At 40.3% G+C, this 132,400-nt stretch overlaps 2 protein-coding genes and 1 long non-coding RNA gene across 4 annotated transcripts; 1 reads left to right on the top strand and 2 right to left on the bottom strand.

The window, feature by feature from the left end:
• Positions 1 to 23,569: 23,569 nt before the first annotated feature.
• ldlrad3 (low density lipoprotein receptor class A domain containing 3) lies at positions 23,570 to 119,096 on the bottom strand. 2 transcript variants are annotated; one of them, XM_084932998.1, is made up of 7 exons: positions 118,452 to 119,096; positions 76,253 to 76,316; positions 74,519 to 74,665; positions 62,074 to 62,199; positions 58,360 to 58,494; positions 26,022 to 26,424; positions 23,570 to 25,440 (listed from the first exon to the last, which is right to left on the bottom strand). In XM_084932998.1, the coding sequence occupies exons 2-7, from the start codon at positions 76,266 to 76,268 to the stop codon at positions 25,236 to 25,238; spliced, it is 1,032 nt and encodes a 343-aa protein (XP_084789124.1). In that variant the 5' UTR covers positions 76,269 to 76,316; positions 118,452 to 119,096; the 3' UTR covers positions 23,570 to 25,235. The 2 variants fall into 2 exon arrangements, with proteins under 2 accessions (XP_084789124.1, XP_084789123.1); XM_084932997.1 differs by lacking the exon at positions 76,253 to 76,316 and having other exon boundaries at positions 118,452 to 119,094.
• Positions 37,510 to 61,241, top strand: LOC146382383 (uncharacterized). Its single transcript, XR_014800641.1, has 3 exons — positions 37,510 to 37,969; positions 38,716 to 38,838; positions 61,002 to 61,241. It is a non-coding gene; the product is annotated as an uncharacterized LOC146382383 (long non-coding RNA).
• On the bottom strand, positions 76,325 to 96,686 carry LOC146382384 (uncharacterized). The gene is made up of 2 exons (XM_084932996.1): positions 79,302 to 96,686; positions 76,325 to 79,182 (listed from the first exon to the last, which is right to left on the bottom strand). The coding sequence occupies exon 2, from the start codon at positions 79,166 to 79,168 to the stop codon at positions 77,900 to 77,902; it is 1,269 nt and encodes a 422-aa protein (XP_084789122.1). The 5' UTR covers positions 79,169 to 79,182; positions 79,302 to 96,686; the 3' UTR covers positions 76,325 to 77,899.
• Positions 119,097 to 132,400: the final 13,304 nt, after the last annotated feature.

Raw genomic sequence — 132,400 nt, forward strand, 5'->3', positions numbered from 1 at the left:
CACCCCCATGCAGTGTCTCCTCTCTTTCACTGCACCCCATCTCTGGCAGAGGACCTGCTCCCTGTTTATTCTCTTTTCACTACCCTCTCATTTGTATTCTCCTTCTTTTTTTTACCCATGTGCGCTACTCTTTCTCATAACCCTTACCCATTTCAAGGTTCTTCATCCTCCACGTTCCCTCCTCTTTCTTGACACTCCTATTTTGCATGGATTTTTATTCCGCTCTCATCTTTTCCCCTCCCTTTTATCTTTAATCTTCTGTCTCTCTATCTTCTCTCTGATCTTCTTTCCTCCCTCCATCTCTTTTTCAACGTATCCTAGACACCCCATAGTCTGGAAACCGGCCCATCCCGGCCCTGCCCCTGAGGCCCTCTGCACAGCCCCGTGGGTAATGGGCATTGTGTATTCCCACTGATCCCTGACGGGACCATATTGTGCCTCGGCGGGATGTCAGAAGCATAAAAGCCAACCGGCCTGCCACATTGTCTCACACTCCAAATGAAGAAGTTCCTCCTCTGGCTCCCAACACAGCCTTGAAATGTCAAAAGAGAGGGAGGTGGTATAGCATCGTGGTGGTGGCGATGATGTGTGTGAGGATTGTTTTTCTTTCTTTCTTTGGTGGGCATGTGAGGCTCTTGTCGTTGCAGATGAAGACTGTGTTTTACTTATTAATGCATCAACAATACACTTATTTAGATCCAAATCATAGAGGCATCTATGAGAGAGTGTGTACTCAAACATGTACACACATGTCAGTCTTAGAAGCACTAAGACTTTACTGACAAACTATTTGCCCAACCATGTTGATCTTCTGTGCTGTGACATCCTTCACACCACGGCCATCAAAGGTATGATTCAGATACTGATTATGTGCAACTATATAAATAAAGATAAGAAGCGTCACAGGAAGGTCTTTACCTATCACACAGCAGGAGTAATTGCAAAGAGACGTGCTATTCAGACCTCTTTGCCAGCCTGTGCCTATCTAATAAAAGTCAATATTAACTTTCCAAAGATAACCTGGTGCTTTGACCCCCGCTTCAAATTTTCTGTGGTATTCTTAGTGGTTTGACCTTGAGCTAATTTTCTTGATTTACTTCTATCACTTACTGTTTGTCAAAGATGATTTATGGGAAACAGATTTCACACTGAGCTAAATTTGGCTTTATCTCCAAAATGTTGATGATCATTTTTAAATGATCTTATAGCTTTAAACACATTTCATGTTTGTATCAACAAGATTTAACATAGATCTAGTAAACTGAAATATTATCATCTCATGATCTTCTAAATCAGAAAAAGAAGGACAGCCTAACTGGTATTGGATCTTCATCTAAATAAGAAAAGGAAAATAAAATAAAAATCCCAACTATTGCACGGAGTGGTCTGAAATCTCAAACATACGCACAAACAGAGGTTCTTTATTTTAATCAGGTGTTACTCTGGGATTAAAAAAACAACAACAGATATTTTAAATGATAAAGTACATAAAAAGCAGTTAGATGTTAGATAAAAGTTAGTAAAGTTAATAAACTTGTCAGTTCCGCTAATGATCGTTTGATCATTAAAGCAAATCCCTGCAAATTTTCATTTTAAAATACCAAAATTCCACTTGATACAGTTTTTTGGGCCATATAGCTAATTTCCCCGACTCGACACCTGTATGGGAGGCAATTATTTTTGTAATTCACCTGTTTTGATTTTGTTTAGAGTTTTTATAAATGATTTATAAGCATGAATCTTATGGTAATTTGGGGCTTTTAACAATTTCTTTGACCTTTGATTTTTCCAGTTTGGAATGATTGTAGAACATACATTGTGTGCAAATTTGCTTTATTTTGAATTTTCTTTGACAGGTTCAAAAGTACACAGAGAAAGCAAGAAACCAACAAACTCAACAGTTTGGGGTTTTAAGGCAACTCGTTTTAATATACACTCTGATTAGCTTTCATTGTCAGGAGTGGGTGTCTGGTGGATGAAATTCCAGCGGACTAGAGGTCTTTATCGTATGGGAAAATATTAAACCTGACTTTCTCATTCACAAATGCAAAATCACTATCTGAATATAAATCAGTGTTTAATTTTGTTTGTCCATAGAAAAACCCAGCATTGTTATATATCTACTTCAGATTACTTTGATATAAGAACATTAATTTTAATTTAAGTTTTAGAAACAATTTAAGAGTATACAAACAGCTGCTTCAGCATAGTTTGCACTATATCCCTTTAAAAGAAGCTAGTGACAAAGTTTTATTGTAGTGCTGTTTGAGTAAAATATTTGTTATAGGTCTGCACAATTATGGCCAGTTATGGCCAACATAATTACAGTATCAATACTGAGGATCATGATTATGCGTCACAATTGTTTATACATTTTAGTGACAAAAATCCATCCATCCATCCATTTGTTTTAAAGCAGTAATTGTTTTATTAACATAAATTAGGTGCATTTCACTACTAGATATTACTAAGTAGGTACAAGAAGCTTAATGAAGTTTTCTATGTGGGCAGGTGTGTAAATGAGTGTATTTTCCTGTCAGCAGTCAGGTCAACAGATTGTCTGGGAGTACATCTCGAAGGCTGAGCAGACTGACCCCTGTACATACATAGTGTGAGCACTGTTGCACTGACTGTGGCCCTACAGACATGACCAAAGTTCAGAGGGCTTGGCTGGATATTGGGCCCTGCTATGCATAGACTTTCAGACACCCTGGAGTGAGGCTGTTTCTGCATGTCTACTCTGAAAACAGCTAATCTCTGTAATACTGGCTCTACCAAAAGCCCACTCTTGAAAATGATGGCATTTTTTTCTCAATACTAATTAAAGTATTCCTCTCAGTTTTCACATCTTATCATCTCTGTTGTTTACTTTTTTTAGCTGCTGCTGGTTGTAGGATTTGTTTTAACTAATTAAAATAGGGGGTTTGTGTGCTACATGGTCCTCACACACTCATTTAGGTCATCATTTCTATTGGTTTTGATAACTCCACGCTCACAAAGAAAGTCAAACGCATGCACAATGCATTTTGGTGAGAATGGAAACATAACCTGGGCTCACTTTAAGAGATAGGGTGAGAAATTGTTCCATTTAAGAAGCTCTCAAACTGCAGCCAGTACTCCTCTGCAGCAAAAGGGGCCATTTCAGGTGGGCAAACCTGGAACACCCTGGAGAGATTGTGTTTCTCAGATGGCTAAGGAATGCCTCGTTATCCTCCAGGAAGAGCCGGAGGCAGTGGTTGGGGAGCAAGAGGTTTGAGCATCTCTGCTTGGAATGCTGTTATTGCGAGCTGGACCCAAATAAGTGGAAAGAAATAGACTGAGTCATATATTTTTAGAATACTAAAAGATCGTAATGAGCTCGTAAGAGATTTTGCATGCTCTTTATTTGTTTGTTTATTTGTTTGTAATCAGGCAATGGGACTACAGATGTTTTATTACCAGTTTCGTTATAGTCATGATTGCAATTTGTGCTGAATACAGTGCAGAGCTGAAATAATAGACATTATACAGAGTAAATATGCCTTTTAAAGTTACAGTGCTTAAAGAGGAGATTCCAAGGTTGCTTATCTATCTCTGCTCTTTATGCATTGTTAGATTTTTTTCATGCGCTCCCAGATCTCAGAAATATCCAAGAAGAAATACAGCTAAACTTAAAATGCAGTATTTTGATAAAATAAGGTGAATTTAATTTTGTGAAAAATGTATATGTGTGAGATGAGAATTGTAAAACTGATATGAGTGGTGGAATATGAGAATTTCTGGCCCCTTTCTGCTCCAGGGGTATTATTCATTATCCACACTCTTCACTCTCTTTGACAGTCCGTATGAACCTCTTCTGTCAAATTCACACTTGGTTTTACATTTCATCTGCCCCACCATTACTTCTACTGTCTCCCTTGCTTTTTGTCTCATTTTCCTTCCCCTTCTGCTTTTTCTGAGTTATCGTTCCATTCTGCAGTAATGAGCGCGCTGTTGCTGCAGGCCTGTCCGTGCTCTGTATTAATCCTTCCTTTCAGCTGAGGGCCATTTAGAGCACAAGCACCCAGAGCCTATTTCAAAATTTAATTAAACATTCTTGGTGTTGCTGTTTGACTCTGCACTTTCTTTCTTTTTCTTTCAGACATGCATATGCTTGCATACTCACACATACATTTTTTCTTTACTGTCTAGGCCCCGCATGCTGGCCTTTACGTACAAGCCTGTAAAGAGTTGGGATAATAAAAACAATGAAAAGATTTGCGTCCCAAAAATTTGGGATAGGGCTGAATTACTGCTGTGTTTCGACACCTTTTCTGTGAACAAAAGTTACAAATGTCTAGGAATTGAAGTCTTCAGTCACTATGTTTTCCAAAAAGAATTTCAAAATTTGATTTGTCTGACCACAGAACAGTTTTCTGTTTTGCCTCAGTCCATTTTAAGCTTTGGCCCAGATAGGGGAGTAGAACTTCTGGATCATATTGACTTATCCTTTCTTCTTTACACGACTGAGCTTAAATGTGCATTTGTGGATACTACAGTGAACCGTCTTTATGGACAGTGATTTCTGGAAGTGTCCCTGAGACCACGCAGTGATTTCCATATTTTTAATGTAGTGCTGCCTGATAGTCCAAAGATTGCAAGCATTCAATACTGATTTTCAGCCTTGTCGTTTGCGCACAGAGATTTCTCCAGAATCTTATGATAATATTATGTACTGATGATATATTAAAAATCAACTGAGGAACATTACTCTGAAATTATCCTACAGTTTGTAGATGCAGATTTGTTGCAGATTGGTGAAATTCTCCCACTCTTAACTTCTGAGAAATTCTCCTTCTTTAAGATGCTCCCAGCTGTCAGCCTAGCCCACATCCTGGATGATCATCAGTCTGTCGCAGGGCTAATGAAGAGACAAGTGTTCACACTCAAATTCACATTAATAGTGAATTTAGAATCCACAGTTAATCTAACCCTTCTAACTGGATGTCTTTGGCCCTTCTGTGGTAGCAGAAAAGCAAACTTTGCAAACACACGGAGATCATGCAAACTATGCACAGAAAGACCCTTTATGAAGTTTAATTCAGTTTTTATTTATATAGCGCCAAATCATAATGTTGCCTCAAAACAGAAAACCCCAACAATCGTATGACACCGCCTAAGAGCAAAAGCTGTGGCAACAGTGGGAAGGAAAAACCCCCTTTTAACTAGAGATGGCACGATACCACTTTTTTATGTCCGATACCGATATCATAAATTTGGATATCTGCCGATACCGATATGAATACGATATAGTGTGTTTTTTAATCAATAAAACTGTTTTTTAATATATTGCTGCATTTTGTATAAGTTCATACTCAAGTTTAAATAAACAACAACACTAAAGCTATTCTGTTATCCCTGTATGTAAAAAATACACTGCACCCAAAATAATTCATAGTTCAGCAATACTGATCAATCTAATAAACTTAAACCTACTCAATCCTCCCTATTCTGGTATTTTAAAGAGTACTTAGCAGAAATATTAAGCAACCTAACTAATAGGGTTGCAAACTCCCAGCAAAAAAAAAAAATAGGGAACCACTCCCACCTCATGGCGCTTAATCGACGTAATCAACTTTAATTTGATGCAGTGTGGGGAAAAAAAATGCACAGAAATAAATTATTTTTCAAGAATAATTAAATAGATTCAACATCTTTCTTCAACAGAATTGCAGACTGCACAGATGGTACCTTCCCAAAGGAAAAAGTACTATAGCTTACTAGGGTATATTAGACTTAATAGTTACTATATACAGTAATGGACTTCTATATATTTTACATCAGATTAAAACTTTGGGTGTAAGATTCAGATAATTATTTATTAAAAGCTAGACATTTTAAATGAGAATAAGAAAGAAAAGTATGTCTTTGTGCCCCCTTTTCCCTGTTAATGCCCTATCGGCCCCCCTGGCTAAACTTTGCTAGATCCGCCCCTGCACAGTTACCAGCCGTCAGCTACGTAGAAAAGGATCCTGGTGTAGAAAAGGATCCTGGTGTAGAAAGTAATATTAAATAAATTTTAACAACAGCTTATCAAACTTAAACGTGCTGCTGTTGTTCAGCCGCTGGTTTCCTCTTTCTGGTGCAAAGTGGACCAAAAACAAACAAGAGAGACGGACTCGCGACAGAAAAGCCGATCAGCTGATCATTAATCAGTTTCATGATTGAAGTAGCAGCAAGAAGAGGCAGTCGCTCCATATATCGGTTGTTAAGCTTAACGCGGGAATGCTTTACAAACATTCAGAGATGAACTTGCACACTTGCTTTACTTCTCTGTGGGATAACTTCCTCAGAGATGAAATGCTGGTTTGGTAGCGAGGCTACAAATACACACAGCCGCTCTATCACGTGAGCACACTGCTCCGACTGCTACGGTTATGAGCCGAGTTACGCTGTGTTTTGTGAGGTGCTTTTTTGATATTTAATGGATCGGATTACATTTTTAATTTCTCTCCGATATCCGATCCAGTAATTTACGTCAGTATCGGACCGATACCGATACGTAATATCAGATCGGTCCATCTCTACTTTTAACAAGAAGAAACCTCTGGCAGAACAATGCTCAGGGAGCGATTCTATCTGGCAGATGGATGCTGTTTCATCAAACTGCTATTTGATTTACCAGTTAATTACTTGTTCCAAAAAATGTTCCAAAAATGCAAATTTTTCCAGTATTTTTTGCCCTTGTATCAACTTTTTAAAAATGTCTGGCTACCATCAGATTCAAAATAAACATTTTTGTTTTCGATGTTCTATTGTGAATAGAACCTTACACAGTCTTCCAACTTTCAGGGAACTGGGGTTGTATAAGAAAATCTTCCATAACTGTGTGTCAGCTTTTGCTCACTGTTCTAAAATGTCACGGGAGCTGCCTCATACATGCACGGTTGATACATTTGATCATCTATCATACTTACTTCAGTTCATTTTTTAACACTGGCATCAGTGATTCAGCATGTCATTAAAATGTATCAGTCATTCTTCAGTCACTCAAATGTTTATTATACCCAGTGATTCCTCACAGGTGCATTGGAGAGGCTTTTATGAATCTTTACAAGGTAAAGAGTTGCAAAATAACCATATTATTCCTCTACTTAGTGATTAGAGGAGGGCAATTTTAGCATTTGACAGGGTGGAATTTGCTCCTGGCATATCCTCAACCTCATGTGGTTCATAGAGTTGAAACTCTATAAATCAAACCACTATTTCATCACTATTTTACCCCACATTAACCCAACAGTTCATGTAATTCACTGCAGAGTAGCCACGAAAGTACACAGTCTTGTGCAAATAGATATCTGAGACAATCATGCAAACAAATTTCTTGCCTGCAACTTTGATGATTTATTTTGTGTGTGTTGTTTGTGTGGTTAGCTTGGCTTGGCACAAGTGTGGCAGGTTGTCATGGCATTACGATAAAACTCTCTAAGCTCTAAACCTTATTAGGCGATTGGATTTTGTCTTTCATAAACATGAATGTACAAGGAGCTGGTCTTACATGCATATAGACAAGCTCTTACATATATAAACAAACACCATAAAAGCAAACAGATGGACAGGTGTACGGCATTGCCCTGGTCAGTTATGCTCATCAACCAATCAGGACGGTGAGTTGGTCAATATAAGTTCTTTCTTGCCAATGAAATGATGAGGAGGACCAGAATACACAGCGCTTGTTCCACCTCCCTGTGAATGTGTGTTATCTTTCCTAGACTAACACAGGCCCTCATTCATACTCAGGTCTTTATAACTGGCCAAAGAAAGACTAATTTGGGTGGAGGTTTTTTTTTTGGTGGAGGGGGGCAGCGTGGGGGAGCTGTATTGTTTGCCTAATCCGTAGTGACTGGGAAGTTGTACACTGTGCAAATAGTGCATATTTGAGCAGCTCCGCTCCAAAGTAAAGCTCCTTCTGCCTTAAACGTTGAGATAAGCACTAGGCTTGGTTTTATTCAGAAAGCACTGTCTTAACGGTCATATTTTTTGCGGTGGGGGGGGGGTTTCTCATGCCATTTTGTCTTTTGTCTTATAACAGATCAAATAGTGTCACAGGGAATATTTTGTGTTGTTGTTGGGACAATTTTTATTTTACAACAATTTAGCTTAGCTCTTTGAGAGAAACATTCAGGTGAAGGTTTTAAAAAAAGCTAAAAAGCTGTGATTGATTTAGTTACACCAAAATGTCCTATGTGATTGGATGTTAGGGCTTTAATCCATTTCTAAAATGACAAACTGATAGCCATCTTTACACAGTAGTCTGCCCGTGAGGAACCCACCTACCTTCACAAACACACTTCCATCAAATGGATCAATAGGCAATCATGTCATTGGCAACCTTGACCAATTATTTTACAGTCAGCAAAGTTTTGTCAGTCATTCTGTAAGTTAGATGAAGTCCAGATTCACGAGTCTCATCTGGGGCAGCGTGATCCCCTTTTACTTTTTATACTGCTGCAATATTTTGTGCAATGGTGAAGTGCTCTATTCTAAAGAGAGGAAATGGAACATGTCTGCGAAAGTGGGTTGTACAGAGCAGGGTAAGCAGGGCACAGTCAGAGTGTTTGTGGGTTTGATAGTAACCTGGCACTGTCAGGCCTCGTTGAAACGTTTACCCTAGCGTATGTGGAACAGATAGGCTCATATTATAGCTCCGGGCTGCATGCCGAGTGCTCTGACAACGTGTCAGTGTAATTATAAAAGTTCTGACACAATGCCTTCTCAATGTTTCTTGCTGCATGGCCCAAGGCTGACTTTTACCAGTGCTACATTACATTAGCATAGCACTGGTTTCAAACACTGCAGACGTTCTGGGTTGGAGTGCACCAAAAGGTTTGATAAGGAGTATGAGTACCAACAGCTAAATCTGGTGTTTATTCATTCATGTTTAAGGCTCAGTAAATTCAGACAGCTGCAGCATTTAGAGGCATTGTATTACCATTTGAATTATTGTGATAGATCTCTGCATCAGAACTTTAAAGGCCTTGTGTAGTTCAGGCCTTTCCTAATCGTCCTGTCATCTGCATAGAACTGCATAAAACTGCTGCTCACAATGGAAGCGCAGATCAACACCAACAAGGCTAACTTGTCTAACAAAGTGCTGCTTTATTTCTGCCACCCTTTAAAACACACAAGCTATAATCTATGGGGGGAGTGTTTGGATTTGTGGTCTGAATCTTTCAAAAGCAGTGCTCCCCTTTCTTCCCTTTTTGCTGTATTGAGGAATTCCCTTATCTTGCCTCACCAGTGGTGTAGCACAGAAAAGAGCAGGCCGCTTCATTGTCAATCCCTTAGAGTTCCAGTCTTGTTTGATAATGTTTTCTGTGGGTCACTTGACAGCCCCCCCTTCCTTCTCTTTTTTCCACCCCTCCATGCCCTCTCATTGTTTGCCTCTTCTATTATTCTCCTAACCAGATTCAGGGTGTTTTTGAGGTGTTTGGCAGGGGGATGGAGGGGGATATTGAGAAGTGGGATGAAGGGAGGATAGAGAAGTTTGTCATTGGTTTGAGAAAGAGAAAGGCCTCAGTCTGCTAGCTGCCAGCCAGGGTGAACCTAAAAGGCACCGAACCATATGGAGCCTCCCGACAATCAAATTACTATTTTCTCACCTCTTCTTCTCCCACACTTTGTCCTTCTTTCTTTTTATTTTCTTAAAGAAATTAGTGCAGACTTCTGCATTTTTCACCCCAAGGCAAGGGGCACAAATTCCACCAAATGAGATCACCTCTTGTCCATCAAACCCTAATGAATTCTCGGGGGGCAATAATGCTTGCTCTAAAGGTGAAAGCCCAGAGTTAGCCAACATTCTCAAGATTAAAAACAAAACAATATATAGCATTGCATAGCATAAAATAACACAGGAAATATATCCAAGTCTAAACAAATTGTTTTTGCAACATATGACTTAGCAAAAGCAAGCAAAAGGTTTTACTCAATAAGAATGTTTTCAGTTGAAACAATATTAGCTGAACTTAAAGACTTTTTTGCACCTGCAGCAAAATGTTTTCACGATCTCGTGTGCGAGCTGCTTCTGTTTGCCATGGTTACAAGCTTTCCTCTCATCATTTAAATGGCCAAGGTGAGTGGAGAATAACCGGGGGGTGTTCCATGGGACAAGAAACATGCACGTGTTTTGGGCTAGAACTCACGCCAGAGTCAATGCCTGGGTGGCCAATTAGCAAAAAGAAAAGAAAAGACCCTGTGCCATCAACCAATGACGGCTGTTCAGGCAAAGAAGGGTGATGGTTTTTTTTTTTTAATGTTTTCCTCTCCCTTTCCTCCCTCCCTCCCCGCGTTCCTCTTTTTCTCTCTAACTCTGTCAACTTGGTGTCCACGGCAAAACTCTGTCGGAATACCCAATGAGGATTACAAGAGTGGGAGCAATGGCTTTCTAGAGTTGTGTGTGCGTGTGTGTGTCTGTGTGTGTTTATGCATGTATGTGTGGCTATGTGTGTGTGTGTGTGTCTCACTTGTTTGTGGAACAAAAATGTCCTAGTGTGTCCCAAGACAGACATTTGGCTGTGTCCCATTGGCTATAGAGGATTACAAACCCTCTCTTTGCCTCTTCACACTGGTCCACAGTGCTTCACTCCCCCTGGCTAATGACCCAGTGAGACACATTCATTCCTTCAAATAGACCCCAGATCTGGGCTCATCTCTGAAATTTCCTCTACATTAGGCATTTAAACTCCAGGGAGTGATCACCAAGAAACTGGGAAAGACATCCTTGGATTCTTGTAGCCCCCCGCCCCCCCTTATTGCTTATTGGGTTCACAAAAGACAACAGGTAGCAGCGAGCAATTGATTTTACTGAGCAATCACAAATTCTCATTTATTCCAAACTATTCCGTAATCTCTAAAGCAGAACCTAAATGCAGCATTTATCTCACTTGTTCATGGCTTGAAGGCAAACACTGGTGCTTAAAGTGGCAGTGGGAAACCTGACTGTAGACTAGCAAACTTCGGTAACTGCTCAGTATCACATACAAGTGTTGCTTCCAGAGATCAACAAGGTGGCGGTTTAAGCACTGTTAGCTGCATTTCTCCTTCTAGGCCTTCACATTAATGATTTGGGAGTAGACGGGGTGTAAGAGAGACCTGTGGGAGCCTGTCTTCTACTGAACTTTGCTTCATCTTCTCTCTCTGGCCCTCCAGATATTCAACTGAGCTGATCTTCCCTGATGCTACAGCAAGCCCTGAACATGTTACTTCCAGCAATACAACCTATTTCTATAAATCAGGATAGAGAGGAATGCAACCAATGATAGGAAAATCAAACAGGAATAAAAATTAGTTTTGATCAGAGGGTTTATTTAAATGCAGAATACGACTATTCTATACTTTTAATATATCCATTTGTTGTAAAGTAAACACCTAGAGGCTTTCTGTGCATGCATGACTCATATATCACTGTTAATACTGCTCTGAATGACCTCTTATGTTTTTTTTTCAGTCCTGCATTGCTTGTTTTCACTCTGCTGCAGGGGAGCGTTGCATCAAAATCGAAGTTAATGTTAGCAGGCTTGCAGTGTCCCAATTAAACTTCCCAACAAACACATTTTAAATATACCAAATACACTCCTTGCATTTGTTTAGAAGTGTAACATATGCAATTATGTATTTGAATGACTGTATTGGTGGAGAAGCAGCTTGTTTAAATGACTCCAGCCCTTGCTGCTGAAATTGAGAATAACTAATGAGTGTGTGCCGATTGCTATGCACTCAGATGTGTGCAAGCATGCCATTTTTGTGTGTGTGTGTGTCTTGAGTGTACAGGATACGTGTTGAGGAGCGCAGGCCTGGAGAGGGGTGCTGCTACCGCATTCGGGTCTTTGTGGCTCTCTGTGAAGCGGGGTCGACCTTGCGGGGCTCTCCTCTGGGGCTCAGACAAAGCCAGTGCAGGATTATCCACCCCGGGACAAAGTGTGTGATTACCATGAGAAAACCGCCAGCTCCAGCCCCATACCCGAGGACTGCCAGGCCTGCTGGAGAGGTGGGCCGCCACTCATTAGCTGCAGGGAGAAGCTGAATGCAGGCGCACACTCAGTCACACGCACACAAGAAAACACAATGGCGCACACGCACACAGTGAACCACATGCTCATACTGTTACACATGCGTATGCATGCAAGAGTGCAGTCTGAAGCGGATGCACAGCAAAGTTTACAAAACTACCTCTTTATTCATGTTCCATTCATCCTGCACTGTGTGGACTATAACATACAGTATGAGACGATTCTCAGAAAAGCTGCTGGATGATTACACTGAATGTTGTAGTGTATAAGAAATTAAGAGGATGCTTTTGTATAAAAATTAAGTACACATCCAGAAAAAGAACATAAATAGTTTGCAGATGTTGAAAAACTGTGTCTTGGTACAAACTCTAACTGACCAAAACTAATTTTATCTGTGCAGAAATTCAGTGTTATGGTTTCCTTTATATATGTGACGATGATGCTGTTTTATTTTTTTTTTCCAAACTGTGATTTATTATAATTTCAGGAAAAAAATATTCAAAATATTATTGGGATATTATTTCAGCCATGACCTAGCTCAAATGCCAACCTGTATCTCCATTTACGTCTGCATGTACTTGTACTTATCACAGCCATGCTGTGTATTTGCAGCGTGTGCTCCACGCACTGCCAGTGGTGTCCCCGCCCTGCTGTGATGACCCCAACGAGAACCACAGATCTCTTGTAGAGTTTGTATCTTAAGCCCCAGATCAGTGGATTTCCCACATCTTCACTGAAGAGTCTCTCTGTCTACCCTGGATTATAGGGATGAGCTGATGCTCTTCTATCTCCTCATCCGTCCCTCTGTCTCCTCGGAGGAGGATGAGAAAGAGACGTCTTTTGTTGGAACGAGGCAACCCACTTGAGTTGAGCAGGAGAGGCTCTGTGGCAAGGGAGTTTGGGGGAGGAAAGGAACATAAGGAGGGTGGATGAGAGACGTGATTATTGATGAAGACCCCTACCAGGAGGTGTACCTCCATGCATAGGCATTAGAAGACACAGGGACACATGACCGCTTAGAAAAGGAAAGATTATGAGTGTATTGTTTTAATTAGGTAGCAGCTCCCGGTCACCGGTGAGGTCAAGAGTTCGGTCCCCTGCCACTTTGACCTCTCACTGTTATGGCAGTTGTTTTTGACTAAAGCCACTCTTTTATATTTCTTTGTCTTTTGCAGCTTTGTGCTATTTTATGACCTCTTTGTTCTTCAGCACTGGGTGGGTTTGAAGTAGCAGCGAGGACGACAGATTGAGCTGGTGTGGAGACATGTTTTGCTAAAACGTTCTTGTCATACTTTTATCTAATCAAATCTCCTTTTTCTTGTCTTTTTGTTAAAAATAAACTTTCATTAATGAAAGTGAAATGCACACCTGTTTTCACTCTGATAGCAATGATTTCGATTAACTTTGTACTTGGGATGGTATTTTAATTTGTCTGGAGTTTACATCTGCTAATGCATATAATCGGAACAGTGTTACATGGGCAAAAGTGATGAATATGTCATGCATTCATCTCGCTCAATGGCTGTCTTATCTCTTTTAGCGGCTCGCTGAAGATGGATGTCCATCGTCTGTTGAGTACCGCGGTTCCCATTATTGTGTTGGACTTCATTCTTTAAGACTTTGAATTTAAAACAAATTCTCTGAAGAGGACCAGTTCAGCTAGAATCCAAGCTGTATGTGTGTGTGTGGCGGGTGGGGGGGCATTTATGTCAACATACAGTGCATGTGCAGAAAGAATGCAGAAAACCAGCTTTTGGGGAGCTGATTGAAATGTCAGCCAGTTTGCACCTATTTATACTGATAGAGGTGTTTACACAAAGCAAGTTATCCTGCTAGGTTGGGTTTTTGAAGAGATTATAATCAGAGTATTTGGGACCATGCAAACAAATCTGTTTATACTTACATAACCGGCTGACTATGGCTTGCAGCTTTCTTGAAAAGTGCTCATCCTGCAACAGATAGGAGATCTGTTGTAATGGCAGAGTGGAGCCAATTGAGGGGGAAAACACTGAAAGCGTATTATCCGGCAGAAGACGAAGGTTCACTAACATCCCTGTGATTGTGAAAGTGTAACACAACCGAAAACAGCTCGTAGCCAAATATGAATATCAATATAATATTCAACGGTGCACTTTGCTGGGTCCCCATTAATAAATAAACCCAGAAAGTGCAAAGCAGATTGGATGGATGAATGGTTGCAGATACAGGCAAATACCAGCAGAAAGTCATACGCTCCCACATACACACACAAGCAAACACCTTCCTTTATATTCACTAGAGGGTTCACTACATCCACGCTTCTTTCCTTCTTTCAATCCTTCTCTTTTCCCTTCCTGTTCCTCTTCCCTCTCCAGGGTGGCAGACAGGTCACAGCTGTAGGGGGACGGCAAGCCTGTCACATGTTGCTTTGTCTCGGCCTTCACCAGAACATACCGCCACATGCTGCCCTGGCAACTGCCTTTCCTTTTAACCACCATACTGTAGTGTGGAGGAAATGGCAGCATTCCTCTTAGGCTGGTATTCTCTAGTGCCTCAACAAAAGGTCACAATTTCCCTCTTCTGGGTATGATTCATGGTTTGCTCTCTTATACGGGCTTGTTGATGTTTATATTTGACTTCTACCGGAGCTAAAATGAATTTAGTTCTGATTGGGCACTCAGCTATTTCTCAACCTGGAGATGGCTGCCAAAGCACAATTTGCTGAAGAAGGAATTAGAGAATGTCACGAGAGAGAAATGGATCGTGGTGCGTAGCTCTATAAATATTTGAATCTCCTTCTTCGAGCCCTAACGGCAAGAGGAGGCTCTGCCTACTCCTGCTCTCCTTACCAGAGGGAACAAGGTGGCAAGGAGTCTGATTAATTGACTTAAAAAGAACATAGATCATGTTTTTTGGGAGACCTAGAAAAAGTTTGGGCCTATCCTTAATATCCAACAGAATGTCTTATTCAGCAGTAAATTTGAACCTGTTATCAGTGAAACATTACACTGGTAATGCATGCCCTGCTTCTTCCCACATTCTTTTGCAGTTGCTTCTTTGAAGTGAACCATGTGTGGATAGAAATCTATTTTCTCGCAATGCCTAAAATCTTCTATGTGGTAGGTCTTAGTAAAATAGATTTTTAAGCCCATGTGTCATTTGTACAGGCAGGTCACTTAAGCATGGTAGAAAACATGAAACTGGCAATTTTTTCCTGAAATTGATAGCTATGCAAGTTAAAAAACAAAGTTTGGTAAGGCTTTTTAAAATAAATCTCTGTTTCCTTTGTCAGACTAAAGCCACAAAAGTAGCTACAAATAACGCAATGACCAAATCCTTGGAAGAGAGGACATTGAATGGAACTTTGCATAACCCACAATCACAACCGTGAGAACAGGACTCAGGTTTAAAAGCTAATTGAAATGTAATTTAAGACATTTAACCCTGGGGTGGGAATCTGAGAAAAAAGGAGAAATTGCAGAGGTTTTGGTTCCTCTCACACAGTTTGTGTTTCAGTGTGTGTAGTGCATCACACTATGAGATCAGCTGTGAGTATCACAGATGGCTTTGGGTCCTTTTGCTGACATGACTCTCATTTATAACCATCAGGGGTGAATGCTGCAACACTTGCCTCTCTCGTCTCTCCAAACATACACACACATGTTACAATCTGTTTGAAACTTAAAGGCATCACAGAGGTTTCTGGTCCAATTCCACTTCACTGGAATCAATAGAGGCCTGACACTTGATTGTTCATACTGCTGCCCACAAGGGGGGGTGTTTTGTCTTTGCCGATCAGTTATGACAGCACAACACTGCTATCTTAACAGACATGTTAGGAATAAAATGATAATTATTACACAGATAGTGAACTTACTGCTCCCCCTGTCATTTAAATGATTACAAGGATGCAAATTTAAATGTTTTAATAACTCATTGTTCCCTCTATTCAACAGTTACTATAAATTTTTGAATTCCATGAGTAAGGGAACTCAACAAGCTGTTACCCCCACTTCCCCGACCCCGCCACTCATCCTATCCATCAACACAACAACCAGCGATCACTGAAGAAAAGGGATCAGCTCCTTCTGGTGTGTTCCCTCGGCTCATTTAGCATAGGTCCCCACCCTGAGGCCTTTGGGCATGGCTCTGTGCCCTGACACAGGAGTCTGGGGGAATGCACACCCTGCTGAATGCTTTCTAATAGGTCAGAATGGTCTTTAATGAGCTTGAAGATGCAATGCTCCGTATGGCGTTGTTCACCTGGGAAAATCGCAATCTGTGCGCGCGAAGACCGGACACAGGCCTACATGAATAAACATACCCGCGCGTGCACGTACACGGAACGCCAGAAACACACACGCAACTGGCTTTTTGCAGCTTCAGGACACCATTGTGCTTCTAGTGAAAAGAAGTGGAACGTGGTCAGTCACGCTTCCATTAGGGTCCTGTGTGTCTGAGGACTGATTGAGTGTGTGTGTGTGTTACAAGTTCCAATTTTGTCCTCATTGTCTCCATTCCTGCCTTCCCTACATCTCCAAAGATTGAATGAATACACACACACATATATAAAAAATAACTATGACAAAAATGGTAACATTTTTTAAATAGTCATTAAAAATGTTAACAGTCAGTGTCTGCACCTTTCTTAGTGCTAGAAACTGTTCTCCAATTATCAGTAGTAGTTTCCTCTCTCCAGCCTTCCAGCTCCTCTTATTCTGCAAGTCTGATATCTGCCTCACAGGTCTCCAGGGTCTAATAAAGTAGCACACTGAATTTGGATAATCCAACATGTACTTTGTTTCCCCTGACCTAGGGTTTCTCCTCATTAATAATTCCCGTCTGCTAACCTTTTCTGCATAATCCTTATCCTCTACAATTCTCCAGGTTAGCCTTAATATATTTTTATGTCACTCCTGTTTAAAAAAAAATCTACTTCTACATACTTACCAGTTTAAAAAGTTTGGTGCATTTTTTTCCCTTTGCTTCGTTTGTCATCCTAGTTTTTATTTTGATCTCTTAAACATCACTTTGTTTTCGTGTCTGCTCCCGACCGTCTATCTTTTCCACCCTTCCACCTCCAATTGTGTCTAAGCAGCTGCAGGACTTCGTAACATCCATGACCAGCAGAGAGAGGTGCTCTATCTGAAGAGGGTGTGAACGTGACCAAGCAGGGACTTCCCTCTCTTCCTTGGGCCACAAAAGCAGGATGGCCTGCAGCAGAACATCAGCACCAACAGAAAGACACCAGCTTTTGTTTGCATTTAACGGATGCTGCCCATTCACTTATGCACTCCCCTCCTCAATCTTTTTATTTTTGGCTTCTGCCTTATTTGAATCAGCACAAACTGCTATGAAAGGCGTTTCTCTTTCTTTCTTCTCTTTCTGCGCTATCAGAAATTAAATGTGTTCCACCAGCTTTACAGTTGAGTGCACATACCACACAAAAGTCAAAGGTGCCTTTGATGTCAACCTATGTAAATCCTTTACTTTCCCCCTCGCATTTCGTTAAGAGTTCCCTGCAGATGTACACCAAGTCCCCCTCCTCACCTGAGCTTTATGGTTCCACTTGACAGAGCCTCAGTGGTCAGGCCAGCAGAGCACAGTGAGCCCCGTCTTTTGGGGCCCCCGAGTCAGGAGTTTGGGGCTCTTACTGCCCCCCAGAGGGTGTGCCTGTGGATGCAAGGGGAGTGCCCAGGGCCGCCCCGTTTGACAGCTCAACACGAAGGGTTTGCTGGTGACCAAGGGGCCATCAAGGGGACCTTAACTATATACTGCTTTAGTCAGAACCACACCCATCCCCCAAGCCTTAGGGGCTGTTGTTCCCTCAGAGAAGAGGGTTGGGTTTGTAGGAGAGACCAGGCGAGGAGATGCATGGCCCGGGACAAAAGGCAGTCCTCTAGCCAGCACTGTTCTGCATGGTAGCAGTTGTATTCTTCTCCCCCTTTTTTTTGGCTTTTCTTTTGGCTAGCTGCCTTTGTGGGGACACGGTGGAAGCTGAAAGGGGCAGATATGATGGATGGAACAAGCCGGGGGGGAGGCCCAGGGAAGATAAGGATGGAGGGGCCCTGTGTCGTGCTCCCTGTTTGAAGGGAACGTGCGAGGCATGGGGTGGCCTTGGGTGGTAGGGAGACTTGGGCCAGGGATAGACGTATAGTTTCTATGCTGCGTGTGTTTCATTTTAAAAGTGTGAGGGTGGAGCTTGGGGGAAGGGTGGAAATATTGGTGAGGAGTATGATGAAAAGACGTGAAAGTTCATGTATTGATGAGGATGCACACATGAAGATAGATGTTGCGGGTGGGGAATTGTTAGGGAACATGGCACATACTGAGGAAAAAAAAACAAAAGACTTTTTGCATCGTGGGAGGTAGCTTGCAAGATGAGACCACCACATGCAGATCTGTTTTCAAGCTGAGGAATATTAAATATGGGGAAGTATACATATAAGTGATTTTAAGATACCTAGCTCAATTTTGAATATATGTGAAAGTTTAAAATAGTATCAATATATGGTATTTTTAAGGGGTAGACACTGGCTTACTGCCAGTGTATGTGGGATTGTAGTGAGTGTATATGTGTGTGCATGCACTGGGTGCTGCTTTATGTGGAGCTCGGTTCTCTGGGGGTGAAAAGACAGATGAGGGTGCAGAGCTGGGATGAGGCCACAATATTTCATCATAGACAGTATAGAACTAGGGCTGGATAAATTGTTTAAAATAATCATCATCATATGACTATCCTTTGGCCGACAGCATGTAATACCACACGCACGCTACATGATGTTGTCATTAATTCTGAAGCTTCACACTGGTCTCCCTCTGCTCATGTATTTCATGTAATCTACAAAACACATCACATCACAAGGATTAGGAATTGAAGTATTCCCAAAGGATTAACCTCCTCCTCTGGCCTCCTTACTGCACCTTGCACTGTGGAATGTCCTCTCAGCAAATCAATGGCAGCCTTTTCCGAGACTCGCAGTGTCCACCTTGCAGTGTGGAATGTCCTAATCCACATAGAGGGATGCTTGAGTGCTTATAACCACAGGAACACCTTTCAACACTGCATTAAAATAAAAAACCCACCCCCTCCCCCTTTACACTTCTCCCAAAACCATTAATTTTTTTCTCCATTGTTCAACAGAAATACAAAGGTCAACTAGCTTATAAACCAACTATTTGTTTTCAAATCTTTGGAGGTCACTCAACATGGCTTTGAGGCAACCAGTAAAAGTCTATCAGATCCACTGGATCTCTTTGTTGACGCATACAGACCACCTGCTGCATGACAAAATGCCTTACACTACACTTTCACTTCCCTCTCACCAAGAAAGATAGCAAACCTCCTCCTGGTGCATCACAGATAGAGGAGAAACAAAAAGAAAATCGGGACAGACGCCAATCTTCCGCCCATCAGACACCAATCAGAGCCTCGCAACCTGCTGGCATCCCTCTGGAGGACTGAGATCAGTATCTGGCAGCATGCTGGTTGTCCAGGAGCAGGCAGCCTGGTGGCTGTCACCCAGTGCCCAGAGAGAGACATCCTCTTAGGGCTGGGACAAAGGTGGCCGGTCCTCAGGGATTACCCATTAGCATGCTAGTTTGTGTGTTTAACACTGGCCTGAATGGAAAGGACAAGAGCCAACACCCCGGCCTATTCTTAAGCAGGGAAGTGTTACTGTTTCAGCTGCTAATGCTGGTCTGACTTCTGCATATATGTGCATAAATGCATATATATTAGGAATTTTTGTTTCTATCGGTATGCTGTCTGACTTAATGATACCTCTGCTTTATTTTTAAGGTGGAACTGGATAGTTTTAAAGTTACGTACAAAAAATTATAAATGTATGTTTTAATATTTATGAACTAATCCAATAGAATTTAAAAGACTACCTGTAAAGAGGCCTTTAAATTTGTATATGATGAACATGTCCTTGACTTTTCTTTTGAATGGCCTATGAACTTGTACTTTTTTTGTTTTGTTTTGACACTGATTCAGGAGCAGAAATGCATGTTGTCTGCTGCAAGAAGTGCATATTTTTCACTTTTTCACATTTACGAGAATCTGTCCTATTCTGAAATTTATTGTAGCGTGTGAATAGGAGCAAGACAAGCCAGGTGGCAGTTCAAAGTATTGCTGATTTTTTCACTCAGAGAAAAAAGCTCATTTCTGAAAGGTCATTCAGCTATCTGTGCATTTAGCATCATCATAGTCTTTCTTTTGCTGCTTGTGTGTTAGACTAATGATGTGGAAAGACGCCTGTATGGAAATGTGTATTTGCGATTGTGTTTTGGTGTGTATGTGTGCCGACGATTGTGTGGAATGGTCCTCTTTTCCGACTGCAGCGTGTGCGATTATGTGCTCAGCCTTGCTGGCTAGTGGTTGATAATCACACTAGACGCCGTGTGTTTGTGAATCTCTTAGCTGAGGAGATTCCCACCGTGCTCAGTGTGTCTGGCCTCTGTGTGTTTTTGGGGTTGCACGCGTGACTCCGCCAGCTGTTCTATTCTCCTGTTGGCCCCCTCAACCCCACACAGCCCTTGTCCTTCGCCGACCCCTCCTTCCCTCAGAGGCCTGCTCTTCATCTGATAAGGGCTCCACTGGCCAAACCCTCAGCAGAGCTCCTCAGAGCTGCTCCTGCTAACAATACGCCCTCCTTCCCCTCTGTGCGCACACCATTTACATGTGAAAACACTGGGTCTTATCTTCAGTTCACTGGAGCAGTGGCACAACAGCCAAGTAAGTGTGCGTGCTCGTGTATGTGCGAGCAAAAGTGGGCCTGGGAGAATTGCATGAATCCAAGCAAAATGAACAGTAAACACTTACGTGACTAAATCCATATTTATATCCCTCCTTCATTTTCTGATATAATGTTATTAGAACTTAAATAAAACATAAAATATAGAGTAACCTCATCAGTCTCATCTAGTGCTAGCTGAAAGAATGAACGTCTTTATTACAAGTGGGATATAAGCCAGATTTTATCACACTTGCACTGTTTCCAATAGCTGAGAGCTATGGTAATGCTAAATGAAAGACCCTCAAGAGAGCAAAACTACTTTCTGGCTCATCTCCTTGGAATGCTGCCATGGTATCTGTTAACAATGCTTCTCATCTACATGAACATTAACATCGCCTTTCTCCTTACTACCATCATAACAGCCAACCCAGTTTCTAAACATAGTCCTCTTCCTGTCATTCTTTGCATCGTCTTCACTGTTCTTACTCTACTGACCTAATATATTTACAGGGATGGCCTCCACTGATCCAGCCACACACTATTCAGCAGCCTATGCAGAAAGTCCAGATTTCCTCTTATTCACCGGACAGAAAAAGACAAGTGTGCAGGGTTTTAATTAAAGGTCTGTGTAGTTAAGGGCTTGGGCTAAGCAAACATGGGCCTCCAGCATCACAGTTTTAGATGAGGTAAAGGAGTGTGGGGTGATCAGAGTATAAGCAGCTTGCAATGAAAGGGGGAGGAGGGGGCAGAGGAGAGAAAATGAGAAAGGGCAGAAAGATAAAAACTGAGAAGAGTGGAACAAAGAACAATTAGGAATCAGGGAGCAGGTAGAACGATGGAAAGGACAGGAGAGGGCCGAGTGCTGTCAAAGATGGTATCACGCTATCTGTAAAGCGGATATTAGGGTGGGAGGGGCCAGATGAAACGGGGGGCTTTGAGGGATGTTGCAATAAAAATTGAGGTGGCTAGGGAGATAATATTTGTTTTGTACCCATTAAATTATGTGTAACACATTTGGATACTTGCCATGAACACAAATCATCTGACGGTATAAATTTGAATTTTGTTTTTATCACGCAATACATAAATAGCTGTACGCACACACGAACACAGCCACACAAAACAATATTTGATACGTATGCTAATTTGGCAGAACAGAAATCAGCTTTTGCACAGGCTTGAGGTTTTTTCATAATGGTGAAATGCTTCCATCTGTTGGTAGAACTGCGACATTGCATGACTCCGCGCAGCTGCCACTGAGGCATTCGAGAAAGTAGTAAAGGAAATCAATACTTGTGGGCAGAAGAGCACTGACACATGCTAACTACTCACCAACCATCTCTGACAGACACTTTGAGGCTGTTTGAAAAGGTTAAAGAGATACAGCAGCAGAAACAGCCTTCGGGGTGGGCTCTTTACTGTTACGGTTTGCAAATTATTTTAAACTGTTGCAGGCTTTGTTGCCTCAGTGTTTGGTATTTATCATGTGATTTTGTTGTTCACTGGTTGCTAAGGGGAACGGCCTTACTTTGAGACTGCCCCCCAAAATACACGGTGAGTGGCCTGAACATATCGAACCTAAGAGAATCCGTAAGTAGATAAATCAGCAATAAAAGAATTAACATTGTATCATTGTTGAAATTGACTGTCAGTAAAATTCCGATATTTTAAATAATAAAAGCATTTTAGTTACCGATCCTCTTCACCTATTTGTAAAAACACGTCATCAAAAACGTTGATTTGAGTAAAAACAATGGTTCTTGTTATTAAAAAATACATCATTAATATATTTAATTATTGCATCCCTTTGCTATGTTAGCTGCCCATTTTAATAGAAAAAATAAGAGAAAGCTGAAGTTTTGAAAGCTGTTTGCGTCTGTGAGCAGTTATATTTTATTAGATCAATTAAAAAAAATGAAAACAAAATACTGGAAGCTGTCAGTGCTACCCCTCAGCCTCCTAGTCAACACACCTGTGGTGCAAATTTCAAAATCCCACGTTATTCACAAACCCGCCCAGTGGGGTGACCACAATACTCCATCAGCCTTGTACATTTGAGAGTTAGCAATCCTTATTAATCATAATAAGTTAACAGTTGAATGCAATATGTAAGATTACTGTCCCAAGTGATTTACAAAAAAGTGGTCCAGATTACCAGAGGTCACCTCACTGAAGTGCTGCACAATTTCATGTACTTTATTCTGGACAGAGAACGTGGAACATGGAGCTTCCAGGGAAAGTTTATGATTTCAGGATGAGATGATATTTTTTTAATTTTTATGTGTGTGCGACACAGAGATTGAAAAAAAATGTTTGAATCCTGGATGAGGAAGTTGAATCTTGGACGAGGGTGTCTAGTGATAATGGCCAAAACACCCGATGAATCCAAGGTCCACTACTGACGATGTGTCCCAAATCTTAATATGATAACCTAGATCAGATCTCTAATCCCCCCAAAAATGGCAGATTAGCTTGGGTAAAAGACCGAAAGTTGAGGCACACAATGATGTGTGCTGCTGGTAAAGTTTGTGGGCTGCCTTTCCTCATAACAGCCATCCCTCAAGATTCTCACTATTTAACGCAATGCATTATCAGGGACTACAACATCTAGTCCTTTTACTGAATTACTACATCTAGCTCATTATTGTGCTATTGTACTGTTACACTGTGGTATGTTACTTTTACACTCTATCATCCAGATGATAATAACATTATTATCAACACCTATATTTAAAAAAAAAAATTTTTATGTCATAATGACTATTGTGACTCATGACAAATAAATATATAAGAATCGTATACAAAAAAGCCAAACTCGTAATATCTGAGTCAGAAATATTTATATTATTTCCAATGTACAGAATACAAAGGGTAAAAAGATCATCACGGACCACTTCACAAATATGTATGAGAACAAATGAGAAATAAAAAGAGAAACTGAGATATAAACTGAATCGTCTAACTGGTACAATCTGTCCTGAGAACCATTTTCCAGTTTTACAGCAATAACATGAATTCTGCTTTACCCAATAAACCTTTGCATGTTCTGATATAATAAAGTTACAGGCATAATAAATGTTCCTTTGGAGGGAAATAGATTTATATAATGACTATCTTTGGTTTGATTGTTTTTTATTTTTGTACCTGCATCATCACCGCTGCCTCTAGGCAAGAACTAAAAACTTAATTTCACTGTTACACATTCATCTCCCACTTTTAAACTCCAAGTAGCCTTCTACTTAAAATAGATAACTTTCTTTATTTTTTACACATACGTGTGTGTGTGTGTGTACAGTGTTGAACAAACCACTTTGAAATGAATAAAAGAACATTCGGATATGAATTTCGTGATTCTAATACTACTGAGGATGAATTTTCTGAATCACAAAGTTATATAAATTCATTACATTTTGGAAGACAGCGTGTTCTTAAAAGGTTGTCTGACAGCTTATTGTTGAATACCACAAACAAAGAAGGCACTAGCATAAAATAAGGCCTCAACACAATTCTTTGTATTTTCTATTTCTTTGTGTTTACATAAAATACTTACAGGCCTTCAGATAGAAATGCATTACCAGCAGGGTGGTTCTTTTGCTTAGAGGAATTATTTATGAAACTTAATACTTACATAACTTCTGCTCTTCTAACTATATAACTTATATAATCTATATAGTTTCTAACTCTGGTCCTCTTCACATTTTCAGCTGGAATTTAACCAAATGACAAGAAACAGTGAACAAACAAATACTGAAAGGAAAGAAACAACCTCCACTCATCTTTAACAAATATCTATAAAATCCTATTAAAGAATCTGCAACTGTTAATATTTATCACTAGCCATATTATTAGTTCATGTTTCACATCAGCACTTCAATCAGATAAAAACTCTCTCTCACTGAGCCACTCCCGTTTGCCACAGCTACATGGGATTCTGTTAAGTCTCTGAAATCTTCTCAGCAGGATAGATTTGATCTATTATTAGAGTATTTTGCAGTTGAATCGAAAATAAAAGTCAGACGTTGTAGACACGAAATCTAAAATTGAGAGGGGAGTGTCGCAAAGTGCTGCACGACTCTGACTTCGCTCTCCAAGTGCTGCAGAAATGTAACGCACAAAGACAAATATCATCACTGACACACAACATTACATGTTAATGAATATGTTGATGAAATAGCTCCTACTTCTTTAGAGATACAGTTTGTGGTCACTGGTAGGTAATATACACAGTAATTCTTCAGGGGGAGAATTCAACCAAACTAGTACAGCTGTGATCCCAGCAGGGGGCGCCAACACACAAGCTCAGTCCACCAGGGAGAGCTGTTCTTCAGTGATATGTCAGCAACAAGCTGAGGTCACTGTTCAGCCTGTCAGTCCTTGTTGAATCACCTCAAGCGGGTCTTTGCTGTGGACTGTCCTGGCATCATGCTGCCCTGCAGCCTGGTCCTTGAGTCCTGCAGTCTTTAAGGTCTATCAGTCTCCACTAAAATAGCTACAGCTGGGCCGACTCCTCTCCGGAGCAATTGCTCGGCCGCGTGCCTGTGGCCACAGTTCTGGGTGTTGAGGGGGTGCAGGGATGAGCCGCGGGGTGGCTCACGGGGTCCTGTGGGGCCTCATATTGAGGAAGCTCGCCTTCTGAAGCAAGCTCTCCATCTTGGAGGTAAGGGGGCGGAGGGAGGTCAAACCAAGGAGGTCGACTAAAGACAGACAGAAGAAACATCACACTGGGTTGTACAATCGTTTCTGTGCCAGCGATCAAGATCAAGGAAAAAGAACAAAACAGGATGTATTCTCCCATCTGAGAATATAATGGAGTTAAGTAAGAACTATTTTGAACTGAATTTTCACCTTTTCTCATTTAGTTTCCATTAATATGAATAATTATGCAATTGTTTAGTTTTTTCCACCCTTTGAAGCAAGAACACTGAGTGTCTGTTAAAAGAAAGCAAACTTCCTTCTTTTTATCAGGATCTCATTACTATTATTTTGCCATTTTAGCAAATGTTCTCCTTTTTGGAGCTAATATCTGAGCAGCAACACTTGTGTTTAATAATAAATGAGTATACAACAGTTACACGATTGTTCATTGCAAATAACATAAAAGCACCCGTGGGAAGCATGCTGACAGATTTCTGATTGCAAGTAGATCATAGTTTGATAGAACAGCACATTTGAGCACTGCTATTTCTTTTCATTTTGCTTTTTGGATCAGTCTTAGGTTTCAGTGTGAAAATGTAGAAATATGTATACAGACACTAGAACTACTTGTTCATCTCACCTGACATCTAGAACAGCTTGTGAGTATGATGGAGGGGAATCCATGGAAGGTGCTGAGGGATACAGGGTCCCAGACAGTAGCTGCAGAGCTCGAGGTGTTGAGCTGTATTGACCGGTTGTGGTGGGTGAGCCAGGGGAGAGAGCTGGACCTCCAGTATGTAAGCGGCCTCGGTCCAAGATGACCAGACGGGACAGCAGCAGGGGCTGGTGATGGTGGTGGGTATGTGAACTTCCTCGTACACCTCTGGGCAGCAGGACGCTGCGTTTTCTCTGGTGATGGAGGACCAAAGCCAGCAAGGCTACCACAAGGACAAAGATGACGGTGCTGCCGATGACGGCGTAGGTGATGCTAGGGTAGTAACGCAGGCGATAGTCCAGTGTCACAAAGTCCTGGCCAGGAGCTTCTGTGCAAGAGAGGAAGGAAATGAAGAGCAAACTAAGGATGCATAATGTAGGTGGATGAGAAAAAAAGGATTAGTGGTGCTGAGGGACTCATAGGGGAATGGAGGAAGGAAGGATGTAGAGGAGGAGGAAGAGGGGAATTTAATTTAAGGAAGATGAGTTGTGGTGTTGGAGAGCCAAGGGAAGGGAGTAAAGGAGGCAGGCATGAATATCAAGCAGTAAATTGTTTTTAGGTTCATTTGTAAATGTATTCTATGTGATTCAACAGCGGCAGCCTCTCCTAGAGATGAGAGTGCTAAGCAATACGCATAAAGCAGTCAAACTCACCCTAAGAGCTTCCAGAGACAAAGAGAACAAATCAACCATGGTGCACCAGTGCAGAGGCTACTTCTAAAGCCTGGTTCATAAACAGGGACTCTTTAGTATGACAGAAAAAGAAAGAAGAGGGAAGCTAAATAATTCATAGTGAGGGCAAAACAGCTTATAGCATTTTTAGATAAAATGCAACTTGAAGATGAGAGCGGGCAGCGAAACACCAGGGGCCGTCACACTTTGCCACGTTTGTCCCAGGGAGATGCAGAGTTTGCAAACTACTCAAGAGTCCAGTGAACCTAATGTTCACAATGAGAGCTGGAGCCAAACACACAAGCGCAGAGCAGCCTACCTGCTGCATGAAATGAGGAAAAGGATGACAGTAATGCTACAGGGCACTGCAGCTTATTATTTTAGATAGGATGAGGAAGGGCCGCTTAAATATTTCCGCTGACTGATATTACAGTGTGAGAATTTCAATCAGGCGTCGGGATGGGGCTCATGTAAATGGTGTTTCAGCTTACCAGCTGACTGTACTGTTCTATTAAGGAGAAGCAGCAAGAGAGTGGAAAGAAATCTATTTATTACAGAGCTGCAGAAAGGATGTGCTGAGGAGAAATGACTATATCTAAGTATTTTACAGTTGCTATTTCACTTCAAATTACACTAATGCTAACTAAGGCTGTGAATATCAAACCTCAAAGTTCAAAATACTTTCCTCGTTCTCTGCTCAAGGTTTCCATTTGCTACTTAAAAGGCCATGTGCATTAAAGCCTAGGAAACTAACTTCTTCGTCCACAAGCCATCATGCAGACAGTTGAGGCCATTGCCCAGATAGCTTGCCAGGAAATGACCATTACAAGACATCTTAAGGTCAAATCAATAGTCTGAAAGTGCTTCTATCTGTAAGGATTAAATCCCCAGAAAGTGCAAGGTAAGGCAAGCCTTTTTGGAGCTTTTTGAAGTACTCCATGCTTATACAGACTTACAGGCTCTTGAGGGATATTGTGTTTAGTACAGAGTAGAGATCTTCTCTGCATTTATGAGGTAGAGGTACAGAGACCCAGAGAACAGAACCACGAAAAGCTCAAAGTCAACTAACGTGAGTCTTTCATAGTGATTATTATACCAGCTAAGATGCTTATGAAATGGAACTCCACTTTCTGATTTCATCTGCACCAATTTATACACTGCTAATATGCAAGAAAACAGGAACATATGTAAACCACTGGACTAACAAATGAAAGCTCTCCAGTTCAATCCCAGGAGGATCTGCCACATCAAATATGTGGCGCTCCCTGCTGTGGTAACCTCTGGTGAATAAGTGAGCAGATGAAAGTAAGGACGGAAATTCAAATCATGCTATGATTCCAGTGTGTACACAAAGGGAAAGTTCTACATTTTTGGAGAGGGGACAGCTTGAAGCAGCAAAAAATTAGAGCCTGACAGATATTTAAGGAACCTGAAGGACATTTTTCAGGATTTTTAAGGCTGATATTGATACTGCACAGTTTAAAAACTTCATATTCAGGAACACTGGATGATATTTGTATATTAGATTTTATCAGTTAACATTTGGAGTTTGTATTTGTTTATTTAATCATTTACACGCATATTGGCCGATATTAACTATCTGTATCTGCTTTTATAATGCTGAAAAATGAAATTTTATTTAATTTAAAAAGTAAGGAAGAAATGTGAAAGTTCTGATGTTCCAGTCTCTGCAAACAATTTTACAACAATTTTCTTGTATGTTTTAATATAGGATCCAAAACAGGAGACCTTTTTTAACCTCTATACTAATTTGAATGTAAACTAAGCCTACTATTGAATTGTGTTTTTATATTTACTCTTTACTCTTAGACTGCTGAACACAGCCAAAGCTGCAGCTGTAAGAATAAAAACTAAAAATGCCTTTTAAGCATTAATTTAATAAAATACTAAATTATGATCCATCACAGTCCTTATCTTAAAGACAGAGCTGTGACACTGATAAATCTGTTAACTTATACAGTCTGCCTTTTTTTTTCCCCCAAAAAGCTTTGAATAGGCTGGACTTTATCAAAGTAGCAGCTCTGTTCCAGTTCCAGTAATTGTGATTGGTCAAATGGTGCCAGCACCCCTTTCATGTGAACACTCAAAAGAAACCCTTATGAAATTAGGCTTCATAATAACTTAATAATAATACAGTTTTGTGTGACTGCTTATCCTGATTCCTAATGTTAGGGTCAGTAAACCCAGATAATGGAAAGAAACCCAGAGTGTAATGAAATCACCTCATAGCACAAAGCGCTAGCTGCCTCAGCACATGGACACAATAAGTTTTGACTGATTGAAAGCAAGTACAAATCATCACTGTGCAACACACAATAAAGCATAACCATATGAGAAACATTTTTTTACAACCAAATTTTATTCTGATTTAACTGCTACGTACCATTAAGATATATTTATGCCTCTAATCAGAAGAAAACCTTCTGCAACCTTCTGTCAAGACAGAAGATGGTTTTCAGCTCCATTCTCTCTCTTCCAGACACCAAGCTGCAGGTTTCCTCTGCCTACCTGACCTTGAAGGCCCAGGGGAGCCTCTGCAGTGTGTGCATGTTTGTAAGTGTGCTCACACATACTGCTGAATTCCCATCAACCAGCCTGGCATACAGCCTATTTGTGAACCAGCGTGTATAGTCAGGGGCCCCATGCCTTAATTAAATCTAATCTAATTCAGATGCTCCACCCGCCTGCTACCCAACCAGACACCAGCAACTAAAACAAGCCCCCTCGACCCCTCCCTTGTGATTTTTAAATTGGCCAGTCCTTCACGCTACCAATTAATTATGACCTGGACTCAGTAGAGAAAGGCAAAAACAAAGAAGAATCATTTCCATAATTACCTATTTAAAAAAAAAAAAAAGGCGCAAATAAAGAGATCCCACCACTGCCAAACTATGCTGCCTATCAGGTTTCAGCACAGCCTTCTGGGAGCAGAAAGAAACATACACAAAAGAAACTCATATTGCTGTAACATTAACAATGGGAGCCTATTTGGTGCATTAGCGGCAGAGGTCTGAAAGGCTGTTCAAATCACACAGGAGATAAAAAGACAGGGAGAAAAGAGGGTGAAGCAGAGACCCTCTCTGTCAGGGGGAGAGAGAGGGGGATGGATCCTGTGTGGCAGCCCCCCCACCTCCCACCCCATACTGTGTGCGTGATTGAGCCCTGCTGCCTATTCTGCATGGTTTAGTTGAAGTTATGGTACAAAGAATGGTGTCATCATCACATGCAGAGATAGGTGAGCAGGTCTCATCATCAAAATGGAATTTTTGATAAGCTCTGTAATGATGCTGGAGCAACACGATACAGCACTTCAATAAATATCTATAGTCAGTGCAACACGGTGGATCTGAAACCAAATTATTTGTAAAAATATTCTAATAAATGATATAAAATGAGACACAAGGTCATTATTTACATTAATAAAAACATCTTGTCTGGGCTGGGCCTGTGGACTCTGCTGTGTGTTAACTTGCTGCCAGACTGAAGAGAGAGCGAGAAGGCACAGCTGGTATCTGTGCATCAATACTCCATTTACTCCATTTATTTTTGATGACAGTGACTCTGAGTCCCAGTCAAACTCCCATTCTTTACAGACACACTCACAGTCACAGCACACGGGATATAATTATTTGCTTTGATCTGTAAAGCTTGCTATTATCTGCCCGTAAACCTAATTTCTGTGAGGAACAAGTTCACACATCTAGTGCAAAATCTAGTGCAGTCATTTATTATATAGGATACTGCAAAGACTTTCGGCACCATAGACATTCAGATTTGTAAACATCCAGTGGCACAAGGTAGAAAACTACCTTATTTGTCTGTGTCTATATGTCATGTCGGGTCTTACACTCCACCTTTCTGGGAACTCCCAGGCCCTCCAAAGGCCTATCTCCCCTCACCACACTCCCTGCCGGTAACTGATGCCCTCAGGGGTTGGTGCGTTGGTGGTTCTTGGTGTCTGGGCTGGGCGCTCAGGTATGTACCAGCTCACTCCCGGTGACTACTTGGCGGGGCCTGGTGCCTGTTGCTCAGGCCTCTTCCGGGGCAAAGGGGGCCCTCGGGCCTCCGGCCTCTGGGCCTGCGGCTCGGTTCACTCTGGCACAGCTGGCTGCTGGCAGAGCCGGCTCCATGCCTGCTTCATGCCCTGGGGGACAAGGCTCTCTACATCCTCTAGCAGACCATTACATGGGGAAACCTTTTGAATACAAGCGCGCTGATCCACAGAGGTGTGCACACGGGTGTTCACTGTTCATAGACATAAACAACACCTCTATTGGCTGCTATTTCCAAGCACATTGTGCGCTGTCGGTCCTGCTTGCTACACAACAACATTCAATATTTAGTATTTACTGCTGTTTACACTTAGCTAGATTAACGTGATGGTGTTGTGCTTAGTATGTTGCTCTGTTTGTTTTGCTTGTTTTCTCTTCTTTTTCTCTCAACAGGTGATCCAGGAGATTTTTTTTCTCTTCTTTCTCTTTTTAAGTGCCCTTTCTCACTGTCCCTCTTCCCTTCTGTTTTTCTTTTCCTTCATCTTTCTTTCTCCCTTTCCTATCCCTCAGTCATGTCTGTCCCGTCTGTAACAACTGAAAATAAAATAAAATAAAAAGGTCGATCAAATGGACCAATACGGCAAGGCCGTGATGATCCATTTGATAAAGTAAATCCATTGGGTATCCTTGTTGGTCTCCAGACAACAATTCTGACGGCTAAAGAACCAAATGGGACAGCCAAAAAAAAAGGGTAGAAAACCAGGAACTCCTGGGAACTGATGTAAAGTTCACATTTCTGGCAGTTTGAGGTAGCTTAACCGTGCCGAATGAATTCTTCAACATGACTAAAACTACAGTCGTATAGCCCTGCAATCCCATCACTGCATCACTCTTTGATTACTAAAAGACACACAATCAACAGAGATAGTAAACCTGCATAACTACAAGACCACTGAAAACCCTGTGAAAGTGAACCAGGAGGACTGCTACCGTTTTAAAGACACAGGTTGGTTTCACCAAACACTGATGCTACAATTTCTGCAACTTGTTAATTGATGAATAAAACATGTCATCATAGTAGCAATCGCAATACATTTCTTTCTTTACTCGTCGTGAATGTCCTATTAACCTTCTCCAATAGGTTGTCAGGGAACTCTAGCAGGACATTCCATTTGACCTAAACGTCATGATCAAAGCTCAACATCAAAGATCACTACAAGCTTCCCTGTCTTGTCAAACTAGACATGAAAGGCTTGAATACTTTCGTGCTGTTGAGCAACAGCAAAGCCGCTTGGCCACGTTTGACTTCATGATTCCAAAGTGAAAGGATTTCTCGTCTTATTTAATTGACAACCATTACAAAAACTACACTTTTAAAATCCTGCTTTTTCACAATTTACAAAGTTGGAGCTTATGAGTGATTCCCAACCAGGAGTACTAACCCACAAAGTAATTCTATAACTGTCAATGGTTTTAACAAAATAATTGGCCAAAATTTATGGCTACAATGAAATAATATTACAAAAAAACAACAACACCATACTGAGTGGATAATTGGTTAGGATAAAAATGGTAAAAGTAATAAGTGCATTGTAGTATATTTACTGAGAATAATCCCCTTCATATGGCAGCATGTTGAAAGGGGCTGCACTTTTGTTCTGCATTAATACCCTCTCTCTGCAGTGCTCCCAGCGCCACTGGCACCTCTTACACTGCATCGACACTGCGTTTATAAACTCGTAAAGCTTCCATATGTGGAGGCTTGGGGAGAGGGGTGAGGTGTAGCCTTTCAAATAAGCCCCTCTAATCACATCAGAGTGCCTTCTCCCCACATCTCTCCACCTCACACTCCCCTCTCGCCTACACTCCACTACCTCTAGTGCCTTTTGTTTTCCCATCTTTTTCTTCTTGTCTATTGTCTGCCTCCCCCTGCATGGTGCTCCCTCCTCTCCTCTTCTCTTTACTTGGTATTTTCTTGCTGGTCATGCTGGTAATTTACCGTCATGGATATTTAATGTACTTTGCCATTCTGATACACCAGGCTTGAGAATAAATTAAGCAAAATTGTTATAAATAGCTAAAGGGATAATTTAAAAAAAAAGAAAAACAAACAAACAAACAAACCCCCCCCCCCCCCCATACACCTCCCATCCTTATCTCACTTTTTCTCTCCAAATTTTTACTACTTACTTTTCAGCAGTTCATTATATCCCACCTCTATTGATCTTATTACCTCTGCATGAGAGAGAAGATTTAAAGGAGCACACAGAGGTCACAGGCGGTTGTTAAAAGAGGACACAGAAAGAAACATGTCCAAAAGGGAGAGGGAAGAGAGTGTCTTTTGAAGTTTTATGCACACAGCTTTGCCAAACTGAACTCCACCTAAAATCTATTAAATGAGATAGAGTCATACAGACCCCCTGCTGTATGCCTTCAGTACCAGGAACACACTCCTTTTGTCTGCATCTCTTTGTGTCATCCTTTCTAAACCTTGCTAACAGTTTTTATTTTTTAACATCTTCCCTTTTTCCTATTTTTGTGTGAATTAGAAAGGACTAAAACAAGAATGGGAGCTGTCAGGAATTCAGCCTTGATCAAGCGAGGTCCTACTAGGTAAAAATAGCTAAATGATAGGCTTGCACTCAAACTGTGCAATTTTTAACTGGTACCTTTTTGTTAAAACAACAATTTGGCCGATAGCTCATACTATTTTTTTCCCGATTTCATTTTTGTTCTTGACATTTTCCTACTCTGTATCATAAAAAAAAAGATATCTTGAGTCTGAAAATTACAGTTTGACAGAATTTCAGGTCGTCGAACTTTATTCCATGATTTACTGAAACGTGCAAAAGTAAATGGAAATATAGTATACAAGACAAAAACTAAGTTGTACAAATCTATAAAGCTTAAGAACCTTAATTTGTCAGCACAACCTAAACTTTCTAATGTAAGCTTTCTTGTAATTTCTTTAAGCAGGCTTCAGGAATAGTTCTCCAGGCTTCTCAAAGGACATTCAAAGCTCTTCTTTGGATGTCTGCTGCTTTTTGTTCTGCTGTCTGTCGAGCCACACTGCTTCAGTAATGTTGAGGTCCAGACTCTGGGGAGGCCAATCCATGACTGATAGTGTTTTTCTATCCAGGTATGCTTTGACTGCACTGGCAGTGTGTTTGGGATCGTTGTCATTAAGAAAGATTAAGACATTGCCAATCAGACAATTTACAAATGGTATTATATCAAATTATTGGATCAAAATCTGATGGTGCTTTTCTGTGTTGATAATTCAACAAGATCCCCAAACCATGACAGAGCCTCTACCGTGTTTTACAGATGGCTGAAGACACTCGTTGTTGTACCTCACTCCTGATTTTCATCGTACATTCTGACAGTCGCTCTTTAAAAAAGGAGGATGACCTCGACAAGAACTATCCAAAGAACAACTCAAGTTCAAAACCACAAAAATGAAAAAAAAAACCCATCTGGTTCCTTGAAAGGAAAATACAAAGAAATTAGGTGTAGCTGAAGACTGTAGCTGACGAAACGCTGAAGATAAAGCAGTTTAGAAATAAAGAAATATAGCAACAACATGATGAATTTAGCAGAATACATTAAGTACTCAGAAAGTTGATGTTTTCTGATAATATCATATCAGTACTATACAGTAAGATTTTGTTACCTACCAATCAGACAGAACCAAACAATGTGTGTACACTCATATTTTGGTCAATACTCATTGGAAAGCACTTTCTACTAAGATTCACATGATAATGTAGGACAGCCTGTAGGCAATCAGAGATTGACATCAACATATACCTTAACTGAAATTAAAAACAAAAATTCACTGAGGAACTGCCTCGAAGCACATGAGACAGAATACTGGTGAAAATATAGTACATGCCCACAAACACAGAAAACTGTATGCAGCTACTGAAGCAAAGTGAGGGCCGATGTTAGTGCACAATAGGCTATTGAGAGTGCAGTGATTAAAACAAGCTCCAAAGCACTCTTTTGTCTGTCTTTAATCAAACTACTCTGCAGATCAACGGCTGACATGCCGCTGGGTTGCTGAGATACAAGCTTTTTTTTTTTTAATGGAGCCCATTCCTTTGTCTACTTGCCAATGAATATGCTAACTAGCCACTGTCAGAATACACTTATCCGAAGATGAACGAGCAAAATAAAAAATAAATAAATAAAAAATAAATCGGCCTAATAAAAGACTCCACATATCTTAATTGCCACACTTAAAACGCCTCTGAATAAAGGGAATGAAGATATTTCCTCCCTCTGGCTCATTCCTGAGGGATAAGATAGGGGCTGCACAGATGTTCTGTACTTTCCCCATGCACAGAAGACTCATTTCGCATTCACAAAGTCTCAAATTTAAAAAGCGTCCAAAGTAGGGTGGGGTGGAGGCTGTGTGTGCGTGGGGGATGGGTAATCATCCTCCACTTTCTGCATTCCAGGTTTGCTTCAACCTCTGGAGTGCGCCTGCCTTCAAATGCTAGAGCTGATATAGGAAAGTCGCCGCTGTAGCCTCTATTAGATATAGTAACTTTGTCTGATGCTGATTATGGGTATGAGGTTTCTGGCTGATTTGGAATTTCTCCTGCCACCGTTGCAAAAGCAGAGTGATAAAATAAGGTGTGCAATGAATGAAATGCCTACCAACATGTATTAACACACTGGCGAGCAAAGGGAACAAGAGTGCACAACAACGGAGAAGAGAACCACTAGGTGTCAGGCTGTTCACATGTTTACACATGCACGGTGCAACGTTTAGTATTAGGCGGGCACCCAGAGTAAGGAGAGGGCGTGCATTGGGTTTGCAGAGTGTGACGAGGAAGCCATGCCATCTGGCTTCAAACACACCCACAAACAGATACACACACGTGGCATTAAGACCCGGTCCATTGAATACAGCGTGAACATTAGTCAGGAACGTACATTCGTGAGCAGAACCTGCTGAAAGTTTAGCAGAAATAAAGTTCAAACATTTTCACGCGCACACCCACGTATTCACAGACAGACTGCTCTCAGATCCTCATACGAGTGAAAACAGCAGTACAAACAAAATTCCATAAATCCTTTCATCCTTGTCCAGAGCGTGTTAACTAAACCCACGCCACATGGTGATTAAAAAAAAAAATGTGGGGTGTGCGGGGAAGATACTACAAACCACAACTTCTTTGGTTCATTAATGCCTTTATTCTCTGTAGACGAGACTATCAGCAGAACGGAGTCTAGAGGGTGAAAAAAGCCCGAACTTTTAAAGTGATGGTTACAGTTTCAATGAACACAGCTACAAAAGGGGGGGGGGGGGGGGGGATTAGAAAAGTACTCTCACTGTCTTTTGGAACATGTTTACACCTGCAGATAAACTGAAATCTGCATGTAGAATACAACACAATTGCCACACTTGGATTTAATACTAGCAATCTATCCTTCTCGTTGGCATTCTGCCTGCATTGTGATTTAGCTGATTTTTTTCCTTTAATTTTTCATGTACACTATGTAAAGAAGGAGAGTAGGTGTGAGGGTGGGAGGCTTATCCGTTGTCAACAAAAACACGCAGCAGAGGTAGCAACACTAGATTCTTTTTATTTACGGGAGAATGAGAATGTGCCAGTTGTTGACTCTGGAGATGAGAGGTTTAGCAGCAGAGCAGACTTTGTAGTGGTTTTATTTCGATCTCTTCACGCCATCTAATGCAATCCAATCATTATGAAATCCAGATCAACTCCAGCAGGAGTCTGGCTGTTTCTCTCACATGCTGATAGTGTTAGTGTAGCAGATAGCGTGTTAGCACCTCACTAACACAATCCCCCTTATCTACTGCAGATAGGACACCCAGATACACATCAAAATTTTGAGTTCCCCTCATAAATGGGACCCATGCCGCACATCTATCCCAGCTCATGTTTTCGGCACTGCACTCGAGACATATGGTGTTTGCTTGTGTGTTGTGTCTTACAGATGAGACGCGTCCACTCAGGCAGCACTGATAAATGGCTTTTGGTACAGGCAAAGAAACTGTGAAACACTAAGGGATATTTCATCTGGAAGATACTTAAGAAACATGTGATGCCTTTTACTCCTTCTTTGAGCAAAGTCTGTAAGATCCAATACTTTCAATGAGAGTACATTAGTAAGTGAATTTGAAGCAAATGAAACAGTGATTTCTGACCTACTCCCACTGCCAAAGCCTTCTGAACAACTGCCTACATGCAAATAATTTCAGGCTGGCAGTATTTTCAACCAAAGAACAACAGCTCGATTTATTTCAGTCTGCTCTAAACACGCTTAACTTGTGCAGATCAAAATACAGTACAAGTGGTTGCTTTTAAAATTGCACTAAAGTGTTTGAACCCTGGCACTTTCAAATTAATTTAAACCCCTGCTCTCTCGAAATATTAGGGTTATGCACCCAATACTTGAGCATCTGAGCCTCCTTACTGTTCTCTGTGCATTACTCTTTTATAAACCTTTACTGCCAACAAACATCCTCCTGGTGGGATATAAAAAATTGATTGAAAGCTGCTCTGTAAGCCAAGCTAGGAAGCAAAGCATGTTAACTGCTCTGCAACAGTGCCGTTCCAGATCCCTTTGGCATCCTAAAGTTAATATTCATGCTCCATGTTGTCACCCCGTTCCTGTTGCTATGGCTCGTCATGTAGTGTGTCTCCTCTCGTTAGCGTGCGTAGAGAAAGCGTGAATTAAGGACAGGCTGTGTGTATGCATGTGTATAGGCCTGCCAGTCTTTCTTTCTCACCTCTTTTTGTTTTTGTGGAAGAGAGCAGTGAAAAGTAACATCTATATTTGTGCTTGCATGTGTTTTTGTACGTCTATCCTATTTCTTTCCTTCCATCTGTCTGTATATTCTTCAGTCTGTACATGTGTGTGTGTTTGTGTGTATATGTATGAGTGGTGCTTTAGGGAAGGAAGGTTTTCATGCTTCATCGGGCCTCTATTTGCCTGTCCTGTAATAACTTGTTCGCTCCATTGCTTGCCACTATCAGACCCCCCCACCTGCCCCCCCATAACACTCTGTCAGAGCTTACCGTGGGCGGCAAGAAGAGTGGAGGGGAGGTGGGTTAGAGTTAATGGATGGCTCCGGCATCTGGAAACCATCCACAGATGTAAAGAAAGAAGAACACAGTACAAGGACAGAGGGGAAGGACTGACTAGAAAGGTGAGGAAGTTTGCTTTAATCAGTGCAAATTACATAGGACGATTTAATATATTGATGTATTATACAAGGCAATTCAGAGAGTAAGAGAGCTCTGCATTGGTAGGGAATAATTATATCCCATATTTACAGATAAGTAGCAGCATCTTTTTCAGCTAAGGTGGTAAACTATACATGTATTTTTTGGTTTTTGCATATATATTCAAGCATAAGTATGGAACAAACTGTAATTGGTCAGCTGTGGGATTATCAGTTATTAACTTCAAAAAGTAAATTTCTCATCTAACCATGGCTGTGTTTTGTTTGGAGCTAGTTAAGTTTAAACAAGAAAAAAGAAAAAAGGGAAACTGAAAAAAAGAACAAACAAGCAAATTCTTTAAATAATTTAAAGGCTTTCACCACTTCAGTGTACAATGCAAACTATTAAATGTTGCTGCTATTGAGGGATAACAGGAGAGCCATGAGAAGTGAGACAAAAGAGTAGCCACTCAAGCAGAGTGGTGAAGTACTCTCAGGTATGTTTATCAAAAAAAAAAAAAGAAGACAAAAAAGATGGGCTGTGAGTCACTGTTGACTGTATATCTCACAGCAGCAGCAACAAAAATGTGCCACTCATCTTTCTTTTTGTAACATGTTGAAAAAGAAGCTTGCACGTGGGAGCTTCAACTCTTCGTTTTTACAGAAAACCTTTCAGTGGAGTGGCGTGGTTGTTGAACGGCTATTATTTATTTGATTTTTTTTTCCTGCAGGAAGAAGAAGAATGGGGAGGGTGAGAGGTTGCTCAAGATCGTTGAGAGGCTTTGACTACAAGCCCGTCCCACCAGAACCTGACGGGCATGGTCTCCATGGCAACTGTTCTTTGGGGCCATAAGGTGAGTTAAGAAAGAGCGGAGGGGCGGAGGCCAGCCTGAGAATGGACACAAAGCAAACTCAGATGCCTCACAGGCATGACCACGAATCCTAGATGTGATGGACATGAGTGATAGGGCTGGAGATACTCAGGTGTGTTTGTGGATGTTCAGGGGTGGGATTCACCATTATTATTATAATACAGTAAGAGGCCAGATAACTTAAATGTTATCATTCAGAGAAACAGAAATCGTAAATTGAGAATTTAATCTGTGATTCATGAAAGAAAACTAAAATACGGAGAAATTAAGTCCTAGCAGAGAGTGGGATGTAAACCATACTGTAAAACAGTAACATTTTAGTAAAGCACTTTTAGCTTAGCTACAGTTTATTTCTGTTACAATTAGCTTCTAATTTAATGTGGAATATATATATATATTTTTTTTACAAGGTCATCTCACAAAAGTGCCCAAAAAACAATAAAAGGCAGTGTCTGATGCCAGGGAGGATTAGGCTGAGTTGATCTGCAAATGATGCTATCGTGTGACTATTTGGATTAAAAAGTGACAGTTTTAGAGCCACACAGCACAGGAAAAAAACAATTTCAACCAAAGTCCAATTACTGACAGTCTGGCAGCAGCAACAATATATTTTTTTCTGTAACGGGACAAGTCTTCTAATAACTGGTTAGCACAGAAGCGAGGACTGCTCAGTACATCCCACATGTTCTCTGTTCTCACTGTACACACTCTTATCTATGATGTTGATTCTCCATTCTTGTGTCAGTATCTCTCAAATCTTTTGTTCTCTTCACCATTAATTTAAGTTTCACTGTCAGTCAGACTTATTTCATGGCTCTTCAAAGCATTCGGATCTCCATGTTCCAGCTTAATAAATAAACAGACGTGATTAAATGTGCATCCTTTCTCAGAAGCATCTGAAAAAAAAATCTATTTAAAAGTAATACATTGGTGACTGATGATTTTTAAAGTCATTCATTTTAAAAAGAAGTAAGATTTTTTTCTAATCAGAGGAAATGATTTTTTCTTTCTTGCTCATTCTGTTTCCTTCATGGTCATTGTGTGCTCTGCTTTTGAGAGGCATTTATGGAGACATGTGGAACTGGAGAAGCATCTAGGTGTTAGGTTTCTTCATATAAATGTCTGGTGCAATTAAACCCCCGTTAGGACTGCGTCAAACAAGGAAACAAGAAAGAAGTGTGGTAAGAAGAGGCGTGTCCCCAGCTGAACAGGAATCATGCACTAGCATTTATGTGATGTCCCCTAGATTATAATCATTTCTCATAATCATATCCATTATCATTTTTAGGGAACAAAAGCCAACTATGTAAGAAGGCAATATGAGTGTTATGTGTTTCTAATATCACAACACTCTTGAACACTCTTGCTTAGCTAGGACAACAACCTGAAAAGCTGTCATCCTTACAAAAATGATCCACAGTAACTAGTGGTGGGAAAAACATTTAACAATATAAACCTGCTGTTAAGGTATATACAATAGCTGTCAGAACTGTCACAATATCCTTTTGTAAAAGCCTGCAGTTAAGACTGCTACTGCTTATTTGACTCTCCAAGGGGAGCTGTCCCCACATCCACACACTGCTGTAATCAAACAAGGGAATGGTTATTGCTACTTGTTTTAAGTTGAGTGAGCATGTTTCTAGTGTAGATGTCAATTTTATTGATCATATAAGTGGCAGTGAAGTCATTAATCATTCAGAGGCTGCCACTCACAGGTTCACCTCCTGAGCTACTCCCAAAGTGCCCTGGTAACTGGCAGGTCTACACTTAAGATCAAAGCAGGTTAAATGGTTGCTCCTGTGCAGCTTATAGTATCCACGGTGAAATAATGACACACAGAGGGGCTCTGTGCACATCTGTATAGATTCTGTAAAGAATCCACCCGATGTCGTTAGCCATTTTTGGGTCCAAACTCTTCGGGTTCCAAACTCAAACAAACACTGTGATTTAGAAACTGCTCAAATTGTTTCATCTTCAATAAAAATAATCAGTGTGGCTGCTTTTTTCCCCAGGTGTTACAATAAAGTTTAAAATCATGGCATCCACGAAAAAGATGATTTAGGGTTTAACAGTCTTAGAAGTCAGCAGGAAGCTAGCTCACTAGCTGTCTTCTACAGATGAAATAACATGTTTTGACTGAGGGATTCTTAAAAAATTAAAATGACAGCTCTGCTATCACTCTGGACATAAATGAAGGCAGAAAACTAAACAGCAGGTTGTAGGGTTGAAGTTGGGCTAACTGTCATAACATGAGGTGCTACGTGGTGGCTACCTACAGAGCTATAGTTAGCATAATATAAACACATTAGCAGAGTAAGATGAATGCTAACTTGTGAGGGTTCCCGATGAGCAGAGACAAATGCAATCATATCTGAGCGAAAAGACACTGAAAATGGACCAAACATTTGTCAAGAGAACATATGCTGGTAGATTGTTTCGATGACTCTATGAAAAATACCTGGCCCTAAGTTTCAAGTACCTTAGCTAGCCTTAAAGTGTTCATTTTCAGAAGTTTTAAATATGTGGTGTCTGACAAACCGCAAGCCCGTGGACTGAGGTATGTTATAAGGATTTAAAATAAATGTTTTAATTAAAATAAACCAATATATTTAACAATTGAACAGACTTAGAAGTCAGCAGGAAATTAGCCTTGCAAGTTTCCTTCTTGTAAACAAGATAACACCCTTAACGAAAGCAATAGGATGTTGGACACAGAAGCAGCGTTAGTATGTCATCATTTAACAAACACAGAGCCAATGTGTATTTTAAGTATAAGTATTAGAGTATAAGAGAGTGACCTGGGAGAAAATAACATTCCCCTTTCTACATATGAAAGGTAATGTATGAAGAGCCTGTGTTATATTTAAACATGAAAAAAATGGGACAAAATATTAATATAGTAATATTTTGTCGATCCATCAATTTTCTTCAACACTGATAACACATGTACTCCGATACCATAACGCAGTTATTAAATAATTATTCCTGCTTTTTGTTTTTGATAGCCATTTGTTTTCTTCAATTGCACAGACAATATAGATAATTCAGGTGCTGCAAAATAAATTGCTGTATCACAATGTCATCATTATTGTGGGCAATGTAACACAACGGTATTATACTATACTGAAGTTACTTTATCATTCCCACCACTAGTTCTATAGAATACTTAACACAGGCTGAAACAAAGCAAGTTTTATCTAATTCTAAATTCTGCAGCACTCGCAACTGGGAAACAAACAGTGCGCTCAAGAAAACTCTGCTCACTATCCCAAACACTCATATTAATAAGCACAAAGGATTAAAGTTATCTGGCAATCTTTCAACAAAGAACAGTGAAGAAACAAGACTTTTCCTTTGAACTAAATTCCACACGAAAAACTTTACTTTGTTCCAAGTGTCTTTGTTTCTGTTTGCATGCAACAAAACTACAGGCCATTCAATGTCAAATTCCAGCATGGGGTGAGCCTGCTCAAAATTGTTAAAGATACACACAACGGTCCCAATTTATTCTGCCGGGCTGTGCTACAATAAGTCGGAGCTCAGAGTGAAGATAAGTGTGCAGGGAAGTTTATGAGCTGGGTTCAGATAAAATGGGATAAAACCTGCATTCATAACACACACACACGCATGCACGCACGCACACACACGACAGATATATAGACACGATAACATGGTCTTTTTCAGGCACACACATGCACACATACACAAATCATCATCACCCTGATACACTGCCAGCCCTCCCTTATGTACACTTCTGTCCTATTCTTCTGCTGCTTAAGAAACAGAACAAAACCCCATGATGCCCATTCTACCATTTAATCCCCTCTCCTTTAACAATAGGTCTGGTCAGGCTAATGGAAGCGTAAGGAGCCCCTGCGTGTTTTATCAAAGTCTAACAACAGAACAACACAGCCCACTAGTGAAGGTCTATGGCTCCTATTCATATCTTTCTCTAGAGTGGAATCACTGGCCTCTGTTTCAGTGATAAGAAATGAAGCATTATGGTCAGTTATGCAGCTCGTGCACATGCACTCTAAATGTGATGGTTAGAGTCGAAGAAGCGTGGAGTGATTGAGGGATACTGCTTAAGGGAAGACCGGTCCCTGTGTGCTTTCTGAGATAAGTGCTTGACCCTTTATGTATGGCAAAGCAAGCTGAAGCAATATGTGAAGAAAGCAAGTCATGCACAGTATGCGGTCTGAACAAATAATGAGGAGCTGTGCTGATGAAAATGCAGGAGGGAAAAAATTCCCAACAGAAATTTGATTTGTCTCACTAGAATATGCGCTAAGTATGTCACCATCTCTGTGTGGTTTTTGCACAGTCCCTATCTATTATTGCATCTTAGTTTTTCTTGCCTCGCTCTCCCTCTCACTCGCTCCTCTTTTCTTTCCCTGCACACCCATTTGCATGTTTTTGAATATCAAGCAAAAAGCACAGTTGGAAATAGCTGACTGACATCTTCTTTAAGAACAAAGAAGACTGAAAGCAGTGGTCGGTCAGTTGTGAAGACACGCTGAACGGTGTTCTGTGTAACCTCCTATGCTGACTAATTACGACACTATGGCTTCATTTAAAAAAGAAAACAGAAAATAAGAAAACAAAAAAATCCACCTCACAGCTAATTAAAATCAATCCTTATAAAATGAATTATGCAGTCCATTATACAGTATATGTAAGCATGCACAAAAGCCCTGTGGCTTATTGACTAAACTGAAGCAGGAGAACTCAGTGTGAGTTTAACGTTTGTAAGTGAAAAGGAGATTTTATTTAACATCTTTTGCCAATTCTTTCCCATGTTTTTGTCCATCTGCTTTGACAAGATTCTTTCTTTTGCTTGCTCATGAAAAGACCCATGTGTATTTCATTTGATTCTCTCCCTTAAACATGGCTATGAAGATATCCCTTACACGTTTCCCAGTCCATATCATACAATTCAACTTCATGTCTTTAGGCCTGCTAATCTTTTATACACCTTATTCTCAGCAAGAGCCTCAAGTGAGTTAGACATCCACATTAACCTACAACAACAACCGCCAGGCAAATATGTTAACACACACACAGGAGCATCATTTCCAACGTTATTGATCCCCATTTGTGCACTCACACATCCACTGGTTTTACCCTGTAATTAATTATTCTGAAATAACACATGTTTGCCCATGATCCCATCTATCAGCACTGGGCTCAGGCATGCACGCACTTATTCTACAACATATAAATGGCATCTCTCTCCCACACAACCGCAGCTGAGGCAGACCACACATCAAACTGTCGCGCACTGTGCAGCAGAGTCTATGTTATGCGCATCAAATTAATAATGCAGTTTTAAGGTTTGCATCATCCATCCCTGAGGGAGTCATATGATATGGTTAGGCAGGGTGATCATGAAGCATGTTGTGGATTGCTTGTGTGCTGAGGCCCAATTGTGCAGATACAAACATGACTACAGCTGTGTCCCAATTCCTTTCTGCATGCTAAAGCTATGTAGTGCTGACGCACTTGTCTGTCTGTCCACTAAAAATAACTTCAAATGTGTACTGGCAGGCATCAATCAGTTTGATACTTTGGAATATTAATGCCACTTCACAAAGCAAATGTGTTTTCCTGAATATTTTGTACCGTACTGTTTTTCACGTTCAACATCTCCCTCAAGCCGTCTCACTAATTTCATTCAGCCTTTTCCAACAATAATTAGTTTTATTTCCATTTTGCATGTGGATTTTGTATTACTTGCATTGCATTAAAGTTTTTAGAGATAAAAAAAGATAAAACAGAACACACAAATGAAATTAAAGCTGGTATATAGGCAGGTGCAGAATTTCTATCATTAAAAACGACTGGGTGTAATGTGAATTTAAAAACAAAACATAACAGTGCTTGCCAAAAGGTAAATTAACAATATATTTGCTTCTGCATGGAAATGAACTCCTGCTAGTTAGAAGAGGTTTGTTTCAAGAGACTTATGAGGAAAAAAAACCTTAGAAACAATAGAAATCAAAGAATATCATAGGCCTGAGATATTTCTATGCTAACACTGCTAAAACGTTTCCCAGTAGACTGACAGAGATGGAAGAAACTGCTTTGAGAAACTAGGCTAGCAACTATAAAACATCACTCGAAAGCCATCCCTCAGGAATGCACTCAGTTGGTCTAAACATTAACATCTATTGTGGATAGTATACTAGGAAATTGCCTGCAGCACAGTGCATGGAAAGAAAAGGTGTTTAGAAAGAGTTTCATAATTAAAAAAGTAAATAACCACACACTATAGCTCCTTTGAGATCCTCGTTAGCGGCAATAAAAGTTCAACATTTGCACCAGACCAAGTGTGTGGTTTTTCATCTCATATAAACCTTTTAAAGGCAGATATTTTTCACAATGAAACAATCTCATGGTTTGGAGAAGAAGAAATAGTTCTTTGTAATTAAAAGATTTAAGTGAGGCTCCTTTTGGAACAAACACATCATGATGGAAGTGATGCGCAAATTTCTCATAGGGGGCAAAAGTCCAACTCTGGTAAATATTCTGGTAATCCCAGGCATAAGCAGCCACTTGTAGGTTGTGTTATGTTCAGTACTTATCCAGCATGCTAGTGTTGTAAAATGCAATACTGCAACACTATAACCTCAATCTACAAACAACTGAAGTGCCTACTTACTTCAAATCCCTATATTCCTAGTGGATCACAGCATTCACAAACACATACCGTACTTACCCATGTCCAGAGAGTTACATACACTCCTCGTACACTCACTTCCCCACGTACAAGTTAAAAGTATAGGGACTAACTTGTTACAATAAGTCATCAGTTACTCATTTACATGCTTGTTTGTTGAGTTCCAAACATGTGCTGCCAGTGATGTTGAGTGAATCTCCACACTCATAACATGGCTGAAGGGTGTTTCTCCCACTTTTTCTTTACCTTTTAAAAATTTCATTCACTGGTCATTATAAATGCGGATAAACAGGATAAATAGCTACTAAAGTCTGCCACACTGAAATATCAGTCGGCAGTAATGTTAAAAAAGCAAAACATGCATTCATCCATCCATCCTCTTATCCTTATCAGGGTCACAGGGAGGCTGGAGCCTATCCCAAGTACCAAAAAGGCGGGGTACACCCTGGAGAGATCGCCAGTCTGTCGCAGGGCAAACACAGTGAGGCAGACAACCATCCGCACTCACATTCACACATATGTTCAATTTAGATTCACCACACCTACACCACCCACAAAACAGTCAAAAAAAACCTCTCTCTGTATTGTACTGTTCTGTTTTATAACTGATTATAATCGTCAGTTCTTTTACACTGACAACACTTAAAATATCACCTATAAAACATTTCAGGAAAGTAAATACATCTATCCAGTTGACAAGGCTGAGGTTGATCAGACTGCAGCTTGTGTCCAGATGGCTACTCTGACCCCATGGCTCTCCTCTTCTGACCCATTTCCATTATTGTAACAAGCCATAAATACCTTTAATGTACTCACTCAGAATACACACAGATTTGCATGTATATATCCAGCAGGCACACTTATGCTCACTTTTTTACACATTGCTTCTATCAAGAATAGCTGCTTAGAAGAATGACCAAAAGTGCAAGACAACAAAACAATCTGTCACTATAATTCACTATATGTGTTGCTCCTTTTCTGTCCCTGTATCCAGGCTCTCTTTAACTCCAGCATAGGGTGTTTATGGCTCTGCCCTTTGGGTGGCCTTATGGCAACATAAAACAATGAGAACAACACCAAGAGAAAAAAAATGTGTGTGTGAGAGGGTGGAAGACCGAAAAAAAATACGAAGTTGGGTGTTAGGATGATAAAAACATAAAAAACACAGCAGGAACCAAGAAGCATTATGATCTCGAGCCTTCAATTTAAGCCTTGTGCATGTGAACAAAGTGACCACAGACTGCCAGGGGAGGGCAGAGTAGAGAATAGAGGAGGGGAGAAAGCCTGTGATGAGTGGAGTCAAGACACTGGGCAGGAGGAAGTGAAACTGTAAAAACACGTTATGTGAAAAGAGCGGAGATGAGAGGCAAATGCTATAGACTTGAAAAAAAGTGGATGGGAGACTAATGGCACATGAGCAGGATGAGTCAGAAAAAGTGGCTAGATAACAATAACAAAAAGAAAATGGTTCAGAATCTCAGTAATTACCATAAATGAGACCAATTTTGCATACAGGGACTAATCCAAGCCCTCTGATTCAAATATGACCCATTTGAAAATGTTATTTTCTCCATTCTCTCCTTCTCTAACTCTCCTGTCATCATTGAACCGCCATTCTCTTTACCGTTTCAATCCTTTCCTGAGTCTTTTTTTCTCCTCTTTCTACCCCGCTTTGTTTCATTCCCTCCTCACCACTCATGCTCGTCTTCAATCCGCTCACCTGACTTAGTCGTTTCCCTTTCCCCCGCACCTCTCTCTGTTCTGCTTTTACCTTTACTTCCTGCACCTGTCTCTCAGGTTTCTGTCTGCTTGTTCCCCTTTCTGCAGATATCTTGTTTCCTACTTTCTTTCTAATCTTTTCCAGTCAGTTCCTTTCTTAACACTCCCTGATGTTTTTTCTCTTTCTACTAGCACCCACGGGCCCTTTCCCGATTTACGGTTTCCACTTCCCTCTGCTTCTCTGTCCTTCTGCATGATTCCTTGTCTCTTCATACAATGAATCCAGAGGGTTTTATCTTCCCCCCCCCCCAATGGCTTTGCCACTCTCCCAAATCCCTCATCTCCATCAGCTCCCCTCCAACCCTGTATCACTCTCTCCTTCCCTATGCTTTCCTTCTCTCTTCCGCTTCATCGTCTTCACACGTTTTGCTTCCCCCCCCCTCCATGCCATATTCTACCCCCTTGCCTCCCCTCACCATCCTCTCACATTTCTATTTCTCACACTGACATGCAATCCCTCTTTTCTTTCTCTCCAGGGCACTCTTCTTTTCCCTCGTTCCACTTAAGCCCTTGCCCTTTCATTTCGCATTTCCCCAACAAATGCATTCAAGCCAAACACGCATTCGAGCACTTACATCACCACCCAAACACACATCTGCAGCCTATCACACCTTTGTAACTGTTGAGGCCCTGTGTCATTTCAGCAGCGCCTTAAGTACAACCATATCATGAGACAATGCGCTTTTACAGTGCTGGCAGAAAATGCATTTACAGGAAATAACCCAGCCCATTAATTACAGTGAGAGCTAGCTGGCCCCAATTCGTCACTCAATAATGCCCTGTCTGTGTACTTGTGATAGCTGCAAACCGGATAATGCTGCCACTTAGTAATTAACACTCGATCCGTGACTGTCTCACTAAACAATAAATAAATGCACATCAGAGAATCATGGTAAGGCATCAGAGTGTTCAGAACCTAAATAATGACTGGAAAATTGACAGCTGCTGGAGGTTTGTCTGCTCCGATTTATAGTTCAGTTCATACTTTTTTATTTAACTATTTAACTCTAACCAAGGCTTTTTCAGCCCTATAGATCTATGAGGATCCCCCAATGATTCACTCCCACAGACTAAACCTGTAACATTACTAAGAGGCTCTGCTACTTATGGATGAGTGCATTAGACATGCCTAGAGAAATATGGTTGTGCCGGGGAAATTAAATTGAGCTCTAGACACTCAACAATCTTGACATTTTTTTCCAAAATTCATCAAAGTTATATCCAAATGACTGAAATCCTATTCAGTCCGCCTCTTCGCTAAAATCTTATCCTTTTCTCCATTTTCAATTCAAATGAATGCAGTTCTGAAATGTTAGAACAGCGTTTTTACTCGGCCACAAAAGGATGAACAGAGAAATAAAGTGCAGGGAACATTTCTAAGCGAAATCAAAAACAAGAAGTGATTATATTTTCCTTTTAAGTTCTCTCTGCTGCACAGTGAACTTATTAGGGACTTCGTTAATAATGTTTAAAGTTTCCCAAAGAAGTAGTGAAATTATCTGCCACCACTTTACAGCTATTGAGGACTTGAGCAAAATGACAAATGAGCATTCACCATTTAGCTTTAGTTCAGCTTCAACACCTCTTGGACTTTTTCTTTGATGCCATATTGCACAAAAAAAAAGTTTGCAGACTAGGCAGGTATATTTTCTAGAAAAAAAAAAAAGCTAGTGTACTGTGAAAGGTACTGTAAATTACTTAAATGATTCATATGCAGAGACGGAGAGGAAAAGAGCGGGCCTCATTGAAGCACCACATACTTTTCATTGTGCTGTCAGCCAGTCTTTGAGTGTGAGGGGCCATACAGGAAAGGGGCACGTATTTCAAGCCAAGTGTCGCTGAAGCAGGGAAATCTGGCAGTTGAGGCCAGGTTTAACTTACTGTAATGTAAATGTGATGCTCGTTGAAGCATAAATCAGCACGCAAATTCGCTTGGTTTTTGTCCCTTTTGGGTATTTTACATTTTATGGTGTCACTTAAGTATTTTTTCAGTATTCGGTCACTCACCACTATTCCAAGTCTTTTGGCCATTGTACATCAGCCATCGATCCGGCTCTGCGAGGGACTTAACACTTGTGCCCTTAGCAAAAACCTTGGACTTTCTTTTGACTCATCAAGCCAGGACACTTTTATAGAAGAGTAGCATCCTCACATACACTTAAAATCTATTGGTAAAATAATTCATCTGATATATAATTAGCAACCATTAATTCAAATGTTCAAATATATAAAAAAATTCAAATCAGAAGAAGGCATAGATGGGTTGGATTTTCTCCTTTACTTTCATGCAAACCACATCCAATATAAAAGTAAAGCGACGCATCCCATGCAGTCAGACAACACATGCACAGACAAGAACAAACTTCGTGTATTAGGACTCCAATTACAGACTTAGGTAATTTTGATCTCTACCTACTACTTTGTCAAAATCAACTCTCATACAAAAAGAAAGAAAATAAAATTAATTTCCTGTGTAAGACATCTGAACTAGAAAGTCATCCTCATAAATCACACCAAGATTTATCCATCAATCCCAATGCCAGCTTCTGCACTGCTCAACAGAGGAACAGGAATACCATTAGCCCTCACGTTAAATGTTAATCAGTAGAGTGCACTTCTCTGGAAAATAACCAACAGCAATCAAAAGAACAAGCATTCAAAATAGAAGTTTCCAAAATAATGGGTGATGTTACAAAGGCTACTGTAGTTCTATACGTGTCATACACAGTCTACTTTCCTGACATCTACTTCCTCTATATCAGGCAGTTTATTTCCATTACTGACACTCCACCTCTTTTCCTGTTTGGCTGCATCCTATTATGCTCTTTCTCTGCTAATCTGTGCAAATGATTTGGTATGTTACCAATAAGTCCTTGGAAATGCCCTTCACTGGATCACATTAATTCCAAGAAAAAAACAGCACATGAATACGTATTAATGTTTATATATACACTGTCTGATACCATTTTAATTTAATATAAAATAAAATGTCCGAAAAACACACAGACCCTCGTTGGCTGCCCTGTCTTAGTTTCTTGAATATTCGCAGATTCACTAATGTCCAACTCTGTTTTTTTTTTTTTACACTTTTGGTTCATTGTATTGCAAAATTAGATGAAAAAGTACAGCTCCACCAAACACCAACAGTAGAGCTTTTGTTCAGAGTGAAATTCCTCCACTACTCAGTGGTTGCAGGTCATCACTTGACCGGCATCACCATGGTGACAGAATAAGGATTGGTTTAGGAGGGAAAGGTTGCTAATTTACAGCAGCCTGAACAGCGACGCTTGACTGATCCTGATTCAAGGACAGGGATGATTCATACAGACTCTGGTCCCGGGAGTGACCCCCTGTGCAATGGCAACGAGGCCCTTAAGCAACAGAAGCCTGGAACTGACAGTTAGCCTTGGTGAGAGGGAGAGGGTGGGAATGGATGCCAAAACGATGAAACAAAAGCACATACTTTCAGTTTAAAATAAAATAAAAGCACATACTTTAAATAGAATGCACACGACTGCATATTCAGTTCCACAAAACAAAACTCCTACTATTACAATATCCAGACAGACTTAAAAAACAAGGAAACAGGAAGCTGCATTGCCTTAGCTGTTGGTGGCAGGATCAAACTAACAGCATCTTGCCAACTGCTTGGCCTTCCTTTCTTGCAGACCAAGAGCTGAGAGTCTCTTTGAATTGCTTTGTGATCACTTTAAGCTACCAAAAGCAAAAACCTGAAACTTTTCCAAAGCTGAAAACCATGGGCGGTGACATGTGCAACCTCTCCTATTTGTGCCTGTCAAGTGTGCGTTGGCTCTGATGAACTGGCACTATTACATTCCACTCCCACACCTCAGTCTACTGCCATTATATTCCCCTACACTATTTCATGCTCCCTCCCACACCTTTCTATCTCTGCGGGCTCTCTGAGCTCTGCTGATGAAGGGCATGAACAGACCAACATCTCAGCGTCATATACGTCTCTACCACAAAAATGCCCATGGACTAACTTTTCATTTTAATCTATAGTGCCTATATTATTTGGGGCCAAAGTCAAGCAGCAGTCAGTGGGGGGAGGATGTAGCTGTTTGAGAAGCTATTAGCAGACTAAAAGGATACCAATAGTGAATAGAGGCTCAGGGACTTTTAATCACTCTGCCATTCTTTGTTCTTTATATATCAGGCTGACACTGTATATTAATGTCTAATTTACAGGCACTGTTATTGGGGAGGCTGGAGTTACTGCCAAGTGTCAGAACACAGTCACTGTATATACAGCCCTATTTGAATTGCTAGTGTTTATTGGCCCAGTAAATGACAAGGCTGTGAAGACAGGTTGTTGAATACACAGTGCTTATGCAAAATAGCAGATGCAGTGCTAGTGGATCTATCTAGAAGTTCTTACACAGCCTTAGGAGGATATAACAAATAGAAAGCTGCAGATTACTCTCTGTGGGAGGGGAGCATCCCTGGAGTTTAAAATGAGGGATTTGACTTCTCAGAGAGCGTGCTCACTATACCAGCTAGAAGGTTAAAACTGCTTATTGTACTACCGGTGTGGATTGAAAAGGGTTTGTGGACATGTGCCGTGGTGGCCAAAATGAAGCTTTTTAGCATATTAGTGTTTTAGTTGGACAGGTGTTTTTGGAATACACCAAATTCCTCTGACAAGCACTGAAAACAAGTGATTCTCACTGAGAGGCTTATCGAAATGTACAAAAGAAACTGGCAGATTTAATTAAACACAGTCGAGTTATCTAAAAAAAAACTGTGATTCAGTTTAATTTTTACAGATCTTGGATCGTGTTTTATGGGTGGGCTAATTTTCATCAAACCAGTCAGGGTCAGGGGTGATGCTAGCTGCCAATGTTTTGACAGTGTACTCATGTAGCAGATTAATGTTACACGTCAGCTCGGTGCTCAGTGTCTCACTCTGACTGACAGCTCTCTGGGGACCTGCAGCCAATGATTCCTCCTAAGGAGACATTAGTAAAGACCATAATGATGAAAAACATGTATATTAGGACAGTGCAGTTTTCAGGTCCCTGCACAAGCTGCACAGTGTTTTTAATGAGACATATTCAGTTGGCTTATTTATTGCTTGTTTCTACTGGGGTCTGAACATAGCCAAATAAGTATACTATACGACACACAATAAACAAAGGTCTACCCTTGGGTGTAATTCCCTAATTTTAACGATGATGCAAGACACACTTGTGTCAATAATACTATAAATAGCTACAATTGCAATGCACATGTAACTGGCTCTATCTTGCAAACAATGTCAATGTATTCTATGACGCAATCTGAATGGCAACATATTTAAAGAGTTTCGGTATTCAGACCCGATGTCACCCCTTTTGTTCAAAGAAGGAACTCAATTACTGTTGTGAGGCTTTCAAAGTGTTTGTGCAGTCTTCAAGAGTTTAAAGATTTATTATTTGCCCAATTATTGCCCTGATATTAAAACAAATGTAGTCTAGGGGAGAGGCAGCAGAGAGGGCATAAATCTTACTCATGCAAATTTGAAAGCTTATGCTAAACTTAATGCAGGGTTTTAGAGCTTCACACAGTTTTTTGTGTATGAAAACACAACAGGCAAAAAAACAATTCTTTGATGGCTGTGACTCTACAAAGCATGCCTTATCTTCAGAAATGCACAAAGCCAGCTGAGAGGTTTTTGAAGCCCTCAAATCATCCCCTGGCCCTTCTGTTTCTACCTTTACATCATTTCCCCTCCCTGTTTCTCGCTTCTAAACTTAATTAAAAAAGGACAAGATGAATTGTCTTTGAGATGGGGGAGGTGTGAGTTTTAATCATTATCACACTTTTCGACAGTCTCCACGCCATCTGATACTCTGTCTACTTGTGTTAATTAACGTGTAACGACGCTGATGTGAGTGTTTCAACTGCTTTTCTTAAAAACCTCTAAGGGCAATCTCCAGTTTTTAAAACAGGTCAGCTGCAGTGAATGGAGCTGTGCTCATCACTTTTGTTCTGAGTCCTTTAACTTGTCAAGTGCCGCGACCTTCAGAAAGTTTTATGTGTCCTGACAGCATTATTTTTCACATCAAATATGCAGAACAACCAGCTTCTGACACACTGTAGCTCTGTGTGTGTGCTTATCCACTCATGCACATGCTCTTTTGGATATGCAGAGAGAGAGACTCTCTTGTTCTCAGTAAGGGCTCCCCCAACATCTGGACCTGTATGTCCTGTATGCCCTGCAGCAGTGTTTCAATAAAAGTTTGTTTCAGATGCAAACATGCACAAACATTGACTGCACTCTATCCTCTGCTGTAAGAAGAAGGGAGGACTGGGGAGAGCAAAGCGAAGCTCAGCTGTGGAAAACCAGCTTTCAAGTCATTTCTGTTTCCAGAGTTGTACCGGTCGGCCTCAGGGCCCGACGTGATAGATGCTGCTCTCATCCTCTCGAGCTTATCGCTACCCCTCACTCACTTTTATCCAAATCCCTTCCTTTCTCTGCCAAATCGCCTGTCTCTCTTTGCTTACCTCCATCTTCCTGCCCATTGCTATTCATTGCTTCCTGCGACTCCATTTCTGGTTCACTATATTATGTTTATGTGGTGCCCCTTTCAATTTCTTTATCTCCGATATCCATTACAGTAGACCCATCCCACTCCTCCTATCTCACTGTGCGATGATTGCACAAATGCATTTATAGGAATTGTGTATTGTCTGCCACTTTGGCACCTTTCTGCTATTTGAAAAATCAATTACCTATCCAATAAAACATTAAACAGTAAAAGCAGCTCTGTGCTCTGCTCTGTTAGTGCCTAACTGCGCTACATCATTTAAAATCACTCGGATGAGAACTAAAAACACTGGAGGCATAACAAAGCTGAGAGGATGATGCTGCCTTTGTAGATTTCATTGCCTGACCCCTCCAGGGCAGGATAACCAAATCCTAGCAGGTAAATGCCATCACGAGCTATCCACTGACAGACTTGGGAGGTGATCTCTCACTACACTCATTCACACAGAAGAACCAAGTGTAGAGACACTGAAGCGAGTAATTATGAATAAGGAGAAAGAGTGGTTGAACAGTGGAAGCGAGGAAGAGGATGGAGCGAGGAGGGAGATGGTATGGTCGAGCGGCTGAGAGCTGATATTGCATGCCTTATCAGTCACCTCCAGGTCTTTGCTTATTATAAAGAGAGGCAAAGTCAGAGTCGAATGTAAGGTAAAAGTGAGTGTGTGGGCCAAGCAATCCTCTTGTTGTGGGGACCTAAATGTGTTTACATAGTCACATTATGGGGTCGGGGCTTCCTTATAGAAACTGAAAGCAAGTCCCTATGACATTTAAATAAATAGATTGACTATCAGACACAAGGTTAGGATTTTGTTAAGCTAAGGTTAGACAAGCAGAAGATTATGATTTAGGGTCGAGCAAATCTGCACGAAATTAATACATTAATACAACAAAATGTCCTCTAAAGTGATGAATTGATTGTGAATGTCTGTGTGCAAATGGAAAAGAGATCCCAAGAGTCAAACCACAGCGATACTTTCACTCCTTCCGAAGTAGTGTGCGAAAAATGGAACTGATCTTCCTTGATCCTTTTCTGGGGTCAAAAGAAGAAAAAGCTCACAACTTTTTAGCACTTTCACTTTACGTAATGCTACAGTACACAAGACTCAAGCAGCAAATATGAACACGAGAACATTTAGGTTATTTGCTCTCCATGCACACAAATATTACCATAAAACCTGTGCTGACACGAAGTCTTGAGGGAATACAACAACATACCCAAACAGATTTAGGTTAGAAGTTGCTGCGCAGACACATTTCTGTGAAATCCAAAAACTCTAGATAGCTGAAAATGTAAGCTTTTTGGGCGGAGTTTTCTGCGATAAGGAAAGGGTAAAACTTGGCACTCCATCACCTGCAGACAGTTTAGAGGTAGATGCATTTTGAGAAACCACTCCGTCAACCATTGCAGCAGTTATAATAGAATTGCTTCTAGGCAGAACACTTTCTCTCTGTAGTTAATGGAGCCAAATAATTGCACTCAGGACCATCAAAATTCCCAGTCATGTATCACTTGATAGATCTTCACTGAGCCCATATTGATGCAGTTGAACATTTTATGACATAATGTAACAGAGCTGTAAAAGATTAATGCTTTCTAATGCATTTGGAAACAAACAAGCAAAAAAATCATCTACCATTAGGTTTTCTGTTTGATCACTGCAACTCTCCATACAGTGTGAAGTAATGCTTTCTGAGGTCTAATGCTTCAGAAGCCAAAACTACAGCCAGCAGGATTCTTCCAGCAAGTAGTGGAGTTGGTATTGTTCACTTGTCAACAAGGAAATGGAGTGCAGTGGACACAGATATCGATCAATATTTCTGCACCACAATACAGTGCTATTCAGCATTCTGCGCCTTTGCATTGAGTTGTGGAGGATGGGCTTGTAATTACAGATAGACTGCCTTTTCGCTCTGTCTCTTTCATAACACAAGCAAGAAGAAATAATAGTAATGTATTCATTAATTCGGCTTCACAAAAGTGGGAAAAAAGTTGACCAACTCCAGCTTATTAATTTTGACTTGAAAATAATAGTTTTTGAAGGAAAATTGGGCAGAATAATTAGCTTCAGCAGCTACGGCTTGTACTTTGTCAGCAGTGGCAGTTGAGGAAAAGCTGGACAAAACTTTTTGACGGCTGCTGTGCGACTGCTGCAGTGCTCCTCCCTGTTTAGTAGACATGTTTTGCCTCTTGAGTTTCAATCAAGTTTCTGCCTGACTCAGTCCTGGTAATAACAGTAGTGTGTAGTGGGCTATAGATGCTGATAGTTTTCAACTTTCCACTCAGCTTGTTTTTGTTTGTGTTACTTTTGACAGACTTTTGTTCTCAAAGTATAAATCAATATGACAACAGCATCCTGGCAGGACAGTTATATACTGATTTTTTATTTTATTTTTTTTAAAACATGAAAGAATACCTGACAGCAGGTCCACACTGGGTTTCCGGTGGTTATACGTGCATCAGGATTAGACTGCTGGCAGAAATCACAGGCTTGCCAGTGGAAGAACAAGTGAGGTGTTGACAGTAGCTGGCTGTTGTGCCAGGAAAATAAGAATGCCAGATATAAGTGCTACCTGACAGTGAATAAGGCATTCTGTACCAGAAGGCATCATTCTCACTATCAGGGATCATCCTGCTACTACCTGAATTACACTACAAGTCGACACATTGCCATCAAACATTACACTAATGATGCTGTGGTGTGTGTCTCTCTGTTAAATAAAGGCACAGTGAGGGTTTTTTTTTCCAGTGTTGTGGGAATAAAATCACAGCAGCTTATGTCTTCTTTGGCATAAAGCTTAATCTGTCAGTGGCTTTGTTATAAAGCACAGACTGCAGAATATCTCTTAAGTGATGTCTCCAAAACATCAAGTTTTATGACATATTGAGTGACTAAACACTGCAGCTCTGCTATCCAGTTTAACTGCGAATCTACAACCTTCCACGTGTTTGGAAATCTGCTGCAAAGTTTACTGCCAATATTTCTGATAAGGCAGAAATGTGCTTGGAATTAGTCTTGCATACAGAAAAAATTATTAAAATTAATAATTGCTTTTTTTTTATGAAGGACCAGCTTTAATGAGATTAGTATTGGTGGAGTAAGACTGAGAGAGAAAGGCTGAAATAAAGTGTGTCTCACTCTTGTGTTAATGATATTAAGGTTTTCTCCAAAAAAGTCATGGCTTTTACTGAGCTGAACAACTGCAGGAAAGAAACACATGCACAGTTGTAATCATGTGTGCATCCATGCGTTAATGTGATGGAATGTATTCAATGATACACTGTATTGAAATTGATACGTGCATGGATGCAGGGGTGTTTCCAAAAGGGGGAAATGGGGTGGCATCAACCCCCCTCGGTATACGATTAACTCCTCCAGTGCACACCCCGAACCAAAGCCGTTGGACTACATTTACTCTTTAAAAGCCACAACACCAAAAGATTACACGATTCCTTTAATGTACTTCATGTACTTTATTTAAGTACTTCCATGCTATGTTGCTTTCTGCTTTCACTCCATTATAATGTTGATGCGAATAATATACTTTGTAGTCCACAATACTTATTTAAAGTTGTAGTTACTTATCATTTTGAAGATTAATTGCAATATTATAGTTCAAGCTCCCATGCAATATAAAGGTTATTAAATCTTCAACAGCTTCAACATTAAAGAGATAAACACATCAATAAATCAGTAATTATTATCCAACAAGTGTTACTGCACATAATGAGGTACATTTACTTTAGGTACTTCGATATATTCTCAATATACAACTTTGTGAACTATTAAGCTGCTTAAATAGGATTATTTTTTAATTAAGCAGAAAGCCTAAATACTGTTTTTCCACTTTGCAATAATTATCTGACGCAAGATTAAGTTTAAATTCTCGTGCAGCTCCACTTTCCATATAACAAATCTGCAACAGGACACAGGGTTTTTATCTTTCATCACTCTAAAAGGTTATTATAAATAGCACACAATTAGTCTGGGTAATTATGGTATGTGTAAAATTGATTGGTATTTGTTTGCTGCTATCATTTGATTTTTGACATTCCTATTATTTGATTCAGTGCAGTTCATAAGATAATTAAATAAACCTGGTGCTTGCATATCTTAGATGCAGTTCACACGTTTGCACATTACACTCCAAAAATGCATCCATAATGAACACGAAACATATACATATATATTATAGATGAGTTTAGAACGTGCATAAATATTATATGTAGCACTGTGTATACATCATACATCTGTATGGAATCTATAACTGTTTGATATTCTTACATGTTTCTAATTTCACAATTTTTAGCTGAAGCTGTTTCATTTTCATGTGCTTACAGAAACAAATCATGCTTTATTGTATTTTACCAGGAAAGGTGTGTGTTGAAGCTGAATAAACAGATAATCCTCTGTGTATGTTAGATTCTCCATGCCTCAGTAGTTGTTCCATTTAGTAAAAAATTAAATTAAATACTAAAAAAAAAAACCATTACCTGCTGTAGTCAAGCAAATCTCCTCGTCACTGTTGTCCTGACAGTTGTCCTGTCCATTACACAAGAAGCTGCGGTCCACACAACGGCCATTTCGACACTTAAAGCGAGCCTCCGAGCACACCAAGGGGTTCTCCGCTGTGGTCGAATCAGAGCAGAGGTAAAGGGTCAGCTGTTAGCTCAAACACATTTACAGGGAAAAGTTTTCAGCTCGGATTGATCTGCTGTATCTGACAATTTGTTTAAAGTCAGGTAAATATTATATGGTGGCATTTTAGCAGAACATATGAAACATTTAAGAACTATTGGCAAGTTTGTCTGGAGTTTGATAAAAATCAAAAATCAGTCATTTAAAAGAGTGGACAAAACCTTTTTAAAACATTCAAAGTCCTGCAGAGAACTACCACTCCTTTTTCAGTACGTTCTGGTTTTTGTCTTTGTTCAAGCCTCTGCAAAATGAGGCATAATTATCTTGTGAGAAGATCCAGACAATTACACAGTTGTGACGCAGTATGTGCTGGGAGCATAGAGCAAAGCTCCATTTAAATGGCTAGATTAGATTTGTGAGCATGGGGCCCTGCAGGCTAGAAACACTGCCTCTGACAATGGTGAGTGATTGGCTCGAATAACATTCCCCACTGGGAAAGCGGCAAAGGGGTCATGTGAAAGCCAATTATACTCTAAAAAAAAAAAAAAAAAAATCTTGTACACCTACTACAACAACACTAGGGTAAAACATGGACAACAATATTTACATTGTTAAACAGATGTAAAAAAAAAAGTAAAGATAAAATGATGCATAACCATGGAGTTATGAGCAATGCATAAAAATGATATTGTCAACACTATAATATGCAGATGTGCAAAATTCAGTTTTTAAAAATTATTGAGACACAGCAACTCTGCAGAACTTGGACTCTTTATAGAATGACTTTTCCCCTCTCAAAGTAATGATGTAACTAAAAGTCCAGCAGGGATAGCTGTGCCAGATAGTGCTGTGTCCACTGAAGCTGATTGTGCCCACCATGTGCCACAGCATACTTCAGAAGACTCACAAAAATGGATCGCCACTCTTCTCCACTAAAAATACATGGGTTCACAGCTTTGATGGAAGTTTCACAGAGCAGATCACTCCAGACAGTAAAGTCAGCTTGGTATTTCATAACCCTGCTTTACCATAGTAGAGACACACCAAAGACAGCTTTAAAGCACATAGGTTGTGCGAATATGACAGACTTCAAAAACCCAGAAATGTGTTAAAAATGATCAGAAAGAATCAAACTTTTGACAACTTAAATTTGTGGGAGTTTGTTCTGCTGAGAATAAAGTGCAACTTCCACAGGACGAATCAGGAATCTCCTGTAAACCACTTTAAACTCAATAAGGCACCTGTACAAGTGGGATTAATCCTGGAAATGCAGTGCAACTTTCTACCAGTTCTTGTGCAGCTCGTCCAGCTCCAGCACCCTTTCTCAAGAACATTTTTTAGCCAGAAAAGCCTATTTTGAAGTGAGAAGATGATTATATCTTGTTTTATGACTGCAGGAGACACATACTGTCAGGAACTTTAGGAGGAAAAAAAGTGAAGTGAGATCTTGCAAAGTTACATAACTGAAAGTCTGAATAAACCGTGGGCTGGTACAGCAGTCAAGGTTTTAAAAACCTGTCAAGTGCTTGTAAAAAGTTGGACAGAGCAGACAAAAAGCACAGCGTCTGAAATGCTGTGTGGTTTGTTGAAGCCACATGGTGGAAACCTGTCTATAAAAACAGCTACATCAAGATGTGGAACTTAGTCAGAGAAGAATATAACCTACAGGATAAAGTGAAGGTATTTAAATAGTTTGCACATGATCAGATGTTAAACCTAACTAGATGGATAGCAGATTTAATACCTGGATTGCAAAGAGTATTACAACCCTGTATTCTTTAACAGATAAATCGACCCTGAAAAACTTACAAGCCCTCCAAGCAAACTTTCTACAGATATCTTCAGCTACGCTACTACTTTGACCAAACTATAAAAACCACATGCATAATGATGACTCAGCGATTAAAGAAATGTTAAGAGTAACATACTCCCTTTAGAACAGGGGCATTATATCAAGTTTATACAAAAAACCCAACTTAATCCACAGAAAACATAAAGCATAAATGGGAACATGAAAGAAATTTTGTAATCTCAAAAGAAGACTAGTCTAGCTGCTGTAAATTCTTATACATGGAGAGAATTTGGGTGGAATTGCCTAATAAGATTTTTTTTAATACTCCAAAGCAGAAAGTTCACATTTCAACAGAGAAGTCCGAGTGTTGGAGGCTCTGTGGAAATCATGAAGCTAATCGTGGTTATCAAAGTAACATACCGTTCCAGTTCAATGTCTTTTTGTTGGGAAACACCGATTTTCATTTAAATAGAAATGTATATTTTGACTGAGTATTTATTTGGTGTCCTGATATCAGCTGGTAGGAAAGCTCTAACCAGACACTTGTTACAACCAGACCTCCCCACAAAAGAGGAATAGATAGAGGTTGTTGGCAGCATACAGTACTGTGCAAAGGTTTTAGGTAGGTGTGAAAAAAATGCTGTAAACAAAGAATGCTTTCAGAAATATAAATGATTGTTTATTGGCTTCAAATGTATTCTGCAGCTGGACAACGACCCCAAACATACAGCCAAAGTCATTAAGAACCATCTTCAGCATAAAGAAGAACAAGAAGTACTGGTAGTGATGGTTTGGCCCCACAGAGCCCTGATCTCAACATCATCGAGTGTGTCTGGGACTACATGAAGACAGAAGGATGTGAGGAAGCCTACATCCACAGAAGATCTGCGGTTAGTTCTCCAAGATGTCTGCCAGCTGACTTCCTTCAAAAACTGTGTGCAAGTGTACCTGGAAGAATTGATGCTGTTTTGAAGGCAAAGGGTGGTCACACCAAATATTGATTTGATTTAGATTTCTCTTTTGTTCATTCACTGCATTTTGTTGATTGAAGAAAATAAAAGATTGACACTTTAATTTTTGAAAGCATTCTTTGTTTACAGCATTTTTCTCACCTGCCTAAAACTTTTGCACAGTGCTGTATATCTAATGGAAAAGATCCCATAATCACACAGATTACAGACGGAAAAGTTTGTCAACATATAAACTGAATGGACTCTCCAGACGCATTAGACACAGACACTGGAAGGGCAGTCGCTCTGAATCTTCTAATTTGTCATACAGAGATGCATTTATATTATTATTGTAACTAACTGAAATTTTTGGTACTAATAGGGGTGTGGCAAATCCATTAAGCTTAAGCAAAAGTATTTTACAGTTTACTGCAGAAGCATATTTGTAGTTCAGAGTGATGTTAGTTGCACCCCTATAATTTTGCTGAAGAAAAAAAAAACACATTAAAACTGCTATAATTTTAAAAGGGCTGTTTAGCAGAGAGATATTTATACTTTAGTTTTTAGTGTGTATTAATCTCTCCAAGCAATGGAGCCTGCATTTTATTTCCTTTAACCTGTTCGAAATTTATAGACTCCAAGCCCATTAAACATAACTCTGATGGTGACGTCAGGGTTATTTTCTCAGATTTGATGAAGCTCCACCAGAGGAACATAAGACATACAACATATATATTCCATATGTTGCTTAGATCTGCTTTGATATAAACAAGACATGGCATCATCTGGCCACAGATCCATGGATCTGGGTGTCATGTGAGACTTACTGCAGTTTTCCTCGTCACTCCCATCAGGACAATCACTGAAGCCGTTGCAGCGGAAGCGTCCAATGATGCAGTGGACACCGTTAGCGCAGGCGAAGAATGTAGGAGAACACTTTGACTTGACCTTAGCTAAAGATATAAGGGTTGGGGGAAATGGTGAAAAACAGAACAATGAATTAGTGTGTGCATGATGCAGAGACGGTGCAGAAATCTTTCAGACATCATGTTTTATGACAGCATTTGCCTTGGCTGTGATGAACAAGGTAAATGAGAGACCTTCACTAGGAGACAGTGCTTGTATTACACTTAGGTCCATGTGTTTTTGTGACACTTACACAATTTTGCCTTTCTAGAACACCATGATAGATTTGAAATGAAACAATCAGGACAAAGGAAGAGGAATAAAATCAGTGCATATGCTTTATCTTTGCTTCAAAGAGTTGAACAAAAACACTGCTTAAACCATAGTCCTCTACTTTCAGAGGCTTGAAATGTATTTGAACTATCCACTTTAAAGCAGTTTAATGTAACATAACTCTAGAACCAAATCAACAGTTTGGCACATTCTGTGAAAAACAGCACAATGGTGAACTCAACAGCATAAAGGTCTAGATTTTCATTGAAATCAGCAGTAATGATCACAGCATCAGTCATATGCTAAAGAAAATTCCCATCACAATATTCAGGACTTAGTAATGAAAACAAAAAGGCTCAGCACAAGGTACAAACCAATGATCAGTCTCACCAAGAGAAAGGCCAAATTAGACTTTGCCAAATAAACACACACACGTCAAAACATAGCTTTTCATCTGCCAGGTGATAAGATTAGCCTATAACAGAATGACACAAAAAATGTGGATGGTATGGCTTATTATCAGAAACATACTTAATCATCTGTAAAAAACAGCAAAGTTAGTGGTTTCCAATGGCAACGGGTCACTAGTTCTTACTGGTTATATTCCAAAGTTATCCCAAAGTGTTTAGAGCTATCCATTTTAAACAGATGCATCCTAATTAAGCATAACCGACTGGACAGTGCAAATAGAGATCCAATAGTAACACAATATTTTCAATTGCCCAAGTCAGTCATCTGATTTCAACCTGATCTAGAAGACCTTTCACTTGGTAAACAGGTAAAACTAAGGGGAAATTAACCCATGATCAAACAATAACCAAAGACGGATGCAGGAAAAGGTTCAGCAAAACATCACAATGGAGAAAAACTCATTTTGGTGACATCCATGGTTCCTTGGCTTGCCTCTAAAAGATTTCTTCAAAGTATTAAAAAAATAACAGCTTATGTATGATTATGATAATTTAAAAGCTGACAGTCTGCATTTCATTTGCATTTGTTCCTTTTCATATCTACTGCAGTTAAAAATTGTCATTGTCCAAAAATGTCAAGACGTAACTTTATACCTGCATGTTCTAACATTCAAAGACACACAGCCATTCAATATTATATAATGTTCAAACAGTTGCTTACGGATAAAGAATCATTAAAGGTAGCCCATTTTGTTCTGCATTGCTAATACTCCCATTTCCACAATTATGACACATAATGGGTAAGATCTTGACCAAAGAGTACTGATAAGAGGAGAGAAAAAAATCAGTTAATGACAAAGAAAGTAAATCGTGTGGGAGAGGGTTTGTATGGATTCTGCCATTGATCAGCCTAAGCAGGCCATGGGCCTTATCTCTCAGGACAGCCCTGAGACTGAGTGAAGAGCTTGCAGAACATCAATGCCTGGCAACCTCAGTTAAGCACCAAGCCCTAGCTTTTTACCTCAAACTCATTGATCTTCCCTGGCAGAAGAAGAAAAGCAAGATAACAGGTAGATACAAGCAAAGACATCAGAAAAGACCCTGCAAAGTTACTGTAGAAGTCGGATTCCAACCAGGAAATACACACACACACATTGCTGCAAGAGAACCATGGTTGCTATATTTACAGTTTGCATTACTGAGTTATATTATTATAAAATACAATGTTTCAGACTTATATTTCTCTATTCGAGACTTTTTTTTTTTTTAATTACCTACTGGATGCATTTTTCCCTTCCAATAATAAGCATTTGAGTAAAGCTGGCATTTGGAAATCTGGCTTCTAATCAGAGCTGCTCTCATTGTAACAGTATTTACTAAAGACAGAGAAAAGAAAATCTAAGAATTACAGCTAAGACATTGTTATGATGCTTTGGTAAATAACAGAAATGCATGCCAGTGAGGAAGTAGCATGATACATTTTATGAACACTTGGAAACAACAGAAGGATGGAGCAACCCACACATACAAACACACAGGGAGGGGGAAGTGAGTGGGCATGCTAGAAATGTCAAAGAAAGCCACCAAACCTTCTATGTGTTTTGTTTCACTGTGTTGAATGCGGTGGGTAGAATTGGCTCGCTCATAGGCTGGCAATGTGCTGCTTCAAATGCCAGGGATGCACATTTTTCCCTCTACAATTTATTGCGGTAGCCTGATTTATGAGCTCTTTCAAGCTGTGGCGATTATGTGTAGCAACAGGGAGGGCAAGGCGCAATAACCACAAGGCTTTGGAGCACCCATCTCCAGGATGAAATGTAATCCTCTGGATGCGGGAAGAAGCTGGGATAGTGCCCGATCTATGTGTCTATAGTCTGGGAAACCTTTGTTTACCTGGCCAGCAGAGCCCCTAAACACCCAAATCTCATTTTGTGCAGCATATCACATTCATAAAAGTCTTCTTCTGTAGCTTTCAGGGATATTAAAAGATTAGTAATAAAACAAAAACACGCGCTCCCGCTGGGGGTTAAAGTGAGATTCTGCTGGCCACAAACAAAGGAAACATAATCCTTTGTTATCTGTTTGTATTCATTTACACGGGTGTTTCTTCTTTTACCAATTTTCTTTTCTATTTCTATACATAAGAAAGAAATGTTATTGCTCTGAGATTCATGTGAATCCTAATTACCACTTATCCAGCTGGCTAGGATTCTTCCGACCCAGCGTCTGCGCACAAAATTAACTTAAAAGTCACATCAAGGGCAAGCTTATGAAGGGGAATTGGTGGGTGGGACAAACACAGCTGGCTGGACAGATATAGCTAATGTGCTTAGCTGTGTTTTTGGGTTGCATATCCCCTCATAGCCTAAGCCAAGCTGTTTATGAAGCAAAAATGCAAAAACTTAATTAGACCCATCAAACTAGAGTGGAAGAGATGGCAACACAAAACCATATATCCCGGGCATTAGAAATTCAACTTTAAATACCGCTGTGATCCAGGTAATGCTGATTGATTTCAGGTCCTCTGCTACACTCTTCAATTTACATTGTATAAGCATCGATTTCATCCTGCCTTCATCCCTTCTGTCATCACTGTTTACTGCTTTACTTTTGTGCCAAATTTTCTCTCGCTCCTCTAAGCCTTTGTAAAAGTTTGTTTACGAAAAACAGACAGGGTGTTCGGCGGCTTCCAAACTTAGTTCCAGTGCGCAACTGAGCAGCACAAATGAAAACGAATGGGGTAAGCAGTCGAGCAGATTTCGTGAAGTAAGACTACCACTTGTAGAAAAACATGCCTGGTTCACACTGAAGCTCACAGGTGGAGGACACACAAACACAGGCACAAAAAAACAAACATGTCTCTGTTTTTTGTTGTCTGATATATGCAATTACACATAATGCTTGACATTTTTATTAAAAAGTATACTTCTGCTAAACACCTATGTGACAACTGTCTTTTAATTTTAACTTAAAGGTAAATAAATAAAAGAAGACTTGTTTTTCCCCACTTTTTCATAATCTACAGGTTAATCGTAGTTCAAATCCTGACCTGGATTTGTAGCACCATGGCATATTTTGTACTTAAATCATTGGATGATACAACAGAAACTGAAACAGAGCACTGCTCTTTATATTTACCTCCCCTGTGGCTTCACTGTTCATGTCGGGTGGAATCCGACAACCCTGTTGGCGATGGCATGCTTTTGCTCTTCCCCCGGTGTGCGCCTCTATGCCCTTAAATTATTCTCCCCTGATTGGTTCTTCAGAGAACAGAATGTTCAGCTCAGGTAGTCACAGCCATGATGGGCATGCATGACTGACAGAGTAAGGAGAAGGACTCGCTGAAGAGACTAACAAGAAGGAAAACACTTGGAGTGAGGGGGGAACAGAGACTAAGAGTAGAAAAGACTGATGACTTCAAAGGTTTCTCTGACCTTGCAGAGTATTTCTGCAAGGAAGAAATCAATAGGTAATGGAGTCAGGGTGCAAGCAAAAAGTGCATGGGTAGTTTCAGTGCAGTGGGCCTAGGGATCAAAATAATCCCTACATTGCACTGTACATTTCACTGTCTAAGCCCTGCACACTCTTTTGTACAATACAAGGGGGCATTGCAACATTATAGAGCTGCCTTCATCTTAAGTGTTTACGGACCAATGGTGTTCTGCAAAGCCATCAAACTTTGTGCTAGATGGGGTAGCGAGAACGGCTCGTATACCACACAGTGTGTAAAATATCAGTGATATTTCAACAAATTCCAATAAAGGGAAGAGAAGCAAGGGCATATGGTGAAAAAGCAGCGCACGATCTGTCAGATAATAGCGCTGCTGCAATATTCATCATAGAAAGCAACATACTGCTAAAATTGGCTCGTTTGAACTGATAGTGTCCAACAATGTGTTCTAAAATGACAAGACAGCATTTCTTATTCCTTTGAAGCATCAGCAGCAATCATTTTGGCTAATTTGTGAAAATCGATGGAACAAGGATAGCGTTCAGTCGAAAGTGAACAAAGAGTCAGAGAAGAAGAAAGACACGGCACCAGAATGAAAGACTTCATGCAGGAACCTAATAAATATTTCAGCCCCGTTCCTTGGTATCAATTACACCAGCTTATTGATTAATCAACCATTAAGCTCATGGAATCCACCAGACTCTGACCCATTAAACCTTTGTCTGTTTTCCATCTTTCCATCATTTTAATATTTTATTTCTCATTTCTTTTTCATCGGGTAGGCTGATACCAAGACCGACCCCTCTCGGGATGCATGATATTTATATTGGAAACCAAACTAAATATTTGTGACTACAGATTTCTCAAAGTCATTCTAGAACCAAGACTTGACACTCCAAAGCCCACTTTATTCTTCTTCTTCTTCCTTCTTCTTCTTAGTTTAATTTTTGATACTAGGTCATGCCTGAAACACCTGGCTACCCAAGAGGTAGCCTGCTCCTCAATTTGAACATTTCAACACAGAAGACTACTGGCTCTAATCCAAGTCCCTCCCACATGACACCCTCTGGAGGAAGCTCATTCCCACTGATTATATCTGCAATCTTATTTTTTTGTCACTAGCCAGAACTTGTGACCACAGGTGAGGGTAGGAATGTAGACTGATCTATGAATTGACAGCTTCACTGTCACACTACAGAAGATTGGTACAGCATTCCAATTACTAAAGAAGCTGCACAAATCTATCTGTTACACTCACTCTCAACTCTTCCCTCACTCGTAAATAAGACCTCAGAATGCTCCTCCTCTTGAGGCATCAACTTGTTCCCGACCTAGAGTGTCCACTCTAGGTCGGGAACAGCTAAGAACTGTGGCCTCAGAATTGGGGGTGCTAAATCTTGCTCCTGACACTTCATGCTCAGCTACAAGCTGGAGGTCATGGTTTGATGAAGCCAAGAAAACCACATTATTTGTGAGAAGCAGAGTCAAAATCCTGAGACCTGAAAACCACCTCCTTCGGCTAGGCCTAGAAATTCCCCCCTTAATTATTATGAAAAAAATCTGTGACAAAGGGGAGAGCGGTGGACCTGAGCACCCACTGGGAATGGGTCTGATTTATTGCTGGCAATGCAAACCGAGCTCTAGCTTGTCCAGGGAGAGGAAACGATTCAAAGCAACTGAAGCTAAACACAAACAACAGGCAGTTATAGCACACAGTTTACCTCATGCTATGCTCAGGACAAGCTGGCATGTGACAGGAGGAGCAAACAGTTTCTACCTTCCCGTTTGTGATTCGGGAGCGGAAGCAACACCTTTTTCAGGCCAAGCACTGCAGTCACATCAGCAGGTGGAGTTTTCCTCCAGGCAATGTTACAACAATGACGGGCTAGTTCTTGAAACTATATGATTGAGGACCCATGAAAAAAACGAAACAACTAAATAAATACATTAATTTATTAATATTGCATAGGCAGAATTTTGCTTTTGACTGGGGTCAAAACATTCGTAACTCCAATAACCACTAAGACATCACTACGAACAAACTGATTGACAATTCATAAAAAAGGTGAAATGACAGAAAAAAAAAACTAATATTTTGAGTAGATGTGATATCAAATATATTTTAATATATATATTAAAAGCAGTGTGGAGCTAGAAAAACTGTATTTGTAGAATCACCAGTCCGATGTGGGAAAAACAAACCCACATATACTAAGTTTTATATGGTCACAGAATGGTCAGTATCTCTGTATCATCCTACCAGAGCCCAGAACAAATCTCTACCATTCTACTACATGTTATGGACACATCTTTACTATGATGTTGATTTAAGCAATATGACTATAATGTACCAGCAGGCTGTGCTTGTTACCAATTTCGGTCCTGTGTCAGTGCCACAATATGACTGGCTCATAAGATTCCCTGTTTGGCTGTTGATTGGCTCGCTGGGAGCAGAGTGTGATACCAATATCTTTACTGCCATCTACAGAATTCTCCAGTAGATTTCTAGTTTGGATAGTTTTCTTACTCTTTTTAATGTCCATGTCGCATTAAGAGTTACTATTATCAGCACTGCACAGGTAGGCGTGTACATGTAGCTCCTGTTCTAGTTGACTTTAGCATACAGACTGTAGTAGCCGGAGAATCGATCCACCGGCCTTCCAGTTGCCGGACAACCCACTTTACCTTAGTCACAGAAAGGATTTCTTACACAAGTTCCAACAATTTGTTTGCAATAGTTTGTGACGTGATTGTGATTTAATGGCAAACAGAGGTCAGGTGAGCTCAACTGATGGTGAAGTAAAAGCACCATTTCATTTCTGTTGGCTTTGCTCTCCCTTTTTCATTAGCTTGGTAGGCTTAACATCTGTTGTTAAGCTTTTAATTACATTTGCAGTAATAAAACAACATTTACATTTTGCTTTACAATATTAGGAAACTATTTAAACTAAGCTCGATCTTGGCTTAAGCATCATAAACAAGTAATTGGCACATAAATCATTCACACTATTAATAACTGAAGTCACCTGCATATCCTTCTAGTCTGTCCTCATAAATTAAACACACACAAACGAGCCACATACAGTATAGAAACACTGTCATGTAAAGCTGGGAGCATTTGCCCAACTTTACATTGCTCTTGTGTTAAAACTAGGCAAACTGGTCACTTTTCTTATCGTGTAAACACACACAGTCCTAATCTTAGCCAAACCTTATATACCCACGAAGAGTTTGGTAAAGAACCATTCTGTGTCAGGAATCTTTGTAGAGACAATCAACCCTACTGATGTGGAGAGCTTTGTTGCTGATGAGCGTTTAGTGATTCTTTTGAACTCGGGATGTCATTAGTATTTTGTGCGAAGGCCAGTACACAAAAAAAACAAAACAAAACAAAAACAGCACTATTGATGTTGGTCCCGGCTTTAATATTCATTTAATCCAATAAACTGAGGAGTTTATTTTGCTCCTAAATGTTATGAAGATCAAAGTGGATCAATAAAAAGTGGAACAAGAAATTAAAACTTGAAATAGTGATTTTTGCACTGTTAATAGAGTCTTAATAGAGACTTCAATAGCAGACCACGTGTGAGGCTACAGTTCACAAGTAAAAGTTTCAAGCATGTCTGGAATTACAGACAGATTTAAGTTAATATTGTTTAAAGATGTCAAACACATCTGCTGCTAAATGTAAGGCATAAACCAAGCTTTACTGATTGGCATGACAAACGAGTGGTATTGTAGCTCAGCTCAGTTAGCTGTAGTAATAGCCCTTTTGGTTTTTACAGTAACTGTTGGCTTGTGTTCTCTGTTTCACATTAAACAACTTCTGAATAGCTCCCTGATTTTATTATTTATATTTGGGCAGAAGTTCTAGTGAAGTGTTTTTCCCCCCTCATAGCTTGATTTTAATTGACCCACTGTGCAACAATTACAAATGTTCAAGATCAAGTTCAAGCAGTGAAGAGTTATCAGAGTTATCGCCCTAATTAAAGGCATGCTGCCATGCAAACCACTTGAGTTTAAGCATTGAATTAGGAGATGCGCAGCCTTTTGGTATGACCAGTGGCCTTCCTGTTGGGCCCTGTAGTTCAAAGCAGCATAGAAGTTTCAGAGAAGTTTGTGAGTGCAGAGTTCGGAATATGTGAACTCTCCCACACAGAGATGCCAGAGCCTCAGCCTGCAGGGCCACTAGTTCAAAACAATCATTGCTTTGAAATGCACTTCTCCGTCTTTTCTCTTTCTCCTAACTACATTTCTGTGTCTGCGTCTTTGATTCTACACTTCTTGTGTTCTAAATCATGTCCACTCACCCTTTTGGCCCTGCTATGTATCCGTCCTCTCTTGTCTACTCATGTCCTGTCCAGACAAGGGCAAAGAGGCTAATCCTGGCTCTGAGGCCCAGTGAGCTCAGTCAGCTCTCCTCCTTCTCTCGTCTGTCAGCATCCATTTCGTCTAACACTCTCCCGGGCTGGCGCTATGGACACCAGAGAGCAGGATGGTACTTCTGACCTCTTTGTGTGAGGAATTATTCAACAGCCTGCCTCTGAATCTCAGTTTAAAGACCCCTTTAATCTGCCGACATACATATATACACAAGCACTGCCCATAGATGGCAGATCCCCAGGACTGAATAACTGCAAAAAAGAGACAAATTACATGTTTTAACCTAAAATGTAATTAATTTAATGTACAGCAAAGTAGAGGTTGCACTCCAGGAGAAAAAAAGGCTCGATCAAAACAATACTTTGGGGGTCCTGGCCTCAACTAGTGAGGCGGAAATACAATAAGATTCATCTTAAATGAAATAAGACTCAGGCTGGAGATATTGCCTTTTTCCCTGTTATTTAAGAGCCGGCAAAAAGTATTTACACAACTCCAGTTGACCATTGTGCTACAGGGGACTGGAAGAACAAACAAACAGCAGAGGGGCAGTGGGGTTTGGGAGGAACACAGGAGTGGCTTTACAATTCCTGGGCTGACAGCTGTGACATACTGAGATATATCTACAAATAAATAAAGGATTGAGAAAAGAACATGCAAATGCAAATGCGAACCGTCTAACTGGTATCAACACTGGAATAAAATGTAACCAGGTCAATAAATAAGGCAGAAAGAAGTTTATTTTGGAAGCAAAACAACTGCTGGCAAAAAAAAATCAAACTCTCCTAGAAAATGTCGTCCTAAGTTCATGTGTAGGTGGATCCATCTTCCAAAATAGTTTTTTTTTTCTTACTGATTGGACCACTGCACACCAGCATGAGTGTATATGCTTAAGTTTTTAAAAACTATGTTCATGTTTTATGTTGAAGATATCAGAACGAGTTGAGACTGATCTGTTGTCTCTTGTGTTTCCCATTAGCTACATGGTGTTCAAAAATAAAATGCTCATTAATGAGACACCAGGGGGATTGTCCCCACATATGACCTTTACCTCAGGTACAGGATAAGTATTCCTTGGTGAGAGACTTCAGCACAATCTGTTGGCTAAAGAGCAGGGGCTTATGCGGGATCTACTTTCTGAGTACAGCTGTCTTCTGCAAATGAATGAGATAAAAATAGGCACCGCTCTGCGGCACAAAAAAAAAAATGTAACAGAGAATTTTATATGGTCACACATATGGCAAAAAAACACACAACACAAAGTCACCAAATATATGCATGCCTGCAAAGCACAATCTTTCCATGCTTATGAGGCACACAAAGAAGAGAATTGAATTCTTTTGTTGTTGTTTCTTAACCCACTAGTGTGATACTTAAAATGGGCCAAGAGACGGAAATGATGTAGACATCGACACGTATCAACAATTAAGGCGTGTATTTATGGAAACCTTTTGACAAAAGCCATCTGCTCACATTACAGATGGAAGGAAATTTAATATCCAGCAGTAGTCAACACTGCTCTGCCTCCATGGTAATGACTATGAGTGCAAAGGGCAGCGGATGGACACTGGACACCCTAGAGATTTATGATACTATAAATATAAAGAAAGCAAGCCTTGCAGCAATCATTTGTAACGATAGTAATATTTCGAATGTGTTTTTCTGAGAAGTATGCTCTCGAAAAAAAACTACCCTTATGTCTCAACGACAGAAGGAAAGCAAACCGAGTCAACAAACCTACCACCTTCCACATATACCCATAACTGAGTTTATTTGTGTTTTCTTAGAGGGGGTGTCTAATTATAAGTCAACCTGCAGAGAATGCATAGCTGCAGTCACAAAGTTTCCAGGCACTGTGTTCTCCTTAGATAATACACATCCTGACAGAACTCTTGCTGAAGCCACAATAATGAGTCCCCCTTTTTGCCCCCTCTCTTTCTCTTACTCCCTTGTTTCCGATCCCTCCATCTGTCTGTCTGTCTCTGCAGAGCCCCTAATGGAGCCAGAAGTTTGTCTGGGGATTTCGGGAAGCAGTTGCCAGAGATACCAACCGACAACTAGCCATCTACTTGAGGATAATAAGGCCCACTTATGCCAGAGCAGATAATGTAGAGGTCTACAGCAAACACAAATAGCGCTCTGACAGCCCAAGCAGGCTGAGCGTGATGCCTTGTGATAACTTGTTTTAATCTTTAGCAGTATATTGTACATACAGTACATGTTATGTCAGCGAGAGACACCGCGTGCACTATATACATTCAGTTTATGTTGGCAGTTCAGTGATCTGCTTTCTTGAGAATGCAGCAAGGAAATTAACTGAATTCAAACTCCAATCACAAACACAGTGGGGCGTCTCGTTCCTTTTGTGTTGTGCCAAAGTTTAAAATTGTTTGCAGATATGGATATACTGCTTCTCATTATAAATGACATGTATTTGAGGAAAAGCACCAATGCAGACGCCTCCATTCACTTGCAAGACAATTTTCTGAGCTAACAAGTTATGCTAGTCTAACCCTGATCATAAACAGCTTATGTTATCCTCATCTGTTAGCTCATTAAGAGGCTACCAGACATTCCTCAAATATTTACCCCCCATTTAATTTGTCAGTTTTGTCATGTTTAAAATAAAAACAAGTGCAACTATAGCACTAATTGCATGTTGTTGGAGTGAAAGTGGCTAACCAGAATGATATAGAGGCTGTATTATACTGGAAGTATCTGATACTTCATATGCATAAATGATACTATTCCACTGAGTGATGAGAATCTGAACGTATAGTCGTCTATTAATGCAACAGTCTTTCTTTAAGTTAAAGGGCGTCACAAGCAAAAGGTATACAAAAAAAGGTTAGTCTATACAATAAAATTCCCTATGAATATACATCTTAGATTTCCAAGTCATTCCAAATTAAGACAACCAATAACCTATACAGTAAGTTTACCGACTGTAGTGTGACAGTGTGTGTGTGCTTGTATGCCAGGCAGCACACCTTTGTCAAGAGTCGTCTGCCTTTTCCCTGAGCTGCTAAGAAGAGAACAGTGAGAGAAGTGACTGTTCGAGGAGGAAAAAACAAAGAATGGAGGGCAGACCATATGTTTTGTTTTTGTTTTCTAACTGGGGGAGAATTAGCAGGGTTAGGAAAAACAAAACCAAAAAAGATTTAAGAGGTTTATTGCTTGCTAAATGAAAACAGGCATCTGCAAAGCAAATTACAAGCCAAAAGCCAAAAATGATCAGATGAGATAAACTGGGATGGTGCACAGAGACGACTGAAAACGGGAGGGCGAGACATTCAGAGAGATGAACATATCGGGAGATGAGGGATTCTATTTGGTGTGGCAGCGTCTCAAAGTCGATCTTCATCAGCAACCCCATCTTTGTGTGAGCTCTGGCTGAGATGGGCGGGAGAAAAGGAGGAGCTGCAGACCAGAAAGATCAAAGCCAACTAAATTTGAGGATCAAAACCAAACTATTACTGTAGCGTTACAGTAGAATTATGCACGCGCCACTATTCGCGCGCACAGAAGTAATCGGCCTTTGCTTTGATGGTATTAAATTTCATCCTGGTGCTAAACTGAGGCCAAGGGTCTGGAAGAAAAAGAGGAAGGCTGTGCACTGAGAGGAGAGTGATTTGAGGATTGAGGGGGGAAGTTCATTTAAGTTGGCAGAGAATTCGTTTTAAGTGGCCCTTGTGGCTCTTTGGACGGGGATGTCAGAAGAAGTACAACTGCTGGATTGCAAAAAGAGTTCAGGAGCTGTGAAGACTTGATGTAACTCTAAATAATCAATTTGGCTTCAACGGTAAAGGCGGATCTAGTCGTTAAAAAGGGATTTATTAATGACGAACTTACGACAGCCTTTCTCGTCACTTTTGTCAAAGCAGTCGGGCTGTCCATTACACTGCCGCCCGCCTGGGACACACTTGCCATCGCCACACATGAAGATTCCAGGGATGTTGCAGTCCGTGGTGAAGTTATTCCCTGGAAGCAGCTGGCTCTCTGTTGATAAACAAGAGAAACAGAGGAGAGGACAGACTATTACAAACTCGCTCTGTAAAGAAATCAAACAGGTAGAGCGATTGCATTACAGCGATACTCATCACCAGAGTCAAAATGGAAATCTGTTATTATCTCCATTGTCTAAAGACAGAAAAATATTAAAGGCAGCGGCTCTATTTAAAAAGCCATATCAATCTATGAGCAAATAAACAGAGGAAGATCTCATGAATACAAAAGCGGTCTAGGTCATTTGGTGTTAACAGTATTGTGGGTGAAAATCACGATAGGGAAGATAAAGATACAAACATCAAAGAACACTAATATACAAACAGAGCACATATTTCACCCTAGACTTACACAGATGCACCGATACACACGTGCAGAACAAAAATAAGCACACCGTCGGCACAGTAATCATGTGCCCCGAACCAGTTTGGGGCATTTCTAGTGTGGTCTGCGGCATAATGGGCTGGAATGTGAGACACGGCCTTTTGGCTGAGGTTTGACACTATGTGGTGAGCAGTTTAGCTCGCAAACAAAGCTATGTGGCAGTAATAAGGCGTCTCGGACAGACCGCGGAACACTTTTATGCTGCAGTGCTAAAATGGGTTCAGCTGCTAGGCCGCTTCATTACACTTGAGGACAAGATGCACAAAGTGCACCTGCTGTGAAAACGTATGGACCTTTGCACCTTAAATGGCAGTGTGGCTTACCAGAACAATGACTGATGGAGTCCTCAGCTTAAATGACTCCAATTGTAAAGTGCAGCGATGTGAAAATGTAATTATTATTTACCGTGCTCTTTCAGTTCTTTTTCTTTTTTAATTTATTTTCATGACTGAAATGAATAACAACAAAAGGAGGGATATATTGATACATGAATGAACTGCACAGTACTACACAAACTTAAGTCCTTAGTTTTTTTCATATTTGTTTTCATGAAGCCAGTAATTTTTTTAAAGTGGTTTTATGCAATAGTTCTCTAGGCTTTCCGACAGTCTTTTTACACTGGCAGGTTTTTGCTCATTTCCAGTTTAATTGTTGTACCCGACCATTTTCAGAGGAATGTTGTTTTTTTGTTTTTTTTATATTCTATTGTTAAACCATTTATCACTGACCTACCCGAGCATACAAAGCAAATCTAACCCAACAGATGACCCAGTGTTTTGTCTACACATGACAGACAACTTAAAGCACCAATTTTAAATGGCATATTTGTTACTAGCAGTGTGTTGCGAAAACATATCAACTGTTCCAATTTCTTTAGTTGAATCTATGAAAATGCCAAATATAGCTCGACATCTTATACTTTCACAGCCATAAAATAGAATTTTGCATCAACAAGGAGATTCCCAAAGTGCTTTTAGCTTTAAATAAAAAACAAAAACTGGTATATCTTGGTCAGGTGTGGTGTGCAGTGTATGCTTAAAGAAAACAGACAAGTAGGGGACAAAAACAGGTCAGAACCCCCCCCCCCCCGCAAAAACGAAACGATCTGCAGCGGATGAACAGTATCTGAAAGTCACGCCCTTAAGTAAGAGAAAACCCCGCAAAGACCTGACACATGACCTGAGAGATTCATCTAACCTTTCAGTTGATCCATCTGCTGTTCAGTGAAGCCTCATTAGAGATGGTCTCAGTGGAAGGGAGGCTATCGTGAACATGAAAGGAAACAGGGAGAAAAGGTTGAGGTATGCCAAATTACACCATAACCTGACTTAAATAAGTGGAAACAGGTCTGATGGAGTGATGAATCCAAATTTGACATTTCTGGTTCAAATTGTCAGCAGGAGGAAGTCAGGAGAGAGCTACAACAGTGAGTGTCTATAGCCATCTGTAAAACACGACAGGAGCTCTGTCATGGTTTGGGGCTGCATTTCAGACAGTTGAGTTGGAGATCTTGTCAAAATTGATGGAGTTATGAATGGAGTTAGATTTTGATCCACTGTGCAACACCATGTAACACCATGGAAATCTGGAAAGCAACAGATTGGCAACAGATTCCTTTTTCAGCACGATCCCAAACACACTGCCAGTGCAGTAAAAGCATACCTGGATAGAAAAAACACACAATGGAACACTATCAGTCATGAACTTGGCCCTCCTCCGGAGCCTGGACGTCAATATTATTAAAGCGGTGTGGGATCAGCTTGAACAGAACTGAACAAAAGGCAGCCAACATCCAACAAAGAGCTTTGAACGCCCTTCAAGGAGCCGACAGAACCACTGACTGCTTAAAGAAATTACAACAAAGCTTAAAAGAGCCTAAAATAGTTCAGGCTGTACTAAAGAACTCAGCTGGTCATACCAAATATTGACTTTTTTTAAGCTCAAGAATTCAGCACAGTACTTAATATATGTAGGTACCTGCAGCTTTTGTATTTTATTTGCCATTAAATATTTATAACAAAAGACAGTGATGGATGTCTAAATGTCCTTCTCAACAAAATCTGAAAATGAGAAAAGGGATAAAAATGTTAAATGCAGAATAGTAATGACAAATATAAAAACCTCTAAAATGCTTGGATGGATACAGATCATAGATATCGCTCTGTATTTATGTTCAGGTGCCGCTTCTATTTGTTCAGTCCTTTAAAATAATCCAGTTAAATGAATTCCCTTTCTCCAGCAGTCACACTGTTCATTTTCCTCAAATAAACCATTACAGGGACACATTCTCAATGAAGTAATCTTCATTACCACAAAATCCACTGCACCCCACTTCAAATAAAAACCTCTGACTTTTGAGCTTTTGTGAATTCATAAGTAAAACTCCACATTTTTACCACAGCTCGTTGATATTCACTTAGCACATGTAGCCATCCTCCAGAGTGCAGCTGAGTAACTGACACACAGAAATAATCTGTTCTTACATCATCCTTCCACTGCTGCTTTTTTAACAGCAGCAGGTACTGGAAACCATGTATAAGATAAGATAAGATAAGATAACTCTTTATTGTCATTGCACAGTCATACATAGTACAGTAGTACAATGAAATTGGAAAAACTGTCCTATGTCGGCACTACATATAACACAACACGACACGATATGACACATCACAGCGCAACAAACAACACAACTCAGTATATTAACTTAGTATAAAAAAGAAGAATAAGTGTATGTGTTATGCACACTGTTATTATTGCACCTTGTTATAAATATAAATATTATTGTTATTGTTTTAAACATTGTTACCTCCCCCCTAAAAAAGTCCAGGGAGGTATCCAGTCAGGTCAGCTATTTACATTGATCAGGGCTATTGCCCTGTTGTAAAAGCTGTCCTTGAGTCTGTTTGTTCGGGACCTCAGCAGCCTGAACCTCCTGCCAGACGGCAGCAGCTTAAACACCCGGTGTCCTGGGTGTGTGCAGTCCCGTAGGATGCTGCGTGCCCTCTTGAGACAGCGAGTGCTGTACAGGTCCTTCAGGGAGGGAAGAGGATGTCCAATGATTTTTTGGGCCATGTTGATGACCCTCTGGAGTGCCTTTCTGTGTGCTGTGGTGCAGCTGGAGAACCACACACCGATGCAATATGTCAGCACACTTTCAATGGAGCAGCGGTAGAAGACGGTCAGCAGCTCCTTCTTCAGGTCCATTTTTCTGAGGATTCTCAGAAAGTGGAGACGCTGTTGGGCCTTCTTTAAGACCGCAGAGGTGTTAGAGCTCCATTGGAGGTCTGTGTCTATGTGCACACCCAGAAACTTGAAACTGGAGAGTGGGACAATTGTGGCTGACTTTAGGCACGGCGGGATGCAGGACTGGGACAGTGAAGTGTTGAAGATCTTAGTGAAGACCCCAGCCAGCTGGTCTGCACACTCTTTTAGGACCTTTGCGGTTACCCCATCTGGTCCGGCGGCCTTCCTGGGGTTCACTGCCCTCAGTGTGCGCCTCACCTCATATTCCTGCACTATGAGGCTTGGGCTGCTGCTGCTGTCCGATGTTTTTGCTGCTGCTGCCTCTGGTCCCTTCACCTCAAAGCGTGCGAAGAAGTGGTTCAGCTCCTCCGCAAGCTCCGCGTTACCCTCAGTCAACGTGGTATTGCCAGGTTTGTAGTTGGTTAAGTGCTGAACTCCCTGCCATACCTGTCGTGAGTTTTTGGTGCTGAAGTGGTCTTCGATCCTTCTCTTGTACGCTGCCTTGGCCTCTCTGATGCCTCTTTTCAACTCAGATCTGGCTGCACTGTACTGCATACCATCACCGGATCTAAAAGCGGCGTCACGTTGCTTCAGCAGGACCTGGACCTCTTTAGTCATCCAGGGTTTCTGGTTGGAATACACCCGGAGACGTTTGTCCACAGTGACACTGTTGACACAGAAGTTAATATATGAGAGCACTGATGTTGTGTGCTCTTCAAGGTCCTGATGTTCGAACACGCTCCAGTCCGTGTTTTCAAAACAGTCCTGCAGCTGATGTGATGCACCTTCTGGCCAGGTTTTCACAGTTTTTGTGACTGGGGGGGCTCTTCTCCTAATGGGAGTGTATGCAGGGATCAACAGCATGGACATGTGGTCTGACAAACCTAGATGTGGTAGAGGGGTTGCTCTGTAGCCTTTTTGGATGTTGCTGTAGGCTTTATCCAATGTGTTTTTCCCTCTCGTTGCACATTTAATATGCTGTTCAAATCTGGGGAATACTGACCTTAAATCAGCATGGTTGAAGTCCCCAGCTATAATGTGCACTGCGTTTGGATGGGAGTTCTGCTGGTTGCTTATTGTCTTGTGCAGCTCCTCCATGGCCGAGTTAGCATTAGCGTCGGGTGGTACATACACGGCCGTTACCATGACAACAGTAAACTATAGATTGTCTCTTAAATGAGACAGCACAACCCTTCTGGATCTGAATGCATGACGCAACGCCTCCTTTTGTCTCATGCAATATGAAACAAAAAAGCTGAGTGATAAAAAAGAAAAAGCTCCTGAATCTTATGAGGACAGGAAAACATTCAGATTTCTATTTCTTTCATTATTTATTACGCTGATTCATCTAAACTGGAAATGAAAAACATCGCCGTGATTATCTTTTTGTCAAACAACCTTTCCAAAAAACAAAATAAATAGCGGGCTTACTCTTAGCAGCTTCAGCTGAGTGGTGTGATATTTCAGTTTCCACTTCTCTCAACTTCAACATATAAACATTAAGGCTGGTTTGATATAAGAACAATGAGTCATCTCTTCTCTTATCTTGAGTCACTTCAATGATGTTTCAGTATCAAGTGAAAAAAAAAAAAAATCCAGCTTAACTTCAAGAGCACAGTGAGGCATAGAGATGGCAGTGCAGAGATAGCAGTCGCACATTAGTGTTAACTTATAGCTTGGCTTCAAGGAGACGCTTTCAATTTCAAGTTGCAATCAGCTTACATACAAAGCTACTCACACACTGTTCAACCTTTGACCCTCATCAACTCCAGCTGGCTTATTTGCCCATGTTAACTTGCAGGAAACAAAAAGGGTGAAAACGATATTTTACAAATTAACAGATCAAATCGAGCTGCAGTCAATAAATACATGCCTTGGAAAATTTCCTTATACATTTTAGAGCCGATAAGAAGATAAAGCCTATCTGATTAAAATATTTATAACATAACCATCGTCAATAATCAACTTATTATAAACCTGATGCAGCATTTATGCCATCTGCTAATTAACTATGCTTCAAATATAACTTATAAGACTAAAATATGTTCAGGTCACTTTCAAAATGTAAATATTACATCTCACTCGTTTTATCTGACCCATTCTTCACAATGAAGGCACAATGTGCACACTGACAACAGTATACTCTTTAGCAAAGGGATCAAAATGGGATTTGGCAGGTAAGGGAACCTTAAGTTCTGGTGTAGCACTGCAGTGGGGGAAGTGATTCACCTCAAAAGGACTGATCTGATTTGTTGAGTTAAATAGAGTTAGCCATATATTATATAAGCAGATGTTACACGAGCTATCATGGCTGCTGTCCAAATGCTAGATAAAGGTGGGAATTGGCAAGTAATCCTTAAGAGCACCATCAGCTTAAATTTAAATTAATGACTGCTACCCCTGACCTAACAGTGGGCGTGGCACCAGTCCAACATGGGCCATTATGTCCTAATGGTGTTTCTTGCCAGGTCTGCAGCTCTTTTTGAAATTCTTCATTCCATATTTAGACTACACTCAATATTAACGAAGAATAACATAGCGCGAACCGCAAAACAGGAGGACAGAAGTAAATAGAAACAGAAGTTTTCAAAAATGTGAAATCATTTCACGCAAAACAGACAAAGTTGAATGCAGACTGTGCAAAGCAGCGCTTTCCTTCCATGAAAGCACTACTGCGGTGCACACACATTTAAAACACCGACACTGTGGAGCTGTGATGTCAACTCTGGGTGGGTCAGCTTTAGAGAATTAGTTTGTGTGTCGCACTGATACCTTGTTTATGTTAGCTTACCTGGCAGAAACTTCTCATGGTTGATGCTTGCTGAGTGAACACAATTTCAGTTTTGTTAGCTAATGAGTGAAATGCGATAGTAAACCATTAAACTGGAGTAGCTTACACCGTCTCCTAGTTTGTTTGTTTTTTCTTCTCACATTAATATTAGCATTTATTCTGAATAGTAAACCCTTTTCAACAACAGGGTGATATTCACAGGTAGGCAGACTTGAACAGGTGAGGTACTGGAGCCTAGAACAGGAGGTTTGCCCACAGGAAGAGGAGATAAGAATTATTGAAATAATCATTAACTAATCGACTAATTAGAAAAACCTGGCAAACTGGTCGACTACCAAAATGATAATAAATCCATTTTTGTGTCTATGTTTCATTCGTTTCATGTAATCATGCACGGACTTGTAAAAACGATCGGCGAAAGGCTCAGCCTATCATCGACAGTCGATATATTCGTCCAATCGCCCAACCTTACCATTCACATAGATACAGAAATTTGTAGCAGACAGTGTGTCTACATATTACCTATGCTACAGTAATTATAATGAGATTACCACAATACATGGATACAAAGTATCCAATTGAATCTCTACATATTAATCTGTCCAGTACCGTCACACAACTTTTGAAACAAAAAAATTATCATTTTGTCATTTCACAAAATTAAAGAAGATAGTTTCAGTGACACGTTATGAACAATGTCTGCTTTAGATAACTCTGAAAAGAATGAGGACATCACATTTTATTAAATGTCAATTCCTGAGCAGTTCTTGACTTTCAGTTCTTACCTAATCTCTCACAATCCTAGTATATTTCTTACACATTTCTCAGAGCTGTTTCTTTCTTCTGCCACTGAACTACAGCAACTGCATCAACACATCGACTGCAAGACACACTGAGCGTCGAACTGCACAGAAACAGTTTGTGTGTGTGCGTTTGGTAATGTCTGTTGAGCTGTTTGAAACGTTCCATTTGAAATTACTTTCTACTTTGAAAAAAAGTAACTTTAGCTGATCCTGAAGTGCTGTGACTGCAGCTTTTTTGGCATCTGCAGCATGATAGGAATGAGACAGAAAAAAGAATGTGCATAGTGTGCATCAGGGACTGTGGGGTGGTATTACTTTCTGCATTGTTATCTTCATCGTGGCACCAGCTGCAGGGAACGCCAGCCTGCAGCACATGAAAATGAACTTGCTTGAGGTAATTATGTATTGTAATTGAAGGTGATGGAAGGCCATTCAAGCTTGTTCCAGTACACTAACCTCTGCTTCAGAAGCTTATTTTTCATCAGACTTTTTAAATATAGTGCCAAATCACAACAACTGTCATCTCGGAGGTTTTATACTGTTCAGTAAATGTCTTTCAATATGACAGAAAAGAACGCAAACAATTCCCTATGAGGATTTGGCGACACTGGGGAGACGATTAAATACGAACCTGTTACAGAGCTGTGAGTATTCACAGACCAAACACTGCACAAAGAAGCGTGATTAGGGCAACACATTGTTGACAACCCAGAAATGTCCATTCAGAGCCCCACAGAACAAGTGTAGGCGAGAACCATATAAAATGACTTCAAAGAGCTGACGGAGATACACTGGGTTAATTGGGAAGCTGCTTTGGGAGCACAAGAGGACAGGAAAAGGACTGTCTCTCATATATGTGTATGTGTGTCTGTGTGGGTGTGTTTGAGGAGTGACCAATAAGAGTGAAAAAAAAAAAAGAACAAACAGTTGATGGACAGCTCGTCTTTTCCCACGAGTCTAACACTGCCAGTAGCAAACCTTTTGCAGTACTTCTTGCAACAAGCTTGTGATGAGTCCATCTTTTGGCAAGCTCGACACCTCTTATCCCAATGCCCCTGTCATTCTGTCAATTCAGTAATAAGCCTCAATACTTGTTCGCCACTGAGGTAATGAACAAAAACCCACCTCATTACCGCAGAAAGTGTAGCTATACAGGTCATTACAGATGGCACTACAAGAGAAACGAAATAATAACAATTCACTATGCAATAATAATTCACTGTGGTACACTGGGGTTGCTGCAACACTCCCAAGGTGACCTGGGCAGTTTTATTGGAAGCAACTGTGTCGAGCACTTATCCCTTAGTGTGTCGAGCATTTATCCCTTATGCTTTTAACCATTATTTTGTGGACTGCTCAGGGCATTGTGCACAATCCCCTGTGTATGTGTGTGTAACTGTGGTCACACAGTGAGTGTGCGAGGGAGAACAGGAGGAGATAAGGCAGGGATGAACCTGGAAGTGTAGACCAATTACTCTGAGTAAATATTGACTACACCATCCTTTCCTCTGCACACCCACCGTCTGCATCCCACCTTTTCTCACCCTTCAGCAACCCTGTGTCTACTAAGGCCCCATTTAAACTGTTAAATCATAGAGCGTAGAGACATTAGCTGGATACCGCCCCCCCCTTTTTTTTAATTTTTTTTTCAAATTAGCATGTACATTTTTAGTTTGTGCTACTTTCACAAAGTTTCAGTGGCTCAATCTGGGTGAAATCTCCCTCTCTCTATTTGTTCAGCTCAGCTTCTGTTGCAGTTATATTGATTGCACCTCTCTTACCTCAATTATAATTTGACATGAAAATGAACTCCCAGCATAAACACAAGCTTAATTTCCCAGCGGTTCTGAATAATACTCAAGTTATTTCTCAAGTAAGCTTCCACATTGTTTCATGTTAAGTGATATGCAATATGATGGATGATTTTTTGCAAGATTATATACAAAAAGGTGTAATTACTAGACGCTGGCCGATACAGGATTTTTAACTCCGATACTGAGGATTTTGTGATATTAAAGAACCGATATAGTGGATGATAAAGAGATTGCTCTAACATTTATGCATAGCTATTCATGATCCCTTAAGGTAATATAAAAATGCAGCTTAAAATGAATCTTGTTTTATTGTTGCAGCAAGTCATGGATTACTCTTTTACACCCTGTCTGACTTGGCTCAGATCAGCTGGTTGTTGTGTTTGTGGTGTTGCCAACAGGGAAGTTTCAAAGTGCCTTTTGGAGGACAAACTATGTAATGTCAACACTCATTACATGGTTGAAGGCTCTTTCCCCCATTTCTTCTATACTTTTTAAAATGTTCATTTATTGGCTATTATAAAATTACATCAGCTTATTGTTCCATGCATTATAGAAACTAAAATCTAAAAAAGATGGTAGATCTTGTTATTAACAGAATAATTTCTCTGAATTAAGCTGAATTTAAGTGAGCAAGGAGAAACCCGAGTAATTTAAAACTCAATCGTAAAACTGTTAACAGTTTAAAAATATCCAGGTCGTTCACAGTTTGCAGTAAACCACAAAGAAATTTGTGTTTCCACAAAGACAAGAAGATGTTGAACATGGATCCAAATGATGTAGCTTTCAACAGTTGGATTTATAAATCTGGGTTTGGAAAGTTGGGAAATGCTATTAATGTTGACTCTAGGATCTTTAGCGAATAAAAGAAACTCATTTTAAAAGATGACTACCTTTGTTTTTTTAACCCAAACAGACATTTCTGGGTTGTGTCTGACCTTGAAAAATGCCACAAGTGAGAAAACAAATCAAAGTGATCCCGCATGCAAAGAAGATTAAGAATTGCAAATGTTGGAATCAAATTGGAAAGATCTGGGAAATATGTAACCACAAAATTTCTTAATAGGTTAGGACTTTAATATTTAGGACCACTGTTACCTATTGTTACGGATTCAAATATTGGGGATGGATACAAGAGGAAAAACCAAAATAACAACACTGGTCCGGCCGGGTTGAGTCAAACGATGATTTTAATGATCACACGCGTGGGAGATGGACACCGTACGCAGACAGCATCAGATCTCAAAATGGTGGAGCATTGATCAAACTCTTATAGCCTCTAGTGGCCCCCACCTAATCATAAAAGCCTAAACATTCATTCATTCTTTCTCTCACACGGCGCCTAAGCTACGACCTTGGTTCCTTGTTTATCTGCTCCTGCTGAGATGGGACAGAAAACCTCTCCAGTATGTTCTGTTCTCTTCTAATCAGACAAATAAGGCGATGACTTTCTGCGAACAGTATTTCTTATAACTCAGCAGTATAATGCATCATAAAACAATATCATTTATTCACAATCAATCAGCAGTCTAATGTAATGCAAATCAGTTTAACAAATGCAATAGTTATCACCTTCTTCTAATTCAGGAGAATAATGCAAACTAAAACTACAAAATAATTCACAATCTTTAATTAGGGGTCTAACATGGCATAAAATAATATTATAATCTCACACTATTTAAAGAAAAAAAAAATCATATGAGTGCGCATGGAAAGCTTCCAACTTTCATTCCAAGATGTTCCATGGGTATACTTCATGCATAATGATTCTGGAAATGGCAGTCATGAGACTTTTCAGAGAACTGCTTAGGGTGCCTTAGCAGTTCTCTGAATATGCAAAGACAGGTCCAACCACCCACATCTGCCTCTGTCTTCCAGGCCTTATGAATATTTTCCAACCAAATGTCAGTATGCTGCCTCGACAATGAACAGCTAATTTGGTAATAAAAAAAATATATTACTCTTGACAGTAGCTATTGAAAACGTATTAAACCTTAAAGCATACAGATGACCTCCCTTCACCTATAAGACCCTTCTGGGTGTGTGTATAGACTCTGGGTTGTACAACAGAGATATGTTACTGCAATACTCCACAAGGGTAGACAGGAAAGTACTGTGTAAAGCAGAGTAACACACAACAAGATGCAATAAGGATTAAACCAACACTATATAGGAGCATGTAGCAAGTTTTTTAAAATTCTGTTTCAAAAAAGATGAAAGGAAACAAATGAAAGGGGGAGATCAAGATATGACTGGATGTGAGTCATATGGAGCAATTATGAAAGGAAAGAGTACAGGGGTAATAAAAAAAAGAAGCAGGGAGGTGACCAGTAACATCATTTTCTGTCCTTGGGTTCCCAGTAATATCCACCCTAAGCAAATTCTATTCCCTGTGCTCTGCACATAAAAGGTCAGTGATATAAATCTATAGCTGAGATGACTATTGGCTTGGCTGTTACTTCTCTAACCCCATCTTCCCCAGCAGCCTTAGATATCTGCCCTGCATTGATTAGCCCCGAATAAAAGGTTGAGCCTCAGATTGAAACAGCACCCGAGAATTGATTGGCCCAACTTTGGAAGCTTGAGTAGCAGTAAGAAATAATACTATGGGAGAAACATCACAATAAAATGGTTACGGAGGGGAGTTTTTGAGCTTTCCAGACAAAAAAAAATGTCCTCAGAAATAAATCCGCATCAACCACCCCTGAACATAATCTTTTTGTCCACACTACCACACCATGCTGCTAAAACTATCTCCAGCGAATTATGTGAAATTGTGTCTGAAGCTGTAAAGGAGCATGCCAAGTTACATTACAGACAGATAATGTCAATACAAACATGGGCAGCAAGGGCTGCTTCTGCTGGAGGATAAGGGAGGAGTGAATCAATATAGCCCAGCTCGGAATGAAAACTAGCCTTACAGGTTCAAGAAAAGAAACTTATTTTTCAATTACACACCGCTCTAAATGGGCTAACTACAAGCAGGGGGCTCTCGGACGCAGCAGGGGGTGATTTGGCTGTCTCTTTCATTGTGTGTGTGTCTGTATGTGGCAAAGGGAGACAGATCTTCCCAGAGAAAAGAAGAGATTCTCCATCCTGTTACTTTGGCTCACTGAAGCATCCAGTATAAATAAGTGCAAGTGTAAAGAACCTGGTCTGCATCAATTAAAGGCACCCTATGGACAGACAGACACACACACAGGAAGGGTAGCATAAGCACAGAGCAGCAGAGCAAGCAAAGCAATAATGGTGAGAGATGGAGAAAAGAGCAACCATGCATGAAAATAGACAGCAAGCCGGAATAATATGAAACCAGCTACAATGTAGCCACAGTATCTTTCAGCTGCTGCTTTGCCTTTTTTGGTTTTGCCTCTAAGGATGAATCTGCTGTGTGAATTCATTTGTTCCTGGGACGAGTCACTGACTTCATAACCTGCTGTGTAGTTACTTTATTTGCAGTGTCAGTTGGCAACAAGGGCTAAATGAGCTATTGACAATACCACCAAATGACAAACTGAGCGAGGACCGCGTCTGATTTAAAGTTAATGTCATTTTAATGTGAAAAGAACACATGGTGAGAAAAAGTCACAAAATGTTCACATTAAGTCATCCACGCTGTGCGCACTCAGTTACTCAGTAACTAAGGGTGATTACCTGAAGAACACAAAAGCAGACTTCAAATGCAATCAGACTTTTGAAAAGTGCTAAAATCAAAAGTTACCAAGCAGAACTCCTACAAGGCAAATAAAACCTGCCTAGCGCTGATGTACTTAAAATAACCAAGAGCCTTTCAATCTATAGATTAGTTACCCTTGAATTTAATGAAATGTATTTTTCTTGTGCTTTTAATACCTTTTCCTGTGTATAGATGATATGTACACCCACTTCACTAAGCCTTTTGATACACCTTTAATAGAACTTATTGTGCACAGAAATATTAGGGTTATCTGACAATTAATTCCTCATTAAACACACTGCACACTCAAAGTGACAGGTGCTCAGACACACTTAACTTTGAGTTCCAAAGTAATTGCAGTACAATCATTGAGACAATGTAATAACTCTGTTCCTGACACAGCTGCTAAAGTAAAGAAATTCATGAAAATAAAGACCATAAACCACATATAATATTTAGGACAAAAAAGTTTTAAAGAAGCTGTAAGCATGTACTACCTTTTCAATAAACCAAATGCATTTGAACGTACTATCAAATTACACTCATCATTAGCAGTTTATCCTGTTTATGCTGATTCTATGGTGTAGCTTGTTTACTTAATAGGCAGCGCATCTCTTTTGTTATAGCTTTTAATGTGTAGCACACTCAAGAAAAACAACTTTCTCACAGGGGAAAACTAGTCTAACAGCTTCAGAGAAACAAAAAAGGAATGTAAGAGGTCAGGACAATTATTTCTAGCTCCAGATTCTTGTGATATACACATCACTGATGCACACATACATTCGTCTGTACACACATCTTAAACTGGCATCACCGGATCAAAGAACTAAATATAACTTTGTCCTTAAGTGCGCATAAAAATGGTGCAGGAGAAAGGGGTTGCTGCTTTGCTTGGCAGACTTGCATTTTCATCATGATTTACAACATATTTTGTTTATAATACTGACTCACTAAGTTCCTAAATCAGTTTTACAGCATAGAAATTCTGCAGCTGTGTGGCCAGGCGTCCAACGTGTCACCTGGTAGGAAGATTCTGCAAAAGATGCATGAGGAAGCTCGAGTTTGCCAGGAGAGCAGTGGTCAATGCTTAGCTAAAAAGAAATGCTAGCTTTTATCCCTGCCATCCTGCTCACCAGTGGTCATTAGCCAAGTGGTTAAGCTTATGTTGAGTTTTCTGTTTTATACAAGAAGTTAAACTCAGGGCAGCCAGACTAGAAACTATACTGGCCATTACCCTCTTGACAACGTTGTCTTATGTAAGAGCAGTCGATTCCAACAGTGCTCAGGTGCTCGAGCACCTTCGGAGAATGCTGAGCGCACAAGTTTGCCAGCACAGCTCAAGGTTAAATTTATTCTTCATGGGGTGGTGGTAGATTGGATCAATTTAAGGAACTACGCGTGACTGGTTATTTCGCTGTCTGTCCTGTCCTGCAATCAGACTGGCACTCCAGGCAGATTGGTGAGCCTATGCTTCTGCCGCGACACTCACTGCATGTACATTAGCCTTTAAGAGGGGGACTTAATGCTAACAAAACAGACCAATTTAAAAACCACAGTAAAGTGATGCTTCTATATCTACCAGTTCCACCAGTGCCTCCAGCAGTGTCCAGTCAGTTAACAATAAAAAGACACAGACAACAGAAGTGAGGATGAATGCAGAAAAGGAAGGATTATCAGGCTGGTTACAAAATGGAATTTCTTTGCATAGCCTACAGCTCTACTGAGGTTTTGTGAGGTCTCTGCTACAAGTAACAATCAAGAGTCTCTGAAAGCTTTTGTTAAAGATGGATTTTCAAGCTGGGCTAAATCACTAGAAACACTCAGATTACACAAAAAGTCCAATCTGTACCACACTGCTAGAATTGTTGCAGCTACTAATGCAGGTGTTAATGTTGCTGCTTCTTTGTCTGCTGGTAAACAAAACCAGATGGCTGAAGCTAGAATCGCTTTGTTGGGTATTCAATCCTCTCTGCTTTCTTTTACTTCAAGGATTGGCAAGTCAAGGAAAAACAGATGCAGAGTACAAGATGACGCTATGACAGCAAGCCAAATGTGTAAAGAGGTTAAAACTCCAGCAACACTTAAAGTATGACAAAACCCTATTACTGCTTGACCAACGTGTTTTGACCTGTACATTATACAGAGAACTTTTATAGGAAAACATAGACTTTCAGTCATTTTTATTGACACAGCCGGGGAAGCAGAAACTCTGGTACCTGCAGCTTTACTACAAAGTCCAAAGGTTAGAGACATGACTAATTCTTTAGCCAGATAAGTTTTAAGGAAATTATGGATTTACTCTGTTAAGCAAAGTGAAATTTCGAACAAAAAAAAAAAAACAGTCACTGCATGCTTTGGAAAACTACAGTAAATACAGACTATAAGCTGCTCAAACTGGTTTGGTAATTATTGAAAATTCTATTTCTTTTCAATCAATTAATTGAAAAGGACACATGTGGTCAGATTCCTAATGTAACAATAATGTAACAATGCAACATTGAACACTAATGTGCACTATGTTATCGTTTAAAGGTTTGGTTGTCTAGTCTTTCTATAAGTAAAGGGTTATTATTTTAAAAAAGACCCGTGCATGTGGAGGTAGCCTGTGTAACACAGATCCTAATTATCTTAAAAGTGACAAAATGAGAATGAAACAGAGCTTTGAGGCATTCTCAGTTATCATTTCTAATCAAATCTAAAATTTGAGGGTTTTTATTGGAGGGTAAGAGAGACATAATGACTTCTCATCTGATCATCATCACTTTGTTTGTGTATTGGAGAAGTTAGTCTGAACTGCTTAACATTCCTATTCATAAGGTGTAACTTAATATACCAGTGGATATCTATATCCTTGTGACTGAAAGACAGTGCTTTAAATAAGAATAATATTAGGGCAGTCCTCAAGTTTTTGTTTCATCTTATTGCATACACTGCGATATTGATTCTCAATATTATATGTACTTTCATCAGCTTTAATCCGAAACTTTGTAAAAATCTGTTAAACTTTTATCAGATACCGACTTCGAAGTCAATGTACAACAAGAAATACTTAAGCATAACTATTTTGAAATGCTTCAAGAATACAATATTGGTGTGCTGATGCAACAGGAGGGTAACAATGCTAATTAACAAATATGTCAGCATTTATTACTTTGTGATGCAGTTTGGAATTGATTTCTTCCACATTCACATTATTTTCTTGCACACATATGGTCTTAATTAAAACTTCCAATGCATTGTTTTGTCTTCTTCTCAAAGTTTTTCCATATCACTTTGTCCAAACTATAAAGTGCAACAGTACAGGTGATGAATAGATAACTGGCCTTTGTGTGTAGTGCCAAAGACTTTCTAGGAAGAACTGATGACACAGTGTTATTTACCCGTTCTGTAGGTTCCTCTTCTGTGTTTGACGCACAGCACAGAGAACACAGAGTAATGGGAATGTCATTTAAATTCATGTGATCTACTCATTTTATCTCTATCGAGGATGCCGCGCATAGACACACAGCCAGAGATATATATATACATAGAACGAAGGAGGAATACTGAGCAAGAAAGTTAAACAAAAGCAGCAGGTTGCTGCTGAAGAGAGAAAAACAATGTTTAAGAATCCTCCCCCGTCACTTGTGTCTGATTTCCACATTTCACATGACATTTAAAATATTCACCAAGCAGCACTGTCATTTCTGAGCCGCACGCACACCCATTTATCCGCATAACTAAAGACGTGAAAATGTAACTACACATATTTCAACATCCTGAGGAAAGAGACTTTAATAAAAACAGGACTTCCTCAGCCCACGCATCCTGCTGAAAGCAATGCTAAACAATCATAAAACAAAAACACACGCTTAGAATAAGCTGCTAAACTTATTCTTACTCTGACATAAATTGTGTGATTTGAGTGGCTGTAGTGGTTGTGTTCTGATCGAAGTGTAATGAGACCAGCAACGTTTCACTGGTGGGTGTGACACGGCTCACCGCCGCACCTAGAGGCATCTCTACATTTGCATATTCATGGAGCTTGGAATTTTTGATGAGAAACAAGGAGTAGACGTACTTCTAATTCTTTCCGTTAAATTATCGAGCATGTTTTTGTCGGGGAGAAAAACATATCGCACAAAAAGCCTCTTCACTGCAGAGTATTTTGCGTATATGATGCCGAGTGTCTCCTTTTTTCATCTTTAGTCTAAAAATAAGATAACAAAAACCAAACAAACCATCAAACAAACAAAAAAAGGCTTAACACAAGGTAACCAAACTTGAATTTGGGTGTTAAAGGACATCTCAAAAAATTTGCACCGTCAAACCCAATCAAGAAACTCCTGAGCAACAACTCTCACAAGGGGAGAGTGATTAATTCTCGGCTGGATTTGCCACAGCACCGGTCAGCTCTCTGTGGGTGGGCAATCAGCAAATCCCCCTGTGTGCATCTGAAGAGAAGCAAGCAATAGACCACAAGCTTGTCCTCTTACTCTAGGATGAGGGAAGATTAGTCACCAGTTGTTTGGAGGACTTAACATTTGCTTTTTAATGAAATAAGGATGCCAGAATTCAAGGAAACTCACAAAACAAAGGAGTATTGCTTAATACCAACCTTTAGATGTGCAAACCAACTCCTCTTTATTGATACAAGACAATAATTTAAATAATCATTGATTCAAAATTCAAAAGAGGCAATAAAAACAGAATATGTGACTTGTTGTATAAACTAATTACAACCAATCTGGTAAATAAGTGCTGCAGATTTATAGCCCGTCAGACCAGCAGGAAAACTGAAAAGCCAAATTGCATTTCTAAAGTAATGCTTTTCTATATACAAGAGTAATATGGCAATGCTACAAATCAATCATTCTCTCAAAGTGCACATATTATTTTTGCTTTTCTTCAATGAATCTATGGGCTTGTGTCATTCAATATGCCCGCATAAATGTAAGTTTTCTGTAGCTTATGACATTATCACAGACATTGAGGGATAGCTGTAATTTCAGAACGCATTACTCAGAAAACCAACAGCCTCCGTTTCCTGCAGACCTCCTTGAAACTAATCCAAACACACATGCTCCACACAGAATTAAGCAGTCTTTACCCACATGGGTTTTGCCCCAAAAGATGGTGGGGCTGTTTGGGATTTGCAATGCCTCGCCAGCCTTCTGTTGGGTGCATTAAAATGTAAACAAGTATTAAAGTGAAATATGAACTTTTTGTGACCCTGGCTGTCTTCTTGCTTTGGCGGCCATTTTACTCTGTCTACAGCTTAGGCTTTAAATCCCTGGCAAGACGCTGACTTCTTGGCCCGCCAGTAGTAAGTGTGCTCTAGCTTTTTCAAGCTTGAGAGGAAACAAACTCAATAACAATATAAATAAAGATATACAATGTCTGTTAGCAACAATTTTATTTCTGGTTTCAGTACAAAATCAAGGACTTTTCCACCAGGACATGACCACCCAGTGACTAGCAGGCATCTAGAAAGGAGGGGCTTTGACAAACCCTCTTAAAAGCCTGAGCCTTGTTAAAGGGGCTGAATTATTGATAGTGCATCTGTGGGCTGAAATAGCACCGGAGTGAGTGGAGTGAGGCAGACATCCACAGACGTGGAAAAGTAGCAGCTTAAAGAGGCAAACTAAGGCCAGACAGAAACTGTGATTAGTTTACATGCATGTACATATTTTATGCTTACAGTAGAACTCATTGTGTGACTTTTGACGACATCTACACTACCAGTTAAATGTTTGGACACGCCTTCTGATTTAATGTTTTTTCCCCCTCTTTTTTAGGTTCACCTGTAGGCTGAAGTTCAAACTGAGCATCAAAATGGGGAAGAATGGTCATGTAAATTAGACCGTAGCGTGACTGTTGGTGCCAGATGGGCTAGTCTGAGTATTTCAGAACCTGCTGATCTACGGGGGATTTTCTCACTCAGGAATCTCTAGACTTCACAGAAAACAATCTGAAAAACAAAAAAATATTCAGCTCTCTGAGTGAAAATGCCTTGTTGATGCCAGAAGTGTGAGGACAATGGGTAGATAGCAGATTATCTCAAATAACCAGACATTACAACCAAGGTACAAGATATGCAGAAGAGCACGTCTGAACACACAACACGTCAAAACCTTGAAGTGTAATTACAATTCACACAGGTTCATTAAAATTGGACAAAAAGTTGTCGGGTCATTCAGATATTCAGAACATTCAGAAGCGTAGATATAGCCTGCTTTGGTATCAACAATTCAGACTGGAGTTGGCGGCACTGTAATGGTGTGGGGAATATTTTCTTAGTCCCAATTGAGCATCGTATAAATGCCACAGGCTATCTAAGTATTGTTGCTGACAGTGTGCCCATCTTCTGATGACTACTTCCAGCAGGATAATGTGCCATGTCACCAAGCTCAGATCATCTCAGACTGCTTTTTGAACATGACAATGAGTTCACTGTGCTCAAATGGGGCCCACAGTCATCAAATCTCAATTCAGCAGAACACCTTTGGGATGGAGGATTTGCACCATGCATCATTCAACAAATCTACAGCAAATATGTGATGCAATTATGTCAATCTGGGCCAAAAGTGCTTATTTGTTTTTCATGCTTTTTAAGCCTGTAAAGTCTGAACCATAAAATAATTGCTAGCAAACTATTTGTTTGGAAACTGCAAGTGCTTATTTAACTCTAACAAAAAACAATAAAATATCAATTTGAATATACTAGTTATAATTTGTATAATTTTTACTACATCTGGCATTTTTGTGCAACTTATTTTGTCTTTTTTCTTTGAACACTTGACCCCACAATAATAGGTACATTAAAGAGTGATTGACATTGATCCATAAAAATGAAAAAACAAACCCAGTTTAATTTGGAAATTGCTGTCAATTCCCCTTCAGTCATCTATTAATATATCTCTAGAATGATTTTAACACAGGTGCTATTAAGAAGTCCTATTAAGATTTTTAGACTAAAAAGTCAATAACCCGACTGGCAAAGTCACTACACAGGAAACAATAAAGGGAACCGCTGACCAAACGGCTTTCAAACTTGCATCCATAAACAGCTTCTATGACAAGATGTTTACAACAGTGTTTCATTAGTTCTGCATGATAATTTTATACTATTAAAGCAACAAATCCAATGTCAAACAGGCCTTTTTGTATTGCACTTGAATCACTGCAATGGTGACAGGCAAAATTACCCTGGCTTGGCTAAATAAAACTCCATTAATCACACAATGGTCCCCCATCAATCTAGGATCAAAGATCTCAATGAGCCTATAATCCCAAAGCTTTGATATATTTTCGCTGTTTATGAGTCCATCTGTAGTTACATTAAAAAGGAGATCAGAACATCAGTGCATACCTATGCAAGCTCAATACTGAGCACATAAAACCCAAAAGCTGTAATGTTAGAGGTTACTTGCATGCTGGCAGTATAAGGCACTTTTAGAAAAGTTGTTTTGTTGCAGTTTTCTTTGAACTGCTTGGCTTGGCCTTCATAGAAGCAATTGTCCATCTAATCCTCTAAGAGATGACAGTGGCAATTTCAACAGTATCCCAGCCTATTAACATCACCTTGGGATTACCTTCACAGCATTTAGGAGAGAGAGGATGGAGGGAGGGAAGAATGGGGGGCAGAATGAAAAAAAAAAAACCAGATTTAGATGTTGGAATCGAGGAAGAGCTGCTTGTCGCTCAAATGCAGACAAAAAAAAAAAAAAAAAAAAAAGCAGTGTTGTCTGACACACAGGGGAAAAAAATACTAAAAAGTATCACGTATTTCCAAGTAAAGCATGCACAACTACACACAGTGGCAGCTAGACAAATGTCTTCCTATAGGCTTGCTTTTCTTCATCAAACAAACTCACAAAATCTATTCCATTAATTCTGCTTCCCTACACTGGCCATCAGTGGCACAAAACTAAATGTCAACACTCCCCTGCGTCTCTTTCATCATGCAGTCAATTGTCGCAGAACACACTGGTAAACAGGACATATCCTTCATCCAGCGCTATGCTGCGAGACCCCTCGCTGAGCAAATTGGCATTTCAGCAGAGCCAGCCAGATAGTGAGAAATGATGCAGACAGTGCCACAGAGGGAAATCTGACAAAGCTGACCTTACGTTACACCTGTGAGGCTCTCTCTGTTCCTCGGCTTGCTTTTAGTTGTAGACCCTGAGCTCTGAACATGAAAAGATGGAAACTTCAAACAAAAGCCCACATTGCTCACAGTTACAGAAACAAAATTTATAAGACATTCAAATTCCAGTCAAATTCGAATTATTAATATGTATAAATAATTTGTTTGCAAAACTTGAGGGAAAAAAGGAGCAGTTTTCTCTGCAGGTACATTTGCTGACTCACATTAGCACAAATGCATGGGTTAAGGGGAAAATCACAACATCCGCTATAGATAAGGAGTATTTAGCTCCCTTTGCAGCTGTGTCTTTGGTGGGGTCAGTTTAGAACTCTATTTAAACCTACAAGCCAAAGTTGCATAATTATAACTTTACCATAAAATCACGATCTCCAAATAGTCATTTGTTGTCACAGCTATATTGATAAATATAAGAAACAGCTGCTTCGGGCAAAGTTACCAACTATACATGGAAAAGCAGCCTACACTAACTAGTAGGCATAAATTGCTGATACCAAAACAAGATGATAGCATACTAAACGTCACTGGGCGGACAGGATAAAGTCTCGGGAATGAGATGTTTGGCTATGCCCATTCAGCAGTAATAGCACTATTTGTGAAACCCAGCTCACGCCAATAAAAGCTAGTAAAAACACAGGTAATGTGAATCTTAAAGTAAATCCAGCTCTCCTAATCATTCCTAAAGTTGCCGAGAATGATTAACAATTGAAAAAGTGCAAAGAGCATGTTCGGCTTTAAAATAAAAGTTGTGCATCACAAACTTTTGGTTGGTATTTAGAAACCAAAAGCAACTGAAAAAAGGCTTTTCATACAGAACCTTTGTGACTCGCAGACTGCGCCTGATTGTGACATTGACCAATGTCTAGGCTTGTATGGCTGGGACTTTAGCAATCACAGCGACTGCTGTCAGCCTCATGCAACCAGCAGCCAACCCATGAGGGAATACGCATTTTTCCCTCTAGCAGCCAGTGGCTGCCAGACGGCCATGAACCAGTCTCTAGGCCTGTGTCTGTCGAAGCCTAAGGATGCAGACATGAAACATTTGTCTGATGAATGTCATCAGTCAATGGCGCTGATGACATTGTACTCTGATATTCATATTTGAGTGTCAGAGGATGGCTAAAGCTAAGAATGTTTGCTCACATTATTATAATGTCATTCTAACCTACCAAAATTTATGATTTAAAAAAAAAAAAAAGAAAAAAAAAAAAGAAATAGATGGATCTAACATTAGGTCTAACATTAGAATTCTAGAAGATTTAAACACTTTTCCATTTGTTTTCTGCAATCATTTGTGTGTATATGTGTATCATCCATTAAGAAACAAATGTCAGATTTTCCTGTAAGCAGACTTTAAGCTTTCTGGATGCCAAATGAACCAGAAAATAAGAATTGGAGATTCAAATGTCTTAGGTGTAAGGGCTGAGAGTATATCCAATTTCACAAAAACAATGCTTAAGCGATGGAAATTGAACTATTAATTCTTCTTAGCACACACAGGTTCATTATACACCATGGAGAAGATGTATTGTAGCAGAGGGTGAGATGAGAGAAGTGAGAAGAAAAAGTGCCTGGGGAGAAAGAGATATAAAATGATGGAAGCAAGGAGCACAACAAAAAAGCAGACTGCCTTTGTCTGTCTTCTAGTCTATGTATTAGCAAGTAATGAGCTCCTAATTGTGTAGCCAGGCCATGGAGTCACTTCAGGGCTTGAAAATGAGTGTGAATTGACTATATCTGCCAAATGTAACGGGCCAAAGAGAGTGACCGAGAAACACAAAGGTGAGAGGGAGAAGAAATAAAGGTACGTGGGATAGACGTTAGACTCAAGTGAAGGGTCAAAGAGGGGAAACCATGAGGGCAGTACAATGAAAACACCTTTTCCCCCCAATGCAGATATGATGAAGGAAATAGTACAGGTGACTCTTGACTGTAATCCATTTCCAATGTCTGTCTTCTCTGTATAATGTTAAATCCACTCGGCCAAATGGTAGTATGAAGTGAAATGAGGACGACAGTTTAAAAAGTAGAAGGTGTATGTGTAGTTCACAAAACGGCATCTGATGCCGTAACTAAAGGTCACTCCAATAAGACTTCAGTCAGTGTGCTACCTCCAAAAATGGCGACTCGCATACGAAATAATGTTCATAGAAAAACATGACTGGTGATGAGGAAGAAGGCCATTGCTGAATTCCAGGTGACCCTTTTCCCCTACCTGTTAATTACAGTAAAGGCCATGAGCGAACAGGTTAGGGATATCTCACTTTCTATTAACGCCACAGTATACTGGACAAAAACTGAAAAAGTGATATGGTTCAGATGTCTCAGCGTGCACCTAAAGAATAATAATAAAACAAGCGAGTCTAATAGAACAGCATGGTCCAGCAGCCGCCGGTTGAGTAAACTGACTCACCCCGCCAATTTATTGCTTTTCTTTTTGAAACCAAATCTTCCCTTTTCTAAGCATCTCTCCTGCTCCTCTGCGGTGAGATTGCAGACCCATTGTTCTAAAAATAAAGAACAGTAACTTGATATATCCAAGAATCCTTAAATCTAAGTAAATAATTTTATGTCAGGCCAACTTCTTTTTTAGGTCAGTAATGGAAAATGAGAACCATGTGAGTCTTTTAATGTCACAGCAGTTATAGCATGAAATGCTTAAGTAAATTGGCCTCACTGAGGGGACATAGTGCGATTACTGCTGCCCATGGGAACATCGCAATGTTGATGCTGAAAAGATATGCTATGCAGCCCTGCTTTCTATTGCTCTCTGATAAGCGTTTAGCCTTCCTGTGTGATAAAAAGTGGATGTGACTAAATCACCACCACGTTACTGCAATTTCACCCACCCCCACCTTGTTTTTCTGGCTGCCACTTAATTCTCCTCTCCTGAGCCCACTTGCTCTGGCTTCACTTCCCCTTTGTTTTACTTAGACCTGTAATTCTCTTACATAGTGCAGAGCCCTAGTCCTCTATGTTGTCATGGCAATGCCTAAAAAGTACTCTCAGAGTACATTAGGAAAACGCTTCATAGAGCTCATGTAATGAAAGGCAACCATTTGCTTTTCTCCATGTAACACGCCAGTGCACCTGCTGCTCAGTATCGTATGCAGAGTCACGGCATCCAGCGCCGTGAAATCTCTTACAGCCTCCCCTGGGTCAATATCACCATCTACGCTGACATTCTCCCACTTTAGCCATCACTGATGGCCTTTGCTCTACATCTGTTTTCTTTAGCGGCTTGTTGACCAGGTGACTGAACGTACATCAGTCTGCACCGGCAATTAGTGCCATCCACCTCATTTCTCATCATGGCTGCTACACTAATTCCATCTGTGGTAATGGAACGAGGGGTGGTGGTTGTGGGTGGAGGAGGTGGCTGATCTGACAGAGATGCACTGCTCAAAGTGTTCTGCACAGCACCGGTAAAGACACCAAACAAAATCAAAACAAATGGCCTGCTGTGAAAGCGGCTCTCCTTCTCTGTGTCTGCTTTTAGATGTTTTTCTCCTTTTCCCAGTGGGTTTGTGAGCTTTCATCTGAGTTTGTGAGTTTTTGGCGAGTTAATTAGGTTCAGAACTATGTATTACTGATCAGTGGCACTGCATTATCATTGTACTTTCATACAGCGATTTTATAAAGAATGTGTTACTGTATGGTCTATGCTTGCCAGTAGGTAAAAAGATCATTCTGTTGCAGTGTCTTTCAAGGGTCTATTGCAAAGTGTCACCATTGTGAACATTTACGTGTGTGAGGGTGTGAAAATGCAGTCGGGGAATGTGCGACTAGCTGCAGAGGACAGTCAAGGAGGGATCTATCATAATCCATCATAATCAGCTGCTGTGCTGCTCCTTCAGGACATAAGAGCTCCTGACCCATGGCGGACACGGTGGAGATGAGAATGACATGACAGTGAAATGTGACGTTTACCAGCTTCACTGGTTTCTGTATAAGACATGTTCAACTCTGTCCAGGGCTGTGTAGACAACTCACACAGGTCAAAGCATCTCCAGTTTGATTGTTGCAGGATTGTTGATTCTTGCAGTTTTCTCTTTATTATTGTAGGGTCTTTTTCTTTACAATATAAATCACCTTGGGGAGACTGTTGTTGTGATTAGTGCCATATAACTAAAATCGAACTGAACTGAATTCATGAGGATGTGGTTACTGAGGCACTGAGGTACTGTCACTTAGGGAATTTAGCTGCAGAGAGATCAGATCACCAACTGATGGAGTGGTGAACATGCTATACTTTGCCAAGCAAATATAGCTTTGTCTAGCCTTGATATGCAACTTACCTTATTATATAATTCCTTAAAACTTAGAAACCTACTGCTCCTTGATAATACTTTAATACACAGTGCCGGCAAAGTGTTCCCCACAGCTAAGCTGAGTAAGATCCCCACGCTATGCTCAGGTCAAGGTTTAAGATTTTTGCTTTAATTTGCCTCTGCTCTGTCTGGATATATATCTATAAGCAAAGTGCACTTTGAGGACATCAAAAGCCTTTGCGTTTGCAAGTCTCCCGAGTGCACTATGAAGTACATTAATATAAACGGTTCATTCATGTTTTTGGAAATCTCACCAATCCTTCATTAAGTATCTGGAGTCATTAGACACCGGACAGCCAGCCTGACATATCGTTCTGAGCATAGGAGAAATTAGTCAAACCCAAGGCCTGCAGCTTCTCATTAGAGCAGGCTATACAGAGACGGGCTCAATTACCATCTCTGACACACTAGACCAGGGGTGGCCAACCCGCGGCTCTCGAGCTGCATGCGGCTCTTTGCCTGGTTTCATGCGGCTCTTACGTTCATATCAAAGTTTGTGTTTTGGGGTTTTTTTTGTGTTGTTGTTTTAAAATGTGCTTGAGTTCAATACAGTATTTTCATCAAATGTGCATGTGTGTGAGATGAAAATACTGCAAAGTTTCCCAGTAGGAGCAAGTTCGCCCTTAAAATGGCAGGGAAAAAAAATGCACAGCAAAAAGAAAATATGAAGATGAACACAGGACGTTTTTAACAGAGTGGGAGAGTTTATATTTTTTTGTTGAACGCAATGGCAAGCCATTCTGCCTTATATGTCAGACGTCATTAGCGCATTTCAAAGCTTCAAATCTTCAGCGCCACTTCAGCTCACTCCATGCTAACATTGACCAGGAATTTCCAAAAGGGACTGGAACTTCGCAAGCACGAGTTGGCCACTTTGAAAAGTCAGGCAGAAAAGCAGATACAGTTTTTCCAAAAATTTACGAAGCGGTCAGAGACCATAACGCTCGCATCCTATCAGCTGGCTTGGAACATTGCACGGGCTAAAAAGCCATACAATGAGGGGAGTTCGTTAAAAAATGCCTCAGTGACGTTGTTGAAATCTTGTCTCCTGAAAACGACAAATTAAAACGCATGGTATCAGACGTCCAACTGTCCTGCCACACTGTTGAACACAGAATATCGGACATTAACACGGCTATTGAATCACAGTTGCACTCTGACCTTCAAGCATGTGAGTATTTTAGTGTCGCATTGGATGAGAGTTGTTTTATACAAGACAAGCCTCAGTTGGCAATATTTGCACAGTCTGTGTCAAACGATTGTGTGATCAAAGAAGAACTCCTGGATATTGTGCCATTAAAAGACAGAACCTGTGGCATAGATGTGAAAGAAACCATGATGGCTCCATTTGAAAAAGCAAATCTGCCCATAACGAAATTAACTGCAATAGCCACGGATGGAGCACCAGCCGTGATGGGATCTGTGAACGGGCTTGTGGGGCTGTGCAAAGCTGACCAAACTATTCCTGACTTTTGGAATTTCCACTGCATCATCCACATGGAGCAACTCGTGTCTAAATCATTGAATTTAGAAAACGTCATGAAGCCTGTGATGGAAATCTTCAACTATATCCTCACACGTGCGCTTAACCACATGCAATTCAAGAATCTCATCGCTGAGCTGGACCAAGGGCTTCCAGGTGACCTGCCGCTGCCCTGCACTGTGAGGTGGCTGTCAAAAGGCCAGGTACTCTCTCGCTTCTTTGAGCTTTTGAATGCCGTGAAACTATCCCGAGCTCTCGGACCTCAAGTGGATTATGGATCTGGCCTTTTTGGTCGACATGCTGTGTCACTTGGACAGACTGACCCTGATCCTGCAGGGTAAGTTAAAAATGCTGCCTGACCTGGTGCAAAGTGTGTTTGCGTTTGTCAACAAACTGAAGCTGTTCAAGACACATATTCAAAAGGGAGATATAACGCATTTTCCCACTCTGCTAAAAGCCAGCGGGCAAGTCACCAGCGCTGCCCTGAGTAAGCAAAGAGCCAGATATGCAACGCTGATTGAAAACTTGCATGAAAGCTTTGTGACCCGGTTCCATGATCTACAATTGAAAAGGCCACAGATTACGTTCCTCGTCGACCCATTTAATGCAGAGACCGGCTGTTTGAAAGTCCCGCTAGTCACAGATGAAGCTGCGGCTGAGTTGGAGATGATCGATCTTTGTGAGGAGGACCAATTGAAACCTGCTTTAAGGGAAGGGACTAGGGATGGGTACCGGTATCTGGTGCCATGATGGCACCGGTTCTGACATAAACGGTAGTAACCAGACCGAAAAGCAGCGCACATTTCGGTGCTTTATTTCGGTGCTTTTTTTCCTGAACTGTGATACACTTTAGATTCTAGCCAATCATTTTACATTTCCGAGGATAGTAGGCGGGTCCAGGTACGTACATTCTTTTAGAGCAGAGCTACAGATTAAAAATGCCCAAGGAGGACCGGTCAAATGTATGGCTGTACTTCACAGCAAAATATGCAAACTCAGCAGCCTGCAACAAGTGCTTTAAGCTGATACTGTGATACTGTCAAAGGAGGTAACACCTCAAATCCGATGAAACACCTGGCGACGCATAGCGTTTTTTTTAAAAGCCGAGAAATGCGCCGTATTTGATAGCTTGCTGCGAGACCTCACACCGAGCACATCTACTGCGGGTGGGTTGCCAGTTATCGGACCCGGAGCAACATCCCCAAAAACCCGAAGAATAGAGTCCTGGCCCCTAGCCCTGCCAGTGTAGCAGAAATGATGACGGATGATGATGGCAGCAGCAGCCGTTCTTCTCTGCGTGAGTAGCGTAATGTTGTTCGTGTGTAATTTACGTTGAGTTGGCTAACCACGTTATTACATTAATGCATGTAAGGTGAACTAGCAAACATCATCATAGCTACATGCGGCTGTCTTCTTGTTTGATGGCAGATACTCCCTTCACCCTGGCCAAAAAGGCTAAAATGACCAAAGAAAAAGTGGAAAACAGTTAAACATGAGAGGTTTTTGGATAAAGTTTGTGTTTTTTCCATTGTTTAAGCACTGCTTCCAGCCAAGAGTGATACCATATATGCCCCATAGCTGCAGAAAAGGCTAACATTGTTATCTTTTTACAAAAAAACAGCTGAACATGAGAGGTTTTTGGACAAAGTTGGTGTTCTCCATTCTTTAAGCACCGGTTTGAGTACCGTTTAAGCACCGGCACTGTTTCAAAAGTACCGGTTTGGCACCGGTATCGGATAAAACCTAAACGATACCCATCCCTAGAAGGGACAATTGAGTTCTGGAAAAGTGTGCCAATGGAAAAATACTCCAATGTCAAACGGGCTGCACTTAAGATACTGTCAATGTTTGGGTCAACATACGTCTGCGAGTCTGTGTTTTCTACCCTGAAACATGTGAAATCAAAGCATCGATCTGTTCTGACTGACACTCATGTGAAAGAATTGCTTCGAGTGGCAACAACGGAATACAAGCCAGATTTGAAGAGGTTTGTTCAAGGCAAGGAATGCCAGAAGTCCCACTAAACAACATGCATTGTAAAAGTAAATGCTATTGTAGATTATTATATTTTTGTTTGTGGACTTGGTTGAACTGAGAGTTTGTGTGTGTGAGACAGTGCACACAATGTTCATTGTTGAAAATGACTGGCCTGTGGTTTTAGTACTGTAGGAGTCCATTTCTGTCATTATCATGTTGGTGTGTGACATTTACAATAAATCTGGCTGAGCAGAGATGTGTGTATTTTGTGTGTGTGTGTGTGTGTGTGTGTGTGTGTGACAGAGAGAGAGGGAGGAAAGGATGGGTGATGTTTAGGGCTGCTCGATATAACGATATATATCGGATGACTATATAAAAACATCTATCGTTTTATTTTACTCTATCGTTTGTTTCGTGGTGTTGCAAAATAAACTGTTTACGGTAATATTTTTTCATCGTTTTGATGGTCACTGTAGTGGCTATATTAATTTCCTAAAGTTCTCTCTTTCTCTTATATTTAATATAACCACACTACAGACAGACAAGCGCCTGTTTTTATGCGTTGTCGTTAGCAACAATGACGGTAACAGCTTCGCGTGTCTGCTTGTTTATGTTCCACATAAACCTTTCACAATAAAGCTCAAGCTCCTGTTGAGACTTTTCAAAATAAACTGAATCACGTGAAAGAGCAGATTATTTACGGATGAGAAGTAAAAAAGAGCCGCCAGGTGCTAAAAAATAAACCTTAGGCTCAAACGTTAGAACAGGCTTTTCCCCGCAGCACGCCGTGTAATAAATACTCACAAAGAAAACGGCGGCCGTTACAACATGTCTAAAAATGTATAGTTTCATGCATCAGTTAAAACACTCGACTCCAGCTACATGACGCGCAGCTGGAAACACTTCACGCAAGTCGAGCTGCCCGAAATTCACAGAATTTACAGAAAATGTTACATTTTTGTGATTTATATCGTTATCGGGACGATAGAATTCTTATATCGGGATATGAGATTTTGGTCATATCGCACAGCCCTAGTGATGTTCATGTGTGCCCATTAAGGCTGCCACAAACGATTATTTTGATAGTCGACTAGTCACCGATTATTTTTGCGATTAGTCGACTAATCAGATCATGCATCCATTGGACTTAAAACGTACAGCTTATGCATCTGCTCTTATATAACTATCATTAGCTTACAGCTTTAAGTGTTTATGGTATGTGCTAACTAAAAATCAAGACAAGATGATAGTTTATTAAATTTTAATGAAATTTGCAGATTGTTTCGGTGAAGTTTAATAAACTCCTTGCTATCTAAAATATAACGGGACACCGGAGTATATTCTCAAGCATCTCACACTTCTGATAATCAGTTGTCTTCTTGACATTTATTCAGCTGTGTAAAAACTATAACTTTAACCTCAGCCAAACCGATTTACTCAGGAACAAATAAAATACTAAAAAAAGCCAAACAATAACATTTTGAAGTTATCTAAGTGACTTATATATGTTTAACCTGAGTAGCGAAAGACGGCAGTGGGTTTGAAAACGATTTGCCGGGAGTCCGGTGTTCTCACGGGTTCTAGTGAGCCTTGACCCCGGCTAGCTATCGAGCTAGTGGGTAACAGACGTCTCCGAAAACGTCGGAGCGCTTTTGAAAATATGTGGTGTCTTGATAAACTGAGCAGATATTTGAGGTAAACACAGCTACATTCTCCCCTGAAAATATGTTAAATGTTTATTTTGTGACCCAGAAAGAATAATAAGAGTAATATTAAAACTAACTAGCTGCCGCTATTGTTGTAAACTGAGCAGGGCTGCGCTATGAATTCTGGGACACAGCTTCTTCTTCTTCGGGGTTTAACGGCAGCTGGCATCCTTGTACATGCAGTGCTGCCATCTTCTGTTTCAGTCCGTTATTACACTCTTAAATCCTACTACTTATTCCTGCGTCTTTTGTGATCTTACAAAGCTTCAAACAACGCGTCGACTATTAAATCAGTCGTCGACGATTTTGATAGTCGACGTAATCGTGACTAGTCGACTAATCGTGGCAGCCCTAGTGCCCATGCGTATGATGTGGCTCTTTGCGGTAACACAGTAAAAAAAAAAAGTGGCTCTTGGTCTCTCTTGGTTGGCCACCCCTGCACTAGACCCTAGTAAGACTAATAGTTCTGGTCTTATAATGACCTAAGATAGGTCTAAACTTCATGCTTTGCCCCCATTTCATATGATACCAACCTCCACTTTCATTCGCCCTCCCATAGATCTGTTCTGCTTTCCTTGCTTTTAAATTTGAGTAAATAAAAACTGATTCTACTTTGCATTCCTGGGGAGCAGAACTCCCTTTTGTCTTTAGCATTCATTGATGAATTTAAAAAAATAATTTATTTTGTGGCCCGGTGCTGAAGGCCGCTGCCAAGCCATGGTTGACAGGGAAGCAGCATTAAGGCAATTAAGATGGGCTTTGCATTTGATTTTGGCTGGCAAGACTGCCTGTAAACAGCAGGCGGGATAGGGTGATTAGTTCCTGTGAAGATGAGCGCCTCGCCTCCTCTGGTTCCTTTCCAAGAGAGGATTACCCTTTGTACATATTGCACATACACTCTACACCTTATACCTCCACAAACACAGCAGCATGCACTGGCTCACAGGAATGATAACTGGCAGAGAAGAAAGACAAATGTGGGGAATAAAGTGTGCACACCTAAAGCAAGGCGCTGACAGCTCAGGGGGTTAAGCCATATTTGTGACATGACAGAGGTGGAGTTAGTGCTCCTTTGCACACTTCAAACTTCCAGTTTCTGCATGACTTTCTCTCTCCTTCCTGACCTTTTTATCATCCATTCAACACAGAAACTAATTCTTCAGATTCAGATTCATTTCAGGAGCAGGTAATAATGAAGACATTCAATATCAATATCATGGGGTCTTGAGTCAAGGCTCTGAGATTAATTGTGACAAATAAGCAATTACTTCAGGTCGGACGAATTGAGATTGATCTTATTTGCTCATTTACGCACTCGCCTGGAGAAATAGCATCAACAGCATAATAGCTTTTATGTCTCTAGATTGGAATTTCACCTGAGAGCTTTCTAAATCAAAACGTGTGTCCGTGTGAGTGAGCACGCAGTAATAGGTGAAGAGGCTTCAATTGGCACTGTCAAGTAAATGTCAATCTGGTGCGAAAAGAACTGCGGTCAGATCGCTCCCTTGTGCTTTTCCTCGTAGATAAGGGTAGATATCAGAGTACCTGAGGTTTAGCTGTCCCTTTCTCCCACTCTGTCAGGCCTAGTCAAACACAAGTTACGGAAATATGTCACATAACGGCATGCAAAAACCTCCAAGGCGATAATATTCACGCTTAAATCTAGAATCTGTCAGATTTCTATTAGTAAGACATAGAGTGTGTAAATTTCACACTCTGTGAGGCTTGTTCCTGAGCCAGCATTTCTCTTGTTTTAGTTTCAGCTGTGAACTCTTGACCTACTGAGCAATCCTAAATTACTGTGAGGTGTAATACAAGAAGAAAAGAGTTCCATTAACTGTCTTCATAATCCTAAAGATTAATCTAATCCTGTCAATGAATACATTAGCAGTAACGCTTTGCTTTGAAAACAGCGTTCACCTACAAAGCTATTAAGACAATTTGCATATTTATCACAAGACACTAAATGCTCATGTACTCACAGTTGGTGCACAAAAGATACCAGCAGGGGAAATAAATGTCTATGTGATTGCAATCAAAAACATCATCTAGTTGAAATGAACATTTTTCTTATGATTACATGTTTGGAAAATTGCACCTAATTGCAGCTTCCAAATCTGGTGGATGGAGCTGGGCCACTCAACAGAATGATGAAACTGCCAGGGCTGTGTAATTATTTTAAAACAATTATGTGTGAGGTTAAAGATGTACACACACAAAGGTTTAGTGCTGCATAATTTTCACCACAGGCATATAGTAGCTAATATGTACATCTTGTAATAAAGGTGGCAAAAAAGGAAAGAGTAGAAAGGAAATGCAGGCATGGAAAACTAAATCAACAAGAGATAATTAAGTACAATTTTTTTCCATATATCTCAAGTCAAATTCACATGAACCCAGCAACATGTAACTGCGCTTACACCCCATATATTTTCACATAGTTCCACTAACAAACAAAGTATCAGCTGCCCTGATGGTATCCATTTTTCTCTGTGGGTTTTTGTTGACCTTTAAGGTAGAGTTTGTTTGGTTTGACAGTGGGATGGTGGAATTTCAGTCCAAAATAGCCTGTCAGTGTCCACACTGGCTCCCATTGTGGCCGTGAGACAAAGTACAGCAAATGACTGCTGATCACATGGGACAGCAGGGGAGCCAGCTGTCAGCATGCCAGGATCTCTTCCCTGTGTGTTAGGAGGCAGAGCAACACAGGGGACACATACAGCAGGTCATTCTGCTCTCACAGGGAGCACCTTGGATGAGGATGAAAGTAGAGAAACCAAGGTGAGCGGGTGGATCGAGCCAAAGCTGTTTAAGATCCAAACAATGTAATCTCTATTCAGCTTAGGGTTCAGATCCAGAGCAGTGTGCATTTCTGGTCTGAAGTAATAACACTGGAAGCTGTTCAAGGTCAAACATTTTAAAAATTCAAAAATTTGAACAAGACTCAACGTACTGACAACAACACAGTCTGATTCTGACACCTCAAACCCAGTCATGGAAAAACAAAACCAAAAAAAAACTGTAGCAGACTCGACATCCATCCAACTCGATCAGCTAACAATTACAGTCCACTGTGAGAGTCCTGCACTGGAACAGCAAACATAGGCAGGCTTCCTGATACTTTGACATTTAAAATCAGCAAGTGAGCAAGCTTAACTGTCCTCAGGGCTCCACAGTATAAACAGGTTATATTTATACATACATTTACTGTACATCAGGGTTGTCATTGTTATCGTACAAAACCTGATAGACATAGCTAATATGGCCAGACTGCAACTCTTTGCATTTCACAAACCTCCCTTGGAGAAGCTCAGTTTGGCAATTTACTGCTTTCTTGTTCCAGTTTATATACATTAGACAAAATGATACAGATCGATGGATAAACTCCATTTGAAATTGCATTGCAGCTTTTATTTCTGCAGTAAAATTTCTTAATTTAGATTACATACACTATGAACGTCAGACATGAGTGCTCTGCTGATCATTTCTTTCCACCTAAGCTGTAACTGAGCACATTGTGAGTGTTTTGCTACTTCACAAAGCGAATGAACGCTGTTCTGGAGCTCCATCAATGTCACAGTGTGAAGAGTGTCTTCACAGTAAAAGATTATTAAAAATCATAAAACAATGGGATATCAATAAAGAGGAAGAAGCTGTTTGAACTAATAACGGTGACCCAAGAGTGGGATTTATTAAAAACATGCAGGGTTCCTAAGTTCATCTACCTCACCTCCAGGAAAAACTAAAACATAAAGGTGTGAAATGTGACTGTTTTATAACAGACTAGTGTCAGACTTGACAGGAATGGGTAAACCTGCTCTCCTCCTCTTAGCTGCTACAATATGTGTGTATGTGCTATAAAAAAGTCACTAAGACACTGCAGCAATCTTAAAAATGCTACAAAAACATTCGGTGCTTAAACAAAGTTCTGAGCACATCTCAAACTACTTTATGGCTCTGGCACTGCAGACAGCTACAATCAATGTCTAGCACAAACTATATTCAAGGTTGACCCCACTAGGAATAACTATTGGCAGTATATACTGTAAAAGTGTAGCGAAAACACTGTCGTTTGTAAAAAGTGAAAATGCCATATTCTTGGGGTGACAAAAGAAAAACTAAAAAATTTTCATTTAAACAGCTCAAATCAGTAAATAAACAGAAATCCATGATCTGCTCTTGGCACTGAGAGACAAGGCAGATAAATATCAGGTAACCATCAGGGATTAATAGAGCCTCTGCATCACTGCATGGGAAACAAGTTAAGATCAATCCAAAATCAATACATAGCACTGTGCAAAAGTCTTGATCCACCTTTCATTTCTTTGCCTTTTATTCCATTTCCAAGAACAGAACAACAGATAATCACATACTGCTTCAATGCTGCTGAGGCTCTGGGGAGGCCAGTACACGACTGTTAGTGTTCCACTGTGTGGTCACCTGTCGTGTACGTTTTATTGCATTGGCAGTGTGTTTGGTATCATTGTTATACAAAAAAAATGAAGGCTGTTGCCAGTCAGAGCAATGACAGAGCCTCCACCTGCAGACTCTTACAACATTGTCTCTTTCCTTACATCCTACAGACATATTGATTATGTTTTGAACCAAAACTCGGATCACTCTATAAGACGTGTTTTTTTAGTCCAGTTCTTGTGTAATTTGGCATACCTCAAGCCTTTTCTCCCACTTTCCCTTCCTTAATAATGGCTCCTTGACAGCCAACCTTCCAATGACTCGATTTCTGATGAGGCTTCAGCAAACAGGTGGATCAACTAAAGGGCCAGATGAATCTCTTAGTTCCTGTTTCATGTCTTTGTTGATCTTTTTTATTTCCCTATTTCTTAAGGACACAACCTTCAGATACTGTTCATCTGCTGTAGATAGTTTTTAGGTATGCCACTTTTTATTCTTCCCTCCACTTATCTAGTTTCCTCAAACTTTCTAAGGCCACATTGTACACCATGCTGAGATATGCAAACTTGTGGGAATTACCTTGTCTATGCATAAATATTCTTTTTTTGCTATACTTGGCATTTCTCAACTAAAGAAATTGGAGTGGAGCAATTTGTGTTTTGTGACAGGTTACTAGTAAAAAATGTCTAAAGATACCATTTAAAATAGCCTCTTTGTCAGTTTTCTGTTATGTGTAGGAACAACACTGGTTCAGCCTTGAATGAGTCACAGGTCAGTGTTTAGTGGCTTAACAATCTACCTGAAAACAGGTACAAGGACTAGAAAATGAGTGAAAAAGCCTGGGGGCCTTTTGCTCAAGAACACTTTTAAAAATACAAGAAAGTCTGGCTCCTTGGAGCCAAAGTATAAAGAAATGAGGGGTAGCTCAAGATTGTTGCACGGTACTGTATAATGTGCTGTTTCCTAACTTTTTCCACTATACTTTTTCTTCCTCTCCTCCAATACACATACACAAGGATTCATGAAATATTTAGCATCATGACTTATAGATCAGAGCTGCTCGAAGAAACGGGACAGAGCACATACATTTCCCATGGAGGGAACACACATAACAGCCAAAAGGTCCAACTATGTACAAATCCCTTATTTGTAAATGTCCTGCAGCATACACGTCACTTCAGCACTAACTCTGTGATACAAGTTATCTGCAAATATTAATTATTTTGTCACATCTTCAGATTTGAAAATAATTTTTGGGATGTTTACTTCAGCAAAATATCATATATTGCATTGTTAGATGCTTTGCAATGGTATAAGCTCAGTAGTCCTTTTGGAGTTAAAAAAAATAGTCTAAAAGGCACTAACACCAGGCAAAATCACAAATTTCAGTTCAGTGAGTTGAATTATCTAAGGTGAAGCCTAGCTGACAGGTTGCAGTGCAACCATCTGTGCCACGCCATAAATAAGGCAAGTTTAAAGCCTTAAAAGGGTCAAAGAGATGTGTTGTTTCTATAGAGAACCAAAACCGTTTTTGTGCCAAGCCTAAGTCTATCGACAGTGACTTGCTTTTGGCACTAGCATCAACCACAGACTGTATATAAAAGATGCACAACATCAGCCACTGGCTTTGTCCACTGTATTTTGAAGTCTCAATGTTAGTAGTGCATCTGTAGCCATGTTGGTTTTGAGGTTTTAGAGTTAGATGCAGAAATGTCTTTGTAGATTTACGGCCAAAAGTGTGTGTACATGTGCGTGGTTTAAAGTATGTGGGAGGTCTGCGCATTTCTGCTGCATGTTTTTCCTCTATAAACACTAGTTTTGGGGAGGAAATAGAGACACGCTGTTCCGGTTTGTAAACACTGTTTATACATGGGCCTCCTGGTGACTGCGAAGGCCATAGGATTTAACCGACAGCACTTTGATGTTCGTCAAAACATTCAATACTTACTGCATTTTTGTATGGGTGGCACTGACGATAACAACATCTTCATCACTGGATAAAGACAATAAAAAATAGCTTTGTGTTGATTTACAGTTAAATGTCCCTGTAACCGGACAAGTGAGCCAAAACCATTCCAGCAGAATACCCCAGGTTTTTATTTTAATTTGTCCCTATTGTGTATTAATGTTTAACTTACAAAAAAGGCATAAACCACACAATATGTGGTCACTACAGTTAATGATGCTCTGTTCCCAAGGACTGAAACATGACTCCAGTCATGTGGCTTTGTTTAACAACTCAGGGAATTAAAGCCACACTGGTCCTCCTTTAAGTCTAGGCATACTGAGCAAAAGCAACTAAGGCTGAAAGTAGGGATGGTTACCGTTAAGACAAGTAATATAAAACAGAGAAAAAAAAACCCCAAAACAGTTCATTTCTACCACTGCCAATACCAACGCTGTTAGAGGAAAAGGTGGAAACAAAAAAGCAAAGCGTTTGTTGCCAACAAATCACTGAATTCCTCCCTGCTCTAGGCACTCTGAAAATGATGTTGAATTTCTGAATAACAGTTCAATTTATGCGCTGAACATTTCCATTTGAATTTATGAACACACCCACACCTAGGCAATGAGCCTGCAAATTCTATTTTCCTAATTTTTCCAGTGCTGAGAGAAGAACCAATAATAACAGCATTTACTGATAGTCCTTTCAATAGTTTACCCCTGGAGCATGTTTAAAACTGGGTTTCAATACTCATGCCTTGCTGGAAGCATATCAGCTAAGTCAGCCACAGAGGAGGAAAAAAACAACAGAACAACACAATATCTCTTTCTCTCTTCCCTGTTTCAAAGACATGCAGTGATAAGCACAAACACGCAGTTTTATGGGGCCAGCTGGCCTGCCTTCGTGAACAAACACTGAGGAAATACAAAGCACAATAAGCGGCAAACAATGTGATTCTGTCGTTCTGTTCAGTAAGAGAAATGACCCGAATAGTCTTTCTCTGGTTATGAATGGAAAAAAACCTACCTCCTGACATTTATGTGTGGCCTTCTTACTAGGGCTGCCACGATTAGTCGACTAGTCACGATTACGTCGACTATTAAAATCGTCAACGACTGATTTAATAGTCGATGCTTCATTTGAAGCTTTGTAAGATCCCAAAAGACGCAGGAATAAGTAGTAGGATTTAAGAGTGTAATAACGGACTGAAACAGAAGATGGCAGCACTGCATGTACAAGGATGCCAGCTGCCGTTAAACCCAGAAGAAGAAGTAGCTCTGTCCCAGAATTCATAGCGCAGCCCAGCTCAGTTTCCAACAATGGTGGCAGCTAGTTAGTTTTAATATTGCTCTTATTATTCTTTCTGGGTCACAAAATAAACGTTTAACACATTTTCAGGCGAGAATGTAGCTGTGTAAACCTCAAATATCTGCTCAGTTTATCAAGACACCGCATATTTTCAAAAGCGCTCCGACGTTTTCGGAGACGTCTGTTACCCACTAGCTCGATAGCTAGCCGGGGGCAACGCTCGCTAGAGCCGTGAGAACACCGGACTCCCGGCAAATCGTTTTCAAACCCACTGCCGTCTTTCGCTACTCAGGTTAAACCTATATAAGTCACTTAGATAACTTCAAAATGTTATTGTTTGGCTTTTTTTTAGTATTTTATTTGTTCCTGAGTAAATCTGTTTGGCTGAGATTAAAGTTATAGTTTTTACACAGCTGAATAAACGTCAAGCAGACAGCTGATTATCAGAAGTGTGAGATGCTTGAGAATTTACTCCGGTGTCCTGTTATATTTTGGATAGCAAGGAGTTTATTAAACTTCACCGAAACAATCTGCAAATTTCATTAAAATTTAATAAACTATCATCTTGTCTTTATTTTTAGTTAGCACAGACCTTAAACACTTAAAGCTGTAAGCTAATGATAGTTATATAAGAACAGATGCTGCTGGTGCAATAAGCTGTACACTGTACGTCCAATAGATTTGATTAGTCGACTAATTGCAAAAATAATCGGTGACTAGTCGACTATCAAAATAATCGTTTGTGGCAGCCCTACTTCTAACACAGAGTGATCACTGGAGTGCAAATTATGTTGATCAAGGAGAATGGCTATGTCAGGCTGAATATATGGTGTGGTTGTTAACGTTCAAGACCACACACACACAGTAATTTTGCATGCTGCCATGCACTTTGGGTGAGCAAGCCAGTTCAGTGTACACTCTGTGAATAACAGTAACCTGTAAAGCATCGAGGTTTCATTCAAAATTCCCCGCTTAAGTAAGGTGTGGGCTTTGGCATCTCTTTGAGCTTACTTGTGTGGTTAGCAATCTAAGGATTTAATAAAAAAGTACAAGTAAGGTTAAAGCTTAAACATACACAAAGAAGCTTAAAGCTAATCCTATGTTTTATGGTAAATAAGTGTCACAGAAACAGAGTCGTCAATTTCCAAAATTGTGTTGACTTCTTAGTGTTTTAGGATGTTTTTCCACCTTTGCCATTTAATCTGTTTTAATTGAACTACGTCTCATTTTCCTCCTTGGGGTGACTCCTTTGTGCTGATGTGAACACTGTAATCGCATTTAATCAAGGACCAAAACAACCACGCCCAGACTAGTTGGACGACAGGGTCCCCTTCCAGTTCCAAACAAACTCCTGAGCAGTTTGTTAGCAATAAGAACAAATCTCAGTCCGACCCAAATAACATGTATACACTGCAAGTTTGAACTAAATGCCTTTCTGCAGTCGGGTATGTGTTGCATTGTGGGATGCGGTAGAGTACCATAGACATACGGAAAGAACAAACTATAGCAACTAGCTGTAATATGGGCTCACTAGCTCAGATCACAGCAACTTCACACTGTATTTATTTTGTTGAACCTTTTACGCAGAGTGAAACCTGAAACCAAAACCAGACCATCAGAAAACGGCTATAAGTTTAGAAACTCACTCAGATCAGAGTAAATGAGCAATAGATATGTGACCACTCTTAGTGTTGTAAGTGACTAATTTACTTGGATCAATTCTATTGGACAATAGATAAATATGCCATTAAAGGCCAAACAGGCGTTACAAAATATCTACATTAACATTCCAAAGTATAAATCATCATTTGTGATGACCTAACCCTAAGTCCAGTCATAAGTCTGACCATTAGAATTTAGAAGATTTAGAACCTTATTTTTAATAAAATTCAACAAAGAAAAATAATCTTTATAATGTGTACACTCAAAAACTAGCTACATTGCTTTTTCAAAACCAAGCCTGCTTTGCTCCAAAATACAGGGCTGGGTTGGTTTAGGGTAACCACCTAAGATGACTTGGGCTTAAATGAGTTAGTAACTTAAGCTGTGGACTGCAGTGTTTTTGGTCTGCTACTAAAAGGAATATGTTAAAAAAAAAGTAAAAAAAATAACTTGACAGTTGATGAAGACTTAATGAGCAGAACATCCAAAACACTCCTAAATGAGGACTCTACAGCAGATGATGAATTACTAGAGAAACTAATAAATACGGTGAAACAGGTGACCACTTTCCTCTTAAGTAGCTCCTGATTTACTGAACCAAAACTAAGCAAAAATTATTAACCATCTTTTCATTATTGATCACTTCATCAGTAGTTTGCACAGTAAGCTAAAGCGGCTTGTCATACTGAGAAACTCCAAACTATCTTCAACATATCATGTCCTGTCTGCTCATTATCTATTAAATCATTACCATTATCAACATTTTATACAATTATTATCTACATTATCTTTCGTTATCATTATCATTTTATTGTCTGCATTATTGACTATCAATACCTCATTACCTCAGAGGCATTTCTTTAAGGCTTAATTATCAGGCAAATCTTCTGTAACTACTGACATATTGTGCACTAATTTATAAAGTGTAATATACTCATTCTTCACAGCTCATTGGTAACAGCTGGCTGTAGCTGATGGAAAAATGCTGTGCTATTGTGTGTAAAGAATATTAAATACACTAAAATATCATTTGAGCATTTGCAGATCTTCAACATTCACAGTTACAGGCATGGGGTAGGTAACAAAATATCTGAATCTGCAATGTATATAGAGAGTTTTTAATGTAAGGTTTGTATAATTGTAGTGACGTTATCTGTTGCCAAAAGTTCAAAAGTCAATTTTGTCATATTTCCCCATCCCCCCAAAACAAATTAAAACTAGAAAAGTTGCACTTCCTGCGAAAATGCAGTGTGAATGCCGTGTAGCGGAATCTGAAAACAGCATAAGGAGAACTATCTGCTGAAAACACTGTGTACAAGCTGAACTGTTTGCTGAAAACTGCTTTATTTGAAAGACTACACTGAAGAGTGTCAAGAAAGCAGGGAGAGTGCAAGGAGGGAAGACTTGCAGCAAATGTCGCAAGTAGGATTCGAACCTTTGCTACCAGATCTCACGGTGGCTGTTCATCCCACTGAGCCAAACCAGTTCTGGTCTCAAACAAAGACATGATGAGAGAAAAAAATGTGCACTGTGCAGAAACAGCTAAATTGTGCTGAAAAGAGGTGATGAAGCTAAATGTTCAGCAAAAAAGAGATGAAGAACCTGAAAATTGTGCTGAAAAGAGGTGAAAAAGCTGAAAATTCTACTGAAAAGAGCAGAAGCGACTGAAAATTTTGCTGAAAGGGGGTGAAAAAGCTGAAAATTGTGCTGAAAAGAGCAGAAGAGGCTGGAATTTGTGCTAAAAAAAGAGGTGAAAAAGTTGAAAATTCTACTGAAAAGAGCAAAAGCGACTGAAAATTTTGCTGAAAAGGGGTGAAAAAGCTGAAAATTCTACTGAAAAGACTTAAAACAGTTGAACTGTTAACTGAAAAAAAATGTTGCTATAAGCAGGATTTGAACCCGGCCCTCCTGCTCTGAGAACGGCTGCTTATCTGGCTCAGCCCAGCAAGCAAAACTGGTGATCACACTGATAATGTTGTCCCATTCAGCAAAATGGGGGTAAATAATGGCATGAAAAGCTTAATATCTGAAAAAGTATAAAGGTTATGAGCACCAAAAGACATAGCATACATCAATGCTGTGAGGCATTCACACAAATATATTATTAATGTTTATTGAGAGAGGAGAGAAAGACTACTACTAGAAGTTGGTTATGACACAACCTTGTATTTACTTTGGACTTGACCAACATTTCCAGTATAGCACAGCACTAACCACTATCTAACGTCCTAGTATCCTACATACTGATTGTTAAATCCTATGCTGTGTTTTAGCCTTTATGCTGGTTTTGACAACAATACAACACAGTCACATAAACACAGTCTAACTCATATCAAGCTGACATTATTACCCTGGTCAGGCTATGAGCTAATAAAACACTGAAGCACCGTCTATTCAAAGCTGAGCAGACGTAAGCCATACAAAAGGAAAACAAACTACCGTAATATTTCGAAAGAAAATTTCTTACATTAATCACAGATACATCCTCCTTTGCTCCTGCAGAGAAAACCAGAGTGGGCAGCTCACACTAAATCTCTGTCTGAAGCTAATATAATGTTATTTGCACTTCTGTTTCAGTGACACGAGCAAAAACATTTTTTCTTCTTCACTGCAGACATTTCAGTTTTTCGTGACAAGCGAACCACGGGTGTTGCTAATCACATTAATGACAGCTCCATTATTTTCAAGAGTCCCAGGAAGTCATGACAGCGTGACAACCCACAGCACCAGGCCAATTATAATGAAGACGCAAAAGCGAATTCAGCCAATAGGAATGCAAGAACAAACGTCTTGTGAAAGAGTTACAAGTGTCATCTTTAATGACTGATTGCAAAAATATACTGTTTATAATTATATTAATGAGATTTTGTGGGCAGAGGGCAACTGCAAGTACACAGAGCTGTAACTGGCCTGTAACCCTCATCAAATCCTGCTAATTTAACTTTCACAGTTAAACTCCACTTGCAGGTAACAGCGTAGGCTACAGGAAAGGAGCCAAGAGTGGGGCACACAATGGACTAAATAGAGTAAGAGCCAAAACAAACACAGCCACCTCACCCACCTTCTTCTTTTGATTAAATACCCAACACCCCACCAGCCACAATCCACATTTATTCACATTTTGTGTGTGTGTGTGTGTGTGTGTGTGTGTGTGTGTGTGTGTGTGTGTGTGTGTGTGTGTGTGTGTGTGTGTGTTCTGCTGGGAGAAAACAAGCATCATCATCACCACCACAAGCATCTTGGCTCTTTTTAAATTTTCCAGCCACGCCCATTTAATGCACCTGTAGCTGGGAGACGTGAAAATCCACCTAAAACCCACACTGCTGGAAACATCAGCAACGCTGTCACTGTTACACTCCATAAAAGCCACGCATTTTTTCGTCATTAAAAAGCAATAAAAGCAAATCCAATTATCTGTGACTGATACTGTTTATTTCTGGGTCATATATTTATTCACTGTAGGTCCTCACTGAAGCATCCTGTAATAACCACCGGGGAAATTATACGTCACTAATGTGAACATTAGCTCAAATCTGCATCATGTTTAAACCGAGTAAAAGAAACAAGTGGCTGTCACAAGTGTCCCATAAACTACAAGACGTCATTCTCCGGGCCCCGTGCAGCTTCCACGGCGAGGCTGGAGAACAGCTTGACTTGTCAACGGCGCCCTGTCAACAACCTCTCAGTTGTAACGTAGCAGGGGGAGACCACAGCGTCATCTCAAAACAACCCGGTGAACGGACACGCCACGGAGGAAGTCTCTAGCAAAAGAAATACTTTGTCTCAGAGGTGAAGGGGACATGTAGCGAATGCGAGACACTCGACATGCACGAAAAACTCTGAAACTGCTGCCAATAATCCAGATTTACAGGCGCGTACGCACACAAAGTCCAGTTCAGTCGAGGGAAAAGAAATGTCTTATAAGTTCTTTTCAAAGACGTCGTTTCGCTAACTTTGAGGAAACTCGAGGGAGAAAGTAGTGCACCACACAGCCCGTCCTTAAGAATTTATATCAGCGCCCCCTCTTCCTCTGAACCCGCACCGAAGCGTGTCCGCGCCGTGATAACTACGTTAGTTTCACCCTGGCTTTGAAAAACTTACCAACACTTCTTGAGCCTGACCCCGAACCAAGCAGAAGGTACCAGATCCACATCATACGGACGCCTTTTTGTGCACCCCCCGGCCTACTCCTGCTGTCCTGCCCCGCTGCAGGGCAACAACTGAGGGCAAGAAAAGGGAGAAAAAAAAACTTCTCCTTTGCTTCGCTACTCTTGCCTGTTTATGCTCTTAAAGTCTGGCTCTTTGACGTCTTCCGGAATCTAAGAGCGCATTCGGCGAGGAAGAAGTGCTTTCGTTGGGACGGCCGTAAACTATGGAGTCCAGTTTGGGGAGGAGGGGTGGGGGACGCATGAAAGCTGGAGGTGACGGTAGGCAGGCTGAGTGTAGTCGGTCGTTCGTGTGTTGGTGCTCAGAGAGAGGCGGAGTCGGAGTCAGAGAGCCGGGAGAGCAGAGGCCGGCCAGTCCGGGATAGTGGTTCCCTAACGGTGCCGTATGCGCAAAAGCGGGACCGTAACTCCAGCAAGAACAGACTTATCTAACTTTGAATCTGTTCAGAAAAAGTGAGTGAAAGAAGTAGCTGAAGGCAACTAAAAAAATATATATATTAAAGAATCCAAAAAAAGGTTAAAAACAATCCTTAAGTGAGAAGGACCTGGGGATAAAATGACCATATTGGTCTTTGTTAAAGTAAAAGGTAACAACACCAGCTGTACCTATCAGGCAAATATATAGCTACCTGATTTCAGTAGGAATGAATATATACTGAAACTCTAAAAAAAAAAAAAAATACATATGGTAGCAGATGGCATGGAGGAGGGGGAGCTATTTGGAGCAATCTTATAACAGATGGTTAGCCCTGATGAAAGTTAAAATAGGGAAAACACTTGTAGAAAATCAAAGTATGGATGAATTTGTGGTGTTGGCACAAAAACTGAGAAATGCACACAGAAGGAGATTAGTTCTCTCCTGCATTTCTGGTGTTCCATCTCAGCTCTAGCAACTTCCACACAAGCAGAAATGTAAAATTTAACAATCCACACAGAGCACCAGAGCATCCAGGCACAAAGCGTAGGCTATATACAGAGAGACAGGGAAGAAAGTAAGAAGGAAAGTAATCGTAGTGCTATATTTTGGTGTTTGCATGCCAGTGTAAGTTGGATTCAATTAGAAAGAGACAGGGAGAGGGATAGAAGGACAGGAGGCTTCACCTATCAAACCTCTTTTTATCATAGAACTGCAGCTGTGTGCACACAGGCAACCTCGCTTCAAACGAACCCTTTATTTCGATAGCAGGCGAACCTGGAGGCATAAGATTTGGATGAGGCCCAAAATCAGACTCCAGCTCACTTTGTATTCATCCAAACACTGCCTTATCAAGCCAGAGCTTCATGCAGACTCGAACCCGTGGGAAGGGTCCTGGCATGTCAGTCGGATCTGTTGAAACTTTGTCAAAGATTCCAGCTTGATAGCTTCTGCAGGGTCCTGTTGTCCTCATGTCCCCCTATTGCTGCCTTTCAGGCCCTTTGCATTTCATTCCAAGTCCTGGTGCTTCATGGGTGTACATGAGGAGTCACAATTGAAAAGTTTACTGTTGGCAGGCATGAATATTTTAAAGATCCCCGCAGTTAACAAAGACAGACACAAGTCTCCTCAGCAGAAATCCAGACTACAATCAACACTAATAAACTAAATGCTTGTTGACGAGGAAGAAGATTTGTCAGTCAATGTTAAATGGATTTTTATTCCGCTCCCCTGGAGATATCATTAATGTTAATGCTGAGCTGTCTCACAAATTATACAGCCTGATCCATGAACCAGAACGGCATAATCTGTTTTGGGGGGCTTTGCCCGAGAGAGCTGCAAGCTAAAAGCAAAAAATGTGCTCAAATGCATTAGTGATTGACACACAGTGTTTCAGTAATGCTCATCAATTAGTATAGGCTATCTATAAACAGCTCAGACCTAATTAGCTGGTGGCCAACAAATGGACTCGTTAGGGGACATTAAACTCTAATATGAAGGTTGTTATTGACTTAATCATAGGAGAAACCCAATTAGTGGCCGAATTTGGAAAATGACTCTGAGGTAGTAAGTAGCAACCTGGGATGACTTTGCCTGTGGGCGAGTGGTGGCACTGAGAGAAAGATTCAGTCGCAGAAGCAGGGAGGGGTAAGAAGATGTATAATGGGAAGTGCGCAAAGAGCATGTGTGTGTACGTGTGGGGAGAGAAAACAACACTTACAGAGCAGTGCGAAAAGACTGAGCAAGTATGCCGGCGGCAAGACAAGTATCAGGAGGAGGGTGAAGAAAGTGAGATGGAGAAGGTGAAAAAGAAAGTGTGGGAATAATGTATGCTGTGATAGAAGGAGTGAAGTGAGAGAGGAAAATATACCTGACCAAAATTTCCCTCGACTCCTCAGGTGTTGCCTCATATAACAGAGACTTACGTGCAAGCTGTGGTGTACTACTGAAGGTAAATATAGTGTAACTCTGCCAACAAGAATAGCTGAGTCCGCTGCCACGGAGGGCGCTGCTAATAAATCATTTTATCTAATGAGAACGTGAGCTGAGGATGAGCGAGCACAAATATAGCTCTTGAGAGCTTCAGGGTGACACGTCCTTGTCGTGTCAGGCTGCCATCAAGGTAGCTGCGAAATGCCAAGGCCCCTGAAGGACTGGCAACGGCAGGTTCACTCTCTAGTGTGAATCTCTTGACATTCGTGTTATTTTTAATAACCAGTGTAGTGGTGGGAGCGATGTCTGTGAATGTATGAGTCAAAAAGCAATAGAGAGAAAGAGAAACACAAGAGTGAGGACACATCGTGCATCAGTGCAGTAATGATTTCAACAGAAGTTTCTAATGAGCCATTCAGAAGTTTATTTTAGTGACTACCCTGCACACCCATACATGCACGTTTGGGTGTGTGAAGCATGAGCATAGTTATGCACTGTGGGATACCACACCCAGCCTCCTTCATGCATTTCCAAATGCATTAATTGGGTTAATTAGCCATTGATCACATAATTACTCAATTATGTGATCAATGCTGTGTTTCTTTGACATTTGTTAGCAAAGCTGATTGTCTTGCCTGCTGCAGGCACCTCAGATAGGCACCAGCAATTGAATCACAGGGAGATGTGCAGACTAGCTTCTGTGTGTGTGCATGTGCGCACACATATCAATCTATATAGGTCTCAGGCTGAGAGTCAAATTAGGAACAGATATTGATTTGGGATTTCAGAGACAGGGGGAAATAACAATTTAAGACAGAAATGCCTGAAGCATCAACAGTTATGTTCTTAATTAATCTAGATTTTAAAACAACGTGTGGAATGAGTTACATTATGAAGTGTAAAATCAAGATGATGGAAGAATGTGACAAATAGAGAACAGTGTTATTATAATGCAGCAAGAGTAAGTCTATTGATTTAATCGTGTTATGGCAAATTGTAAATACAATGTAAATACAAATACTATATTATAGTCAGATAAACAATAATGTATTGATTAAATATACCGTGACCGTGGCTCAAGGGGTTGGGAAGCGTATCTGTAACCGGAAGGTCGCCGGTTCAATCCCCGGGCTCTCTGTCCTGGTCGTTGTGTCCTTGGGCAAGACACTTTACCCTACTGGTGTTGGCCAGAGGGGCCGATGGCGCGATATGGCAGCCTCGCTTCTGTCAGTCCTCCCCAGGGCAGCTGTGGCTACAACCGTAGCTTGCCTCCACCAGTGTGTGAATGAATAGTGGCATTGTAAAGCGCTTTGGGTGCCTTGAAAAGCACTATATAAATCCAATCCATTATTATTATATAATGTTTTAGCAGCACTTTAGCATCCACTAGAAAACAGGACTCTATTGTACTCTAATTTTGTTCACATTATAACTTAATGCAAAAGAAGCTCAGTGTGCTCCCAAGGCCACAGCAGTCCATTATCGCTTCTGGTCTCCAAACAACAGGCAGAGGCATTTCTAAATAACAGCCTTAAACAAGGTCAAACTGAGCTGAGTGATGGCCAATCTTCTCTCGCTTATACATAATTACATTGAGTTAACTTTGAATAGTCATCAAGATTTCTTCCCTCGGATTCTGCCCTTGATTTTAGGAAGAAAAAATTTTTCAATCTCAGCTAATGCTCGTACAACCTTATATGTCACTCTAAATGATGAAATTATTGTCAATCGAGTTTAAACAACAGTTGGTTAGAGAGAAAAGATACACCAGGGGCAGCTTGTCAGAATGAGACTGTCCTCCGCTCTGAACTAAAAGGATTTAGAGTACAGTTGAGGATGTTGGGAATGTTGTTAGATTTTAGTATTAGTTCTTCAGCTAAAAATTAAGTTACCTAATGATAATGTTACATGTACAATTGGGGGATAATGAAAGCATAAATATTTGAATCAAATTCAAAATAAACACAAAAGCAAGACACTGAGGACTAAACCCTTCAGTTTGTTCTGCGTTGCTAGTCGGGAGCTTCTCTGCGCACAGGTTCATCTGGCACACGGTGAAAGTACATGACAAGCTGCCTCTTGAGTATCTTTTCTTTCTAATCTGTCATCATGTAAATGTCATTTGGTACATGTTGTGGAATTTTACTGGATAGCTGAAAACCTTGGCATACCAACTGAAAATTGAGGACAACATTAAAGTCATTTGATTTATCTTCCACAGGAATAATACAACATATATTTAATTGCTGAGCCATTTAATACTTAGATTGTTAACATCAAGGTGGTGCTCAGTCAGTATTTACAAAAGATATTTCAGTCTTGAGCTAAGGGGTGGGATCAGCTGCTGGTATAAATGAAGCAGCTGTGTTGGTGAAACGAGTTAATGTTGGTTTTTATTACCATTAAAAAAAAGTCCTGGCTGAAACTAATTCACTGCAGGTGGAATAACAGTCATATTTTGACAACAGTGGTCCTAAAAGAACTTTAGTTATCCGAGGTAGCATTAAAATGGGTTTCAGAATAAGCTGAATTGAAAAACTGAACCCTTTCCATTTTGCTTCACTGCCCACTGCACAAAGCAACACGTGACTAACAGCACACACAAAATCTAATAAAATATTTAAGAGAAGGAATAGGAATATCACAGAGAGTGAGCCAGAGAGTGGAAGAAAATGGGACAAGGACAGACGAGAGCATCGGGGCCACGAGGTTCATGTGATAGAGATAGGCTGGGATGAGAAGAGGCGGCAGTGCTCCCAGCAGGCTTGGCCTGTTTTATAGCATTCTGGTTTGGCCCACTGCTCACACCCGCAGGCCGCCTTCATTTATTGGACCACCAACTGTCACAGGTGGGGGGGTTATGGGTGAAAGTAGGCCTTTCATTCCCTGCCTCCTCGCCATGCCATGACCCTAATCTATGCTATTTTTTAATCAAAATGCTCCATATATTTGTGTTAGATAAACCACCCAGATTAGCATCAGGAGAGTAACCTTGACAGCATTAAAGTAACAATGTCTGTCGAAGACAACGAGTACGTGCTTGGTGGTGAGCAATTAAAGTGTGAGTTAGAATAGGAGGAGCAGCAGAAAGCAGCTGGGTAAATAGTGAAAGTTATAGGAAACATGGAAAAAAAAAGAGTTGGTTCACACTTGAGATTCAGCAGTAAAGTGCATAAATATAGGTGTCTGTAAAATGGTTTAGGAGGAAAGGGAGCATTAAATATCTTAACTAAACTGAAAGTTATGGGCACTCAGAGAGGACTCATCAAGAGCATGACAGACTGGAATGGATTCAAGAGACTAAACACAGGGTTGGGCGGCGAGCAATGTAACGGCATTGTAACTGCCTAAGGTTGTAAAAAAGCCTTGGATTGAACGCAGTAGTTTATGTCTTGGTGCAGTTAAAGCATGCAGATTGACCATGACGGGGGGAAGTTGGGTTTGGAAGGCTAACAGTCAACACAGTGAGGGGTTGTCAGTCAGGCAAGACCAGTAAGATCTGCAGGACTCGGGGATAGCAAGTAACACCATGACAGGGTTATTGCTCAGCCATCCCTGCTCTTGGCTATGACCGGAGCAGCGAGGAGAGACGAGGGAAGGGGGAAAAATAGGAAACAGAGTGAGGGCGTTAGGGGAGCTTGCTGGGAACTGGGCCTTTGATCACTGGGTGAAGAATTGCCAGCTCAATGCCCACTGCTGCTGGGTCCCAACCCTAAAGCACTATGGGAAATGTTCATATTCAAATATCAGCTTCTTTTCTTCCACCACATGCCTAATTCAGTTTTTGGCAGCCAAGTAGACTGAAATACATGCACAATGCCTACACACTGAAAGACACACAAATAAATTGCTTTGTTCTGATGAGTTGCCCTGGGCAAACTCTCATTAGAGTCATTGCTGTGAAGCTTAGGGCCGTGACACGAGGCAACATAGTGTGGAGGCATGCCTCAAACACAAGCACACACATCTGCGTGTCAGCCACTGCCACACTCTGGAAAACAGGTGGCAGAAGGCTTATATGAAATATTGGACATATTCTGATAGCATCGAACAGGGTCTGTTTATGTTTTCCACTGACTGACAGCGATGCAGCCACTCAAGCAGAAACGTTGTGTAGGAGTCTTCATATGGCCACAAAATACACCGGAATATAAAATATTCTGAGCTGCTTAGCAAATTTTTGTTTTGTATTTCGCTGCCCTGTCGAGCATGCCCGAGGCTTACCCTACTGGCTGGTACAGAGGTGTGCGTGCGTGTGTGTGTGGGCCAATGGGGGTTTCCCACCTGCTGTTAGGAGGGATAAAAAGTGAGTGTGGAATGAGCATAGCTTTGATCGTTTCTAATCCTCAAAGGAGGTGGAGGGCAACCTCAGCGTGTTGCCAGGGGAAGGCCAAAATAGCATTTTTGAAGAAGGAGGAGTTCTGTGTTGCATGTTTATGTAGGGTGGATATCGTAGCTTAACTGCACACACTTGAAATTATTATTTACAAGCTTAAATTGTTTATGTTTGTGTGTTTTTTTTTTCCTTGTGGAGAATGAGTCATCCTCACTTGATAGGGATAGGAACTTTCCATTGCTCGACCCGGTCATAGTCCCCATGACTCCAGGAGGCGTAGCAACTTTAAAAGCTACACCTCCTGCGCCTCCTATCATGTTTTCTAGCAGCTTTAGTTTCCCGGTGTGTGCCAGCCACTTGTCTACCTGTCAAGTCTTCGGATAGTGATGAACACGTCCACACTCGAGCTCGAGCTTTAACCTCTTAAGTCTTTGGATCCTTGCCACGCAAGAAACTTCCCTCCCCGATTTCTCTCCAGAGGACTCCATCTCATCAGCCACAGACCTTTTACCAAGCCCTCTGCCTTTCTGAGAATCATCTTTACATATTCTTGCATTTTGTAAATAAACCCCTTGAACTTCCCTTCAGCCTCCTGCTTTCATCATTTTTTAGTGCGACTGTTCTGGCAGTAAATCTAAACAGACCCCACAAATCTGTAAATGTCATCTGGGTGCAAGAAGCACTGCCTTCTGTCTTTGTTTCCCTGTGGATAATTTAATTGAGAAAGTCTCATTAAAAAATAAACCCACTGCCGATGGTGCCTGGGCTGAGGCGCATGCTGAGTCTGACCTTTTGTCATAAGAACAATTAACTTCAGTGGGTGCTCATTAAATAAGACGGACATTTTATTATCATTACCTTAATGGGGACTCATATATCAAGATTAAAGTCGAACTCTGTTCACCGAGCTGTCCCGTGAGGTTGACACCGGGTTAAATGAGCACTGTGAATGGCAAGGATAGAGCATGGCTTCAAAACAGTTTTATTGTATCTGCTCATTATTCCACTCAGACATACACAAAGGATTCTGTATACTGTGGGAGTATGACTCAAGTGAAGTGTGGATAAACAGATACTGGCTCTCAAAACAAGCTGGTTATTCATGTTCCCCTCGATGATTAGGTAGGGGGCTTTTAGTGTGTGAATTTGCATGCACATTGTTGTCATCTTCTTGCCCATTATTTACCATGCAAGCCCCGCACTGTATAATGGCGAAAGAGATGCCACGTTTGAAGTGATTACATGCAGGTTTAGAGATGGACCTTTTGTAGTCGCAGCCTCCTCAATGCACACGTACACGACAGATGAAGCAGAAAACACAGATGGAGGGAGAGAGCTGTTTTTGTTGTGTAACTGTATGAAAGCATACAAAGCACAATCAAAGGTGCGCTTGGTATTCCACCCACAGGTAGGGATCACAAGGCCACTCTAAAACAGTCCAAAGCTACCTTGGGACAGCTCCAGCTCCTCACTTCACAAACCAGTATACAGCGAGATCCTGCAGGGCACTCGGAGGGGTGGTTAAAATTGGAACACATTCATCTCAATCCCCTGCCTGCTAGCACTAATGGATGTTAGCCTGTTTTGGAGAGACAATGAAATCGAAGAAAGACAGGATTTCAGGCTCCTGTGGACATGACTGAAAAACACATTTAATCCCTCTGTGCTACAAGCCTGTATGATGCACGATTTGAATTCAACAACTGCATCTTCTTAGCTTTGAAAACAAATCTTTTCTTTCTTGCCGTTGTTTCAGTAACCCTGATGTGTCAGTTGAGTGCAGTCAGTTTGGAGGATAACGTTACTTTTCATTCTGCTCCGTCTCCACATTGTCTGCTCTTTCTGATGAGGCCCGTGTCCCATTTCCCCTACTGCAGATAAAAGAGGCATCAGTAATGCTAAAGGATGATTAAATAGGCGCTCCTCGGCTACCCACCGAAACACGTCATTGTGTTCCTTACTTGCTGGAAAGGTATAAAAACATCCCACAGCATTTGTAGTTTTGCTTTGTGCTCTCCATGCACATCACAAGACGTCTTCTATCTGCGTCGCATAGGTGTAGAATGTGCCACATGCCTTCTTTGCTGTTTTAGTTTCTCTACTTTCCACGCATTTCAAAATGCACCTCTGCAATACGGGTAGAGAGGTTTCTGTCTACCTGTATTGTTGTACCATCTTTTCCTGCAGAAGAATATCACCCGTTGAGATCTCAAACGGAAGTATCTGTTCTGCCAATTTGCTGCTCCGGTATAGAAATCCATTAAAGATCCCAGAGGTCTCCAGGTATCTTCTTTTTCTTCTGATTTCCCCTCTTCTGGCTTGTGCTTATATTTACTATCTAACCACCATGAAATACTATATGCCATTGTAGTGTATCAGCTGTAGTCTCTTAGCAGCAGTTTGGATGATAGCACTACTTTTCATAAAAGAGTGTGAGCAAAGACTGGATTTTCGTGCGGCGTTCCCGACGCTGCACACACTCTGGAAAGTTGAGTATTTTTCTCTACATGTCGCTACCTTGGAGTACAAGTGTAACTGTGCCGTGGAGTGACACATGGATCAACAGAAAAGTGTGTCTAATTCTATACAAGTTTTACTTGAGAGGAGGAAATATCTCTTGTTGAGAGGGAGACGGGGTTTTTCTTCAGAATACATAAAGCGTTCATGTTTAGTTAATGTCTTATCATTGCCGCATCCAATTAGGATGTGTTTTTTAAGCTGCTTGTCATCTCGATTAAGCAGTCACCATGGGGAGTCTTCTGAAGAAACGCTTTGCGTGGGTGGGAAGTACAAGGACAGACATAAATACAACATGTCAGTAAAGAACCAAACGGGTAAAATTATGTTAACTGTGCAAATTCTTAGTGATACTCACATTCCCTGTGTGTATACTTTCTGCAATTTTTTCTGTCATTTGTCTAAACTGTGAGTTAATCTCAATCACTGCCCTTCCCAAAACACATTTAATCCTGAGTGAATACTATAGTGTACATCATGTTGGAAAATATACTTTTAGATCAGTGATTAAATGTGTTTTACACCTAGATATAAAACATCAGAGAAGTATGACACTGTACTGTTTGTTCTTTTGCACAACTGCTAAGCTGTCTCTTGTAAATCCTATTTGAATGAATGCCGAAAATGAGCACACTCTGATTTCACAACATAAGCTCTATCTGTGTAAATCACAGCCATGTTTGCCTGGAAATTCCTCACACTAGCATGAAAGGTCAAAGGAGCTGATTTGTGCACAGATAACCACGAGAATTCCTGCCACCATGGTGATATAACGCCCTGAAGTGCATGTTCGAGGCCAACTGATCTCACAGGATACCAAAAAGCAGGAGCAGTAGAAAAGCTTGACACACGGTGGCTGACTCCGAGCAGGTTTTTCTGAAGAAATGAAAGACCATTACGAGTTGCATACCAGGCAGGAGCTTGTGGATGGAAAAGTATGTAAATTTCAATGTACTATTCCACTCCAGAGCACAGCAGACTTTAAACCCAACAGCAGACTGTGAAATAGAGCAGATTGCTTCGTTCCTACCTGAAAATGGTTAGGATACTGAGTGATATGCTTAAACTTTGCTTTTACATTTTTCATTTCTGAGACACATGCTGGGCTTACATGATAAAAACACAACAGATTTATTACACTACAGCTTCCAAATATTCATTTTTTTAATGACATTGTTTAAAACCACTTTTAAAACTGATAAAAAGAAAATGATTATTCTTGGCACCAATTCATGCAACCTGTATGCCAAACTCAAGCAAAAGCCCATCATGTTATACTTCATTAATCACTATGATGAAATTTGTCTTCTGTGCTTTACTTTATCCACTGACCCAGCTGCTGTTTTTAATGGCACAGAACAGTTTTGCTGCTGAGTAATATAAGTCCAGGCAGACAGAAAGGCTTTCACATCCGGTTCAAACCCAGGCAATAAAAGCTATACTCAAAACAGCCAGCTTCTTAGGCTTTGGCCTCTATTTATTCTCATTATTTAAAATTGTACAAATTGTACAAGCATCAAGAGTTTTTTTGTTTTTTTTTTAATTTCGTTGCAGATGGGTAATATTGTGGCCCAACTTGACAGCAACCCCAAAACCAAAATGAGGCCATCAGCTTCTATTTCAGTACATTTCAGGAATCTATAAATATTTTACAGCACCAAGCTCCCTTTTCTTGAAAAAAAAAAAAAAATCATACTGCTTTCTTTAGATTATTTCATGAATAAATAGCCGACAGATTTGACATTATTCCCTCTGAATAGTCCTTTTTAGTTATTTAGGACACGATTTAGGCAGAATCATCAGTTTTTTTTCTCTTTTCTATGAACACTTGATAAATGGAGGCCACCGACACTAGCTAACAATCTGGCGAGGAAGCTATTTGTGCAACAGGATGCATTTAATTCTGCCGCTCTCGTGCATGTGGCTCTACACATTATGCAAAGCGGTGGCATTTGATCTCAGTGTTTTAGAGATAAGAGAAACAAATAAATTGAATGAGTAACACATTGCCCCTACCGTAATCTAAAGGCCAACATGAAAGCTTTTCAAGCCTTTCTTTGGTCCAGCGTGCAAAAGGAGTGTTTTTTTGTTATTTTGTTCATGTTCAGTTTACTGGAGTATTGTACTTTCTTACTTAAACCCTTACATTGGAAAATATTGTTTAATGTAACCATATTATCATAACATAGTTACTAGTTATTAGACCAGGGATTTCAAACTCATTTTGAATAGTGGGCCACATACAGCCCACTTTGATCTTAAGTGGGCCGAACTGCCCTCCAGGGTCAAATTGTAAGAAATAAATATGTAAAATTACAGAAAAGGTTATGTTAGCTCATTGCATATACTTTCCTGTAATTATGAAATGCGAAAATGCTGTTAACTGACAGAATTTGTCCTTTTTTGTGAAATCACTGTAAATAAAAAAATGCATTTCTACAGCATATAGTAAAAAAAACAGAACTTTCTGTGATTTAGTTGTTCTATTTCTTATTTACTTGTAGCTAATGGCAATGGGGGAGGTTGTAATAAATCACAGAAGCTGTAAAAGGTATGAAAAAAACCCAAATCCAAATATTTTTGCAATCCTTCCACATTTTGTAAAGTTGTGCAGTGGGCCAGATTGGAGTCTCTGGCAGGCAAATTCTGGCCCCCGGGCCTTATGTTTGACCCCTGTGAGATCTTAAGTTAGAAACATTATTTAAACTTTATTTAGGCCATCTCTCAGCAATGCAATTAAAATTAATGAGGAAATAAAAACAACATTAAACGAGCGACTTAGCCAAATCAGAGCGCATTTACATTCCTATTTAGAAATTCTGTAGCCAGGATCACATGTGACCCAGCTGCTGCGTGACCTTTTTAAATTCCCTGACAGTCATCGGTTGGCTGACATTCAAACAACCTGTCACAGCAGAACAGAAAAATGTTCAGGCTGATCCAGTCTTGCATTAACATAAAATGAAAATGTATCTTTCACATGGTGAAAATGCCTTCCTTTTTTTTTTCTTTTTTTTGGGTTGTTTTGTACCCGGAGCAGCTGGAAAATGGACGACAAGTGCCCAGCCCAGTAAAACAGGAACAATCCGAAGGTTTTATTACTCTGGCCATTAAAAAAGGGAAAAGGCTTACCTGACTTAATGATTCTCAACAAAGTTCTCCTTTTGCACGTCTTCTGCACCACTTCCAGGGATGCTGCTCTTCTTCAGATCACACCTTGTTGCATGCAGCCAAATGTGGTGAGTCACAATTCTCTGCAAGTGCCCAACGAACCCCAGAGTTGTGATTTGTGGCTGCATTTGCGGCTCAGAGGCCCAAAAATAGACACCCTTGCTTTATGTGAATCACAAAAACGTATACATACTTGATAAGCAACTAACATTCCTCAGTTAAAGCGAAACAGGTGCTGTCGAACTAATTAATTAATTGCAGAAAAGCTTCATTTTGTATGTGATTATAATAGAATGGAATTAAATAGCTCGAAATCTGAGACTGCAGTTTAGGGAACTCCCTGAGGAGTGGCGGTGGCTCCCAGGCCAGGCAGGTTCCTATGTACCAATAAGAGAGGAGAAAACTGAACAAAAGGGTTGGAAAGAGTACAAAAATTTGAATAAACAGTCCATAGTGGAGTGAGGCATATATAGTTATAGAACCAGAAAGGGTGTGTGTGAGTTGTAGTTCCACTCCTGAAATTCAGTTAAATTATCTCCAGTTAAGCATATTTCAATATAAAGATAATTAGCTCTTGTACTTTGTCATTAAATAAAACTTAGAGAATTTAAAGTGGCATTTCATGATCAGAATATAACAATCCCAAAACCACAGTAGAGGTCTAATGGACTCAAATTCTTGTATTGTCTTATACATACAGTAACTTCTGTTTGATAAAAAAATGGTCAGATTTGATCTACAAAGTCTAATGTAATTAATTTCCAGTAATACAAGATTTGAACATTATTATCCCTCTACTGCTGGGATAATAAAGGGTGCTGATGACTTTAAATCATTTATCAGTATTTGCAAACCATCTGTTGACGCGTTAGCACATCACTTCAGCTGCTCCAGCATACTCCATTCTGTATCGTCCAACAAACCCACAGAGGACAGCGGTTCAGGTTTTATGGTAGACACTGTCCCTGATAAAACTGCTAACACCATACATCTCATCAAACATGGAGGCGTGTATCTAATCTCCTAGCCTCAAGGCAGACCTGGAGGCCAGATGGCCGCACCCTTCCTTCCCCTCAGGCCAGGCTGGAGCAATTACTACTGCTGCTTCACACACAGACCTGTGTCACCAACGCAATTAACAAGCTCCGGAGGAGTCTGGGCAACCAGAGACGGACAGACTGTGTACACAGCATGAATGATGAGAGGAACGAGAAAGGACACATCAGGTTTGGTTGCCAGGTTTTAGTGAACATTTAATATGGGTTAGACTAGACTTGCAGCTGCTGCAAAGGTTTTTGTAATTTCTAGAAGTCTTGCATATGTAGATATGTTTGTTCTATGTTTTCATATTACAGCGTGTATATGTATTGTTTTCGCTTTTATGTAACTTCGGGGAGAGGCTTTGTGGAGTGAACCTGCAAAAATGTAATATTACGCTTCTATCTCCTTTGCATTCTGCATTCATCCTTGTTGTGAAAATGATTCATCACAGCTGTGGCAGAGAGACTAAAAT

The sequence above is a fragment of the Perissodus microlepis genome, chromosome 7 (genome assembly GCF_051167445.1).
Source record: "Perissodus microlepis isolate ML-2025 ecotype Zambia chromosome 7, ASM5116744v1, whole genome shotgun sequence".
In the NCBI taxonomy this organism is placed as follows: domain Eukaryota; kingdom Metazoa; phylum Chordata; class Actinopteri; order Cichliformes; family Cichlidae; genus Perissodus; species Perissodus microlepis.

Bases quoted from the DNA above. Each gene is read 5' to 3' on its own strand.
- LOC146382384 (XM_084932996.1), bottom strand. From the start codon at position 79,168: ATGTCCATGCTGTTGATCCCTGCATACACTCCCATTAGGAGAAGAGCC.
- ldlrad3 (XM_084932997.1), bottom strand. From the start codon at position 118,506: ATGATGTGGATCTGGTACCTTCTGCTTGGTTCGGGGTCAGGCTCAAGA. The intron at 62,200-74,518 runs GTAAGTTCGTCA...TTATATCTTTAG, and splicing joins AAGTGACGAGAAAGGCTGTC to CTAAGGTCAAGTCAAAGTGT. The intron at 26,425-58,359 runs GTAATGGTTTTT...TCTCTTGCACAG, and splicing joins GATTTGCTTGACTACAGCAG to AAGCTCCTGGCCAGGACTTT.